General features: G+C 48.8%; 2 protein-coding genes across 3 annotated transcripts; one reads left to right on the top strand and one right to left on the bottom strand.

Annotated features, from left to right (window-relative positions):
- Positions 1–41,702: 41,702 nt before the first annotated feature.
- Positions 41,703–101,002, top strand: M1AP (meiosis 1 associated protein). Its single transcript, XM_073343216.1, has 10 exons — positions 41,703–41,714; positions 42,996–43,175; positions 57,627–57,809; positions 66,870–67,050; positions 78,537–78,710; positions 88,132–88,282; positions 91,966–92,107; positions 96,609–96,815; positions 99,117–99,275; positions 99,574–101,002. Exons 1-10 carry the CDS (start codon positions 41,703–41,705, stop codon positions 99,718–99,720), a joined length of 1,536 nt encoding a protein of 511 aa, XP_073199317.1. The 3' UTR covers positions 99,721–101,002.
- A 7,687-nt stretch (positions 101,003–108,689) lies between these two features.
- DOK1 (docking protein 1) lies at positions 108,690–125,669 on the bottom strand. 2 transcript variants are annotated; one of them, XM_073343165.1, is made up of 5 exons: positions 125,552–125,669; positions 118,748–119,044; positions 114,531–114,636; positions 113,754–113,926; positions 108,690–110,334 (listed from the first exon to the last, which is right to left on the bottom strand). In XM_073343165.1, exons 1-5 carry the CDS (start codon positions 125,612–125,614, stop codon positions 109,222–109,224), a joined length of 1,752 nt encoding a protein of 583 aa, XP_073199266.1. In that variant the 5' UTR covers positions 125,615–125,669; the 3' UTR covers positions 108,690–109,221. The 2 variants fall into 2 exon arrangements, with proteins under 2 accessions (XP_073199266.1, XP_073199265.1); XM_073343164.1 differs by lacking the exon at positions 125,552–125,669 and having other exon boundaries at positions 118,748–120,961.
- Between the last annotated feature and the right edge of the window lie 18,510 nt (positions 125,670–144,179).

Raw genomic sequence — 144,179 nt, 5'->3', positions numbered from 1 at the left:
CAGAGGAGCTGTGAGCTCGCACTGTGGCCCCAGGACTGGAGGAGCTCGCTCACCTCCCGCGACTCCAAGGCTGGAGGAGTTCTGTGCCCCCACCGGTTATTGGGGGGGCAGAGAGGGGAAATGTGTCTCTGCTTGACCCCCTTGTGCACACTCCTGGGGTTAACTGAGGTGTCCGGGGTGAATTGCTACTACCTGTTTAGGGTGTGAGGGAGTCTTGTCAGTACCCGCTGGGCAAAAGGCATCCTCCTAAAGCTACCAGCTGCAGGTACTCCACTCCAGGATACCACAAACCCTGCTCTTTCCCTCTGCAGGCTAGTAATTTACACACTCCACCTTGTTGCACCTGAGCTCCTAGTCCCTTGTCTTCTGGCCACTTGCAACATACACCAATCCACTGCCTCCATGGAAGCCACACGTCTCAGTTTACTGGCTTCACTTCAGTTCAGCACAAAACACTTAGTTGTCCACAGTAAAACTAAATTGAGATTTATTTTACAAAGCTCAAATTTAAGAGTTAAATATAAGCAAGTATAAGGATTTGCTTATTTGTAACATACGGTTACAGGCAAAAGAATAATATAAAATAGGCAACCTATAGCCTATACTTTTTAACTAGTTATTTTCCTAAGATATTTCTTACTCAGTGGTCAGTCCATGAAGTGCTTGTCTAGTCCAGGGAGCTTCAATCCACTTTCTTGAGACACTCCTGCTGGCAGAGTATCTTCTCCATAATGGACAACAGTGTGTGCCCTTTTTCCTTCTTAGTCCCAAACTTTTGTCTCATTTCATAATCCAGATATTTCATTAACTTCAGCTCAGTCCTGTTGGTCCCCGATTCAGAGTCTTTCCTTGTGGTTCTTCTGTCTTTATCAGTGCTCCAACCTGGCATCTGCTCCAGTCTGTAAACACAGGGCTGGGCTGAGTCAACAGATGTAAATTGTTCTCAGTGTCTTGACTGAGTCATCTGAGACTCAACCCACCTCAGGTGACAAGTTTCACCTCCAACTGTTTTGGAACCCAATAGTGCAGGTTACATAAAACTCAAACCATTTCCTGTACAAGTATCCCACAATAATCATGATCACCAGCTAGTTCTTAGCTTTTGGTAGAGATCCCACAAGACCCCCTTTGGTGAAATATTGGAGAGGGTTCAGAGAAAAGCCATGCAAATAATTAAAATATTTGAAAACATGTCTTTGTCTTCAAGTATTTGTCCACCCGGATCCCTGTGTGAAGGGGTCAGAATGGTTTTCACCTTTACTGTCTGTTGAGACTGAGTATATGCCCTGCATGTCCTCTCCTCGTGTGACAGACACGTCCAACCACCCTCCTAATATTTCAACATCTTTCTTGAACTGCACACACAGAACTGGACACAGTATTCCAGTAGTGGTCACCCCTGTGACGGGTTGGATCATGGAAACCCACTTGGGGCTGCCAACTGTTGTGCCAAGACTGCTTCTGCCCCTGCTTTCCCTGCCAGCCTGGGACTCCAGCGCCCTGTCTCGCTGAGCCAGACACGCCAGTCTGCTCCAACACAGACCCAGGGTCTGAACCACATGCCCCAAAGCTGCAGACTTAACTGAAAGCTACTTAAGAGGTGTTCCTGTCTTTAACACTCAGATGCCCAACTCCCAGTGGGGTCCAAACCCCAAATAAATCCGGTTTACCCTGTATAATGCAGGTAAACTCATCAATTGTTCGCCCTCTGTAACACTGATAGAGAGATATGCACATCTGTTTGCCCCCTCCCCCACAGGTATTAATACATACTCTGTGTTAATTAATAAGTAAAAAGTGATTTTATTAAATACAGAAAGTAGGATTTAAGTGGTTCCAAGTAGTAAGAGACAGAACAAAGTGAATTACCCAGCAAAATAAAATAAAATACACAAGTCTAAGTCTAGTACAGTAATAAAACTGAATACAGATAAAATCTCACACTCAGAGATGTTTCAATAAGTTTCTTTCACAGACTGGACGCCTTCCAAGTCTGGGCACAATCGTTTCCCCTGGTACAGCCCTTGTTCCAGCCCAGGTGGTAGCTAGGGGATTTCTCATGATGGCTGCCCCTTTTGTTCTGTTCCACCCACTTATATATCTTTTGCAATAGGCGGGAATCCTTTGTCCCTCTGGGTTCCCAACCCTCTTCTCAATGGAAAAGCACCAGGTTAAAGATGGATTCCAGTTCAAGTTACATGATCACATGTCACTGTAAGACTTCATTACCCATTTGCCAGCCCAAAGGTATTCAGGAAAACTTACAAGTAAAACCGAGCCATCTACAGGTCATTGTCCTGGTTAATGGGAGCCATTAAGATTCCAAACCACCATTAATGGCCCACATTTTGCATAACTACAATAGGACCTCAGAGTTATATTTCATATTTCTAATTTCAGATACAAGAGTGATACATTTATACACATAGGATGACCACACTCAGTAGATTATAAGCTTTGTAATGATACCTTAAAAGAGACTTTTTGCATGAAGCATATTCCAGTTACATTATATTCACACTCTTTAGCATATTTTTATAAAATCATGTAGAGTGCAACGTCACAACCCCAGTGCCAAATGCAGAGGTAGTATAACTTTCCTAGACTTACTTGATATTCTCCTGTTTATACATCCAAGGACTGCAATGGCCCTTTGTGCACAATATCACACTGGAAGTTCATGTTGAGCTGATCATCCCTCATCACCTGCCCCGCCTCACTCCCCCAGTCTTTTTCACAGTCACTGCTTCTCCCTTCTGTAAGTATGGCCTACATTCTTTTCTCCTTACATTTGGCCATATTAAAACACACATTGTTTGCTTGCACCCATTTTACCAAGCAATCCAGATCATGCTGTAGAAGTGGCCTGTCCTCTTGATTATTTACCACTCCCCCAGTTTTTGGATCATCTGCAAACTTTATCAGTAATTGTTTTCTTTATTGATAAAAATATTAAATAATGTAGGGCTAAGAATTGATCATTCTCTGCAGGAATCCAGTAGAAATAGACCTGTCTGATGATGATTCCCCATTTAACTGTTTTCAGATTTATCACTTATCAAATATATTAAAAATGTGTTGTTTCATGTTGATTTTGTATTGTTACAAAATGTCATGTGGAACCAAGTAAAATGTCTTACAGAAGAAATGTATTACATCAACACTTACCTTTATCAGCTAAACTTGTAATCTTATAATAAAATCAGTTTGACAACATCTTTTTTCCATAAACCCATGTTGATTGGCAATACTTATACTGGTCTCCTGTTACAGGTCTGGTCAAGTTCCTGCTCTTGGCCACTGACCAGACTTCTTTGAGGGAATCTAATGTCTGGATCCCCAGGCACTGTCCCAGTCTTGGGGTCTCTAGGGCACACACACAGTGCAGACCCTCTGTCTGGCTCAACGGGTAGTGATCAATGGCTCCATGTCTGGTTGGCAGCCGGTATCAAGTGGAGTGCCCCAAGGGTCGGTCCTGGGGCCGGTTTTGTTCAATATCTTCATAAATTATCTGGAGGATGGTGTGGATTGCACTCTCAGCAAATTTGCGGATGATACTAAACTGGGAGGAGTGGTAGATACGCTGGAGGGGAGGGATAGGATACAGAAGGACCTAGACAAATTGGAGGATTGGGCCAAAAGAAATCTGATGAGGTTCAATAAGGATAAGTGCAGGGTCCTGCACTTAGGACGGAAGAACCCAATGCACAGCTACAGACTAGGGACCGAATGGCTAGGCAGCAGTTCTGCGGAAAAGGACCTAGGGGTGACAGTGGACGAGAAGCTGGATATGAGTCAGCAGTGTGCCCTTGTTGCCAAAAAGGCCAAAGGCATTTTGGGATGTATAAGTAGGGGCATAGCGAGCAGATCGAGGGACGTGATCATTCCCCTCTATTCGACATTGGTGAGGCCTCATCTGGAGTACTGTGTCCAGTTTTGGGCCCCACACTACAAGAAGGATGTGGATAAATTGGAGAGAGTCCAGCAAAGGGCAACAAAAATGATTAGGGGTCTGGAACACATGAGTTATGAGGAGAGGCTGAGGGAACTGGGATTGTTTAGCCTGCAGAAGAGAAGAATGAGGGGGGATTTGATAGCTGCTTTCAACTACCTGAAAGGGGGTTCCAAAGAGGATGGCTCTAGACTGTTCTCAATGGTAGCAGATGACAGAACGAGGAGTAATGGTCTCAAGTTGCAGTGGGGGAGGTTTAGATTGGATATTAGGAAAAACTTTTTCACTAAGAGGGTAGTGAAACACTGGAATGCGTTACCTAGGGAGGTGGTAGAATCTCCTTCCTTAGAGGTTTTTAAGGTCAGGCTTGACAAAGCCCTGGCTGGGATGATTTAACTGGGAATTGGTCCTGCTTCGAGCAGGGGGTTGGACTAGATGACCTTCTGGGGTCCCTTCCAACCCTGATATTCTATGATTCTATGATTCTAGTACTCCCTCCTGACAACTGATCCGGCAGCCCAGCTCCTGGAACCAGTGTAGACTCCTCAGACCTCCCCTGTAGCTTAAAACACACACTCTTCCAGAATCCCACTGAAGGTGTGAACCTTGTGGGTTACAGTCTGTCAGGAGGCAGGTGTAGCACATAACACACACTGGCACTTTGCAGAGTTCTAGAATGCTGCTGATCTTTACTTAATCACAAGAGAAAGATACAGATCCACACAAAAAATAATAAATCCTACACACATTTCCCTGCTTGGAGCATTTTTTGAGCTGGGGTTAGCATCTGTCCAGTGGCTTTTTATTGCAGTGCATCCCTTGTGTGCTGAAACAGGGAGTCTTCTCCCCTTACCTTGTCTGTCTGAGCTCCTTTCCTCCTGCCCAAACTTATTGTGTCTCCCTGTGGGTCTTCCCCTGTGTTCTGTGGTTTGGTAACTTTCCACTTCTCCAAACCCCTCCTCTTGCAAGGAGTTTGGAGACAGCTGATTTCCCCTTGGCTGCAGTTACTCTTTTATTCTTCCCAGGTAAGAATTCAGTTGCTGATTGACTTTAATGATCAGCCATTATCCCTGGTTTAAGAACATAAGAACGGCCATACTGGGTCAGACCAAAGGTCCATCTAGCCCAGTATCTTGTCTTCTGAAGGTGCCCAATGCCGGGTGCTTCAGTGGGAATGAACAGAGCAGGCAATCATTGAGTGATCTATCTCCTGTCGTCCATCCCAGCTTCTGGTAAAGAGCATGGTGCTGCATCCCTAACCATCCTGGCTAATAGCCATTGATGGACCCATCTTCCATGAACCTATCCAGTTCTTTTTTGAACTCTGTTGTAGTTTTGGCCTTCACAACATCCCCTGGCAATGAATTCCACAGGTTGACTGTGTATTGGCAGAGATGTGACATGAGCCATGTCAGCTCATGGTGGATACACATTAGAAGCTTTCCATGATGCAGCAATTTCATGGTAATTTCACAATATCAGCCAGAATTCATAAGTTGCACAGACAGATCCCCAAATCACCACACCTTCTTTAATTCTTTATTAATCAAGTCCCATATCAGCCAGGATTCTCTTAATAAAGGTTTGATTTATTTTAAAAAAATCCTTTAAGTAGTTCCTGATGTGGAGTTATGAAAAGTGACAAGTACGAGGTGGAGTGGGAAGCAGCATCCTTATTGCCATCATGGTAGCTCCATGCTCGTGGCAATGAGAGCTAAATAGCATGGAACTAAGGCGCATGTAACTGCAGCCCTCCCAATACATTACAGCTACTATTCCCTTCAACTACTAATTCTGCCATTCTGACAACAGGAGAACATTTCATGTGTCTGGATTTTCTCTTCACAATATTGTAATAAAACCCAATGAAACACATTGTTTGTGGTTCTGTTAATAATATTGAGTATAGATTTCTATTATCTTGACATCATCCACAAGCGTTCAGCCCTTTCCAGAATAAAGACTAGTTCCCTGCCCTTAGGAGTTTACAATCTACATTATAGACATAAGTCAGGGAGTGGAGGTAACAATTCTCTATCAGGTGTGGACATGGACAGGTGTGGCAGCAGTGCAACAACAAGGGCGTTTAGTTTATGCATGTGCACTACTGGCAGGAGAAATGAATCCTAAGTATGGACTGAATTAGGAGAAGGTAGGGACCTGGCCCGCTAGCACTGGGGAGCATTAGGAGCACAAAGGAGCCGTGAAAAAACGCATAGAGATTGGGAGGGGCGGAGGCTGGCATGTAGCTATTGATTCCTTCACCTAAGTATTTTGAAGTACTTTAAACATCAATTACCCTCCCAGAATTCCTGAGGAGAGAGAGGTAAGTGTTACTGCCATTTTACAAATGGGGAAATGGAGGCACATGAAGTCAGCTGGGTAAGGCCACAAAGAGTCAGCACAAGAGCTGGAAATAGGCCCCAGGAGGCCTGTCTGTCAATTTACTGTCCTCAGCACTGGGTAATTCACATGCTTACAGATTTTTCTCTTTTAACATGTATTCCTTTATTACACTAGAATTTCAGTGGCTGTCCTGACCTAAGGACAGGTTTAATCAGATGGATCTTTTCCAGCTTAACTACCATGATCATAAGCTTATGCTCAAATAAATTGGTTAGTCTCTAAGGTGCCACTAGTACTTCTTTTCTTTTTGCGAATACAGACTAACACGGCTGCTACTCTGAAACCTACCATGATCATGTGACTCCGGTGCTCCCTGTTTCCCACATGGCACAGAGAATTAGCAAGGGACCCTATTTTCTTTTGTCCTGGTGCTCACAGCACATTCCCAAATTCAATCGATTACAATTATTTTGATTTAGGAATTTCTTCTGAAAGAAAAAAAAGTCTAAAATTCTGAAGAAGCAACCCAGAAACTTAGGGTAATTTTAAGACAAAGTGGTATGGAAGAGATGCTGGGGCATCTGGCTACAGAGTACGCCTGGGCCAGAACATATGGGAGCCATGTGGGACTGAGGTTGTGGGACTGGAATGGGACACTAACTTAACTGTAGAGTGTGCACTCTAACATTCTCTGAAGCACTGTCGATCTTCAGTGGTGATCCTGGCGCGACGCCACAGATTAAAATGGGGACCTTCAGCTCTAAAAGCATGACTAGCTCAAGCTGTGGAGAAAGAGACAGACTTGCACTCTCTGTGGATCAGGCAACACATAGTGACCAGTGGGTTACACTGGCATCAAGGACAGAACTGGTGCCGCAGAGCAAAATTCCTCTCTGGTGTAAGTTCTGCTGAAGCTTTTGGAGCTACACCAGCATGGATTTTGCCCCACTTGCCTCGTGCCTTATCTTGGCTGCTTCACTGCTCCTAATCTGCTCACTTCCAGCACTGACAGCAATAGGGGTGTCCCTCATTTCTGCTAGCCCATTAGACACTGCACCACAGTCAGAGCCTCATTTTTATGCACAAGAGTTTATAAATGGGAAACACTAGAGAGAAGCATAGCTAAGAGGAGAGGAAGCAGCCTTGCATCTTAAGCAAGTGAATGAAATTTTAAACAGCTTGAGTGTTCTCTAGAATGGGAGAATTTAGGTCAAAGACTGATATAAGTGTGGGTGGATTAAAGACAGCAGCAACAGACCTTTGCTTTTCTTGGCTGTCACTTTGGTTCTCCAAAATTAGTGACAGATGCCAGGGGGACAGTCTAAGGGTATGTCTACACTACGAAATTAGGTCGAATTTATAGAAGTCGATTTTTAGGAAGCGATTTTATACCATTGATTGTGTGTCCCCACTAAGCGCATTAAGTCGGCACAGTGCGTCCACAGTACCATTGCTAGTGTCGACCTTTGGAGGGTTGCACTATGGGTAGCTATCCCACAGTTCCCGCAATCTCCGCTGCCCATTGGAATTCTGGGTTGAGCTCCCAATGCCTGATGGGGCAAAAACATTGTTGCGGGTGGTTTTGGGTACGTGTTGTCAGTCGCCCCTCCCTCTGTGAAAGCAACAGCAGAATCGTTTCACGCCTTTTTTCCATGTGGGCGCCATACTGCTTTCAGCAGATGGTGCAATAGGGCTGCAAAGCACTGTCATTGAGTGCTATCAATCCACCTCGCAGGTCCTCTATATCAGTGGTTCTCAAAGCCAGTCCGCCGCTTGTTCAGAGAAAGCCCCTGGCAGGCCGGACTGGTTTGTTTACCTGCTGCGTCCACAGTTTCGGCTGATCGCAGCTCCCACTGGCCGCGGTTCGCTGCTCCAGGCCAATGGGGGCTGCAGGAAGGGCGGCCAGCACATCCCTCGGTCCGTGCCGCTTCCAACAGCCCCCATTGGCCTGTGGGAGCTGCGATCGGCCGAACCTGCAGACACAGCAGGTAAACAAACCGGTCCGGCCTGCCAGGGCCTTTCCCTGAAGAAGCGGCAGACCGGCTTTGAGAACCACTGCTCTATACGACCATCGTCATCCACCGCTTCCGCTGCAACTCTGCTCTCCTACTCTACTGGTGGTCTCGCAGGTCCTCCATATGACAGTTGTCATCCGCTGCAACTCTGCTTGGCTGCTCTGGTCTCACCATACCACGGCAAGCATGCAGCCCGCTCAGCTGTTCTGTCCTGGCAGCAGATGGTGCAGTAGGTCTGCAAAACTGGTCATCCATCCACCGCTTCCCCTGCAACTCTGCTCTCCTGCAGACGCCATACCACGGCAAGCATGGAGCCCACTCAGATCACCGCGGCAGTTATGAGCATTGTAAACACTTCACGCATTATCATGTGGTATATGCGGAACCAGAACCTGCAAAAGCAGGCAAGGAGGCAAACGGCAGTGCGGTGACGAGAGTGATGAGGACATGGACACAGACTTCTCTCAAAGCACAGGCCCCAGCAATTTGGCCATCCTGGTGGCAATGGGGCAGGCTTATGCCATGGAACACCGATTCTGGGCCCAGGAAACAAGCACAGACTGGTGGGACTGCATAGTGTTGCAGGTCTGGGATGATTCCCAGTGGCTGCAAAACTTTCACATGCATAAGGGCACTTTCATGGAAATTTGTGACTTGCTTTCCCCTGCCCTAAAGCGGAAGAATACCAAGATGAGAGCAGCCCTCACAGTTCACAAGCGAGTGGCGATAGCCCTCTGGAAGCTTGCAATGCCAGACAGCTACCAGTCAGTCGGGAATCAATTTGGAGCGGGCAAGTCTACTGTGGGAGCTGCTGTGATCCAAGTAGCCAACGCAAATCACTGAGCTGCTTCTATCAAGGGTAGGGACTCTGGGAAACGTGCAGGTCACAGTGGATGGCTTTGCTCCAATGGGATTCCCTAACTGTGGTGGGGCCGTAGACGGAACCCATATCCCTATCTTGGGACCGGAGCACCAAGGCAGCCAGTACATAAACCGCAAGGGGTATTTTTCAATGGTGCTGCAAGCACTGGTGTATCACAAGGCACGTTTCACCAACATCAACATGGGATGGCCAGAAAAGGTACATGACGCTCGCATCTTCAGGAACTCTGGTCTGTATGAACACCTGCAGCAAGGGACTTACTTCCCAGACCAGAAAATAACCGTTGGTGGATGTTGAAATGCCTACAGTTATCCTTGGGGACCCAGCCTACCTCTTAATGACATGGCTCATGAAGCCATACACAGGCACCCTGGACAGTAGTTAGTAGTTCAACTATAGCTGAGCAAGTGCAGAATGGTGGTAGAATGTGCATTTGGATGTTTGAAAGCACGCTGGTGCAGTTTACTGACTTGGTTAGACCTCAAAGAAACCAATATTCCCATTTTCCACTGAGCTGTAGCTCACGAAAGCTTATGCTCAAATAAATTTGTTAGTCTCTAAGGTGCCACAAGTACTCCTTTTCTTTTTGCCAATATTCCCATTGTTATTACTGCTTGCTGTGTGAGCAATATCTGTGAGAGTAAGGGGGAGATGTTTATGGCAGAGTGGGAAGTTGGGGCAAATCACCTGGCAGCTGATTATGTGCAGCCAGACACCACAGCAATTAGAAAAGCACAGCAGGGCGTGCTGCGCATCAGAGAAGCTTTGAAAACCAGTTTCATGGCTGACCAGGCTACGGTGTGACAGTTCTGTTTGTTTCTCCTTTATGAAAACCCGCCCCCACCGCTTGGTTCACTCCACTTCCCTGTAAGCCAACCACCCTCTCCTCCCCACTTCAATCACCCCTTGCAGAGGCAATAAAGTCATGGTTGTTTCAAATTCATGCATTCTTTATTAATTCGTCACACAAATAGGGGGATAACTGCCAAGATAGCCTGGGAGGGGTGGGGGAGGAGGGAAGGACAAGGCCACACTGCACTTCAAAAAACTTATTGAATGCCAGCGTTCTGTTGCTTGAGCAGTCCTCTGGGGTGGAGTGGTTGGGTGCCCGGAGGCCCCCCCACACCGTGCTCTTGGGTGTCTGGGTGAGGAGACTATGGAACTTGCGGAGGAGGGCGGTTGATTACACAGGGGCTGCAGTGGCAGTCTGTGCCTTTCCTGTAACTCACCCATATGCTGGAGCATGCCAGTTTGATCCTCCAGTAGCCTCAGCATCGCATCCTGCCTCCTCTGATCATGCTGCTGCCGCCACCTCTCCTGTTGCTCCAGCCATTTATCCTCTCACGGGTCCCTCCTATCCTCATGTTCATTTTGTGCTTTCCTGGACTCTGACATTGTCTGCCTCCAGGCATTCTGCTGGGCTCTTTCAGTGCAGGAGGACTCCATGAGCTCAGAGAACATTTCATTGCGAGTGTGGTTCTTTTACCTTCTTATCTGAGCTAGCCTCTGGGACGGAGATGCTAGTTGCAGCGTTGAAACACTTGCAGCTGCGGGAGGAAAAAAAGGGAGAAGAAAATTGAAAGACACACATTGGCCATTTAAAAGGAGGGACTGATGTTTTTGGGTTAACGTGCAGCACAAACCCAACTAACCCTGCCACACACACCCAATTCTCTGGGATGAGTGCTTCACCCCTCCCCCCCACCGCATGGCTAACAGCAGGGATGATTTCTTTTCAGCCACAGGCAAACAGCCCAGCAAGAATGGCCACCTCTGAATGTCCCCTGAATAAAATTCCCCTGTTTCAACCAGGTGAAAAGGAATGATATCACTCTGAGGATAACACAGAGAGATAAAGAATGGATGTTGCTTGAATGCCAGCAAATACCAGGACCACATGCTGCCATGCTTTCTTATGTAATGATTCCAGACTACGTGCTACTGGGCTGGTGTGGTAAATATCCTACCATGGAGGACGCAATAAGGCTGCCCTCCCCAGAAACCTTTTGCAAAGGCTTTGGGAGTACCTCCAGGAGAGCTTCACTGAGATGTCCCTGGAGGATTTCCGCTCCATCCCCAGGCACATTAACAGACTTTTCCAGTAGCTGTACTGGCTGCAAATGCATCCCAAGTCTTCAGGGCAAATCAATCATTAAACATGCTTGCTTTTAAACTGTGTATTATATTTACAAAGGTACACTCACCAGAGGTGCCTTCTCCGCCTTCAAGGTCTGGGAGCCTGGGTTAGGAGGGTATTGGCTCCAGGGTGATAAACAGTTCCTGGCTGTAGGTGTCTAAACTGGCAGCTAGGTGCCTAAATCACTTTGTGGCTCTAGCTCTTAAAGACTCCAGGTGATGAAAAATCCAACACATCCCTAGACAAATTGTTCCAACATTACCTTCACTTTAAAATGTGAATCTTATTTCCAGTAAAAAGAAAAGGATTACTTGTGGCACCTTAGAGACTAACAAATTTATTTGAGCATAAGCTTTTGTGAGCTACAGCTCACTTCATCAGATGCATGTGAAGTGAGCTGTAGCTCACGAAAGCTCATGCTCAAATAAATTTGTTATTCGCTAAGGTGCCACAAGTCCTCCTTTTCTTTTTGCGAATACAGACTAACACAGCTAATACTCTGAAACCGGTCATTATTTCCAGTATGAATTCGTTCAGCTTCAGGTTCCAGTCACTGATTCATAGATTCCGTTTGATTAAAGAGCTATCTATCCAAAATATTCTCCCCTTTTAGGTACTTACAATGATTAAGTGACACGTTAACTTTCTCCTGAATAAACTAAATTGATAGAGTTTTAGTTTCTCACTACAAGGCATGTTTTCTAGACCTTGAGGCATTCTTATAGCTCTTTACTGAACCATTGCCAATTTGTCAACATCCTTTTAAGATTGTTGACACCACAAATGGACACACTATCCAATAATAATCTCATTAATATTACCACTACATCCAAAAATCAAGTTAGCTCTCTTAGTCACTCCATTCCACTGGGAGCTCATCTTCAGTTGGTTTCCAACATGACCTTAAGTCCTTTTCTCGGTAACTGCTTTTCCAAAATGCAACCCCTGCCTCCCCATTGAACAACTGTGACCTGCATTCTTTGTTCCTAGATTTAGGTTGTTGTATTTGGCTGTATTGAACATGCATTTCAAGGAGCCCCATTCACCTAATGATCCAGATCACTCTGTATAACAACTGACCTGTTCCCAACATAATTTATTAAGCCACCATTTTTATGTCATCTGCAATAGATTTTACATTTCCTTTCAGATCATTGATAAAGTTATTGAAAAACTTTGTGTCAAAAAGAGAGCCCTGGAGGACCATTCCCACCCTCTTGGCTAGCTTCACATGATTGGTCAAGTCTTTCCTCAACAGTATGGGAACGAGATAATTATTATAGACTGCAAAAGTCCACGTTCCTGACCAGCCCTTGTACTGGACAGGCAACTTGGCTGTAGGCAAGTCAAAAGAGTTACTTGGACCTCTGGGTCGATTAAATTAGGGTTCACTAAGGAAGCATGGATAGCCGACACTTGTGCTTCAGTGTCCCTCCATGCTGTGACCTTCTTCCCGCCCATACTTACCCTCAGAGCAGAGGAAAACTGTATCTGGGAAACATCTGGGCCTGAGGCCCTCTGGTGTGATTTCAGTGCAATGATTTGTAGTCTGTTGGGGTTCTTGGGGCAGTTGGCCTTTACATGCCCTGGCTCGTTACATTTAAAACGTCGCCCAGCTGACTGGTCACTGGGGCGAGGTGGGTTGCTGGAGAACAGTGTGGCAGTACGATAAGGTGTCTGGAGTGTTCCTTGGGGTGTAGTTGGGGCCTTGGGCTGCCCCCGGTAGTAGGGTGTGGTCTGAGGGTGTTCCTTCTGGTATCCGCTCCAACTGCGACCAGGGTTGTTTCTCTCTCCTCCCTCCACCCGTTTTGTTTCAGTTTGCCCCGGCTCTCTGGGACTGCTCGTATTGATCAGCATAAGAAGCAAGACTTTCTGCTGAGTCCATTTTCTTATTCCATAAACACTGTTTTATATTATCCTTGGACATATTCAGGAATTGCTTCATTGCTTAAATTTCACACGGCACTGCTGTGTGTCCCTGTTGTAGCCTCTGTCCATCATGCCCTGTGTGATTTTGGCAAATCTATTAGCATTTCTTCTTTTTGATTGGAGTTTGGCATGCACAGTTCTTCTCCCCATACAGCAATCAGATCAAGTGTCTCCCTTTCGGTTCACGCTGGAGCTCGTTTGCGATTCCGGGGAGACTGCATTGTCACCTGTGCTGCTGAGCTCGCCAAGCTGACCAACAGGAAATTAAATTCAAAAGTTGCCAGGGCTTTTCCTGTGTACCTGGCTAGTACATCGGTGTTCAAAGTGCTGTCCAGAGCCATCACAATGGAGCACTCTGGGATAGCTCCCAGAGGCCAATACTGTCGATTTGCGTCCACACTACCCCAAATTCGACCCAGCAAGGTTGATTTCAGTGCTACTCCCCTCACCGGGGAGGAGTACAGAAGTTGATTTTAAAAGCCCTTTAGGTTGACAGGGGTTGGTTGTGTGGACGCAGTCATTTTTAAATCGACCTAATGCAGCTAAATTTGACCTAACCCCATAGTGGATTAAGCGTATTATCTCAAAATAATTATCAGTCAAACCTGCAATCTTATCAGAAAGAGCTCACTTTTTTTGTCAAGAACTTTTTTCCAGAAATCCATGTTGGACATTATTTATGCTGCCGTCCTTTAATTCTTTATGTCTGCATGGTATATTTCCATGATTTTGCCCAGGATCTATGTCAAGCTAACCACCTTATAGTGATCTGGATCATTCTATTTACCTTTTTAAAATATTGGCACAATTTTTTTTTCTAGTCTTCTAGAACTTCCCCAGTATTACAAGGTTTGTTTAACAAATAAAATAAATTGATGACTCAGACATCTACTTCACCAACTCTTTTAATACTCTGGATGCAAATTATTTGGTCCTGCAAATTTAAACTTTAGCAATTGCTGTTTTACATCCTACCTAGATGTTAGAATAGAAAGAATACAATTAACACTATAAGATACAAATACATCATGTATTGATCAAATTGTTAAACTAAACAGTAATAAGTCACCAGGACCAGATGGTATCATCCAAGAGTTCTGAAGGAACTCTAATGTGAAATTGCAGAACTAACTGTAGTCTGTAACCTATCATTTAAATCAGCTTATGTACCAAATGAATGGATAGCTAATGTGACGCCAGTTTTTAAAAAGGGCTTCAGAGATCATCCCGGCAATTACAGGCCAGTAGGTTTGACTTCAGTACTGGGCAAACTGGTTGAAACTATAGTAAAGAACAAGATTGTCAGACACATAGATGAACACAGTATATTGGGGAAGAGTCAACATGGTTTTTGTAAAGGGAAATCATGCCTCAATCTACTAGACTTTTGAGGGGATCAACAAGATGTGGACAAGGGTGATCCAGTGAATATAGTGTACTTGGACTTTCAGAAAGCTTTTGACAAGGTCCCACACTAAAGGCTCTGTCAAGGTTCCTCCCCCACTCTGAACTCTAGGGTACAGATGTGGGGACCTGCATGAAAAACCTCCTAAGCTTATCTTTACCAGCTTAGGTCAAAACTTCCCCAAGGTACAAAATATTCCACCCGTTGTCCTTGGACTGGCCGCTACCACCACCAAACTAATACTGGTTACTGGGGAAGAGCTGTTTGGACGCGTCCTTCCCCCCTAAAAATACTTCCCAAAACCTTGCACCCCACTTCCTGGACAAGGTTTGGTAAAAAGCCTCACCAATTTGCCTAGGTGACTACAGACCCAGACCCTTGGATCTTAAGAACAATGAACAATCCTCCCAACACTTGCACGCCCCCTTTCCTGGGAAATGTTGGATAAAAAGCTTCACCAATTTGCATAGGTGACCACAGACCCAAACCCTTGGATCTGAGAACAATGAAAAAGCATTCAGTTTCTTACAAGAAGACTTTTAATAAAAATAGAAGTAAATAGAAATGAAGAAATCCCCCCTGTAAAATCAGGATGGTAGATATCTTACAGGGTAATTAGCTTCAAAAACATAGAGAACCCCTCTAGGCAAAACCTTAAGTTACAAAAAAGATACACAGACAGAAATAGTTATTCTATTCAGCACAATTCTTTTCTCAGCCATTTAAAGAAATCATAATCTAACACGTACCTAGCTAGATTACTTACTAAAAGTTCTAAGACTCCATTCCTGGTCTATCCCCGACAAAGACCAGCATATAGACAGACACACAGACCCTTTGTTTCTCTCCCTCCTCCCAGCTTTTGAAAGTATCTTGTCTCCTCATTGGTCATTTTGGTCAGGTGCCAGCGAGGTTACCTTTAGCTTCTTAACCCTTTACAGGTGAGAGGAGCTTTCCCCTGGCCAGGAGGGATTTCAAAGGGGTTTACCCTTCCCTTTATATTTATGACAGGCTCTTAAGCAAAGTAAGCAGTCATAGGATAAAAGGGAAGGTCTTCTCATGGATCAGTAACTGGTTAAAAGACAGGAAACAAAGGACAGGAATAAATGGTTAGTTTTCAGAATGGAAAGAGGTAAATAGTGGGGTCCTCCAAGCATCTGTACTGGGACCAGTCCTATTCAACATATTCATAAATGATCTGGGAAAGGGGGAGAACAGTGAGTTGGCACAAGTTCCAGATGATACAAAACTACTCAAGACAGTTAAGTCCAAAGCTGAATGCAAGACTTAAAAGGGGGATCTCACTACTCTGAGTGACTGGGCAACAAAAAATGGCAGATGAAATTCAGTGTCGATAAGTGCAAAGTAATACACATTGGAAAACATAATTCCCAACTATACATATAAAATGATGGGGTCTAAATTAGCTGTTACCACTCAAGAAAGATCTTGGAATCATTGTGGATAGTTCTCTGAAAACATCCACTCAATGTGCAGCAGCAGTCAAAAGAGAACAGAATGTTGGGAATCATTAGGAAAAGGATAGATAAGAGGACAGAAAATATAATATTGCTTCTATATATGCCCACATCTTGAATACTGCGTGCAGATCTGGTTGCCCCATCTCTAAAAAAGATTTATTGGAATCGGAAAAGGTTCAAAAAAGGGCAACAAAAATTATTAGGGGTATGGAACGGCTTCCGTAGGAGGAGAAATTAATAAGACTGGGACTTTTTAGCTTGGAAAATAGACGAGTAAGGGGGGAATATGACAGAGGTCTATAAAATCATGACTGGTGTGGAGAAAGTAAATAAGGAAGTATTATTTACTCCTTCTCATAACCCAAGAACTAGGGGGTCACCAAAAAAAAGCGGGATACCGGGAGGAAGCACAGGCAGGAACGTCTGTGAGGGGAGGGCTCCTGCCTCATACTGAGAATGAGGGGCGATCAGCAGGTTATCTCAAGTGCTTATATACGAATGCACAAAGCCTTGGAAACAAGCAGGGAGAACTGGAGGTCCTGGTGATGTCAAGGAATTATGACGTGATTGGAATAACAGAGAGACTTGGTGGGATAACTCACATGACTGGAGTACTGTCATGGATGGATATAAGCTGTTCAGGAAGGACAGGCAGGGCAGAAAAGGTGGGGGAGTTGCACTGTATGTAAGGGAGCAGTATGACTGCTCAGAGCTCTGGTACGAAACTGCAGAAAAACCTGAGTGTCTCTGGATTAAGTTTAGAAGTGTGAGCAACAAGAGTGATGTAGTGGTGGGAGTCTGCTATAGACCACCGGACCAGGGGGATGAGGCTTTCTTCCGGCAACTCGCAGAAGCTACTAGATCGCATGCCCTGGTTCTCATGGGTGATTTTAATCTTCCTGATATCTGCTGGGAGAGCAATACAGCGGTGCATAGACAATCCAGGAAGTTGTTGGAAAGCGTAGGGGACAATTTCCTGGTGCAAGTGCTAGAGGAGCCAACTAGGGTGGGAGCTTTTCTTGACCTGCTGCTCACAAACTGGGAAGAATTAGTGGGGGAAGCAAAAGTGGATGGGAATCTGGGAGGCAGTGACCATGAGTTGGTTGAGTTCAGGATCCTGACACAGGGAAGAAAGGTAAGCAGCAGGATACGGACCCTGGACTTCAGGAAAGCAGACTTTGACTCCCTCAGGGAATGGATGGGTAGGATCCCCTGGAGGACTAACATGAAGGGGAAAGGAGTCCAGGAGAGCTGGCTGTATTTCAAGGAATCCCTGTTGAGGTTACAGGGACAAACCATCCTGATGAGTCAAAAGAATAGTACATATGGCAGGCGACCATCTTGGCTTAAAAGTGAAATCCTAGCGGACCTTAAACATAAAAAAGAAGCTTACAAGAAGTGGAAGGCTGGACATATGACCAGGGAAGAGTATAAAAATATTGCTCGGGCATGTAGGAATCAGGAGGGCCAAATCACACCTGGAGCTGCAGCTAGCAAGAGATGTCAAGAGTAACAAGAAGGGTTTCTTCAGGTATGTTGGCAACAAGAAGAAAACCAAGGAAAGTGTGGGCCTCTTATTGAATGAGGGAGGCAACCTAGTGACAGAGGATGTGGAAAAAGCTAATGTACTCAATGCTTTTTTTGCCTCTGTCTTCACGAACAGGGTCAGCTCCCAGACTGCTGCGCTGGGCATCACAACATGGAGTAGATGGCCAGCCCTCTGTGGAGAAAGAGGTGGTTCGGGACTATTTAGAAAAGCTGGATGTGCACAAGTCCATTGGGCCGGACGAGTTGCTTCCGAGAGTGCTAAAGGAATTGACGGCTGTGGTTGCAGAGCCATTGGCCATTATCTTTGAAAACTCGTGGCGAACGGCGAAGTCCCAGATGACTGGAAAAAGGCTAATGTCGTGCCCATCTTTAAAAAAGGGAAGAAGAAGGATCCTGGGAACTACAGGCCAGTCAGCCTCACCTCAGTCCCCGGAAAAATCATGGAGCAGGTCCTCAAAGAATCAATCCTGAAGCACTTAGAGGAGAGGAAAGTGATCAGGAACAGTCAGCATGGATTCACCAAGGGAAGGTCATGCCTGACTAATCTAATTGCCTTCTATGATGAGATTACTGGTTCTGTGGATGAAGGGAAAGCAGTGGATGTATTGTTTCTTGACTTTAGCAAAGCTTTTGACATGGTCTCCCACAGCATTCTTGCCAGCAAGTTAAAGAAGTATGGGCTGGACGAATGCACTATAAGGTGGGTAGAAAGTTGGCTAGATTGTCGGGCTCAACGGGTAGTGATCAATGGCTCCATGTCTAGTTGGCAGCCGGTGTCAAGTGGAGTGCCCCAGGGGTCAGTCCTGGGGCCGGTTTTGTTCAATATCTTCATAAATGATCTGGAGGATGGTGTGGATTGCACTCTCAGCAAATTTGCAGATGATACTAAACTAGGAGGAGTGGTAGATACGCTGGAGGGCAGGGATAGGATACAGAGGGACCTAGACAAATTGAAGGATTGCGCCAAAAGAAATCTGATGAGGTTCAATAAGGATAAGTGCAGGGTCCTGCACTTAGGACGGATGAACCCAATGCACAGCTACAGAGTCCGGAGGGCGCCCCTCGGGCAGGGGAGCGCCGGCCACAGTCCGGAGGGCGCCCCTCGGGCAGGGGAGCGCCGGCCACAGTCCGGAGGGCGCCCCTCGGGCAGGGGAGCGCTGGCATAGGGGAACGCAGGCCCACCCAACTCTACTGCGTTCCAGCCCAGGGCCCTGATAGTGGTGGGAGGCGAAGATCCCGCCGCTGGGTCAGTCCGCGCCCGCTGACCAAACACACCCACCCCACAGTGTAGTTCGGCCCCTGGGCTACTTCCTACCCAGTCTCCCTCAGGTGGGTCGCTCCGGTCCCTCCATCTCCTCCGGGTATTCCGCTGCGGGCAGCTCCGGTTCCTCCGGGTATTCCGCTGCGGGCCGCTCCTGCTCCCCCTCGGTATCGGACTCACGCTGGCCCGGGCTGCAGTCAGGTCCCTCCAGGTCCTCTGGGTATTCAGCGGCCGGCAGCCCTGGTTGCCACAGGCCTTCCCCCGGTTGGGCTCCTCCTTGCCCAGGGCTTTGCCTGGGTCAGCAGTAGGATCACAAGGGAGCAGCCTGTGTCTGTCTCCCTCCCTGGTGCTCTCCTCACTGGCCAGAGGGCCCCGCCCTTTATACTTCCTGTCCCACCCTTCCCCTTCCGGGGATTGGTGGAAGCTTGGCCTGGCCCCGCCCACTCAGGCCCGGAGGGTGGCTCTTTACCCTCTGGTTCGGAGGGGAGCCACCCTGGCTCTCTACAGGGAGGTTTAGGTTGGATATTAGGAAAATCTTTTTCACTAGGAGGGTGGTGAAACACTGGAATGCGTTACCTAGAGAGGTGGTGGAATCTCCTTCCTTAGAAGTTTTTAAGGTCAGGCTTGACAAAGCCCTGGCTGGGATAATTTAATTGGGGATTGGTCCTGCTTTGAGCAAGGGGATGGACTAGATGACCTCCTGAAGTCCCTTCCAACCCTGATATTCTATGATTCTATGAAATGATATTAATAGGTTGATACCAGTCAGCTCTGTGTTTTGGGGGAACCAGGATGCAGCATCTAGCCTATCTGACTCATGAAAGACACTCCTCCCCCCCCACCACCAGTCTCTGCTTGAATCAAAACCAATCAGAGAAAAGGCTTGCAGAGAGCAGTGAAGGGCGTTGGGAGACACACCTAGACCTCCTAGGCATCACAAAATGGGGAAGAGATGGCCAGCCCTCTGTGGAGATAGAGGTGGTTAGGGACTATTTAGAAAAGCTGGATGTGCACAAGTCCATGGGGCCGGATGAGTTGCATCCGAGAGTGCTGAAGGAATTGGCGGCTGTGATTGCAGAGCCATTGGCCATTATCTTTGAAAACTCGTGGCGAACCGGGGAAGTCCCGGATGACTGGAAAAAGGCTAATGTAGTGCCAATCTTTAAAAAAGGGAAGAAGGAGGATCCTGGGAACTACAGGCCAGTCAGCCTCACCTCAGTCCCCGGAAAAATCATGGAGCAGGTCCTCAAAGAATCAATCCTGAAGCACTTGCATGAGAGGAAAGTGATCAGGAACAGCCAGCATGGATTCACCAAGGGAAGGTCATGCCTGACTAATCTAATCGCCTTTTATGATGAGATTACTGGTTCTGTGGATGAAGGGAAAGCAGTGGATGTATTGTTTCTAGACTTTAGCAAAGCTTTTGACACGGTCTCCCACAGTATTCTTGTCAGCAAGTTAAGGAAGTATGGGCTGGATGAATGCACTATAAGGTGGGTAGAAAGCTGGCTAGATTGTCGGGCTCAACGGGTAGTGATCAATGGCTCCATGTCTAGTTGGCAGCCGGTGTCAAGTGGAGTGCCCCAGGGGTCGGTCCTGGGGCCGGTTTTGTTCAATATCTTCATAAATTATCTGGAGGATGGTGTGGATTGCACTCTCAGCAAATTTGCGGATGATACTAAACTGGGAGGAGTGGTAGATACGCTGGAGGGGAGGGATAGGATACAGAAGGACCTAGACAAATTGGAGGATTGGGCCAAAAGAAATCTGATGAGGTTCAATAAGGACAAGTGCAGGGTCCTGCACTTAGGACGGAAGAACCCAATGCACAGCTACAGACTAGGGACCGAATGGCTAGGCAGCAGTTCTGCGGAAAAGGACCTAGGGGTGATAGTGGACGAGAAGCTGGATATGAGCCAGCAGTGTGCCCTTGTTGCCAAGAAGGCCAATGGCATTTTGGGATGTATAAGTAGGGGCATAGCGAGCAGATCGAGGGACGTGATCATTCCCCTCTATTCGACATTGGTGAGGCCTCATCTGGAGTACTGTGTCCAGTTTTGGGCCCCACACTTCAAGAAGGATGTGGATAAATTGGAGAGAGTCCAGCGAAGGGCAACAAAAATGATTAGGGGTCTGAACACATGACTTATGAGGAGAGGCTGAGGGAGCTGGGATTGTTTAGCCTGCAGAAGAGAAGAATGAGGGGGGATTTGATAGCTGCTTTCAACTACCTGAAAGGGGGTTCCAAAGAGGATGGCTCTAGACTGTTCTCAATGGTAGCAGATGACAGAACGAGGAGTAATGGTCTCAAGTTGCAGTGGGGGAGGTTTAGATTAGATATTAGGAAAAACTTTTTCACTAAGAGGGTGGTGAAACACTGGAATGCGTTACCTAGGGAGGTGGTAGAATCTCCTTCCTTAGAGGTTTTTAAGGTCAGGCTTGACAAAGCCCTGGCTGGGATGATTTAACTGGGAATTGGTCCTGCTTCGAGCAGGGGGTTGGACTAGATGACCTTCTGGGATCCCTTCCAACCCTGATATTCTATGATTCTATGATTCTCTCCTGACAAGATTAAGACAGCTCCATTAGCATACAGAATGGAAAACAGAGACAACTCTGTTGGTGACACTGGGCATCATACTAGGTAACTCGGGAGGGTGGAAGGCCACAAGTGCCGAGGAAGCCCCCCCGTGCTGGGCCCAAACAAACCAAAGCCTCTCCATTCTGTGAACTTTCTGTAATCCTGCCAGACTATAACAAAGCTAGTATAAAAACAAAGACAGAAAGCTGCAAAAACAGTTTAGAGCAGACAGCCTGCTCTCAGAGACAGCCTTCAGACAACTCTGGCCAGGGTAAGCGTATAAATAAAAAAGGAATGTTTTGCACTAGCTTTCTGCAACACAGGAACAAATACAACCAAATAAGGCAGGGCTTACATAATGCTAATAAGGAAACATCTAATTGGCCTCTTTGGCTGTATTATTGTACAGGACAATAAGTAATTGGTTGTACATGCTCCTATAGCTAAATTAATAAAAAAGGTATAAATTGTATAATATAATCTGCAGTCGGGGCTGCAGGATTTGAGACAGCTGTGTCTCCCTGGGCCTGTTTGCAGCTGCAAATAAACTCTCTGCTTCTCCACCCTGTTGTGATTATTGGGTAACGCATACCAGGCAACAAACCCCTACTGTTGCTTGCCTTGGGCACTCTGTGCCGGCAACAACTCCCTTAGCCTCATCTGCATGAAAGATGGGACAGGGAGACATTTCAATTTGCATACAGAATGGAGAACAGAGAACCGCACTGAACTCTGGGATCAGAAAAGCAGGGACACACTGCATCATGGGAATCTCTGCTCCAGATGTTAATGAACCTACGCCTGCACACACCCAGCTCAGCAATTATCAGACCAATTCTAGTAATAAATCCTTGATTGATATCCAAAATATTGAAGCAGCTTAATTGCATTTCAGAGTAACAGCCGTGTTAATCTGTATTCGCAAAAAGAAAAGGAGTACTTGTGGCACCTTAGAGACTAACCAATTTATTTGAGCATAAGCTTTCGTGAGCTACAGCTCACTTCATCGGATCCGATGAAGTGAGCTGTAGCTCACGAAAGCTTATGCTCAAATAAATTGGTTAGTCTCTAAGGTGCCACAAGTACTGCTTTTCTTTTTGCTTAATTGCATTGTGAGCTCCCTGGAAGAAACCACCACCCATAGCCAAGAGTGATCAGCTCCTATTGTCTAGCCTAAAGAAAACCCTTAAGTCATCAGTTTACCCATAAATGAATCTAGTGTTCTCCCTTGAACCATTGTATTTTGTCTACAAAACCCCTTACCTATGCCCAAGTAAGTGTTCTGATCCTTAGATACAAACTATGCATCAGTTCCACTGGGACTCCATCTCCTGACTGATTGTGCTGGGGGCTCTGCCTGTCTCCAGCACTCAGGACCCCGAGCTACCACCATCACCTGGGAACCCTGAGCAGTTCAAGCCTCATAGAGTGGGCGAGATCCCCCTCTTTCTCTCTGTTTTCCTTTCTACCTTAGGTATTAACCTTTAATAATGATGTTATGTGGTTTAGCCCTCCTTGGGTAGTTATCACTGTTATTCAATAAATAACTTTAAACTGGTTGCTTCTGTCTCCCTCTGAACTTTACTCTTTTGTGTTTTTAAGCTTCCCCCATTTACTGTGCACCAACGGTTCTTTTATCTAAGCTAAAGATCTCTGTAGTGCCCAAAAATACTGTGGGGTTTGCTCATCAAGTGGGTTACTACCAGTACAATTGTGACGTGAAAGTGGGATAGGGACGTGTTAAACCTGTGGCACATAAGGGGGCAGGGGGCAGCTGAAAGTGCTGCTCAGCCCAGCCTATTGAGACCAGGAGCACATGAGGGTGACAGCTTGAAACTGCTGCTTAACCCAGCCCAATGAATAAAGAAACATATAAGGGGATCACCTTGAGAATGCTGATTGACCCGGTCTGCTCAGACTTGCTCTGTTAGAGAGAGAGAGCGTGCATGCTCATCTAGTTCTAGGGCTGGAGAAACCCAATCCAGGGGAAGCTAGGTACTGCAGGGTAGCTCCATTGGGAGAGGACAAGCAGTGATAAGGAGTAGAGCTCCATATGTCACACAAGTGACATAAGCCGCACATTAACAGAATTAAAGTAACCACCCCCCCAGAAGAGTAACCTTAATAAATGAGCATACCCCAAAGTAACGGGCACACCTGGTAACAAGGTAGCAGGTTTAAAACAAACAAAAGGAAGTATTTCTTCACGCAATGCACAGTCAACCAGTGGAACTCTTTGCCAGAGGATTTTGTGAAGGCCAAGACTATAAGAGGGTTCAAAAAAGAACTAGATAAATTCAAGAGAAGGAGGCGGGTGGTGGTGGTCGGGGACTCTCTCCTCAGGGGGACTGAGTCATCTATCTGCCGCCCCAACCGGGAAAACCAAGAAGTCTGCTGCTTGCCAGGACCTAAGATTCGCGATGTGACGGAGAGACTGCCGAGACTCATCAAGCCCTCGGATCGCTACCCCTTCCTGCTTCGCCACGTGGGCACCAATGATACTGCCAAGAATGACCTTGAGTGGATCACTGCAGACTACGTGGCTCTGGGAAGAAGGATAAAGGAGTTTGAGGCGCAAGTGATGTTCTCGTCCATCCTCCCTGTGGAAGGAAAAGGCCTGGGTAGAGACCGTCGAATCGTGGAAGTCAACGAATGGCTATGCAGGTGGTGTCGGAGAGAAGGCTTTGGATTCTTTGACCATGGGATGGTGTTCCAAGACGGAGGAGTGCTAGGCAGAGACGGGCTCCACCTAACGAAGAGAGGGAAGAGCATCTTCACAAGCAGGCTGGCTAACCTAGTGAAGAGGGCTTTAAAATAGGTTCACCAGGGGAAGGAGACCAAAGCCCTGAGGTAAGTGGGGAAGTGGGATACCGGGAGGAAGCACGAGCAGGAGTACGTGAGAGGGGAGGGCTCCTGCCTCATACTGAGAAAGAGGGGTGATCAGCGGGTTATCTCAAGTGCCTATACACAAATGCACGAAGCCTGGGAAACAAGCATGGAGAACTGGAAGTCCTGGCACGGTCAAGGAATTATGATGTGATTGGAATAACAGAGACTTGGTGAGATAACTCACATGACTAGAGTACTGTCATGGATGGATATAAGCTGTTCAGGAAGGACAGGCAGGGCAGAAAAGGTGGGGGAGTTGCACTGTATGTAAGAGAGCAGTATGACTGCTCAGAGCTCAACTATGAAACTGCAGAAAAACCTGAGAGTCTCTGGATTAAGTTTAGAAGTCTGAGCAACAAGGGTGATGTCATGGTGGGAGTCTGCTATAGACCACCGGACCAGGGGGATGAGGTGGACGAGGCTTTCTTCCGGCAACTCACAGAAGTTACTAGATCGCAGGCCCTGGTTCTCATGGGAGACTTAAATCACCCTGATATCTGCTGGGAGAGCAATTCAGCGGTGCACAGACAATCCAGGAAGTTTGGGGAAAGTGTAGGGGACAATTTCCTGGTGCAAGTGCTGAAGGAACCAACTAGGGGCAGAGCTCTTCTTGACCTGCTGCTCACAAACCGAGAAGAAGTAGTAGGGGAAGTAAAGTGGATGGGAACCTGGGAAGTAGTGACCATGAGATGGTCAAGTTCAGGATCCTGACACAAGGAAGAAAGGAAAGCAGCAGAATACGGACCCTGGACTTCAGAAAAGCAGACTTTGACTCCCTCAGGGAACTGATGGGCAAGATCCCCTGGGAGAATAACATGGAGGGGGAAAGGAGTCCAGGAGAGCTGGCTGTATTTTAAAGAATCCTTATTGAGGTTACAGGGACAAACCATCCCGATGTGTGGAAAGAATAGTAAATATGGCAGGCGACCAGCTTGGCTTAACAGTGAAATCCTTGCTGATCTTAAACACAAAAAGGAAGCTTACAAGAAGTGGAAGATTGGACAAATGACCAGGGATGAGTATAAAAATATTGCTCGGGCATGCAGGAGTGAAATCAGGAAAGCCAAATCACACCTGGAGTTGCAGCTAGCAAGAGATGTTAAGAGTAACAAGAAGGGTTTTTTCAGGTATGTTAGCAACAAGAAGAAAGCCAAGGAAAGTGTGGGCCCCTTACTGAATGAGGGAGGCAACCTAGCGACAGGGGATGTGGAAAAAGCTAATATATTCAATGCTTTTTTTGCCTCTGTCTTCACGAACAAGGTCAGTTCCCAGACTACTGCACTGGGCAGCACAGCATGGGGAGGAGGTGACCAGCCCTCTATGGAGAAAGAAGGTTCGGGACTATTTAGAAAAGATGGACATGCACAGGTCCATGGGGCCGGATGCATTGCATCCAAGAGTGCTAAAGGAGTTGGCAGATGTGATTGCAGAGCCATTGGCCATTATCTTTGAAAACTCATGGCGACTGGGGGAAGTCCCAGACGACTGGAAAAAGGCTAATGTAGTGCCCATCTTTAAAAAAGGGAAGAAGGAGGATCCTGGGAACTACAGGCCAGTCAGCCTCACCTCAGTCCCTGGAAAAATCACAGAGCAAGTCCTCAAGGAATCAATTCCGAAGCACTTAGAGGAGAGGAAAGTGATCAGGAACAGTCAGCATGGATTCACCAAGAGCAAGTCATGCCTGACTAATCTAATTGCCTTCTATGATGAGATAACTGGCTCTGTGGATGAAGGGAAAGCAGTGGACATGTTGTTTCTTGACTTTAGCAAAGCTTTTGACACAGTCTCCCACAGTATTCTTGCCAGCAAGTTAAAGAAGTATGGGCTGGATGAATGGACTATAAGGTGGACAGAAAGCTGTCTAGATTGTCGGGCTCAACGGGTAGTGATCAATGGCTCCATGTCTAGTTGGCAGCCGGTATGAAGTGGAGTGCCCCAAGGGTCGCTCCTGGGGCCGGTTTTGTTCAATATCTTCATTGATGATCTGGAGGATGGTGTGGATTGCACCCTCAGCAAGTTTGCAGATGACACTAAACTGGGAGGAGAGGTAAATATGCTGGAGGGTAGGGATAGGATACAGAGGGACTTAGACAAATTGGAGGTTTGGGCCAAAAGAAATCTTATGAGGTTCAACAAGGACAAGTGCAGAGTCCTGCACTTAGGACAGAAGAATCCCCTGCACCGCTACAGACTAGGGACCGAGTGGTAGGCAGCAGTTCTGCAGAAAAGGACCTAGGGGTTACAGTGGACGAGAAGCTGGATATGAGTCAACAGTGTGCCCTTGTTGCCAAGAAGGCCAACGGCATTTTGGGATGTATAAGTAGGGGCATTGCCAGCAGATCGAGGGACGTGATCGTTCCCCTCTATTTGACACTGGTGAGGCCTCATCTGGAGTACTGTGTCCAGTTTTGGGCCCCACACTACAAGAAGGATGTGGAAAAATTGGAAAGAGTCCAGCGGAGTGCAACAAAAATGATGAGGGGACTGGAACACATGAGTTATGAGGAGAGGCTGAGGGAACTGGGGATGTTTAGTCTACGGAAGAGAAGAATGAGGGGGGATTTGATAGCTGCTTTCAACTCCCTGAAAGGGGGTTCCAAAGAGGATGGCTCTAGACTGTTCTCAGTGGTAACAGATGACAGAACAAGGAGTAATGGTCTCAAGTTGCAGTGGGGGAGATTTAGGTTGGATATTAGGAAAAACTTTTTCACTAGGAGGGTGGTGAAACACTGGAATGCGTTACCTCGGGAGGTGGTGGAATCTCCTTCCTTAGAAGTTTTTAAGGTCATGCTTGACAAAGCCCTGGCTGGGATGATTTAACTGGGGATCGGTCCTGCTTTGAGCAGGGGGTTGGACTAGATGACCTCCTGAGGTCCCTTCCAACCCTGATATTCTTTGATTCTATGGAGGATAGGTCCATCAATGGTATTAGCCAGGATGGGCAGGGATGGTATCTCTAGCCTCTGTTTGCCAGAAGCTGGGAATGGTCGACGGGGAATGGATCACTTGATGATTACCTGTTCTATTCATTCCCTTTGGGGCACCTGGCATTGGCTACTGTCAGAAGATAGACCACTGGGCTAGAAGGACCTTTGGTCTGACCCAGTATGATGGTTTTTATGTTTCTTTCCAAAGACAGGAAAGAAATATTTATTGAACACTTCTGCTTTCTCTGCATCATTACTGGCAATTTTTACATCCCTATCTAGTAACATATCTACACCGCTGCTAGGATTTCATGTATTCATTTTTTTTTTTAAACTGCCTTGTTGTCTTTAACCCTTCTGTCTCTACATTTTTCATTAATATATTTAGCTTCCCTTATCTATTGTCTGCATCTCGTAACTGCTAATTTATAGTCATTGATATCAATTTCCTCATTTTTCCCTTTGTAACAATTTAAAAGAGAGAGAGATGCTTTTACTTCCCTTCTTAATCAACGATGCCTTCTTTTGTAATTGTAGAATTGCGGGGAGGGAAGGCAGGGTCTGGCAGCTAGTAAACTTTCCTTAAACTCTCACTTATAATTCACATTGGGAGGAAAAAATTAAAACAAAATAATCAATTTTGCCCCTAATTGTTTTCAGCTTTGAGAAAGTGACTCTTTTAAAACACCACGTATATAATACAGGTGTGGCCTATCTTTCTGTTACATGTAAGAAACTTAATTAGGTTGTGATCATTTGCACCTAGGTAACCACTATTTTTTAGTTCAGTGGTCAGTTAATCTTTGTCTATCAGAATGAAGTCAAATATAGAATTGCCCCAAGCCAAGTCTAATACTTTGTGTTAGAAAGATAGTCTACACTTTTTTTTTTTTTTTTTAATTCCAAGGACATTTTACTAGTGGCAGCATGACACCTCCAGCACATGCCTCCAGATTGAAATCCCCCCCTGCAAACAGTTTTATTTTGTACACATGATTTATTCATGGGGTGCCTGACAGGCCCTTTTCCCCATTCAGCCCCACTGGTTCCTGCTGCCATGTGACAGTGACATTTCCCACTGCCACCTCATACAGCAGTACTGCCAGCATCTGCAACTTTAACAGTCTTTCCTATTCCTCCTATTTACCTTCCTTGCCTCAGCATGTGGGCTCAAGGGTGAGTGCAGCCCCTAGAGAGACAGGAGGTTGTATGCATGTGGGAGGTGTATCAGTGTATTTGTTGCAGGAGGGCCAGGACTGTTTAGGGTGGTTCTACAACCCCCACAATTTACCCACCCTGACTGATGAGCACAGCCCATGGAGTGAGGAGGAGTGGGTCCACAGGGTACTCTACTCACTGCTGGAGCGCCTCCTCCTGGCTATGTCTGGGGATTAACTCTGCCAGTCTGATGCCCCTTCCTGCAGTAGCTCACTCCATCTCTCTCAGTCTTGCTTTCTTGGAACTCAACTGCCCCCTCCGGCCAGGTCACTGTAGTCCCCTTCCTGGGGGATTGTGTGTATCAAAGTCTCTCCAGACCCAATGTCCCAGGCAGCCTTCCCTTTCACTGTCTCTTAATGGCTCGTAGGGAACCCAGCCTAAGGGCCTTACAACAAGCAGCCGTGGTCTGCACAGCCCTGAACCTTACCACTGCATCCCTGGGCTGCTTCCTACCTTGCTGTCTCTCCCCCAGGCCCCTGCAGCTCTCAGCACCTGGGCTGCAGACAGGCCCATGCCGTCCTGTCCTGCTGCACTTCACGGCTAATTAGCACTTGCTCTCGGGGCTCCTCCTCCAGGTGCAGCCTGGGCTGTTACCTGGCCCTCGTGGCCACCTTAACCCCCTCAGGGCTGCGTGGTGGCCACCCCCGCAGGGTGTCAGCGTAGGGGGGAAGGGAGGCGCGTCTAGGACAGCTCTAAACCCCCCTCCCCCCAATTTATCAGTCTGCCTGGGGCAGGGCCACCCTGGGCCTAGCGCAGCCTGGGGGCAGGAGGCTGCTGGAATGTTCCGCAGACGGGGCTGCGGGTCTTCACGGCGTGAGGCGGGGATTGCGCCGCTGAGGTCCTGAGGTAAACACCTGGCAGCCCCGCAGCCGCGAGGGGCGCTCAGCGGGGCCTTGGCCTGGGTCACGGGGCTGCTGGGCCTCTCCTGGAGCCGGCGCCCCCGGCAGGGACGGGGTCAGTTCCGTGGGCGCGCCAGCCCTGGGGCCCCGGTCAGGCCTGCCCGGCGGCCGGGTTCCCCCAGAGACTCCCATCTTGGCTGCCACCGGCAAGTTTGCCCCACAGGGTCACAGCCCCATTTTGAGACCAGGTTTCAGAGTAGCAGCCGTGTTAGTCTGTATTCACAAAAAGAAAAGGAGTACTTGTGGCACCTTAGAGACTTCGAGAGGTTAGTCTCTAAGGTGCCACAAGTCCTCCTTTTCATTTTGAGACCAGGTTACCTCCTCCGGTTCCTGTCCCAGCTGCTGCAGGCTAGGTCCGCCTCTGTCCTGCAGGCGCAGGGCACGGGCTAGGTGAGCCAGGAAGGGGGATCCAGGGCACTGCTGCAGGCCGGGTCACCCTGTAGGCTCTTGTCATGGCTGCCTTTCTCGCTGCCTCAGACCCAACCTCACAATCGCTCCCTCTCCGGAGAATAAAATTGAGGGAAACACTCCCTTCTGCTAGTTCCCGGTTTTGTGGATGAAGAGAAACAGACTTGGTTAAGCATCAGCAAATTTTCTGCAGCTCACTTGAAACCAGCTGCGCATTAATTAGAACACACCCAGTGTGGATTGAGCCCCCGGAAGGCACTGTTCTCAATCAGGAGAGGGTATCTGTCATCACAGTAGTATGGACACTTTAAAAATGTGTTTAACTGTGCAGCGCCAAACTGTGGGTCACTCCTGTGTCTGCTGCAGGCTTGTATGATGTGCTGCAGCGTTCCGCTCTGAGTTTAACACCCAGACAGTCCCCACTGATGCAGTACTGCTTTCTGAAGCTTTTCTCCTTTTTTAAAAAGCAAAACAGTAAATACAAACCCAGGTATTCATGTGATATTAGGGCTGAAAATCGAAACACCAGGCAGTAAGGCAATCAGGACATTAAGGTTCTCAGGCCACTGCAGATGCTCAGTACACAGAGGTGCATTTAAGTCTTTATGTGCAGTACAGGTCAATTAATGTAGTGATTAACTTGCTCTGTATATTATATATATGGATTGTTCTCTCCATTTCCATGTGCAGAGGGGATTTTGATCCAGTAGATTCTAGTCAATTCAGATTTTTATTGGTTTCAGAGTAACAGCCGTGTTAGTCTGTATTCGCAAAAAGAAAAGGAGTACTTGTGGCACCTTAGAGACTAACCAATATATTTGAGCATAAGCTTTCGTGAGCTACAGCTCACTTCATCGGATGCATACTGTATGCTCAAATAAATTGGTTAGTCTCTAAAGTGCCACAAGTACTCCTTTTCTTTTTGCAGATTTTTATAAAATTCACAATATTGCTAATCCCAAAAGTTTTTTTTAAAAAGTCAACCCCCAAAAAACCATGAGGGTGTTTTTTTTTGTTTAAAAACACAAATAATTATAGCATAATTTTTGGTCTGGCTGCTGAGTTGTGTTTCCCTGCCTGCTCCCAATGTGGGTGTAACCATTACTGTCTTGTCAACATTTGTAAAAGCGGCAAAGAGTTAACAGACGTATTGGAGCATGAGCGTTCGTGGGTGAATTTCATGTAGTGGAAATTCCCAGAGGCAGGTATAAATATACAAGCAAGAATCAGGCTAGGGATAACGAGGTTAGTTCAATCAGGGAGGATGAGGCCCTCTTCTAGCAGTTGAGGTGTGAGCACCAAGGGAGGAGAAACTGCTTTTGTAGTGAGTGGGCTGGCCATTCACAGTCTTTGTTTAATCCTGAGCTGATAGTGTCATAGAATCATAGAATATCAGGGTTGGAAGGGACCCCAGAGGGTCATCTAGTCCAACCCCCTGCTCGAAGCAGGACCAATTCCCAGTTAAATCATCCCAGCCAGGGCTTTGTCAAGCCTGACCTTAAAAACCTCTAAGGAAGGAGAAAAAGAAAAGGAGTACTTGTGGCACCTTAGAGACTAACCAATTTATTTGAGCATGAGCTTTCGTGAGCTACAGCTCACTTCATCAGATGCATACCATGGAAACTGCAGCAGACTTTATATATACACAGAGAATATGAAACAATACCTCCTCCCACCCCACTGTCCTGCTGGTAATAGCTTATCTAAAGTGATCATCAGGTTGGGCCATTTCCAGCACAAATCCAGGTTTTCTCACCCTCCACCCCCCCACACACAAATTCACTCTCCTGCTGGTGATAGCCCATCCAAAGTGACAACTCTTTACACAATGTGCATGATAATCAAGTTGGGCCATGCATCTGATGAATCTGATGAATTTCATGTAGTGGAAATTCCCAGAGGCAGGTATAAATATACAAGCAAGAATCAGGCTAGGGATAACGAGGTTAGTTCAATCAGGGAGGATGAGGCCCTCTTCTAGCAGTTGAGGTGTGAGCACCAAGGGAGGAGAAACTGCTTTTGTAGTGAGTGGGCTGGCCATTCACAGTCTTTGTTTAATCCTGAGCTGATAGTGTCATAGAATCATAGAATATCAGGGTTGGAAGGGACCCCAGAGGGTCATCTAGTCCAACCCCCTGCTCGAAGCAGGACCAATTCCCAGTTAAATCATCCCAGCCAGGGCTTTGTCAAGCCTGACCTTAAAAACCTCTAAGGAAGGAGAAAAAGAAAAGGAGTACTTGTGGCACCTTAGAGACTAACCAATTTATTTGAGCATGAGCTTTCGTGAGCTACAGCTCACTTCATCAGATGCATACCATGGAAACTGCAGCAGACTTTATATATACACAGAGAATATGAAACAATACCTCCTCCCACCCCACTGTCCTGCTGGTAATAGCTTATCTAAAGTGATCATCAGGTTGGGCCATTTCCAGCACAAATCCAGGTTTTCTCACCCTCCACCCCCCCACACACAAATTCACTCTCCTGCTGGTGATAGCCCATCCAAAGTGACAACTCTTTACACAATGTGCATGATAATCAAGTTGGGCCATGCATCTGATGAATCTGATGAATTTCATGTAGTGGAAATTCCCAGAGGCAGGTATAAATATACAAGCAAGAATCAGGCTAGGGATAACGAGGTTAGTTCAATCAGGGAGGATGAGGCCCTCTTCTAGCAGTTGAGGTGTGAGCACCAAGGGAGGAGAAACTGCTTTTGTAGTGAGTGGGCTGGCCATTCACAGTCTTTGTTTAATCCTGAGCTGATAGTGTCATAGAATCATAGAATATCAGGGTTGGAAGGGACCCCAGAGGGTCATCTAGTCCAACCCCCTGCTCGAAGCAGGACCAATTCCCAGTTAAATCATCCCAGCCAGGGCTTTGTCAAGCCTGACCTTAAAAACCTCTAAGGAAGGAGAAAAAGAAAAGGAGTACTTGTGGCACCTTAGAGACTAACCAATTTATTTGAGCATGAGCTTTCGTGAGCTACAGCTCACTTCATCAGATGCATACCATGGAAACTGCAGCAGACTTTATATATACACAGAGAATATGAAACAATACCTCCTCCCACCCCACTGTCCTGCTGGTAATAGCTTATCTAAAGTGATCATCAGGTTGGGCCATTTCCAGCACAAATCCAGGTTTTCTCACCCTCCACCCCCCCACACACAAATTCACTCTCCTGCTGGTGATAGCCCATCCAAAGTGACAACTCTTTACACAATGTGCATGATAATCAAGTTGGGCCATGCATCTGATGAATCTGATGAATTTCATGTAGTGGAAATTCCCAGAGGCAGGTATAAATATACAAGCAAGAATCAGGCTAGGGATAACGAGGTTAGTTCAATCAGGGAGGATGAGGCCCTCTTCTAGCAGTTGAGGTGTGAGCACCAAGGGAGGAGAAACTGCTTTTGTAGTGAGTGGGCTGGCCATTCACAGTCTTTGTTTAATCCTGAGCTGATAGTGTCATAGAATCATAGAATATCAGGGTTGGAAGGGACCCCAGAGGGTCATCTAGTCCAACCCCCTGCTCGAAGCAGGACCAATTCCCAGTTAAATCATCCCAGCCAGGGCTTTGTCAAGCCTGACCTTAAAAACCTCTAAGGAAGGAGAAAAAGAAAAGGAGTACTTGTGGCACCTTAGAGACTAACCAATTTATTTGAGCATGAGCTTTCGTGAGCTACAGCTCACTTCATCAGATGCATACCATGGAAACTGCAGCAGACTTTATATATACACAGAGAATATGAAACAATACCTCCTCCCACCCCACTGTCCTGCTGGTAATAGCTTATCTAAAGTGATCATCAGGTTGGGCCATTTCCAGCACAAATCCAGGTTTTCTCACCCTCCACCCCCCCACACACAAATTCACTCTCCTGCTGGTGATAGCCCATCCAAAGTGACAACTCTTTACACAATGTGCATGATAATCAAGTTGGGCCATGCATCTGATGAAGTGAGCTGTAGCTCACGAAAGCTCATGCTCAAATGAGCTCATGCTCAAATAAATTGGTTAGTCTCTAAGGTGCCACAAGTACTCCTTTTCTTTTTGCGAATACAGACTAACACGGCTGTTACTCTGAAACCTGTCATTAAGGAAGGAGATTCTACCACCTCCCTAGGTAACGCATTCCAGTGTTTCACCACCCTCTTAGTGAAAAAGTTTTTCCTAATATCCAATCTAAACCTCCCCCACTGCAACTTGAGACCATTACTCCTCGTTCTGTCATCTGCTACCATTGAGAACAGTCTAAAGCCATCCTCTTTGGAACCCCCTTTCAGGTAGTTGAAAGCAGCTATCAAATCCCCCCTCATTCTTCTCTTCTGCAGGCTAAACAATCCCAGTTCCCTCAGCCTCTCCTCATAAGTCATGTGTTCAGACCCCTAATCATTTTTGTTGCCCTTCGCTGGACTCTCTCCACTTTATCCACATCCTTCTTGAAGTGTGGGGCCCAAAACTGGACACAGTACTTCAGATGAGGCCTCACCAATGTCGAATAGAGGGGAACGATCACGTCCCTTGATCTGCTCGCTATGCCCCTACTTATACATCCCAAAATTCCATTGGCCTTCTTAAGTTAAGGAAGTATGGGCTGGATGAATGCACTATAAGGTGGGTAGAAAGCTGGCTAGATTGTCGGGCTCAACGGGTAGTGATCAATGGCTCCATGTCTAGTTGGCAGCCGGTATCAAGTGGAGTGCCCCAAGGGTCAGTCCTGGGGCCGGTTTTGTTCAATATCTTCATAAATGATCTGGAGGATGGTGTGGATTGCACTCTCAGCAAATTTGCGGATGACACTAAACTGGGAGGAGTGGTAGATACGCTGGAGGGGAGGGATAGGATACAGAAGGACCTAGACAAATTGGAGGATTGGGCCAAAAGAAATCTGATGAGGTTCAATAAGGATAAGTGCAGGGTCCTGCACTTAGGACGGAAGAACCCAATGCACAGCTACAGACTAGGGACCGAATGGCTAGGCAGCAGTTCTGCGGAAAAGGACCTAGGGGTGACAGTGGACGAGAAGCTGGATATGAGTCAACAGTGTGCCCTTGTTGCTAAGAAGGCCAATGGCATTTTGGGATGTATAAGTAGGGGCATAGCGAGCAGATCGAGGGACGTGATTGTCCCCCTCTATTCGACATTGGTGAGGCCTCATCTGGAGTACTGTGTCCCGTTTTGGGCCCCACACTACAAGAAGGATGTGGATAAATTGGAAAGAGTCCAGCGAAGGGCAACAAAAATGATTAGGGGTCTGGAACACATGAGTTATGAGGAGAGGCTGAGGGAACTGGGATTGTTTAGTCTGCAGAAGAGAAGAATGAGGGGGGATTTGATAGCTGCTTTCAACTACCTGAGAGGTAGTTCCAGAGAAGATGGTTCTAGACTATTCTCAGTGGTAGTAGAGGACAGGACAAGGAGTAATGGTCTCAAGTTGCAGTGGGGGAGGTTTAGGTTGGATATTAGGAAAAACTTTTTCACTAGGAGGGTGGTGAAACACTGGAATGCGTTACCTAGGGAGGTGGTGGAATCTCCTTCCTTAGAAGTTTTTAAGGCCAGGCTTGACAAAGCCCTGGCTGGGATGATTTAATTGGGGATTGGTCCTGCTTTTGAGCTGGGGGTTGGACTAGATGACCTCCTGAGGTCCCTTCCAACCCTGATATTCTATGATTCTATGATAAGGTGCCACAAGTCCTCCTTTTCTTTTTGCGGATACAGACTAACACGGCTGCTACTCTGAAACCAAATTTTCGCAGCTATTTCTTCCAGATTCTTGATAAAGATAGTGAATAGCAGTGGGCAGATGACAGATTGGTAGGGTTCCACAGCAAAGATACCTCACTGGTAACAATTTCCTAATTACAGTTACTTTCTGCAGTCTCTCAGTTAAGTTTTTAATCAATTTTATATGGGCTACAGGGAGTGTTAAGATAATGTTAAGCACAAGTTTTACTAATTTATACATTAAAAAGAAAAGTAAAAGGAACTATACCCAACTGCTCCTAAACCAAGCTGTTAAGTATTCCCAGCCCAGTTACAGTTTTCAGAATCAGAGGCCCAGATCAACAAGGGGACTTAGGTGTTGCAACACCTAGCATCACACACCTAGAAAGTCACAGGAACACCACAGCAATCCACAAAGCCCGGGTTAGGTGTCTAGGTTTCCTATACAAAGAATGGAGAGAGATAGGTGCCTTAAATGCAATCCACAAAAGCCAGCATGCTAGGCGAGGAGCCACCTGAGCTAACCAATGGGTGAGGGTCAATGATAGGGAAATGTGCAGAGCTTCCTCCCTCTTGGATAGAGAGATACCTCCCTAAGCCTCTCTCTGCTTAGAGATCCACAAAATGGGATCCTGCTGCTTGAAGTCAGGCAGCAAGGTGCTTAAACTCATTCCGACAAGAAATGCCTAAGTGCCTGCCACACTCACTCTGCACAGAACAGCTGGAGCAGGAGGAGATGGTGATAACAGTACCCACTTTATAACTCTTCGATTAATTGTTGGAGCACTTGCCTGGGATGTTGGAGACTCAGGTTCAACTCCTCCCCATCTACCAGAGGGGGAAAGAGAGGTGGGGAGACATCTATACAAATCCCCTAGGTCTGGGGTGTAGTTGCCGAGGTACCTTTGTGGCTCCAGGCTGGAGTTTTTAATATTTTACTATTATGTCCACTGAATTGGTAATAATTATAATATGCAGTTGTGCAGAATGTGACCAGAAATCACTGCCCACCTGTTTTGGCAAGTTTTGTTTCAGTTTACTTCTATTAAGATGTTATTCCTAGCTCTGACAATAGGTGCTCTAGTTATTCTGAGAAAAACCTATACCACCAACTAGTTGACAGAGATAACTGTCCCATTATATATAAAGTCTGCTGCAGTTTCCACGGTATGCATCCGATGAAGTGAGCTGTAGCTCACGAAAGCTCATGCTCAAATAAATTGGTTAGTCTCTAAGGTGCCACAAGTACTCCTTTTCTTTTTGCGAATACAGACTAACACGGCTGTTACTCTGAAACCTGTCCCATTATGTTGGCCAACAAACATACATCAATTCGGCTATTTGAACTGACAGTTGGCTCTCAGAAATATTGAGCTCTACTGTAATCACTTATGTCAGGTTCTAACAGATCACCTGCTGCTTAGCTGAGGATCTAATTATAGTGCATTATCTAATTAGAAAAGGAGGACTTGTGGCACCTTACAGACTAACCCATTTGAGCATAAGCTTTCATGAGCTACAGCTCACTTTCATCGGATGCTTATGCTCAAATGGGTTAGTCTCTAAGGTGCCATAAGTCCTCCTTTTCTTTTTGCGAATACAGAGTAACATGGCTGCTACTCTGAAACCTATCTAATTAGAATATATAGTATTATCTAGTAATAATTACCATTAGTTGTGAAAATGTTAGTAAGAAAACATATGAAAGGGGGAGGTTCCCTGCTTTTGTGTATTATTTAATGCACAGAGTGTTTGAGACATATGGATAATATGAAGTGCAGGTTGTTTAAGATTACACCAGGATTAGGAAACAAATTTAATTCCTGCAGTTGACGCAAGAGAACACAGCTAGTGAGTGATGTATTTTCTTGAAGCCACTTAAAAAAAGCATAATACAGAAAGCATCAAGAAAGAGTCTCATTCAAATTAATGAAATCTATGTACCTTTCAACACTTCATTCACCTCACTTTCTCTCTGAAACCAGCGCAAGATAAAATTCCTTTTTTGGATTTTTGACTGTGTCAACTAAGTTTTGCTTCCTGGTAAAGGAGAGAATTGGGAGGAGGTGGTGTAGAGGAGCCTCTTCCCAAAGCAAAAGACTGACAACCAAAGATTGTCCTCTGAATAGGTGGGAAAGTCATTTCAGTCAAAAGATCCAGGAAAGCTTTCAGGAGAGCAACCTGGGTATTCTGTATTTTCAGATGAAATAAGATCAGGTTGTAAGTCAAAGCAAGATATGTGTACCTGCCACCAGCCCTGAAATCATAGTCTGGCTACTGAAAGTCAAGCTGTTCTCTTTCTGCTGTGTTAACACTGACAAAGATCCCAGAATCTGAATATAGCAGTTTTGTTGACATTACAGTAGAACCTCAGAGTTACAAACGTCTTGGGAATGGAGGTTGTTTGTAACTCAGAAATGTTTGTAACTCTGAACAAAATGTTATGGTTGTTCTTTTAAAAGTTTACAACTGAATATTAACTTAATACAGCTTTGAAACTTTACTATGCAGAAGAAAAATGCTGCTTTCCTGTTATTTTTTTAGTAGTTTATGTTTAATACAGTACTGTATTTGCTTTTTTCTTTTTTTGGCGGGGCGGGGGGGGAAAGAGGGGGATGTCTCTGCTGCTGCCTGGTTCCAAATGAGCTGTATGGTGTTAGGAACTTATTCCTTCACCTGCTTACTTCCCTGGTCCTTCTCGCATGAACAGAGAACAATACGAAGTCCAAAGGTGCAAACCAATGTTTATTGGGGTGAACTTCCAGAAAGCATGATTCTAGTTTCCTTTCTTAGTGTCCCCCTTCCTAGCTCTGACACCACTCTCGTTACAGTGTGTATGGTAACACCCATTGTTTCATGTTCTCTATGTATAGAAATCTCCCCACCATATTTTCCGCTGAATGTATCCGATGAAGTGAGCTGTAGCTCACAAAAGCTTATGCTCAAATTGGTTAGTCTCTAATGTGCCACTAGTACTCCTCTTCTTTTTGCGAATACAGACTAACACAGCTGCTACTCTGAAACAGAGCCTTACTTGTGTCCCTGTTCCTATTCCCCCCCTTAGCAAAACATGATTCCAATTTCCCCTCCCCCCCACTTCCTGATTAATTCCAATATAGTCTGCAGTCAATTTGCAAACTGGATACAATTAACTTAGGCTTGAATAGAGACTGGGAGTGGATGTGTCATTACACAAAGTAAAACTATTTCCCCATGTTTATTTCCTCCCCCCACTGTTCCTCAGACATTCCTGTTAACTGCTGGAAATGGCCCACCTTGATTATCACTACAAAAGGTTTTCTCCCCCCACCCTGCTCTCCTGCTGGTAATAGCTCATCTTAAGTGATCACTTTCCTTACAGTGTGTATAACACCCATTTTTTCATGTTCTCTATGTATATAAATCTCCTCACTGTATTTTCCACTGAATGCATCCGATGAAGTGAGCTGTAGCTCACGAAAGTTTATGCTCAAATTGGTTAGTCTCTAGTGTGTCACTAGTACTCCTCTTCTTTTTGGGAATACAGACTAACATGGCTGCTACTCTGAAACCTGCAGACTATAGTAAAACTTGAGTTCTGCTTAGCTCTACCTTAACCAACCAATCCTAACATATTGTAACATGTTTCAGAGTAACAGCCATGTTAGTCTGTATTCGCAAAAAGAAAAGGAGACTAACCAATTTAAAGCTTATGCTCAAATAAATTGGTTAGCTCTTAAGGTGCAACAAGTACTCCTTTTCATATTGTAAAATGATTATTTAACCAATTATATCGCACCACCTTAGTTTACATCCAGCAAAATTAATTATACACCAGACAGAAACAAATCACAGAATCAGACAGAGACCATGCAAATAAACAATAGCAAAGTGGGAACTATAATGACAAAACCGTAGAAGTGAGGATTTCACATCCCAGCTGTTGATAAGTGAGTTCTTGCCAGACAGGATGCTATCAAACTAAGTTTCCTTTTACATCTTCTAGGCACTTCCCTTTCTCTGGAGGGGATAGGAATACAGTCCTCTCCTGATAATGCCTAACAGCCCAATGACACCTTATTTCTATGTGACTAGTTTGGAATGTGAGGAGGTGACCGGTCGCTTCCCAGCTTAAGGCTGCCTCTGCTGCTTAGCCAAAGGCCTTATACAGTCAGACAGTGACTTTGATTCTCTCTTTTATACCTCTATAACTAGCTAAGTGATAAGAATACACCTAAATTAGAGTATAGGCCTTTACAGACAGGCGTGAATATCTATATCTTAACATATGGTTGACTGTTCAGTTCATAACTGAAGTTCTACAAGAATGCCTCTTCCCTAGTAAGAGCTGTGGAGATCCTGCCTCTGGAGTACAGGCAAGAGGGAAAGTCTGGTTAGTTCCATTGGTGCCTGTAAGAAATACACTAGGATTTCTCCTTAAAGAAGCTTAAAAAAAGAGTTCTGATCAGTTCTGCTGTGTTATGTAAACTAAGAACTATGACAGAATGCAAACAGGGACAGATTCTGGCCAACATCACACCTCAGTAAATCCAGCGTAACTTAGTTATTTCACTGGAACTAATATGCATTTACACAGCTGTAATGGATCAGATTCTGACTCATAGGGAATAGATATGTACAGTTAAATGGTATATTATACAATTACTTGTCTGATCACAAGGACATCTGAATGCTTTTCTATTGTTATTATTAGCAAAATATCTTAATTTTAAAGAACTTAAATATCCTAGAAGTTGCATTGCTTGGTTTGAGCAACATTTACATTTAGTGACGTAAAAGGGGATTTTAGACAGCACCTTTGTTCCTGATGAAGGAAGGAAAAGTTTTTTGTTTTTAACAGGAAGGTGCTAGCCCTTATGCCTAAGATGTGTGTGTGGAGAGGAAATGGGGGAAGGGGAGGAATTGAGCAGGAATAATTTAAGAACTGTGCAGGATCCTAAATGAATTTTCTGCTTTAAGCCAAGCCCTGGAGCGTTTACTCTGGGCCTGTAGCTGTATTAACTTTCCTCTGGTAGGGGGATAACACAGACGTCCTGCCCCCCAGCCCTCCGTTCCCTCTTACTTTCCCTGCCATTTCCCCTACTCCCCACTCACACTGACCCCCAGGTCCTCAGATATCTTTGCAGGGTCCCTGGGAAAGGGGTACTGTGTCACAGAAGTGGATGAGCCCTGCTTTGTAGTGTGCGTCTCCTCATGTACACAAATGTCTCCCTGTGAGGGTACAAACTGACCTTTACAGAGGCAAAATACCTACTTGTGTCATTAGGGAGTCTTGAGAGAGTGAGGTTTTCAAGAATTGGCCCTTTGAATACAAGACCCATAATAGGGGCATCAGCTACTACAATTAGTAATGTTATAAATTAACACAATTTGTTAGCAAAACCTATTTTAAGTGGGTTTATATTCCCATTTTTCTTCTTCTGTCATAAATATAAAGGGAAGGCTAACCACTTTTAAATCCCTCCTGGCCAGAGGAAAAAACCCTTTCACTTGTAAAGGGTTAAGAAGCTAAAGATAACATTGCTGGCACCTGACCAAAATGACCAATGAGGAGACAAGATACTTTCAAAGCGGGGGGGGACAAAGGGTTCTCTCTGTTTGTGTGTTGCTTTTGCCAGGACTAGAGCAGGAATGCAGGTCAGAACTCTTGTAATAGGGCTAATAAGCAATCTAGTTAGATATGCATTAGATTCTGTTTTGTTTAAATGGCTGATAAAATAGCTGTGCTGAATGGAACGTATATTCCTGTTTTTGTGTCTTTTTGTGAGACTTAAGGTTTTGCCTAGAGGGATTGTCTATGTTTTGAATCTGGTTACCCTGCAAGGTGTTTACCATCCTGATTTTACAGAGGTGATTCTTTTACTTTTTCTTAAATTAAAATTCTTCTAAGAACCCGATTGCTTTTTCATTGTTCTTAAGATCCAAGGGTTTGGGTCTGTGTTCACCTATGTAAATTGGTGAGGATTTTTATCAAGCCTTCCCCAGGAAAGGGGCTGTAGGGTTTGGGAGGATTTTGGGGGGGAAAGATGTTTCCAAGTGGGCTCAAGCTCTCATGCAAAAAGCCCACTGTCTCTCTAACTTGAAACACCATGCAAGTTGCAGTAAGTTAAAGGATATCATAAGTACTCTGGAAGATACATATGAAAAACTGGGTCTATGAATGTAGGCATCAGAGATGGAAGCTCTTTTGGGTTTATGTATTCCATCTTCCATGGGCCAGAGCAGAACAGTTTTCTACTACACACTTTTCAGGACTTTGCATGAGACATTTTAAAATTAGATTGCACAATGACACCTCAGCCCCTTTCTTGGGGAGACAATTCCTCAGGTTACCAAAGTTGTTCCCCTCTCTCAATATAGAAAAATACTGAGCTTAAAATTTTCTTTTCTTCAGTTCAACCCTTTACTCCTGTTGTATCCCCTTGAAGGACTCTGAATGGGTATCTCCTTGATTATTTTCACTCAATTCCTGTACACTGGTCTCCTACTCCCCCCTCCTTAGTTACCACTTAGCAATGTTACAGTTTTCTTAATAATACCTGGCTCTTACTTAGCCTTTTACATCCATATATCTCAAAGTGCTCTACAAAGGAGGTAAGTAGCATTATCCTCATTTTACAAATGAGGGTGCAGGACTAGATGGACTGCAGAGCTGATCCAGTTTGTCAATGTAATGGTAATGTGGTGCTCAGAACCAAATGTGTTGTTCTAGTTAAGTTTGCACTAGGGCTGTATAGAGAGGGGCCCAGAGGCACATAGGAATTGCCATACTGGATCAGCGCAGCAGTCCATCTTGTCCTGTATCTGACAGTGACCAGAACCAGATGCTTCATAGACTAACCTGAAAACTCTGCTGTAGAATAAGATGCCATTTACATAACTATTAGGTCTCATCTTGATCACTAAGGATGGGCTCAAGCTCTGAAGTACAAGACTCTTTACTCCCTGTCCACAATAAAGGCTTAGACATATGCAGTCCCAACTTGCAATGTCTTGTTGTCGCTGTATCATATTTTAAACTCGGGTCTCACTTGCTGCTACTTCTTACTTCCCAGGCTACTCCCTCCCATTAAGGAGCTAGGGGTCAGGCTGTAGTTCCCCAGAAGGATTAGCTGCATTTTTTAGGCTAAATCATTTTATTTTCATACCTCTCTAGATGCACAGATATGATTGCCCTGCTATACCATAGGCTGAGTTCAGGCTGGATTTAGCACCATATCTCAGGATGACATTCTGTTTTTCCCTTCTCAGAGGCAGATGGGTGATTGGACAGCTGGTGTGCTGTTTCCTGTTCAGATGCCATGAATTCCAGAAAAACACTTTCAGAAACAAGGAGAGGATTCACTGTTGGTAAAGCTTATGCCACTGCACACTCATGGCAGCTCCCAGAGATCCTCATTGTGGATGTCAAGCCACCCTTTTGGGCCAACACATGTTCTAAACTTTGTGAAGCCCTGGAAAACTTCTTCTGTCTAGCATGTAGTTTGGCAGGTCCCTGTCGCATCCCATTGCTGAGCCTATATGTGGTGCAGAACCAGCACGAGTGCCTCCTTCCCTTTGTGGTGAGTATGAAACAAGGGATTTATAGACTTAGGATTTTAAAGGCTGTAATGGATACATTCAATTTAGCATAAACAATTATGATTAATTAGAAGGTATATGTAAAGAAGTTAATCATCCTCTGAATCACTTTTTATGGGTTTCATCTTAAATGGATCTTAAAGGAGGGATTTGAAAGGACAGGGCATAGTTGCCAGATGAAGTTGGCTGCAGCAAGGGGTGGGTTCAATATCTAGGACTCCTCTACTAGACTGAGCTGGCCCAGTAATCTGGGAAAAGTTCACACCACCCCAGCGCCTCTAAGAGAGAATGCTTCCCCTCTCACGGGAACTGAGTTTGTCTATAACAAAAGAGAAGTTTTATTAAAAGGGAAAGGGAACCAAGTATTAGTTTGGGAAACCACCACAACCACATTACAAAAAACCCCATGCAGTCATAAGGCAAACACCCACACCAAAATACGTTGGGCAGTAGTCTTAGCTTCTCACCTTGGGGTGTGAGCCTAACAAACAAATGTTCCCCTCTACTGCACCCCACTCCCAGTTGCTGTCCTTGGTCAGTGAAGGCCCAGAATTCAGGGGCATGTTCATGGGAGTTCACCTCCCACCCTAGAGGGACTGGGGGGTGGGGGGAAGGTGTTGAGCAGTGCCACAGTTGCAGCCTTTCACTCTTCATTGTTGCTGCACCATTGTTCGCTCCGTGGCCACTGGCCACAGTACCAATCACTCTCTCTGCCACCATCTGTCTCTCTGCCACCTCTTTAGGTCGCACCCCTTCACCAATTGCTGAAATCACTGAGAGCGGGGTTAAAGACTGCAGTGAGGTAGCACTGAAACACCGCCCCACACTAGGCTTAGCACTTAGACCTGGTTATTGGTGATTTCAGCTCCAGCGATGACCTGAGAAAACAAATGACTCAATTGATTCTAATCAGCTCTGCCTTTAAACAGTGGAGCGGGGGAGAGTTAAATAGTGTCTAGGACTCTTAGAGCATACACCACCACGTACAAATACCTGTCCCTACTTCTCTCCTTTTTCCACTGGGATTTGGCCTCTCTTCCTTGTTTAGTAAATTAAGGTTGTCCCCTCTATCAGGACAGACTAAGCCCGGTTCTGCTGCCCTTTACTAGTACAATAAGGATAACATTTCATTACTCCTCCATTGAATACTAATGTGATTTGTAACCCACCACCGGCCAATATCCATCACTTTGGCAACACAGTTCTGTCTGCTGAATACCTAGGTAGAGGAGGTGTGTTTGTGCAAATATGGTCTGGTTCTTAAGTCTTTTTTTCCCCAGCTTATCACTAGATGTTGGGGAGGGCTCATTCAGACCCAGCCTACAAAGTTATTATATGTAAAAAAAAAAAATCATACTCAATCACTTTTTATGGGTTTCATGGAAGAAGTGAATCTGGAGGGAATTTGGGAGAAGGCAGCAAAGTGGCTTGGAACCCCTGAGATGTGCATATGCCATAACCGAGTCCTCATGTAATTTTACTACTGTAATCCTTATTCCCGTCTCCTGCTGACGGTTGAGTAATCCTACTCTGTGCATCACATCCAAAGTTTGATGGCAAGCCTATTGGGCTAGGGAATTTGCTTTAATTTGCTCCGTAGAGGACCAAGTCAGCCTTAGCACTGCTCTAAACTGTGCCAGCTAACAGTGCTCCCACAGCTAATCTGCCAGGGATCACCTGTAGAGCCTTGCAACCCAAAGGGCCCCAACTACAGGGGTCTGGTTCAGGTCAGGTCAGTAAACAACTTGAGTCTTTCAGGGTCAGGTAGGCCCTCATCACCTCCTTCTACCTGTGGGGCCAACAAAGTAGTAGCTATGTGCCTTGCTCCCACTGGATGCTGCCACCTCACTGCATTCTGTGTGTGCACAGCATAGTGAGTGTGCAGACTCATCACAGCAGCTCTCACTCCACAGCGCACACAGTACAGCAAGGCTACAGCAGCCCAGAGTGATTATGCAGCCATGCTGGCACAAACCCCATGGGCAGGAGGTGTCCAGAGATGGATCACAGCCATGGGGTATAGGGAGTGGGAAGCTCCCACCAGGCCAAACCTCAAGAATGAGGCAGCAGCACTGAAACAGGTTCAGGGGGAAGGATCAAGTTTAGGTTGGGTCTGAAAACTACTTAACCCTTGTGGGTTTGGACAGAATTCTGGTCAGTTTGCGCTCAGGCTGGGTTTAGGTCCCCCTTTAAAATTAGGCCCAAGCTGACCACTAAGTGCAGCAATGCTCTGGCCACCCCTTTCTTCCAGCCATCCATCATATGAATCCTTACCTGTGTTAAGATCTTCCTCCAACTGCTCTCACTTTGACTATATAGCAACTCTTCATCTATGGCCTATGCAGACTTTAAAGAGAGAGTGGAACATTTGATCATCTAGTTTGACCTCTTGTATATCAGACAGTAACACTTCACCCAGTTACCTCTGTATTGAGACCCATAATTTGTGTTTGACTAAAGTACACAAGCCAGAAATGCATCCACTCTTGACTCAAAGACTTAGAGATAAAGAATCCATGACTTCTCTTGGTAGTTTGTTCCTATGGTTAATCACCTTCACTGTTAAATTCAAATTAGAAATAAGCCACAAATGTTTATCTGGCTTTAACTTCTAGCCATTGGTTCTTATGATGCCTCTGTTAAAATTAAAAAGAGACCTTTAGTGCCTGATATTGTCTCATGACAATATGTATATGCTGTAATCAAGTCACCTCACAATTGTCTTTTTGATAAGCTAAACATATTGAGTTCTTTCACTGAAGCATTTTTTTTAGCTCTAAAATAATTTGTTGCTCTTCTCTACATCCTCTCCAATTTTTCAACAAGCTCTTTAAAATGTTCACACCAGAACTGGATACCATGTTCCAGGATTGGTCTCACTAGTGCTGTATACAAAAGAAAAATTACCTTCCTACTCACTATGCCCGTTTATACATGCAAGAATTGCATTAGCCTTTTTGACCAGCAGCTCCCCAGATTGCAGCATGTTCTGAATATCACTGTCAGTCTTTCCCATTACACCCCAAAGACCTCCACTGGAAGATATGCTGGAGGGTAAGGATAGGATACAGAGGGCCCCAGACAAATTAGAGGTTTGGGCCAAAAGCAATCTGATGAGGTTCAACGCGGACAAGTGCAGAGTCCTGCACTTAGGATGGAAGAATCCCATGCACAACTTCAGACTAGGGACCGAGTGGCTAGGCAGCAGTTCTGCAGAAAAGGACCTAGGGGTTACAGCAGACGAGAACCTGGATATGAGTCAATGTGCCCTTGTTGCCAAGAAGGCTAATGGCATTTTGGGCTGTATAATTAGGGGCATTGCCAGCAGAGCGAGGGACGTGATCATTCCCCTCTACTCGACATTGGTGAGGCCTCATCTGGAGTACTGTGTCCAGTTTGGGGCCCCACACTACAAGAAGGAAATGATAAAAATTGGAAAGAGTCTAGCGGAGGGAAACAAAAAATGGTTATGGAACTGAAACACAGGACTTATGAGAGGCTGAGGGAACTGGGATTGTTTAGTCTGCAGGAGAGAAGAATGCGGGGGGATTGGATAGCTGCTTTCAAGTCCCCGAAAGGGGGTTCCAAAGAGGATGGATCTAGACTGTTCTCAGTGGTAGCAGATGACAGAATGAGGAGTAATGGTCTCAAGTTGCAGTGGGGGAGGTTTAGGTTGGATATTAGGAAAAACTTTTTCACTAGGAGGGTGGTGAAGTACTGGAATGCATTACCTAGGGAGGTGGTGGAATCTCCTTCCTTAGAAGTTTTTAAGGTCAGGCTTGACAAAGCCCTGTCTGGGATGATTTAGTTGGGGATTGGTCCTGCTTTGAGCAGGGGGTTGGACTAGATGACCTCCTGAGGTCCCTTCCAACCCTGATATTCTATGATCTTTGTATCCATTTCAGAATACTGTTCAAAATTGCCCTCATTTTAAACCTCTCCATAGCTGTGCTCCAGCCTACTTGACAGTCCTGTTCTTCCTTTACTCACCTTTTCTTAGCCCTCTCTCTCTCTCTCTCTCTCCCCCTCCACCCAACTTTACCACTGTTGGTACAAGAACTTTCTTCTTTGCAGCTTCTGCCATCTGGAACAGTCTTCATCTCTCTCTGCTCATGAACTCTATTTTGAATTAAATCTCATCAAGAAGTTTCAGGGCTCCTCTCCCTTGCCTACACCCCTTAGTTTCTCTACTTGGTCTATAAAGTAGCTTTGATGGTCCATTTTGCTTCTTCTCCCACACATCTCTTACAAGTGGAACACTCTTCCTGAACTCATCCATGAGGCCACTACTCTCTCCTCTTCATATCCCCTTCTGCTATGCTGCCTCTTGGACTCTGGGGCACCAGGCCCCCAGAAGCACCAGGCTCCAGCCCACATGGTCAGAGGGCTACCAACTTCTACTCTTGGGTTGGCCCATAGGGCTTCTGCTCACCTTTAGAGGCAGGAGCAGTGGATCAGGGACACCTTAAAAGTCTCTGCCATCAGCAGCACTGTCACAGCACAAAGGAGAGAGGTACTGGGGTGCAACTGATGTGAGAGAGATGCAGGGAAGAGAGAACACAATACCTATATAACAGGGAGGGTAAACAATACACAACTGTCTGGATGGGCAGAATGGGAAAAGAGCACATTGAAATGACAGTGGCAGGTTGGCTGAGACACTGGGACAGGGCTCGAGTAAGATAGTTTAATTTCACTTCTGATTTTTCCTCAAAGTAAAACAAAACCAGACATGACCCTTTGACATTTTGCGTATCTGTCATCTGTCTATTATGGTTGGTCTGTCTTGTCTAGTTATATTACGAACTCCTCAGGGCAGAGACTGTGTGCTCTCATGTTTCTGTGCAGCACACTGGGACCCCAATCTCAACTGCAACCTTTGATGCTACCATAATATACATTACTACTGCTAAAATCCTGATAGGGTGCTACTGTAATACAGATACTAATTGTGGCTAAATTGAAGGGCAGTCAGTGATTACTCAATAAGGACTTAATTTAATAAAGTGCTCCATTTAGGAAGGAACAATCAGTTGTACACATACAAGATGGGAAATGACTGCCTAGGAAGGAGTGCTGCCAAAAGGGATCTGGGGGTCACAAGCTAAATATGAGTCAGTGTGACACTGTTGCAAAAAGAGCAAACATCATTCTGGGATGTATTAACAGGAGTGTTGTATGCAAGACATGAGAAGTAATTCTTCTGCTCTACTCTGTGCTGATTAGGCCTCAACTGGAGTATGGTGTCCAGTTCTGGGTGCCACATTTTAGGAAAGAAGTGGACAAATTGGAAAAAGACCAGAGAAGAGCAACAAAAATTATTAAAGGTCTAGAAAACATGACCTATAAGGGAAAATTGAAAAAAATTGGTTTTGTTTAGTCTGGAAAAGACAGACTTTCATTTTATTTCCTGTCATGCCTCACTGCTGTGCTCTGGCTAAGTCATGTGCCCGTCTCGGACCCACCACCCCCAATTTAGGTAATGAGCTCCATTGGCTTGTGCTGTCCCCATCATGTTATTTTACAAACCAAAACGTAATTAGAGACCTAGTGCCTGAGGAGGACTATCCTGGCAGCAAGTAGCAAGGAGTCAAAATAATAATTAAAGAAAAATAGCAACAGAACAAGCAAACTAGGATCTGGTCCAAGAGATGACTATAGCTGAATTGCTCAGTAATAGCTACCATACTGAAATTAAATTTAACATATTTGTAGTGGTGGAAATGCCAGAGAAACCCACCACAGTAGCATTTAACTTCAAAGGGAGAACACCACAAAAGCAGGGCTATCCCTACCCATATGCAAAGTACGCAGCGGCATAGGGCACCAGGAAATTTGTACCAAATTTCCTGGTGCCCTGCGCAGCTGTGGGCTGCTCCAGCCCCTGCCCTGCATCTTCCCCATGGTCCCCACCCTTGCTCCACCCCCACTCCACCCCTTCCCCAAAGCCTCTGCCTCTGCTCTGCCCCAGCCTTGACTCCCCTGAGGGCTGCAGCAGGGTTGGCTCTGCACTCACCAGTGGTGGAAAATGCAGTGACCTGGCCCCAGCCTCACCACCGGTGAGTGCTGGGGGGCAGTTCTCCCCACCCAAGCCTACTCCTGTCCCCTGGAGGCCTGGCCTGCCCCCTGCCCCCCCCCCCCCACACACACACGGCATGGGGGGGGAGGGGGTGGCAGCTGTGTAGGGCCCCTGAATAGCTAGGGACGGCCCTGTACAGAAGTGAGGAAACTCTTTAAATGTAAATTAAAAGGAACAGTCAAGAAGGTGAAATACTTGCAAACAGCATGGAAACTTATTTAAAAACACCATAATACAGGCTCAAACTAAATGTATACCCCAAATTATAAAAAAACCACAACAGTGAAAGGACTAAAACATGCCATGATAGCTTAACAGAGGCATCCTTTAAAAATTGGAAGTCAAATCCCACTGAGGAAAACAGAAAGGAGAAAAAAATGCTGGCAACTCAAGAGTATAAATTAGGCAGGCCAAAAAACAATTTGAAGAGCAACTAGTTAAAATGTAAATTTTTAAAAAATGCTGGGTTTTTTTTGTATCAGAAGCAGAAAGCTTGTCAGACAAGCCCTGGGGTCACAGTACAATCAAGGATCTAACAAGGCACTCAAAGAAGACAAGGCTGTTGCAGAGAAGATAAATGAATTTTTTTTGCATCGGAGAGAAGATCCCCACATCCAAACTTTTTTTTTTTTTTTTAATATATATGTGGCAAATCTGAGAAACTCTCCCATATTGAGGTTTCAATTGGAGGTTTTGGAATAAAAAAAAAACAAACAAACCAAACAGTAATAAGTCACCAGAACCAGATGGTATTAACCCAACAGTTCTTAAGGAACTCAAATATGAAATTGTAGAACTGTTGTATGTAACCTATCATTCAAATCAGCTTCTGTACCAGATGACTGGAGGGTAACTAATGTAATGCACATTTTTTAAGAAGGCTCCACAGTCGATCCTGGCAATTACAGGTTGATAAGGCTGACTTCAGTACTGGGCAAATTGGTTGAAGCTATTAGTAAACAGCAGAATTATCAGACAGATTGATAAAGATGGTATGTTAGGGAAGAGCCAGCATGGTTTTGTAAATGGAAATCATGCCTCAGCAATCTATTTGAGGGTGTCAACAAGCATGTGGACAAAGGTGATCCAGAGGATATAGTATACTTGGACTTTCAGAAAGCTTTTGACAAGGTTCCACACCAAAGTCTCTTAAGCAAAGTAAGCAGTCATGGGATAAAAGGGAAGGTCTTCTCATGGATCAGTAACTGGTTAAAAGACAGGTTTCAGAGTAGCAGCTGTGTTAGTCTGTATCCACAAAAAGAAAAGGAGTACTTGTGGCACCTTAGCGACTAACCAATTTATTTGAGCATACAGCTCACGAAAGCTTATGCTCGAATAAATTTGTTAGTCTAAGGTGCCACAAGTACTTTTTTTTGGTTAAAAGACAGGAAACAAAGGACAGGAATAAATGGTTAGTTTTCAGAATGGAGAGAGATAAATAGTGGGGTCCTCCAAGCATCTGTACTGGGACCAGTCCTATTCAACATATTCATCAGTGATTTGGGAAAGGGGGAGAACAAGAAGTTGGCACAATTTCCAGGTGATACAAAACTACTCAAGATAGTCAAGTCCAAAGCTGAATGCAAGACTTAAAGAGGGATCTCACTACTCTGAGTGACTGGGCAACAAAAAAAATGACAGATGAAATTCAGTGTCGATAAGTGCAAAGTAATGCACATTGGAAAACATAACCCCCACTATATTAGGTCAGACCCAAGGTCCATCTAGCCCAGTATCCTGTCTTCCAACAGTGGCCAATGCCAGGTGCCCCAGAGGGAATGAACAGAACAGGTAATCATCAAGTGATCCATTCCTTATCACCCACTCCCAGCTTCTGGCAAACAGAGGCTAGGAACACCATCCCTGCCCATCCTGGCTAATAGACACTGATGGACCTATCCTCCATGAAAATATCCACTCAACCTGCAACAGCAGTCAAAACAAGCTAACAGAAGGTTAGGAATCATTAGGAAATGGATAGATAAAACAGAAAAATATAATTCCACTATATAAATCTATTTTATGCCCACACCTTGAATACTGCATGCAGTTCTGGTTGCCTCATCTCAGAAAAGATATATTAGAATTGGAAAAGGTACAGAGAAGGGCAAACCTGATTAGGGGTATGGAGGAGTTCCATGTAAGGAGAGATTAAAAAGACTGGGACAGTTCATTTTAGAAGAATGAACTGGGGGGAGGAAATATGATCAGTAAATAACACTTTCTCTCTTACATAAAAGAAGAGCTTCCCCTCTATTCGACATTGGTGAGGCCTCATCTGGAGTACTGTGTCCAGTTTTGGGCCCCACACTACAAGAAGGATGTGGAAAAAAATGGAAAGAGTCCAGCGGAGGGCAACAAAAATGATTAGGGGACTGGGACACATGACTTATGAGGAGAGGCTGAGGGAACTGGGATTGTTTAGTCTGCGGAAGAGAAGAACGGGGGGGGATTTGATAGCTGCTTTCAACTACCTGAAAGGGGGTTCCAAAGAGGATGATCTAGACTGTTCTCAATGGTAGCAGATGACAGAACAAGGAGTAATGGTCTCAAGTTGCAGTGGGGGAAGTTTAGTTGGATATTAGGAGAAACTTTTTCACTAGGAGGGTGGTGAAACACTGGAATGCATTACCTAGGGAGGTGGTGGAATCTCCTTCCTTAGTTTTTAAGGTCAGGCTTGACAAAACCCTGGCTGGGATGATTTAGTTGGGGATTGGTCCTGCTTTGAGCAGGGGGTTGGACTAGATGACCTCCTGAGGTCCCTTCCAACCCTGATATTCTATGATTCTAACTAGAGGTCATCCTATGAAATTAATAGGCAGCCAGTTTAAATGCAAACAGAAGTACTTTTTCCACACAACACACTCTCTGGACCTCATTACCAGAGGATATTGTGAATGCCAACAGTATAACTGGGTTCAACAAGTAATAAGATAAGTTCATGGAGGACAGGTCTATTAATGGCTATGTCATAAATATAAAGGGAAGGGTAAATACCTTTAAAATCCCTCCTGGCCAGAGGAAAAACCCTTAACAGGTGAAAGAAGCTAGGATAACCTCGCTGGCACCTGACCAAAATGACCAATGAGGAGACAAGATATATTCAAAGCTGCGGGGGGAGGAACAAAGGCTCTCTCTGTCTGTGTGATGCTTTTGCCGGGAACAGAAAAGGAATGGAGTCTTAGAACTTAGTAAGTAATCTAGCTAGATATGCGTTAGATTCTGTTTTGTTTAAATGGCTGATAAAATAGCTGTGCTGAATGGAATGTATATTCCTGTTTGTGTCTTTTTATAACTTAAGGTTTTGCCTAGAGGGATTCTCTATGTTTTGAATCTGATTACCCTGGAAGGTATTTACCATCCTGACTTTTTTTTTTTCAATTAAAATTCTTCTTTTAAGAACCTGATTGCTTTTTCATTGTTCTTAAGATCCAAGGGTTTGGGTCTGTCTTCACCTTTGCAAATTGGTGAGGATTTTTATCAAGCCTTCCCCAGGAAGGGGGGTGTAGGGTTTGGGGAGGATTTTGGGGGGAAAAGACATTTCCAAGCGGGCTCTTTCCCTGTTATATCTGTTAGACACTTGGTGGTGGCAGCAGTAAAGTTCAAGGGCAAAAGGTAAAATAGTTTGTACCTTGGGGAAGTTTTAACCTAAGCTGGTAAAAATAAGCTTAGGGGGTTTTCATACAGGTCCCCACATCTGTACCCTGGAGTTCAGAGTGGGGAAGGAACCTTGACAGGCTATTAGCCAGGATGGACAAGGACACAACCCCATATCCTTAAATCTCCAACTGCCAAAAACTGAGACTGGACAACAGGGGATGGATCACTCAAAGTTGCCCTGTTCTGTTCATTCCCTCTGAAGCATCGGACATCGGCCACTGTTAGAGACAAGATAGTGGGCTAGATGGACCATTGATCTGAACCAGTATGGCCATTCTTATGTTCTAACTTCCCATCTAACTTGGGGTCAGTTAGCTTCCAGGTTCTTTTTATTGCCTCTGCCCCATTTAGCTTTCCTCCCCTCCCCTGAATCATAGAATATCAGGGTTGGAAGGGACCCCAGAAGGTCATCTAGTGCAACCCCCTGCTCAAAGCAGGACCAATTCCCAGTTAAATCATCCCAGCCAGGGCTTTGTCAAGCCTGACCTTAAAAACCTCTAAGGAAGGAGATTCTACCACCTCCCTAGGTAACGCATTCCAGTGTTTCACCACCCTCTTAGTGAAAAAGTTTTTCCTAATATCCAATCTAAAGCTCCCCCACTGCAACTTGAGACCATTACTCCTCGTTCTGTCATCTGCTACCATTGAGAACAGTCTAGAGCCATCCTCTTTGGAACCCCCTTTCAGGTAGTTGAAAGCAGCTATCAAATCCCCCCTCATTCTTCTCTTCTGCAGGCTAAACAATCCCAGCTCCCTCAGCCTCTCCTCATAAGTCATGTGTTCCAGTCCCCTAATCATTTTTGTTGCCCTTCGCTGGACTCTCTCCAATTTATCCACATCCTTCTTGAAGTGTGGGGCCCAAAACTGGACACAGTACTCCAGATGAGGCCTCACCAATGTCGAATAGAGGGGGACGATCACGTCCCTCGATCTGCTCGCTATGCCCCTACTTATACATCCCAAAATGCCATTGGCCTTCTTGGCAACAAGGGCACACTGCTGACTCATATCCAGCTTCTCGTCCACTGTCCCTGCTTCCTTTATTTAGGAAAACAAGTAGTGTGTTGGGATAGGGTACTCTTTAAATATGGTATTGTGAAACTAAATGTGGAAGTGTGCATACATAAACATCTTTAATCCAATTAGAAAATGATTGTGCCAAGCAGGTCAAAGACAGCATGGATTCACCAAGGGAAGGTCATGCCTGACTAATCTAATCGCCTTCTATGATGAGATTACTGGTTCTGTGGATGAAGGGAAAGCAATGGATGTATTGTATCTTGACTTTAGCAAAGCTTTTGACACGGTCTCCCACAGTATTCTTGTCAGCAAGTTAAGGAAGTATGGGCTGGATGAATGCACTATAAGGTGGGTAGAAAGTTGGCTAGATTGTCGGGCTCAACGGGTAGTGATCAATGGCTCCATGTCTAGTTGGAAGCCGGTGTCAAGTGGAGTGCCCCAGGGGTCGGTCCTGGGGCCGGTTTTGTTCAATATCTTCATAAATGATCTGGAGGATGGTGTGGATTGCACTCTCAGCAAATTTGCGGATGATACTAAACTGGGAGGAGTGGTAGATACGCTGGAGGGCAGGGATAGGCTACAGAGGGACCTAGACAAATTGGAGGATTGGGCCAAAAGAAATCTGATGAGGTTCAATAAGGATAAGTGCAGGGTCCTGCACTTAGGACGGAAGAACCCAATGCACAGCAACAGACTAGGGACCGAATGGCTAGGCAGCAGTTCTGCGGAAAAAGACCTAGGGGTGACAGTGGACGAGAAGCTGGATATGAGTCAGCAGTGTGCCCTTGTTGCCAAGAAGGCCAATGGCATTTTGGGATGTATAAGTAGGGGCATAGCGAGCAGATCGAGGGATGTGATCGTCCCCCTCTATTCGACATTGATGAGGCCTCATCTGGAGTACTGTATCCAGTTTTGGGCCCCACACTACAAGAAGGATGTGGATAAATTGAAGAGAGTCCAGCGAAGGGCAACAAAAATGATTAGGGGTCTGGAACACATGAGTTATGAGGAGAGGCTGAGGGAACTGGGATTGTTTAGTCTGCAGAAGAGAAGAATGAGGGGGGATTTGATAGCTGCTTTCAACTACCTGAGAGGTGGTTCCAAAGAGGATGGTTCTAGACTATTCTCAGTGGTAGAAGAGGACAGGACAAGGAGTAATGGTCTCAAGTTGCAGTGGGGGAGGTTTAGGTTGGATATTAGGAAAAACTTTTTCACTAGGAGGGTGGTGAAACACTGGAATGCGTTGCCTAGGGAGGTGGTGGAATCTCCTTCCTCAGAGGTTTTTAAGGTCAGGCTTGACAAAGCCCTGGCTGGGATGATTTAATTGGGTATGGCTCCTGCTTTTGAGCAGGGGGTTGGACTAGATGACCTCCTGAGGTCCCTTCCAACCCTGATATTCTATGATTCTATGACTCAAGTCTCCCAATAAGACCAAAAGGAGATTGGGGACAAATACAATGGTATTGTGTTTGATTTGGAGCTTTGGGGTTAAGAACTAATCCAGTGTTTGTTCTAGGTATTCACTAATCTGGGCCCACTAACCCAAAGCTGCACAACGTTGCAGATTAAAGCCCCTAGCAAATTAATTGCAGTTTAACATAATTTACTTTACAAGAGAAGGTCTTTGGAGTGAGCACATAAAGTTTGGACCTGGTTTTTTTTAAAAAAAAAAATTAACTGAGTTTCCTCAAACTGGGGCCTGCAGAGGCTTACTGGGACTCTCCAAATTCCTGGATCTCCCTCTTAAATGTGCGATTTAGTAAAAACCCACTTGGTCTGTGCAGGAGGAATTTTTTCTGCCAAAACGTGAAGTGTTATTTAGGTCCAGAGACTGACGTTTACCGATACTGAGCAGCATCACGCTGACGTTAGTGGAGACTCCCCAGACTGAGTAGTGAGTACCATTATTCACATTGAGTAGCATCAGAAGCTAGCTCTACATTTAATGTTAATAGTCTTTAGCTGCAGAAAACTGGAGAAGCACTTTGTTATTGGTTTAGATAATACTCAGTCCTGCCATCAGTGCAGGGGACTGGACTAGATGACCTCTCGAGGTCCCTTCCAGTCCTATGATTGTGCCCGACTCCACAGTGGCTTCCAAAACAGATCACAATTTGGTTCCGTGGGCTAATGGAGACTGAAGGCCAAATTCAAAAGTTAGTCTAGGAGTTTAAACTGATGTAAATAACTTTTGCTGGCCCCCTCAATGTACATTTAGCAGCAATTTAGACATACTATGGGCCAGATTTTACTACAATTCACTCACTGGGTATGTCTACAGTAGAGACTTTGTTCCTATTGTAGTTTAATTGACTTATTTGTAAATGCTACTCTAGACATTCCACAAACTCTAGGACTCCCTACTAGGATTCACTTCAACCAGCTATATCAAGGCAAAAGTTTTTAGCCTCTGTCTACATTAGGGAAAAGTCACGATTGGGTTCATGTGTTAGATAACCTTGATCATGGGCAGTATGTATATAATAGGCTGGGGAAGGCTGTGAAACATATAAAGCATCATATCCTTTATATATCGCCCTGTAGCAAGATCGCGCACTCACCAGTTTGGTGCCTCCTGCTGGTCATGTGGGAATTAGCTTTTTTCCAGCCCCAGAGCGCCTTCTGCCTGGCCAGTGTCTCACCTGCCTCAGGCCCCCTGTGTCCCTCCCGGACCCCAGTGCCCTTTACCTCAGAGTTCTGTCACAGCAGTACCCCCACACTCTGGGTCTCCCCTCTCAGGGGAACACCCTCCCCCTAAGCCCACCTTGCCTCAGTGGCTACTGCCAGTCATCATCTAGCCCCCTTCTCACTGGGGCAAACTGCAGTCTGAAATGGCCACTCATCATTGGCAAATGGGTTGGACCAGCTGCCTCTACCTATCCTCAGGATATACCTCTATAGCCCCAGTACCTGCTTTGGCATTACCCGAGGCCAGAGCTCCCCAGCTCCTCTTGTCTTGTCTTTTCCCAGCTCTGCTCTGCATCAGGTACCCCCTTTTCCCCCAGGCATCCCCATCCCTCTAAGGCTGGACAGAGACTGACTCAGGTCCTGGCTCACAGCCCTTTCATAGGGCCAGCTGCGGCCTGATTGGGCATGGTCCCAGGTGTGGCTGCTTCCCTAATCAGCCTAGCTTTTTCCACCAGAGCAGGTAACTGCCCTGCTACACATCCGTACGTGAGACAAAACACAAGCAGTTGTAGTGGGATGCAGCTGCGGTAGTGATTTGTGCCTCTGGAGCTATATGGATTGACAGACTGATTTAGACAAGTGGTCTATCTAGTCCACTATCCTGTTTGCAACAATAGCCACTACCAGCTGCCTCCAAGGAAGGCTCAGGAAATTCCACAGGAGTCAGTTAGCCATGGGATAACCTGCCCACAGAGGAAAAAACAAAACAAAAAAAACTTCCTCCCAGCCCCTAATTGACTCATGTCCTGAAGCAAGAGGGTTTATAGTCCTCCCAAAACTCTACCTATCCCCAGGCTACACCACTTTTGAAAATCTTTACAATAACAACTTTGGATAGTCTTGTGATCCGTATCACTGTCCAATCCTTTTTAAACCCTGTAACCTTGGGGCAATGTGTTCTACAACCAAACTGCATTGTGTAAAAAATAATTATTATTGCATTTTAAATGTCTTCTCTTTAATTTCATTGAATGCTGTTTTGCAGCAAGTAAAAGGGAGCTTTTCTCGGCTTCAGACCTGCATTTCAGAACTTCGCTCCTTACCAAGAGAAGGCTCTTTCCAACAAAAGGGAGACAGAGTGATGCAGGCTGTGCAGGATGGGCTCCAGCAGTTTAAACAGTACACCAGACATATGCTAGCAGGAGGCTCAGTGAACAGTTCTGTTGAGGCAAGTTGGGTGCTGGGGAGATAGTAATAACCATCAAGAGCAGTCTGTCTGTCTATTTCAGGTGTCAGTCACTGTGGTATCTAAGCATCATGGGAGGAAGTAAGTAGCATAAAACAATTCCAAAAAAGAGGAATCCCATAGCTTGCTCTGCAGGATGCCCAAGATCTCATGCCACATACAGATTCAATACGCTCATGGAATACGGCCCTAGCTGTGAGAGGGAAGTCAACTTGATGACAAGCATTAGCTGATTATTTTAACGTCCCATTTTGTACACTGTTAATCTCCAGGCATCCAAGTCTGGATATTATTTAAAGTTGATTTTATTTCTTATGAAATCATAGTGAAACGCATTATGTGTAGCTGCAAACAAGATACTCTTTGATATGACTTCATTGCCAGCCTACCCTTACATTCTAGGGTCATGTTCTGCCTATATTCCCTGGATGGAATTTCCACTTGCATCAATAGGACATTTGTGCAAAGATCCTAGTTGTGGCTTAAAGTATGTCCACAGTTCATTAAAACACCAATTCAAATGGAAAAGCATTTTATTGTGGGATTAGTTGGCACAGTAGCAAAGAACTGGAAAAGCCTACAAAAAGATCATTATTTTAGCACAATCTTTAAATCAATTTTCAGTACAAAAAGCAAATAGGATCAGTATTTGGAAAACACAGAAAACTTTATAGTCAGTATTTCATGCTCTCAGCAGCAGCTTGAGACTTCCGTAGGACTCCTTGTCCCATGCACCCAAACACAGATCCTCTACCATTTGGCATCTATTGTGTCCCCTCTTATTCATTGCCTCCCTAAAGTAAACAGCTCCAGTCTTTTCACTCTCTCACTATATGGAAGATTGTTGAAGCATCTAAATGTAATTCCCATCTCTGAATCCCTTCTATTTCTGTTACATTATTTTTGAGATGCAGTCACCAGAACTGAACACGTGATCCAAGGAGAAGCTATCCCATTGATTTATATAATGGCATTGTAAATATGATTTCTCTAATAATGCCATAAAAGATACATTTTTTCTATCCTTGGATGCAGATGCATAGGTTGTTTTTCATTCTTACATAATTTTACTTTCTTCCCCCTCCTACTTTCCCACCCTCACCCATTTGGTGATGAGAGGATAGGGGGATTTGTGGGGGGGGGGAAATAAGTGATGGGTTTTAATTTCTGCTCATTGTGATTCTGATTTGGGGTGTTTATTTCAGTGTTGGAGGGCAATATAGAGTAGGTGTAATTCAGGGAATGACTCAATTACCTTCTCTAATTAATTTAACTGCAAATACATGCACAGCACAATCTTCCATTGCTGCAGCTGAAGGAATGGGACAGTTAACTACAATATTAAATGATCTACAGCTGTAGGTGGCATATATTCCACTAGATTTTCCCTGTTCCTCTGGTTTGTTAAAATTAGTCCACAGTGTGTTGTGCAAGCACACATTACTGTGCAATTTTCACAGAGGATGTCTGGTTTCTGTTTTTCTGGTATACACCATAGTACAAAAAGCTATCCATGTGTATGACTGTAAAAAGACAGTGGCCTAAGTTTTCAAAAGTAATTATTGACTGTCTCAGTTTTTGAATACCCAACTTGAGACATCCTAAAAAGACCTAATTTTCAGAGGGCAGGTGCTCAGTACTTCTGAAAATCAGGTTCTTTTTCATAAATTCAGAGATTATAAAACCAGAAGGGATCTCTTGTCTGACTTCCTGCATAACAGACCATGGACTTGATTTCATCAAGTGATTCCTGCTTCAAACCCACATTTAGAAAGATATCCAGGGTTGGTTTAAACACCTCATGTGATGAGGAATCCACCAGACCCCAACACAAATTGTTCTAATAGTTAATTCCCCTCACTGTTCAATTTAACTTTATTTCTACTCTGAATTTTCCTAGCTTCAGCTTCTAGGGATTTGATCTTGTGCTGCCTTTTTCTTCTAGATTAAAGAGCCCTCTATTTTTAAGGTATCTCAAGTTAACACCCAAAAAATCACTATTCACATGAAAAGTTAAGCTTGTATTTTTAGACGTCAATAGAAGTGATACACAACCTTCAGATAGGCAACGCCAACAAACTCCGGTTGTCAGCGCGTGGGATTGAACCTCAGAAACTAAATGCAGGAGCCTCTTACTGCAGTGGTTCCCAAACTTGTTTCGCCACTTGTGCGGGAAAAGCCTCTGGCGGGCCTGGCCTGTTTGTTTACCTGCCGCATCCGCAGGTTCGGCAGATCGCAGCTCCCACTGGCTGTGGTTCGCTGCTCCAGGCCAATGGGAGCTGCTGGAAGCAGCACAGGCCAAGGGATGTACTGGCTGCCGCTCAGGAAGTGTGTGGGTTATAGTTGCATATATTCCTTCCATTATAACCTAACTTTTAATTTTTTCTCAGTTTGGCAAACTAACTGTTTGGGCTGAAATAGACTAAGTTTCAGCTCTGCCTGGGGTTGTTGTTTTTTTTAAACATTAGAACAAAAACAATTAATCTGTTTCCAAGAACCAGGCTAGTGAAAAACAGGTAGTTTTGCCAATGGCAACAAAATTTTCTACTGGAAAAGCTCTAGCGGCTCCATGGGTTGGAGCATGGATCTCAAATAGTGAGATAGGACTGGGGCCAGAGGGATGGACTTTGTATCCTCATAAAAGTCCATCCAGATATATCCATAATCCTTTGAAAGGGGAGGGGGAAGGGAGAGAATTACTATTTGCTAGGGGAGGCCTGCCCACTTGAGAACCAAAAGGGACTTGTGATGGGGTCCACCACTCACCACGTGGCTAGAGCCTCCTCTTGCTCACTATAAGGATTAGCTGTCAAGGCCAACACCCCTTCCCATGGGTGCATGCCATTATACCTTCTCCGTCGCAGATCTGCATCTCCTCTCTAATCCGAGAGCCCACAGCATTCTCTTCATGACTCAGCCTTCTGGCCAGGTCACTCAGTGTTCCCCTCTTCCAGGGTATATCAAAGTCTTTCCTTCAGCAGTCTTGCCATTCACTGCCTCAAGTACCACCCCTTCAGTAGCTGATGCGGGAACCCAGGCCCACCCTCTACTGCGGGTTCATAGAATCATAGAAGATTAAGGTTGGAAGAGACCTCAGGAGGTCATCTAGTCCAAACCCTTGCTCAAAGCAGGACCAACCTCAACTAAATCATCCCAGCCATGGCTTTGTCAAGCCAGGCCTTAAAAACCTCTAAGGCTGGAGAGTCCACCACCTCCAGTGCTTCAACCACCCTCCTAGTGAAATAGTTTTTCCTAATAGCCAACCTAGACCTCCCCCACTACAATTTGAAACCATTGCTCCTTGTTCGGTCATCTGCCACCACTGAGAACAGCCTACCTCTATCCTCTTTGGAACCCCCTTCAGGTAGTTGAAGGCTGCTATCAAATCCCTCCTCACTCTTCTGCATACTAAATAAGCCCAGTTCCCTCAGCCTCTTCTCGTAAGTCATGTGCCCCAGCCCCCTAATAGTCCAGCAGAGGGCAACAAAAATTCTCTCCAATTTGTCCACATCCCTTCTGTAGTGGAGGGCCCAAAACTGGATGCAATACTGCAGATGTGGCCTCAGTGCTGAACAGAGGGGAATAATCACTTCCCTCGATCTGCTGGCAATGCTCCTACTAATGCAGCCCAATATGCTGTTAGTCTTCTTGGCAACAAGGGCACACTGTTGACTCATATCCAGCTTCTCATTCACTGTAATCCCCAGGTCCTTTTCTGCAGAACTGCCGTTTAGCCAGTCAGTCCCCAGCCTGTAGCCGTGCATGGGATTCTTCCTTCCTAAGTGCAGGACTCTGCACTTGTCCTTGTTGACCCTCATCAGATTTCTTTTGGCCCAATCCTCCACTTTGTCTAGGTCACTCTGGATCCTATCCCTACCCTCCAGCATATCTACCTCTTCCCCCAGCTTAGTGTCATCTGTGAACTTGCTGAGGGTGCAATCCATCCCATCATCAAGATCATTAATGAAGATGTTGAACAAAACCAGCCCCAGGATCAACCCTGGGGCACTCTGTTTGATACCGGCTGCCAACTAGACATCGAGCTATTGAACACTACCCGCCGAGCCCGACGATCTAGCCAGCTTTCTCTCCACCTAAAGTCCATTCAGCCAATCCATACTTTTTTTAACATGCTGGCAAGAATACTGTGGGAGACTGTATCAAAAGTTTTGCTAAAGTCAAGATATATCACATCCACCACTTTCCCCTCATCCACAGAGCCAGTTATCTCGTCATAGAAGGCAATCAGGTTGGTCAGGCATGACTTGCCCTGGGTGAATCCATGTTGACTGTTCCTGATCACCTTCTTCTCCTCCAAGTGCTTCAAAATGGATTCCTTTAGGACCAGCTTCATGATTTTTCCAGGGATTGAGGTGAGGCTGACCAGTCTGTAGTTCCCTGGATTCTCCTTCTTCCCTTTTTTAAAAATGGACACTATATTTGCCTTTTTCCAATCGCCACGAGTTTTCAAAGATAATGGCCAATGGCTCTTCAGTCACATCAGCCAACTTCCTCAGCAACCTTGAATGCATTAGATCCAGACCCAATACTTGTGCATGTCCAGATTTTCTAAATAGTCCTTAATCTGTTCTTTCACTACTGAAGGTGGCTTACCTCCTCCCCATACTTTGCTACCCAGTGTCACTAGTGCCTCCCCCATTCAGTAAGGGTCTCACACTTTCCCTGACCTTTTTCTTGTTGCCAACATACCTGTAGAAACCCTTCTTGTTACCCTTCACATGCCTTGCTAGCTGCAACTCCAATTGTGCTTTGGCCTTCCTGATTACACCCCTGCATGCTCAAGCAATATTTTTATACTCCTCTCTAGTCATCTGTCCAAGTTTCCACTTCTTGTAAGCCTCCTTTTTGGGTTTAAGCTCACTGAAGATTTCTCTGTTAAGCCAAGCTGGTTGCCTGCCATATTTACTGTTCTTTCTGCACATTGGGATGGTTTGTTCCTGGGTTCCAGCCCAGGGACCCTACAACATGCAGCCAAGATCTGTTCAGTCTCCAACCTAGCTGCTGGGCTGCTTCCTACCCTGGCACCACCTCTTATCTAGGGTTTTTCAGCCTCTCTACTCCCTCTTCCCAGGGAAAACCCCAAACACACCTCCCTTCTCCCAGGGAGCGAAAGCAGACTCCTTCTCTATAGCCCCTTTTCTGCTATCAGCTCTGTGGCTTTATAGAAGCCCTGCCTGTTCTCACACAGGTGAGCTTCTCCTAGTTAGGGCTTTCCTCTCAGCCTAATAGATTAATTGGCCCACCTGGCTGCCATTAACCCCTTCAGAGGGAGTGTGGGGTGGACACCCCATCACAGGACCGAGTCACCAACTGGACATGCTCCACCCACCAGTGGGGAGCTGCTTCCTGCACAGCCCCCTGCCAGAAAGCATTTGAGGAGCCCTTTGCTCATGTTCTGGCAGCACAGCACTGGCCTTTATCCATCTGTTTCCTCTGGGAAGTGGCAGCAGCAGCTGGAACAAAGGGCAGCGGGGTAAATCAACTCAGCTCTTTCCCAAGAGCTCCTGGCAACTGCTCCTTGCTGCCAGTTGACGTGCTGCCCCTAAATGCCATGGAATGTCTCTGAACTCCTTCCCACTCCTAGGAAGCAGCTCCACTTAAAGGGTGTAAGAGGGTCCTTGGTGGGCTAGGCAGCCTAGTGATTAGTGCCCACCCAGTGGTGGTAGGGAAGCCCAGGCTCACCCACTCCACCAGGCTCCAACCCAGGGCCCTATAAGGATCAGCAGCATTTGGGCTCTGAAGGGGCCCTTTGAGTCACCCTACCTGGATCACTTCCTACCACTACTTCCTTCCCTCCCTCAGCCTCTGGTCCCAGATGAGACAAAAGAAACCAAACCATCAGCCCCAACCCAGCTCAGCATAGAGTCCTGTTCCTTCAAGGAGACTTCTCCAGACCTTTTGTCAGGAGCCTTCAGGGTAGGTCTGTCCTCTTCCCAGCCTCCCCTCTGAGCTAGGCTGCTCCCTTTTCAACCCTGTCTCCAGCTAAAGCATGCTTGGCAGGGTTCCCTAAGCCCAGTACTGTCCTTCAACCTTGTCTGGCCCCAGTTTGGGGTTTGCATACCCCATCACAAAGGGACAGTAACTTAATATAGAAACCATTTTAGTACTGACAATTCCAGCTGTTCCAAAATCATGAGTCAGGCTCCACAAAAACTGAGATTGCCTTAAAAATCCTTTTAAAGTAATAATTATTGAGCTCTTTCCGTATATCTTCTGTATTTTTGACCTTTCCGGGTACACTCACATAACATTTTCAAGCTTTTCTCCGCAACCAGGAGTACTAGATTTTTTTTAAGTGAAAGCAGAGATGTTTATGTAATCACGTGACTTCAGGAGTTGATGTTTAGGAAATACACCAACTCCCACCGACTCACAATCAAAGCACAAGAATTGGCAACAGTGCCATTTTGCAAAACAAGGTTACATCAGCACTTAATTATAGTGATCCCTGCACCACACCTTGCCATGGTGTCACATGGGCCTCTTTGGGCTCCCTGCACGCATGGTGGCAATAATAATAAAATTACAATTCCCAAATCCAGTTCAGGTTGGTTTACATTTGTTTGGTTTACCAAACAAACCGGGTAGAATTAGTGGGGGAAGCAAAAGTGGATGGGAATCTGGGAGGCAGTGACCATGAGTTGGTTGAGTTCAGGATCCTGACGCAGGGAAGAAAGGTAAGCAGCAGGATAAGGACCCTGGACTTCAGGAAAGCAGACTTCGACTCCCTCAGGGAACGGATGGCCAGGATCCCCTGGGGGACTAACTTGAAGGGGAAAGGAGTCCAGGAGAGCTGGCTGTATTTCAAGGAATCCCTGTTGAGGTTACAGGGACAAACCATCCCGATGAGTCGAAAGAATAGTAAATATGGCAGGCGACCAGCTTGGCTTAATGGTGAAATCCTAGCGGATCTTAAACATAAAAAAGAAGCTTACAAGAAGTGGAAGGTTGGACATATGACCAGGGAAGAGTATAAAAATATTGCTCGGGCATGTAGGAATGTTATCAGGAGGGCCAAATCGCACCTGGAGCTGCAGCTAGCCAGAGATGTCAAGAGTAACAAGAAGGGTTTCTTCAGGTATGTTGGCAACAAGAAGAAAGCCAAGGAATGTGTGGGCCCCTTACTGAATGAGGGAGGCAACCTAGTGACAGAGGATGTGGAAAAAGCTAATGTACTCAATGCTTTTTTTGCCTCTGTTTTCACTAACAAGGTCAGCTCTCAGACTGCTGCGCTGGGCATCACAAAATGCGGAAGAGATGGCCAGCCCTCTGTGGAGATAGAGGCGGTTAGGGACTATTTAGAAAAGCTGGACGTGCACAAGTCCATGGGGCCGGACGAGTTGCATCCGAGAGTGCTGAAGGAATTGGCGGCTGTGATTGCAGAGCCACTGGCCATTATCTTTGAAAACTCGTGGCGAACCGGGGAAGTCCCGGATGACTGGAAAAAGGCTAATGTAGTGCCAATCTTTAAAAAAGGGAAGAAGGAAGATCCTGGGAACTACAGGCCAGTCAGCCTCACCTCAGTCCCTGGAAAAATCATGGAGCAGGTCCTCAAAGAATCAATCCTGAAGCACTTGCATGAGAGGAAAGTGATCAGGAACAGCCAGCATGGATTCACCAAGGGAAGGTCATGCCTGACTAATCTAATCGCCTTTTATGATGAGATTACTGGTTCTGTGGATGAAGGGAAAGCAGTGGATGTATTGTTTCTTGACTTTAGCAAAGCTTTTGACACGGTCTCCCATAGTATTCTTGTCAGCAAGTTAAGGAAGTATGGGCTGGATGAATGCACTATAAGGTGGGTAGAAAGCTGGCTAGATTGTCGGGCTCAACGGGTAGTGATCAATGGCTCCATGTCTAGTTGGCAGCCGGTATCAAGTGGAGTGCCCCAAGGGTCGGTCCTGGGGCCGGTTTTATTCAATATCTTCATAAATGATCTGGAGGATGGTGTGGATTGCACTCTCAGCAAATTTGCAGATGATACTAAACTGGGAGGAGTGGTAGATACGCTGGAGGGGAGGGATAGGATACAGAAGGACCTAGACCAATTGGAAGATTGGGCCAAAAGGAATCTGATGAGGTTCAATAAGGATAAGTGCAGGGTCCTGCACTTAGGACGGAAGAACCCAATGCACAGCTACAGACTAGGGACCGAATGGCTAGGCAGCAGTTCTGCGGAAAAGGACCTAGGGGTGACAGTGGACGAGAAGCTGGATATGAGTCAGCAGTGTGCCCTTGTTGCCAAGAAGGCCAATGGCATTTTGGGATGTATAAGTAGGGGCATAGCGAGCAGATCGAGGGACGTGATCGTTCCCCTCTATTCGACATTGGTGAGGCCTCATCTGGAGTACTGTGTCCAGTTTTGGGCCCCACACTTCAAGAAGGATGTGGATAAATTGGAGAGAGTCCAGCGAAGGGCAACAAAAATGATTAGGGGACTGGAACACATGAGTTATGAGGAGAGGCTGAGGGAGCTGGGATTGTTTAGCCTGCAGAAGAGAAGAATGAGGGGGGATTTGATAGCTGCTTTCAACTACCTGAAAGGGGGTTCCAAAGAGGATGGCTCTAGACTGTTCTCAATGGTAGCAGATGACAGAACGAGGAGTAATGGTCTCAAGTTGCAGTGGGGGAGGTTTAGATTGGATATTAGGAAAAACTTTTTCACTAAGAGGGTGGTGAAACACTGGAATGCGTTACCTAGGGAGGTGGTAGAATCTCCTTCCTTAGAGGTTTTTAAGGTCAGGCTTGACAAAGCCCTGGCTGGGATTATTTAACTGGGAATTGGTCCTGCTTTGAGCAGGGGGTTGGACTAGATGACCTTCTGGGGTCCCTTCCAACCCTGATATTCTATGATTCTATGAAATCTTACCAAATGCCTCTGCATCTGCTCTTGCATGGGGAGGGCGGGGGTGTTCTAGAGGGGCTTCCCTAGTTACTGTATTCTGCTAAAACAGCATCTGGGCATGATATCTCTGGCAGTCGGAGGTAGCTACTGCATTAGATCTGTGCCTTCTGTTTCAGATTACAGTTTTGACTAGTCAGCCAGGCAAGGACATGGTGAAACAACTGGAAACAGGGTTAAGAGAGATAGACCTGGTGAGTCTGCGGAAACTGCAGATCATAGAGATATCACAAGGAGACTTGCTGGAGTCAGAGGATGTGGAGTGGCGCATACATGCTGAGGAAGAGGTCAGCAGTGATGGTAAGTGCAGAGAGGGAGCACAATGTGGTTATGCATTTGGAGAGCAATACAATCATCAAATGTCCTTTTAATATGCGAGTGGCTGCTCGTCAGTAGCATGTAACAAACCTCACAGGTGGGACGTTGCAGAGGCATTCAAGGAAGGGCAGACAAGTTTTGTACCAGTGCAATCCCCAGGGAGCTCCACAGAGGGTGAGCAGCTTTAATTCATGGCTTGGGTTCTATTGGAGACTCATCTTCAAAGCTTGATCAGAGGATGTGCTGAATCAGTGCATTTTTTGGATGCCCTCATCCATACTACCTCTCCAGCTGCCCTCTCATTTTCTGGGTGACACTAACTGGCTCCTGGTCTCTCAGCAGAGGGGGTTGTGTGTGACTTGCACTAGTCCCAGATTTTCTGCCAACAGGGGCACATAACACAACTTACTCGGTGGAACCCAAGGAGTGACTAGAGCCCCAGGGGCTAAATGTTATTTTGGCTGGCTGGCAGTACTACTAAAGCACGCTTCCTCCTAATCTCTAGGGGCATTCTCAGCAATGGAAATTAAAGCAACAACAATAAGAAATTGCAGAACCAGAAATCCCTATTCATTCCTGTTTGTAGCTTCCTGCTTTCATAGTGAATGGGTACAGGCAATTCTCTAAACAAGCAATTCAAAGAGTTATATTCAGCGAGAGAAATCCTGCACCACCGCTCAATTTGGTGACAGGAGCTTATGAAATGGAAGGCCAAATTAATTGCACTCTCATATTTAGGTATTTGCTCTGACAAACTCCTTCATATCTCCGATTAGCAGTTGATGTTTCAGTTAAATTCTCCTGAGGAAATTACTGGTTATGTGAGCAGCGTTTGTCAATAGCAAAGGTTTGTACTCTGCCTGCTCTCACAAACCTGGGCTGCAACATAGCACATGCTGAACACATTTTGCTACAGACAACAATCTGTACCCCTGACTGCACTCAGTCAACCCCACCTCACTATGCCAGTGTTGACCAAATCACGTACTTTTCATCCCAGAGCTGCTAAATTATACAACTAAGCACTTAGAAAGCCAAGCTTACTGTTCTACCGTCCCCTCAAAAGTTGTCTGTCCTAAAGGGATCTTCCCTTTCAGTGGGGTAGCTATGCAGAGTTCTGCACTGTTTGAGAAAGGAGGCCTTAGGGAGAATGCTCATCTTTGTGATGGTAATACACCCTGATCAGATAAAAGGCACTCCAGCTCCCACCACTAACCATTACCAGTAGAGCTGGGAATGAAGAATAAGGAAGAGGATAAAGGTCCCTCAATTCAGGGTATCATTACACTGCAATATTTAATATAGCCAGGAGTTGGAAGAACCATAAACTGTGAGTTGAAATAAATGAAGTTTGGAAGGGCTTGATCCATACAGTTCCAAAACTGATGTGTTCACTGAAAGTGTCTACTACCTGTGCGGAGGGGAAGCTTCTGGGTGGCTGAAGAATACAGAGTTCAGTCAGAGAGGGAGCAATGTTAGCAGGTGACTCTTGATAGGAGAAACCAGGACTGCTGGACAGAGGAGTGGATTAAAGTTCTTGATAAAAGTTTCAGAGTAGCAGTCGTGTTAGTCTGTATTCGCAAAAAGAAAAGGAGTACTTGTGGCACCTTAGTCTCTAAGGTGCCACAAGTACTTGATAAAAGTGTATGCCTGAGCCCTGTTGTATTAATGTAGCTGGAATAAAGGGCCCAAAGAGTCAAAGGTGTTAATATGACCCTGTCACTCTCCAACATTAAATAGTGTTGAACAAGGTTTGGGGTTTGGAAAACAGAGACCTTGGTGTGACATCCTGTCCCTTTAAATGTTTGAGGACCCTTCCTCTCTAGTGAAGCCTCACTTTCAGGTTAGTTTCAATAAAGCCTGCCCAGCGGATGCTTCTTCCCACCCCCACTCTGCCCCAGCCCACCTCTTCCTGCCCTTGCTCCGCCCCCTCCCCCAGAACCTCCTGCCTGCCGCTGAACAGCTGATCCACAGTGGGCAGGAGGTGCTGGGGTGGGAATGGGGAGTTGCTGATCAACAGGGCTGTCGGTGGATGCTGAGCACCCACTATATTTTTCCTGGGTGCTCCAGCCCTGGAGCATCCACGGAGTCAGTGCCTATGTCTATCAGTCTGGGCAGAGCTGGGTTGGCTGCCTTGTCTCGTTGTGCTGGTCCCATTCGGTACACTTGACCTCAGGATTAAATCAGTGCAACAGCTTCAACAGGAAAGATTGAGGGAGTCCCCACATCAGAATATCCCATAGCCCCATGGTTTGAGCACTCCCCTGAGATGTGACAGATCCCTGTTCAAATCCCTTTTCCACCTCAGGTGCCGTAGGCACCTAACTCCAGGAGAGGGCTCACACCTGAGAATTCCTAGCATACACAGGCACCTAAGTCCAGGCTGCAGGGAGCCACCTATCTCCATGAGAGGAATAACACTTAGCACTCCACTCTCTGGTCACCATCTCCCACCCAGTAGCTTAGGCGGCTCCCTGCCTAGCCTACTGGCTTCTGTGAATTGCACTCTGAGGTGCCTCTCTCTCCCCATGTGTTGTATAGGAGCCTCAGCACCTAACTCAAGCTTTGTGAATCACAGTATTTTTCTAGGTGCCTAAAAACTAAGCACCATGATGGTCTGTGTCAACATCTAACTCTGTTTGTGCATCCAGGCCCATGTGCTTCACAAATATTAAATAATTTATCTTCACAGCACCCCTGTGAGATTAGGTCGTTGTTGTGTTCTCCTCCCCATTTTCCCAGCTGGCTGGGATCGGGTGGTTGCCATATCAGTCTTAGGTGGTGGTATTATCCCTATTTTACAGCTGGGGAACGGAGCCACAGATTTAAAGTCAAAATTATCAAAGGAGTCCACTAATTCTGGGTGCCAAATTGAGACCCAAGGCCTGATTGTTCATTGTATTTTGCATTTAATTGCACTTCATATCTTCAAAACACAGCTCAAATTTAATTCAATTGCAGTTGTGAGTGTTCAGCCCTTCTAAAAACCTAGCCCCTTGTATCTCACACTGGGGAGCCAGAAAGTGAGAAAACACAGTTAATGGCCAGCTGAGAATTCTGGTTTAAGGGACTTGTCCAGCATCGAACAGGAACTCTGGGGCAGAGGCAGGGATAGAACCCAGTTTTCCAGGATGGCGTTCAGTTGCCTTAACCCTGAGATGACCATGTCTCATACCATCCCCTGCCTCATTCTCGATGCACATTCCAGCTTCTGCAACAAATGAGACAAGGACAACAGCTTCCTTCACTACATAACCTCTGATTTTTCCATCTGAGCTTCAAACCAAGGTTTCAGCCCATTACAAGCTTCTGTTTTCAAGATTCTGGATTGCATCCTCCAGTTCAACTTTCAAGGTCTCCCCATTGGCTCTCTCAGGGTCCATTTAGTTGCCATATTAGCATCCAATTCAAACTCATACAGTGTTCTCTCATTCCACTTTTTCAGAATTTCTAAGGATATATCTACACTGCAGCGGGGAGATGTCATTCCCAGCACGGGTAGACAGCTTCACACTAGTGTTCAAAAAACAGTAGTGTGGACAGTGCAGCACAGGCATCAGTGTGCCCTTGTTGCCAAGAAAGCCAATGGCATTTTGGGCTGTATAAGTAGGGGCATTGCCAGCAGATCGAGGGATGTGATCGTTCCCCTCTATTCGACATTGGTGAGGCCTCATCTGGAGTAGTGTGTCCAGTTTTGAGCCCCACACTACAAGAAGGATGTGGAAAAATTGGAAAGAGTCCAGCGAAGGGCATCAAAAATGATGAGAGGACTGGAACACATGACTTATGAGGAGAGGCTGAGGGAACTGGAATTGTTTAGTCTGCGGAAGAGAAGAACGAGGCGGGATTTGATAGCTGCTTTCAACACCCTGAAAGGGGGTTCCAAAGAGGATGGAGCTAGACTGTTCTCAGTGGTAGCAGATGACAGAACAAGGAGTAATGGTCTCAAGTTGCAGTGGGGGAGGTTTAGGTTGGATATTAGGAAAAACCTTTTCACTAGGATGGTGGTGAAACACTGGAATGGGTTACCTAGGGAGGTGGTGGAATCTCCTTCCTTAGAAGTTTTTAAGGTCAGGCTTGACAAAGCCCTGGCTGGGATGATTTAATTGGGGATCGGTCCTGCTTTGAGCAGGGGGTTGGACTAGATGACCTCCTGAGGTCCCTTCCAACCCTGATATTCTATGATCAGCTCAGCATAGCCACCTGAGCCTGGACCCAGAAGGTTGGCCAGGCTTTGACTCGGGCAGGTAGCCCGAGACTCTGCCCATGCTTTAATGTCCATGCTGCTAGTTTCAGGGTGCTGGCTTGAGTGAGACTAGCAGGAGTCTGTCTACCTGCACTGGGAATCTCACCTCTCAGCTGCAATGTAGACATACTGTAGAAGGACTGGTTCGTGCCTATCCCCTCCATTCAGGTGTTTTCCCTGTCCTGGGACCTTAATGTAACTCTTGTGGAACCTTTACTGAGCATTAACAAACCATTTGCTAATGGGAGTGGAGTAAATAGTTATGTCCCAGAAAGGTGCTTCATCCATCTGTGCATTTTTCATAGAAACAGCAAATGTAGAGGCTAAAGAGCTAAAAAATTCTTCATGAGTGTGGAGAACCATCATCTCTCTCTCTCTCTCTCTCTCTCTCTGTGAGTCAGGGAAACTCAATATAAATTTATGCTTTGCAGATAGATGAACAGGAAATAGCTCTGGGTACAGGACCGGCTCTAGGTACCAGCAAAGCAAGCACGTGCTTGGGGTAGCACAATTCCAGGGGCGGCATTCCGGCCACCTTTTTTCCTTTTTTTTTTTCTGGGGCAGTTGCGCTCTCGGAGCTTGGGGCAGCAAATGTTTTGCTTGGGCAAAAAACCTAGAGCCGGCCCTGTTTGTGTAGGTAGTTGCTCTTCAGGAATGTAATTAGTGGCATTTCACTACAGCTGCTACACTGAGGTATGGCCAGCTCACCATTTCAGCCCAGCTGCACCATTTCTTTCTAGAAAGAGACAGTGTTGAGTTTCCTTTTACTAAGGCCATATGTTTTGCCAACACAATTACAGTACATAGGCAGCTGCGTTGTTACTAGAGAAGAGAAAGGCAATTCATGTTTATTGAGAGAGGAGTGAAAACATTCCCCAATTGCACACACTCAGCGTCACTCCAAGAGGAGTAGCTCAGCACTGTGTGCGCATGCCATTTATCAGAGAGAAGCTCATGCATTCCCAAGTGCTTTGTTTGCTGAAGAGCTAAGGTTGTCTCCAGTCTATATTTCGGAGCATAGAATCACAGAATATCAGTGTTGGGAGGGACCTCAGGAGGTCATCTAGTCCAACCCCCTGCTCAAAGCAGCATCAACTCCCAACTAAATCATCCTAGCCAGGGCTTTATCAAGCTGGGCCTTAAAAACCTCTAAGGAAGGAGATTCCACCACCTCCCGAGGTAACCCATTCCAGTGCTTCACCACCCTCCTAGTGGAAAAGATTTTCCTAAAATCCAACCTAAACCTTCCCTACTGCAACTTGAGACCATTACTTCTTGTTCTGCCAGGAGAATGACATGTTAGCCAATGCTCCAAACATTAATCATTCCTCCAGCATAAGATGGTGCATTCACCAGCTCTGAATTATTCAGAGAGGAGAGAATATAATTGGCAGCATTGTGGGCAAGAAGCTGACTCACCCACCAATGCTGTGCATGCAGGGTATTCTTCAGAGAGGAGCCCAGATCCTTCTGTGGCCCTTTCTTCCTGGGCATGCCTCAGGATGGAGCTCACACACACTCTGGCACTAATTTCCATCAAGGAGGAGTCCATGTGCTTGCCATTAACCTGTGTGCTCAGCATTCCTTGGAGAGAAGCTGCAGTATTCACCAGTGCCATGGTTCTTGGGGAGGAGCTGTCATTCCTGCAGCACCGTGTGCAGGGTACTCCTCAGAAAGGAACTCACACAGTCAGCAATGCTTTACTCCTCAAGGCACAGCTCATGTGTGTTCACCAGGATTACATGCTCAGTATCCTTCTGAGGCAAAATGAAGCACTCACTGGGGCCAGGTGCCTGGAGTCTCTTTGCAGAGGGAACAATGTATTTCCCAGCATCTCAGGCAGGGCTGTGAGAGGAGCGTCATCAGCTCTCTACCCCTCAACATAAGAACATAAGAATGGCCCTACTGGGTCAGATCAAAGGTCCATCTAGCCCAGTATCCTGTCTTCTGAGGCAGTGGCCAATACCAGCTGCCCCAGGGGGAATGAACAGAACAGGTAATCATCAAGTGATCCATCCCCTGGCGCTCAGTCCCAGCTTCTGGCAAACAGGCTACGAACACCTGATATCCAGGCTTCCTAAAGGAGGAGCTGGCCTGTTGGACACTGCTCACTTATCCTTCAATTCCACCCCTTAATTATGAGCTCTTCAGAGCAGAGACCTGCCCCCAGGCAGCACCTGCAGACTTGTGGGCACTATAAAATAATAATGACCAGGAAGGGGATTGCTTTGCTCCATAGCTGGGGAAAGGGCTGTACTAAACTGTGATCTGTCAAAATGAAAGTTTGCTGTGAGGCTTTGGTTCCTACTGGGCCAGAAACTGGGAACATGCTTTAATTTTTAAGATTGGGGTTTTCAAAAGAGTCTTAGGGATTTGGGCACCCAAATTCCCATTCTGTGGGAGCTAAGCATCCAACTCCCATAAACTGCTTTGAGAGCCCAAGTTTAAATCATTTACTATCAATGGTTGCTACAGCAATGTGTGAGCAGGGAACTAGTGAGCAGAAATAGGGCCATGGTATTACCTCCATATCCAGCATTAGTGAGACCATTACTGGCTATTGTGTCTCGGGCTGATAGCTCTAAAAGGATGTTTACTAATTGCTAAAGGCTCCAAAAAGAGCTACAAGAATGGGTCCATCTCTGGAAAACATGCCTTATAGTAAGAGACTAAAGCAGCTCAATCTCTTTATTTTAACAAAGAGGCTGGTTGTGGTTTACAAGTACCTACATAGGGTAGAGATTTCTGATAGGAGAGGGCTTTTTAATCTAGGACAGGTGAACAAAATCCAGTGGCTGGTAGTTGAAGTGATAAATTCAGATTAGAAACAAGGCATAATTTTTTAAGTGAGAATAATTAACCATTGGAACAACTTACCTAGGGACATGGTGGATTCACCATCACCTCAAGTCTTTAAATCAAGCTGAGTTGCTTTTCTAAAAGAGCTGCTGTATCTGAACCGAGGTTAATCGCTTAATGCGGGAACCACTGGTGGAATTTTCTGGCCTATGCCCTGCAGGAGGTCAGACAAGATTATCTAATGGTCCTGCTGGCCACAGAAGGATTCACTGACACTCAGTACTACTTTAAAGGTGAAACTGTAAAAGGAAGATCTGCCTATTTCAGCTATTTATTTTTTTATCACAACTGCATCTAAAAAGATAATACCATAGAGTAACAACCATATTTTTTGCTCCAACGTGAGAATTCAAGAATAGTCCAGAAGGAAGACAGGCAGTCCTTAAGAAAGAAGTATGAAATAAAAAAGTTTACCAACCTGAAGATCCTACATTTTCATACATGTTCCTTTCATCATCTTCAACACAGATTCCTCCTGAGAAGGAACACTTTTCATGATGTTGTTTCATTCAGGCAATGTTGTTTCAACCAGGCCTTGCATTTCTTTGTTGCACTGTTTGCATTTTGCACACATGCCTGTTTTACCCACAGGTAGAGGAACTTCAACCAAGGGTCGGTTCTCGGGCCGGTTTTGTTCAATATCTTCATAAATGATCTGGAGGATGGTGTGAATTGCACCCTCCGCAAGTTTGCAGATGACACTAAACTGGGAGGAGAGGTAGATACGCTGGAGGGTAGGGATAGGATACAGAGGGACCTAGACAAATTAGAGGATTGGGCCAAAAGAAATCTGATGAAGTTCAACAAGGACAAGTACAGAGTCCTGCACTTAGGACGGAAGTATCCCATGCACCGCTACAGACTAGGGACCGAATGGCTCGGCAGCAGTTCTGCAGAAAAGGACCTAGGGGTTACAGTGGATGAGAAGCTGGATATGAGTCAACAGTGTGCCCTTGTTGTCAAGAAGGCCAATGGCATTTTGGGATGTATAAGTAGGGGCATTGCCAGCAGATCGAGGGACATCATTGTTCCCCTCTATTCAACATTAGTGAAGCCTCATCTGGAGTAGTGTGTCCAGTTTTGGGCCCCACACTACAAGAAGGATGTGGAAAAATTGGAAAACGTACAGCGGAGGGCAACAAAAATGATTAGGGGACTGGAACACATGACTTATGAGGAGAGGCTGAGGGAACTGGGATTGTTTAGTCTGCAGAAGAGAAGAATGAGGGGGGATTTGATAGCTGCTTTCAACTACCTTTGAAAGGGGGTTCCAAAGAGGATGGATCTAGACTGTTCTCAGTGGTAGCAGATGACAGAACAAGGAGTAATGGTCTCAAGTTGCAGTGGAGGAGGTTTAGGTTGGATATTAGGAAAAAAATTTTCACTAGGAGGGTTGTGAAACACTGGAATGCGTTACCTAGGGAGGTGGTGGAATCTCCTTCCTTAGAAGTTTTTAAGGTCAGGCTTGACAAAGCCCTGGCTGGGATGATTTAGTTGGGGATTCGTCCTGCTTTGAGCCGGGGGTTGGACTAGATGACCTCCTGAGATCCCTTCCAACCCTGATATTCTATGATTCCCAAATTGGGTCTCTTTTACGGCCTGCTGCCATTATAGGTTTTCCCTTCTAGTGAGAGAATGGTATGGGAGATCTCAAATCAATGAAGGCTACACTCAGAAAGACCTCAAGACTTCTGGAATATGCTGCTCAAACAGTGTCACTTTTGCTTCTACTGCTTGTCCCTCCCTTCTCACATTTATCTCCAGACTTCGCCTTGTCCAGATCTATTCCGCGCCCAACAATCTTCTATTCATTGAACTTTTTGAAACTTTGCACTTTTAGAGAGAAGTAAGAGATTGACTCTGTGTACACAAATTTGCAGAGGGACAATAGAGTTGAGGTCTATTATTTCTCACCTCTATATAATACTTATTTATTTATTTAAAAACATTTTTCCTGTTAACAAGCATGTTATCTCTGGAGACACAAATCCACAGTTTGAGAACTGCAAAACTAAGCATCTCTGATGGTATCTTCTAGATTGAGCACTGAGTCCCATTGGGCAGATAGAAAGATTAACCTAAATAATCTATACTCAAGCCCCTGGAACCCCATAAGATTGGGTCCCTAATCCATGAACTATTGGAACTCATTTACAAAACTTTTCTTAAACTTTACATGAATATATTCTCTCATACTATAGAACAGGGGTCTCAAACACATGGCCCACGGGGTTATTTTCTGCGGCCCGTGAAGCTTCCCGCACCTCCCCACCCCCTCCCACGTTATTTTCTGCAGCCCGCCAAGCTCCCCGTGCCCCCCCTTGCCTAACTCCAGGTGCTTCCTGCCACCAAGCTGCCAAACAGCTGTTGGCGGTACTTAGAGCTTTCCAGGAGGGGGGGGGAGGAGCAGGGAGCCGTGAGGTCAGGGGAGGAGGCGGAGAAGAGCCGGGGCAGGGGTGGGGATTTGGGAAAGGGGTTGGAATGGGGGCAGGGAAGGGGTGGGAAGAGGCGGGGCCTCATGGAAGGGGTAGAGTGGGGGGGTTGCGAAGGGGGGGTGTCAGTGATGCGGCCCTCGGGCCAATGTACTAGTCCTCATGTGGCCCTCGTTGTCATCTGAGTTTGAGACCCCTGCTATAGAACTAGAATTTGTAATCCCGATTCCATGATGAGATATCTTTGAGCTTTCATGTATCTTACTTAATTAAAACTGTCCTTAGATAGGTTTTTTTCCTCAAAAAGCATTTTATCAAAAAAATCCAATTTAAATAAAAAAAAATCCAATTTTTTAATTTTTTTTTAAATCATTGATTTTTATCCACACTGCCACGGTGAGCCAGGGCAGTGACAGCAGCCTTGTGTTGTGCCACCAGAGAAATCCTTGGTGTCTGACTTTGCTGGAGTTGAGTCAAGTAGCTCCCTGGAAAGTGCTCCCTGCTAGACGTTCATATATCTCAGGCTGTGCCATACATGCTGCTGCAGTTCCTGTAGATTTTCCATGTGGATGAGTGGAATGTGTGCAGTATTTAGTCTGACCATTTCGTTTGGGGCACAGTTGAAGAACTCTTGCTTGGAGTTCAGAATTCTGCGCATTTTTCCACTGAATCCAAGTATCAGATTAGCCCTTCTTATAAAATGGTCAGGATTGAGACTGCATGCTAACGGGCTAACAGTGATTTCAACTGAGCAGTTATAGGACAAATACTGCCTGGCTCGAAACTACCATTGATGGGCAGTATAGGAGGACTATGCCCAGCATTAGTCAGGAAGACCTAAGTTCTAATTTCAGCTCTGTCATTGACTCTATAAGATCCTTTGTAACTTTCAGCCTCAGTTTCCCCATCTGTAAAACGGGGCAATGATACCTACTCTCCTTAGGAGTTGTGAGGCTGAGACAGAGTTTTGACCATGTTAGGTACTACTTCTGTTTCACCTACATTTTCTTTAAATGGATACAGTCTACTTTAAAACTGCCACTTCTAGCCCATGAACTCACAATCTGCATGTGTTTTTACCTTTGCTCTGAACCCTGGTTTTTTTGTCACGTAAAATATCCCAGGCTGGTGTGGTGAAGGCCCTTATAACCAGCAGTGTAGAGGCATGCATGTGCATAAGCAGCAAGGCCTAGGGGAGCACTCCTTGTATTCAGGCATGGACTCCTCTTGCTGCAGCTGTTGGGCTTCCCTGCAAGAAAGAGAAGCTGGTACTGAAGCCACTGTGGCAAGTGAAGGGGAGTGGGTTGAGTGCAGGTTGGGTGTGTAAAGAGGTGCTGGGCAGGGTAACCCTGCTGAGCAGGAAACACTGCTCATTAGTGGGGAAAAAGAGGAGTGAGTGGAGCCCCGCTCTAGGAGTGCAAGACTTCTGTCTCCTGAAGCTCCCCAGTGGGGATGCTAAAATGGCCAAGACGTGCTAAGATATCCTGGCTTAAAGCTGATGGTGAGCTTCAGCACTTGGTGTACAGAGAACCAGTAAGCTAAGTGGGCCACATTCGCTCCTCAGTTACATCCTGTAGCCCCTGTTCCTCAGCAAGCCCCTCTGTCTAATGGGGAGAATGTCCCCTCCCCAGGAGACCAAACGAACAGCTAGCTCTGAAGTGCATTGAGAACCTTTGATGGAAGGTGCCATTTAGGTACAAACAAACCAGGAGTAAGGAAAGTACATGAGCCACTGAGACACCAACACACCTGCTCAGAGTGGCCACAGACAGATGGTTTGTATGGTTCTGGGGCCTCGGAGTCTTGGGGACTGTCCTAGTATAATTTCGACAAACATCTGTCAGGGGCAATGTAGGTATACTTGGTCCTGCCTCAGCACAGGGGGATGATCCCTCCCAGTCCTAAATTTCTATAATTCTCTCCTTCCGCAGACAGTGTGATCCTGGGGATGGACATTGACCTTCAGACCATAGAGAATGATGTTGTCAGCTTGGAAACTTTCTTTAAAACCTGGCTTCATGATCGTGGCACAGACAGAGAGCAGCTCCATCTCCTCCTTCCCTCAGGAGACTTCTGTCACTTCACTGCCCCCAGGACAAGTCTAAGTATTTCATCTTCTCTCCCTTTCAGCTGTGGCCCACTGACTCTCACTGGCCCACAGATCACACAGGCCTGTGCAGTGGAATCACCAGCCTGGGGCACAGTCACCACTCAGCAAAGTGACAGAGTCCAGCATTCTCTTGTTGGCTGCAGCTAATACCATAGTTGAGGCTGAAAAGGGCAATTGATTTAGAATTTAGAAAAGGGCAATTGATTCAGGCTATGGCTTCACTGGCACTTTCTCACTCGGGGTGTGAAAAAACACCCCTCTGAGCGCAGCAAGTTACAGCGCTGCAAAGCGCCAGTGTAAACAGTGCCCCAGTGCTGGGAGCCGTGCTCCCAGTGCTCTAAGCTAATCCCCTCGTGGAGGTGGAGCACCAGGAGCGCTGCGAGAGCTCTCTCCCAGCGCTGGCGCACGACCACACTCGCACTTCAAAGCGCTGCTGTGGGAGCACTCCCGCGGCAGCGCTTTGAAGGTTCGAGTGTAGCCATGCCCTCAGTTACACCAGACTCCTTTACATTCTGGCACCATAGAGGTGCCTTGACGTGGATGTGCATTTACACCACCTTGGCAGCCCCAAATGTGCCTTATGACAGTGTAAAGGAGACTTAGTGTAGCAGAGAATCAGACATCCTCATGAGGAAATATTTTAGAAAATGAGACCCAAGTTGGTTCAACTGGTTTTTAAGAACATAAGAACAGCCAGACGAGGTCAGACCAGTGGTCCATCTAGCCCAGGACCCTGTCTTCTGACAGTGGGCAGTACCAGACCTTCAAGGAGAGTGTACAGAACAGGGCACTTGGAGGGATGCACCCATCTTCCCTTCCTGGCTTCTGGCAACCAGAGGTTTAGGGTCGTCCTGAGCATGACACTGCATCTCTGACCATCCTGGCTAGTAGCCGTTGGTGAACCATCCTCCATGAATTTATCTAGTTCTTTTTTTGAACCCAGCTATACTTTTGGCCTTCACAACATCATAGAATCATGGGACTGGAAGAGACCTCGAGAGGTCATCTAGTCCAGTCCCCTGCACTCATGGCAGGACTAGGTATCATCTAGACCATCCTATGGCAATGTGTTCCTCAGGTTGACCATGCATTGTATGAAGAAATACTTCCTTTTGTTTGTGTTAAACCTGCTGCCTGTTCATTTTATCAGGTGACCCCTAGTTCTTGTACTGTGGGGAAGGGTAAATGACCCTTCAACATTCACTTTTTCCACACCTTTCATGATTTGAGAGATGATTTATGTTTGACAGTGATAGAAATAACACTTCCTGTGCTCATATATTATGCTTAGTGGGGGCCAGAACTGCACATAGATAGGTGTCCTTTACAAATAGTTCAATCTGTTCATACAGTACTGAAGTAAACGTCAGATGCTTGAAAACTGGAGCTACCAGAAGTTACATATGAGCAGGAGTACAAAGTAAAATCAGTAAGGAAAACACCATTTTCCTTACTGGTTTCACTTCAGTCTCTCAATGCTCTCCACGCCACCATGGGCGGCCCTCCCCTTAATATTCGCCACCCACCCTCAAGAGGTTCTTCTTCAAGTGATTGTTCACATCTATTCCAATTAGGTGTGCGTGTGAACGTGCACGGTCGTCGGAAACTTTTTCCCTCAGCAGCTCCCGTCAGGTCAGCCAGGGAGCCCCCTGGAGCCGCACCCTCATGGCACTCAATATATGATCCTGCGACCTGACCCCCCTTCAGTTCTTCTTACAGTCTGTGGTGGCACTGGAACTGCGTTAGCTTGCTTGCCTTCAAGTCTTCCCTTAGCCATTCTTAGTTCTTTAAAACTTTTATTTTCTTGTTTCAACAGAAGGCGCTCTCCTCAGAGAGCGAGACCATCTGGGGAGACCCTGCTGCCCCAGAGGAAGGACTTAACTTCCAAACAGCAAGACCCTGTGCCGCTGACTCCAGCACCCCAGCTGGAACTGTTGAGTCCAGCACCCAGTGACTCACCAGTGGGGCTCGACTTGGTGGAGGAGGTGGAAGCCCCCTCCACCCCAGATACTTTCAAGGCAGCAAGGGACCTCTCAGAAAATACTGTGTCTCAGCCCCCTGCTGTTAGAGACAAGCCCCCGGCACCGCCTAGATGGATGCCATCTAGAAGCAAACCAGCAACGATGAGGCCATCTTCCTCTCAAGACCAGCACCGTTCATGGCACCGTTCACAGTCTACATCACCTCCAGCATCAGCCCCAGTACAAGACAGTAAGACGCAGGGAGTGAGTCACTCAGGATCTCCAGCACCGGGAAGTTGGCACCAGACACCAGGGCTGTCCTTACCCATATGCAAACTACGCAGCTGCATACAGCACCAGGAAATTTGGGGTACAAAATTACCCCAAATTTCCTGGTGCCCTACGCAGTTGTGTGCTGCTCCAGCAGCCAGCCCAATCCCCCGGCCGGCTAAGCCAGCCACGAAAGCTGCCCCCACCCCTGCTCCACCCCACCTCTTCCCCAAAGCCCCTGCCCCTGCTCTGCCCTGCCTCTTCCCACCACTGCTCCACCCCAGCCCACTGCCACACTACCCCTTCCCCTGAGCTACATCTCGGGGGACTGCAGCAGGGGTTGGGCACGGCCTACACTCACCGGGCAGTGGAAAGTGGAGCGACCCAGCCCCAGCCCGCTCCGCTCTGCCAGTGAGTGCTGGGGGGCAGTTCCCCCCTGCCCCCCAAGTCCCAAGGCTGGGAGCCAGGGGAGCAGAGTGGAGCTGGCTGGGGCTGGGTCACTCCACTTCCCACTGCCCTGTGCAATCACCGGGCAGCAGGAAGTGGAATGATTCGGCGCCAACCCACTCCGCCGGCTCATGCTGCGGGGGGGGGGGCGTTTTCCTCCTGCCCCCCAAGCCTGCTTCTACCCCCCACAGACCTTGGGTGCAGCCCCCCCTCACCCTTCCACAGGGGGGCTGTATAGGGAACCTCAATGTCTAGGGACAGTCCTGCTGGTCACGATCGCCCTCTATCACCAAGCTCTGTGATACGGCACTGGAACATAGGAGTCACTCCCCGGCACCGGTCTAAGTCATGGGAAAGCCAGCACTGTTCTTGCAGCACTGATCTCTGACGTCCTCCTCTTGGCACCAACCGCCCGGTGTAGGGATCCTCGGCACCGCCGTGTCGTCGCCCTCAGGCTCCTCTGACTCTGAGGACAGCTCCTACTACTCACGGTGTAGTAGACACAGGTCGGACAAACACGGGAGACATGCTCCTTCATCCTGACAACCTCAATGGCCACCCGCTGCACAATGGCCCTTCTGGACCCCCTGGGCTTACCATCCAGCCCAGGGTACACCTTCCAGGGTTTCTAGGTCAGTGGTTGCGTTGGGGCATCACTGGGCACGGTCACCGGTGGACAGAACCATCCCTCGTACCACAAAGGCGGCTCTATCCAGACCACCCCTGCATACTACATAGGGCACAGGACCAGCCCCAGATCCATCTACATCCAAGGTCCCGTCGGACTACATTGAGCCACTTGGCACCAACGCTGCCCAGGACCAACCTGAGCACATGGTGGGCCATGATAACCCTGTGCTTCCACTGGCCTCTTCTTCGTCTTTGCCTGATGAGGCGGTGGCAAGGGCATCAACTTCAGGTCCTCCACCCATTGACCACAGGGCCCACCAGGACCTATTCCGCCACATTGCCTGTAATATGGGCCTACAGGCGGAGGCAGTCATTGAGCCAGAGGACCCGGTGGTGGACATTCTTATGCTGGAGGGCCCTTCCAGAGTGGTGTTGCCCTTGCCAGTAATTAAGACTATTGGCAACAATTATAGTGCTTTGTGGCAGGCTCCAGCCTCCATTCCACCAACTGCCAGGGGTGTGGAAAGAAAATACTTTGTTCCCTCTATGGGTTATGAATTCTTGTTCTCCCACCCACACCCTTCCTCCCTGGTGGTCTCTGCAGTGAATGAGAAGGAGTGTCAGGGACAACAAGCACCAGCTCCTAAGGCCAAAGAGGCCAAACAGATGGACCTCTTTAGCAGGAAAATTTATGCCACTGGGAGGTCTACAGCTGAGTATAGCTAACCAGAAAGCTATCCTGAGCAGGTATAATTTTAACTCATGGGACTCCATGTCAAAATATAAGGAGTTACTCCCCACTGAGTCAAAGACTGAGTTCTCGGCTCTGGTTGAGGAGGGGAAGGCGGTTGCCAGGACATCCCTGTGGCCTCACTCGATTCGGCCGACTCTGTGGCATGTACCATCTCCTTGGGGGTGGTCATGAATCATAGAATCATAGAATATCAGGGTTGGAAGGGACCCCAGAAGGTCATCTAGTCCAACCCCCTGCTTGAAGCAGGACCAATTCCCAGTTAAATCATCCCAGCCAGGGCTTTGTCAAGCCTGACCTTAAAAACCTCTAAGGAAGGAGATTCTACCACCTCCCTAGGTAACGCATTCCAGTGTTTCACCACCCTCTTAGTGAAAAAGTTTTTCCTAATATCCAATCTAAACCTCCCCCACTGCAACTTGAGACCATTACTCCTCGTTCTGTCATCTGCTACCATTGAGAACAGTCTAGAGCCATCCTCTTTGGAACCCCCTTTCAGGTAGTTGAAAGCAGCTATCAAATCCCCCCTCATTCTTCTCTTCTGCAGGCTAAACAATCCCAGCTCCCTCAGCCTCTCCTCATAACTCATGTGTTCCAGACCCCTAATAATTTTTGTTGCCCTTCGCTGGACTCTCTCCAATTTATCCACATCCTTCTTGAAGTGTGGGGCCCAAAACTGAACACAGTACTCCAGATGAGGCCTCACCAATGTTGAATAGAGGGGAACGATCACGTCCCTCGATCTGCTCGCTATGCCCCTACTTATACATCCCAAAATGCCATTGGCCTTCTTGGCAACAAGGGCACACTGCTGACTCATATCCAGCTTCTCGTCCACTGTAACCCCTAGGTCCTTTTCCGCAGAACTGCTGCCTAGCCATTCAGTCCCTAGTCTGTAGCTATGCATTGGATTCTTCCGTCCTAAGTGCAGGACCCTGCACTTATCCTTATTAGGATATGAGGAGAACAGCTTGGCTCCAAGTGTCCGGGCTTCCCCCAGACGTTCAGCAGACCCTGCAGGACCTTCCCTTTGAGGGTACAGGGCTGTTTTCAGACCCGACTGATTCAAGGCTTCACAGCCTTAAGGATTCCAGGGCAACGATGAAATCTCTGGGGCTGCGCACACCTGCTACCCAGAGAAAGCCCTTCAAGCCTCAGCCTGTGCAACAGCAGAGGCAATACCAACCCCGCCCGAGGAAGGATACTTACCACCAGAGGGGCAGGAATTCCAGGTGTTGGCCTTCCAACCCTCCCTCAGGCCAAGGGCAGGGCCCAACCAAGCCATTGTCGGGACCCAAGCAAGGGTTTTGAAGGGATGCCCGAGGACGGCATACCAGCCATGATTACGGATCCTTCCCCCCATTTTTTGAACTGTCTATCCCACTTCTACCGTGTGTAGTCCCATAAAACATTGGACCGCTGGGTTCTTCACATGGTAGAAGTTGGATATTCTCTCCAATTCTGCTCCTCCCCTCTCTCCCACCCCCCTTCCCCGTCCCTCTTCAGGGACCCCTCTCACAAGCAACTCCTTATCCAGGAGGTGCAGGCACTCCTCGCCACGGGAGCGGAGGAGGTTCCTCAGGAGCTAAGGAGCAAGGGATTCTATTCCCGTTATTTCCTAATCCCAAAGGCAAAGGGGGATCTCAGACCCATCTTAGACCTGCAGGGACTCAATCAGTTCATGGTAAAGATAAAGTTCCACATGGTCTCCCTGAGCACAATTATCCCTTCCCTGGATCCGGGGGACTGGTATGCTGCCCTCGACATGAAATATGTTTACTTCCACCTAGCCATCTGGCCACCCCACAGTTGCTTCCCAATGTTCATTGTCAACTGCATACATCTTCAGTTCATGGTGCTCCCATTCGGGTTATCAACAGCCCCCCGGGTCTTCACCAAGTGTATGTCTGTTGTCGCAGCCTTTCACCGAAAGAGACAAGTGCAAGTGTACCCCTACTTAGACGATTGGCTCCTGCAAGGGCGCTCCAGGGAGCAGGTGGAGTCCCATGTTCAGTTACTCAGAGACCTCTTCCAGAGGCTGGGTCTCCTCCTCAATATAGACAAATCAGCTCTATCACCCACTCAACAAATAGAATTCATCGGGGCAGTGCTGGACTTGGTTCAGGCAAGAGCCATCCTGCCACAACCCAGATTCCAAACACTGTCACACATCACTCAGGCGCTCAGACAGTACCCCACCACCACCACAAGGACATGCCTCAGCCTCTTGGGACACATGGCAGCATGCACCTATGTGGTGAGGCATGCCAGGATGAGGCTCAGACCATTCCAGGCATGCCTTGCTACAGCTTATCACCCAGGTGAGGATAGTCTAGACTCAGTAGTAACAGTACTGTCACGAGTCCTAGACACCCTAGGATGGTGGTTGGACCCTCGCATGATCTGCAAAGGAGTCCCATTCACCACCTCCAACTGTCCATGACCTTAGTAACAGACACATCAGACCTCAATTGGGGGGCACACCTAGGACACTTACAGACTCAGGGCATGTGGTCACAGTCTGAGATCCTGCTCCACATCAATATAAAGGAACTCAGAGTGGTAGGATGAGTGGAGGCGTTCAGTCTTCGCCAGTCCTATGGTAGGCCTTTTCCTTAAGGGCCTGGAATGCTTATACCCTCAGCCTCGTCCACCAGTACCGACTTGGGACCTCAGCCTGGTCCTAGCTAGGCTTATGGGAGCCCCATTCGAGCCGCTTGCTACATGTTCCCTTCTGTATCTCTCATGGAAGGTGGCCATTCTGGTTGCAATCACATCGGCCAGGAGGGTATCAGAGCTAAAAGCATTAACCTCTGACCTCCCACTACACAGTCTTCCACAAGGAAGAGGTACAACTCAGGACACACCCAGCTTTTCTCCCCAAGGTGGTATCGCAATTCCACCTCAGCCAGGACAATATTCTACCCCAAGCCACATGCCAATGCACAGGAGCAGAAGTTTCATTCATTAGATATGCGGAGGGCATTAGCATTCTACACTGAGCGCACAAAGCCTTTCAGGAAGTCAAACCAGCTGTTTGTAGCGGTGGCAGATCGGATGAAAGGACTTCCAGTCTCCTCACAGCACAGCTCTTCCTGGATTACGGACTGCATCTGTGCCTGCTATGACCTCGCCAAGGTTCCCCGGCTATAATGGCCCACTTGACAAGGGCTCAGGCCTCTTCCACCGCTTTCCTGGCTCAGGTGCCCATCCAGGAGATCTGCAGAGCGGCGACCTGGTCCTCGGTGCATACCTTTCCCCCCCACTATGCCAGCACCCAGCATGCTAGAGACGACGCAGCTCTCAGGTAGAGCAGTGCTCCGATCAGCGATTCCTTAACTCCAAACCCACCCCCATGGGAGAGCTTGGGAGTCAGCTGATTGGAAGCGACGTGAACAATCACTTGAAGAAGAAAAGACGGTTACTCACCTTCTTGTAACTGTTGTTCTTAGAGATGTGTTGTTCACGTCCATTCCAAACCCACCCTCCTTCCCCTCTGTCAGAGTAGCTGGCAAGAAGAAACCTAATGGGGGTCGAGTCGGCAGGGTCATATATTGAGCGCCATGAGGACACCACTCCAGGGGGCTCCTTGGGCGACCCAACGAGAGCTGCTGAGGGAAAAAGTTTCCGACGATCGTGCACTCAGTGCATGCACACCTAATTGGAATGGACGCGAACACCACCTCTCGAAGAACAACAGTTACAAGAAGGTGAGTAACTGTCTTTTGGTGTGTGTGTGTGATCATTAGAAGATTAGAAATCTGAATTCTTCCTCAATGCAGCAGAACTAGGTGCTTTCCCCCAGGTAGTTATTAACCATGGGGTCACACCTGCATTGCCACTGGAATCTCTGAGCACATGGCCCTACCCCTCCTCCCGTCAATGCCTGTGTGATACAAGGCCATTTTTAAATTCACAGCATCCTATTGCCATAGTAGCAGGGGCACACGTCTATCCTCCTCAGGCATTGCACAGACAGCTCTTATCTGACCAGGTCCAAACCAGAGACAAAGATGGCATGCTCTCTTGCACATTTCCTTAGAATGGATGTTTCAGAAGCTTATTTTGCCCTTTCATTTAGGAGGGCACTGTCCTCAGAAGCTGTATTTGTAGGCAGGAGCTGGCACTTATTCTCTTGTTTGTGAAAAATGGATTTTGTTCCTTTGCTCATTTTGAATGTTGCACTTAATGCACTGCCTTGTTGGAGCTGAGGCCTGGTCTATACTAGAAAATTAGGTCATCTTAACTACGTCGCTCAGGGGTGTGAAAAATTCACACCACTGAGCAGTTTAGTTAAACCAAACTAATCCCCAGCATAGACAGTGCTAGATAGACAGAAGAATTCTAGCTATTGCCTCTTGGCAGCACAGCCGTGCCACTGTAGCTTTTCAAGTGTCAGCAAGCCCTAAGAAGGGAACCAAAGCCAAGAGTTTCCTCACCTCTGCATAGTGTGAGGTTAGCTGCATCCCCAGAAGAGAAAGGAAGCTACCTACAGCCATTAGATAAGCAAGATCCCTTTGGACATGGAGCAGATGTCACCCTAGTGATGGGATTTCACAGATATTAAGTAGCTATCACTCTTCAGAGCCGAAGGGAGAAACAACAAACAAAAGACCCTAAGAGAAAGAATGGGCTGAGACCCCATTATGGAGCTAGGTTTCAGAGTAGCAGCCGTGTTAGTCTGTATCCACAAAAAGAAAAGGAGGACTTGTGGCACCTTAGAGACTTATTTGAGCATAAGCTTTCGTGAGCTACAGCTCACTTCATCGGATGCATTCAGCTAGGACACTGCCTCAGCTCCACCTTCCTACAGCTGTTCAGAGGATTTCCTTTCTTTTTAGATAGAGCTTCCCCTGGTCTGTCTCCAACAACCATTTTATTAATATCCCAAGCAGGACAAGGTCTCGCTCTTTGTTTCCTCCTTCTGTGTGGATGATTTAGGAAGAGAGAGACTGATTGCTTAGTGGTCTGCTCCTGGGATGAGGAGCCAGGTGCTCCTGAGTTCTAATCTGAGCTCTGCAGCTGGCACACTGTGTGCCTTTTATTGAGCTGACTCAGCAGTCTGTCCATTTTCAGGAAACCATTTCTGCACATGCTTAAAAATTAAGTATGCACTACTTTCTTCTCTGTTTAAAATGGGGTAATTATTTTTACCTACCTTGTGAGGGAGCTGGGATCGTTCATTAGCTAGACAGTGTTGTCCTGGTGTCCCATACTTTGGTTTCATTGTTCCCTGTGTAGTTGCCTATCAGTAAACAATATTAATATATTTAAGTGTTTGTACACTGCTTTGATGTAAAGTACAAAATGTTATTAGTTATTATATTTCCAGTCATCTTTGCCAAATCTCTTTGTAGCATGTGTGAAATGTGATATTCAGGAGAGACTGCTTAGCCCAGCTCTGCTTCCTGGGGCAGCTGATGTCACAGTGAGAACAGATGATGTCAACACACCGTACCAGATGGCAGCCTGTCCAGCTACGACACTGTATAAACTCAGAGTCATAAAGTAGGTAATACACAAACCCTTTTTGTGAGAGGTGCAGAGAGTTTGTTTAAACAACAAGGAGTTCTTGTTTTTGCTGATACAGACTAACAAGGCTACCACTTTGAAACCTGTCACCATGCAAGAGTTTGTTTAGTTTCTCACTTTTATGCGCACCACAGGATGTCAGCTATTGGGAAATTAAGATTACACTGAAACCTCATTAGCGTGTCACGCAGCAGGGATATGAGGAGTAGAGTTCTGAAGGCAAGAAACAGGTTCTGACATTACCAGACTGTATCTCCACATATCTGTCTGGGAAGCGAGGTCACAGAGCAGTGATGGTGCATCCTTCAGCAACCCTGCTGACAGGGACTGTTACTGAGAAACCCCACAGATTAAGTGAATGGCACAATCATCTCCCTAGGATGCAAGACACAACCAACTGCACTGCCTGACACACCATCCACAGCAATAGCAGGATGCTTCTGCACTGTCACTGGGTGGTGTGGTAAAAATCAAAGTGTTCATTGCACCACAAGACATGCCAGGTAGCACATAGCCCAGCTTCCAGAACAAGAGAGATCCCAAGTACAGCCACAGTCCAGCAGTAGTTAAAGCCCAGAGAGATGAGGCTGTCCAAGCCCCTAACTGCACGTCCCACAGATCCTGCCTCCAAGTGCCACACTCAGGCATGCCCCCTCACCTCCTTCTCCCTGCTGTCTTCCCTATCCTTGCCCAAGTAAGGGGTTTGTATTTTAAAGTCCCCAGACTCCTCCCCTTTCCTAGCAGGCTTTGCCATGAAGGGAGACAGCCAAGCCCTCCCTTCCCCCATTCTGACAGGAGCGTCACATGGCTCACTCCTACTGTGTGTGCCCCATGCCCTGAATCTAGCCTTCAGGTAAGAGGTAATACTTCCCGAGATCTGCTCCCTTTCCCTGAAATCTGGTTTTCTGGTACTGAGGAAGGGGGAGCTCTGAGCCCCAATCATGGGGTTCTACATCATAAATAGGGAGTAGGAGTCTAGATTACTCTTGAGCTCTGAATTGTTCTTCAGAGGCCTTTTCCTCACTCCCCAGCAACAGCTTGTCCTGTCACACATGGCATGGGAAAACTGAATCTCAGGAGAAAAGCAGGGAGACAAAAACCCACAGAAGGAAAGAGATGCAAGAAACAACAGAAGGATGGGCTATTTGTACAAAGCCGTGTGGCCAAATGTCCCATCTCTGTCTTCTCCCTCCCTCCCCAGAGTTCAACACAGGCTGTTCATTTACCTGCATTGAAAAGACGGAGTCACGTTATGAGCAATCTTGTCATGCACTCTTAGGTTACAGACTGAAGCCAAATGCTTATTGAGGGCCAGAGCTCCCCCTAGTGAGTATAGCTTAGCAAATGACGATGCTGTGACATCATTCTGCAAAGACAAAATTAGCCATTAGTATAGTAGGACAACATATCTGCAGATACTTGAGGCAGTTATTCCACCACCAGGTACAATAGCAAAAAAGCTCCCAGTTATAAATGTAGTACAAATACTTTGTCAGGCTTGCCAGGTCGGACTCATGGCCCCCCAGCCCCTGTTGTGAATGAGTTAGTAGCTGGTCCCACATACAGTTTCGTCCTGTACAGTCCAGTGCCTGTGTGACATGGTGATGGGAAAGCTACAAATGTGTTGTCATAAATATAAAGGGAAGGGTAAACCCCTTTGAAATCCTTCCTGGCCAGGGGAAAGCTCCTCTCACCTGTAAAGGGTTAAGAAGCTAAAGGTAACCTCGCTGGCACCTGACCAAAATGACCAATGAGGAGACAAGATACTTTCAAAAGCTGGGAGGAGAGGGAGAAACAAAGGGTCTGTGTGTCTGTCTATATGCTGGTCTTTGTCGGGGATAGACCAGGAATGGAGTCTTAGAACTTTTAGTAAGTAATCTAGCTAGGTACGTGTTAGATTATGATTTCTTTAAATGGCTGAGAAAAGAATTGTGCTGAATAGAATAACTATTTCTGTCTGTGTATCTTTCTTGTAACTTAAGGTTTTGCCTAGAGGGGTTCTCTATGTTTTTGAAGCTAATTACCCTGTAAGATATCTACCATCCTGATTTTACAGGGGGGATTTCTTCATTTCTATTTACTTCTATTTTTATTAAAAGTCTTCTTGTAAGAAACTGAATGCTTTTTCATTGTTCTCAGATCCAAGGGTTTGGGTCTGTGGTCACCTATGCAAATTGGTGAGGCTTTTTATCCAACATTTCCCAGGAAAGGAGGGGTGCAAGTGTTGGGAGGATTGTTCATTGTTCTTAAGATCCAAGGGTCTGGGTCTGTAGTCACCTAGGCAAATTGGTGAGGCTTTTTACCAAACCTTGTCCAGGAAGTGGGGTGCAAGGTTTTGGGAAGTATTTTGGGGGGAAGGACGCGTCCAAACAGCTCTTCCCCAGTAACCAGTATTAGTTTGGTGGTGGTAGCGGCCAGTCCAAGGACAACGGGTGGAATATTTTGTACCTTGGGGAAGTTTTGACCTAAGCTGGTAAAGATAAGCTTAGGAGGTTTTTCATGCAGGTCCCCACATCTGTACCCTAGAGTTCAGAGTGGGGGAGGAACCTTGACATATGTGAATAAGGTGGTGCTATTTTTCTCATGCCTCTAAGTCAACCTTACGCTTCTCCTTCTCATCAGGCAGTTGTTCCAGTAATACTAATTAATAATGATAATAATAGAGACAGAAAAGAACTAGAGAGCCTGTGACTTGTGCATAAAAGGGATTTTATTTAATTAACGAACAGCTATGTATGCAATGATTTTACAGTCCCTCCCAGTCACCTTTGTATAAATTTGTGATTATACCAAAGATTAGTTTAAAAATACTTAGAACATGTATACAACTGTACATTTTCAAAGCACTTACACATAACAACCCTTTCCAACTGCCAATGAAGCTACAGAGGGAACATTTCACACACCACTAAAAAGCAGCAATCTCTAGGGTGAGGTACAGCAGCTGTTTAATAGCGCACAACATCAGAGTTTAAGATGGGAAGTGAAGGAGAATCATGATCGAACTGAAACCGTTTAGAAAAGAATGGCATTGCCTGCACTGGGATGTGACTGGGACACGTGAGTGGTTAGTATTTACAGCTCATACAAAAGAGGGCACTGTCAGTCACACAGTGTGGAGTACTCGTTTCTGTGCTGACCAGACAGAATAGCAAACCCTGCCTTCTTGCAGCAGTTCAGCTTTACTCTGAGCTCTCCCAGCAAAGTAGTGAGCAGACCCAGCAGGATCATGGCAGATGGTGGTATGGCACCAAGGGCTGAAGGTTGGATTCCCCCACCCACCCCACAGTAGTGTGTGTTTAGGGCACTGGGTATGGGATGGGTCCCCTCCAGGAAGGTGAGTGTTTAGGTCACTGGCACCAGGTGTGGGCTGAATCTCCTCCCCTGGGGCGTGACTGTTTTAGGGCACTGGCACTAGGTGTGGGTTGGATCCCCCCACCTCCAGTGAGTGTTTAGGCCATTGGCACCGGGCGTGGATGGGATCCTTTCCCCTTCACACACACACCACAGTGTGTCTTTAGGGCACTGGCTCTAGGTATGGGTTAGATCCCAGACCCTGCACCACCACTACATCCCGGGAGTAAGTGTTTAACAGTCAGTTTCTTTTGCTATGGGTAGAGCACAGACAGCCTTCACCAGGTTGCTCTTTGTTTTTGCAGGGCTCTGAAGGCTGAAGGGGTTTGTGAATCGGTGCTGTTTGGGCTTCCCTTCATCATTAAACCTACGAGTTGTTGGCAGTTGGATTGGGATGAACTGGAGATGAACCAGCACAACTTCCATGCTCTGTGTCACAGCTTGCTGGTGAGTGCATGCAAGCTGCGGTCTGCATGGGATCTGTGGTTGGGGCAAAGGCAGGCATCAGTCTGGGTGAAAAGATCCAGCCTGCTCTCAGAGAGCTGTCCCAAGGACCTGCAGCTTCTGTGTTTAGTCCACAGCTGTGACTGAGAGTTCTTCCAGAAGATGCACTGGAGCTATTCTACAGCAGATGGACGGAGACAGAGGGCTCTTCAGCTTAACAGACACAGGTATCACAAGTACCAATGGCTGGAAGCTGAAGATGACAAATCCAGACTGGAAATAAGACATACATTTTTAACATTTTCTAATCCTGGGTGTAATTTAAGAAAGGGGGGGGAAGTGATCCAGGCACCTATTATTATGACCTCAATAGTATGCAAGGTTTTAGAACAAATTTTGAAGGAAAAAAAATTTAAAGACATGGAGGTAAATGGAAAATAGGATGAAATGCAACATGAGTTTACCAAAAATAGATCATGCCAGACTAACCTGATATCTTTCTTTGTTAAGATAACTGATTTCTTAACAAGAGAAATGCAGTAGATCTAATCTATCTGAACTTCAGAAAATCATTTGATACAGTGCCACATGAGAAATTATTAGTTAAGGTAGAGAAGACAGTAATGAGTACAGGAATTGTAAGGTGGGCAAGAAGCTGTCGGAAAGGGAAATGACTACAGGCTGGAGAGACATTACTAGTGGAGTTCCTCAAGGACTGGACCTGGGACCAAAGCTGATGTAATATTTTCATTAATGAGAGCGGCACAAAAAGCAGGAGTGTACTAATGAACCATAGAAATGTAGGACTGGAAGGGACCTACAGAAGTCATCAAATCCAGCCCACTGTGCAGAGATAGGACCAAGTAAATCTAGACCAGCATTTCTCAAATGCGACCACCATGGCCGCTTGTGGCCACCAGGGACTTTTCTTGCAGCCACAGCCTCCTGGGCTGTGATTTGGGGGTGGAGGGACAAAGTAGCAGCACCTCCCCATCCCTGTTGCTCCTGGATACACCAGCTTGGTGTTGGTTGCTGGGGCCGCCAGCAAGGGTTGGGCCCTGCCCCCTGAGAGACACATGGGGCACAACACTGGAGGAGCAGGCAGCAGGTGAGTTCCCCACCTTCCCATGGGTGGTGGGGATCAGGTTTTGGGCTTCTGTGATGGCAGGGCAGAAGGCTCTGTCCACAGGACTTCAAGTTCCAGCCCCTCACTGCCTCCCCTAGCCCTCCACTAACCCCTCCCATCGCCCCTGGCCCCCGCTACCTCCCCCGACCCCCAATCGAGGGCTTAATTTGTCCCCAGACTTTCCTGGGCTGGGTAAGTCTGCTGTGAAAAGTGATATTTTTATGTTTGTTAATATCAGCTTTCCTAGATTCATAGATTTTAAGGCCAGAAGGTAGCATTGTGATCATCTTGGCTGATCTCCTGTATAACTCAGGCCATAGACCTTCCTCACAATAATTCCTAGAGCAAATCTTTTAGAAAAACATCCAATCTTGATCGGAAAGATGGAGAATCCACCAAAATCCTTGGTAAATTGTTCCAGTGGTTAATCACTCTCACCATTAAAAATGTACACCTTATTTCCAGTCTGAATTTGTCTAGCTTTAACTTTCAGCCATTGGATAGTGTCATACCTTTGTCTTCTAGGTTTAAGAGTCCATTATTAAATATTTGTTCCCCATGTAGATACTTGTAGACTTTGATCAAGTCACCCCTTAACCGTCTCTTTGTTAACAATCTTAACAATCTATTTGTTAAGCTAAATAGATTGATCCCCTTGATTGATCTCCTGTCTATCACTACAAGGCATGTTTCCTAATCCTATAATCATTCTTGTGGCTCTTCTCTGAACCTTCTCTCATTTTTCAACATCCTTCTTCAATTGTGGACACCAGAACTGGAAACAGTATTCCATGAGTGGTTGCATCAGTGCCATATACAGAAGATTCCCCTGTTTATGCATCCCATATTGAATAGTACTGGACCCAGGATTGACCCCTGTGGGAACCCACTAGATACAGCCTTCCTGTTTGACAGCAAACCACTGATAACTGCTCTTTGGGTATGGTCTTTCAATAAGTTGTGCATGCATCTCATAGTAATTTATCTAAACCACATTTCCCCTAATTTGCTTATGAGACTGTCATGTGCGACTGTGTCAAAAGCCTTACTGAAATGAAGATCTGTTGCATCTACTGCTTCCCCACATCCACTATGCCTAGTGAACTTTGACAAAGTTGGGAGGCATTGTCAATGCAGAGGAGGACTGGAATATCGTTTAGGAAGAAATGGATGACCTTGAGAACTGGAGTAATAGAAATGGGATTAAATGTAATAATACAAACTGTGAAGTGATGATGTACTTAGGGACTAGTAGGAATTTCTGCTATAAGATGGGGAAATAACAGGAGGAGAAAGACTTGGGTGCATTATGCGATCATAAGATGACTATAAGCCACCAATGTGATGCAGCCATGAAAAAAGGCAAAGTGAACTCCTAGGATGTATGAGGTGAGGTATTTTCAGTAGAGATAGGGAAACATTAATCCCATTGTACAAAGCACTGGTAAAACCTCATCCAGAATACTGTGTACAGTTCTGGTCATGCATATTCAAAAAGATAAAATCAAATTGCAGCATGTGCAGGGAAGAGCTAGTAGGATGTGCAGGGGAATGGAGGCTATTTTGTGAGAGAAGACTAAAACAGCTTGCCTTGTACAGTCTAGCAAAATGAAGGCTGAGAAGGGATATGACTGCTCTCTATAAATCCATGACGGGGTTAACTGCAGAGAGGGAAAAGAGCTATTGAAGCTAAAGGACAGTGTTAGCAAAGAACAAATGGGGATAGACCGGCCATGAGTAAATTTAGGATGGAAATTAGAAGATTTCTAACCATCAGAGGAGGGAGGTTCTCGAACCGTATTCCAGTAGGAGTAGTGGGGACAAGAAACCAAATTGGTTTTAAGATGGATCTTGATTAGTTTATAAAACAGATTGTATGATGTGGGTTCCTGGTTTCAATGCCCCAGGGGGTCCCTGTCACTCCTATGTTCTCAATTAACCACTGGAACATAAGAACAGCCATACTGGGTCAGACCAAAGGTCCATTTAGCCCAGTATCCTGTCTCCCAACTGTGGCTAATGCCAGGTGTTTCAAAGGGAATGAACGGAACAGGTAATCATCAAGGGATTCCTTTCCTGTCACCCATTCCCAGCTTACCAATGGCTGCAGTAGAGTCTCCATCACTAGAAACTTTCAAACCAGCTTGGATGTTTTTCTAAAAGATCTGCCTAGTTCACACAGGAATTAATTCAGGGAAGTCCTTTGGTCTGTGCTATGCAGGAGGTCAGACTAGATGATGAAAGTTGTCTCCTCTGGCCTTGGAATCTATGAATGAAGCAGTAAAAAGCAGAGTTCCAGATCCCAGCCTGGGGAGCAGAGTCTCTCTGATCCAGTTGCTATACAATTCAGAAGCAGGGCTATTTTCAACAGTCAGTCTGGGTGATGGAGCTTGTTACAACCTGGCCCGGTACCACTCTGTATGGTGACTAGGTTGTGGGTGGATGTAATCACTTGGTCCTACATGCTTCTAAGCCAGTTGGGTCATGGCAGAGTCTAAACTCTGTTTCTAGCTCTGGGACTGTATGGCACACTCCTGGGCTCAGACCTCTTCTCCAAGACCCTCCTTTGAGATATAGGGCACCACTGCCCACTTGCCCTAGACCATTAAAACAGTGTTGGGAACCAGCCAAGCCCTCCCACTTGCTTACACACACTTTCCTGGAGCATCACTTAGGCTGTAATGATACTGGTCTTCTATTTTAACTCCTGCAGAAACAGCGCAGCAGGAAAGCGAGGAACACAGTCTTAGAAAATGAATTTCTTGACCACAGAAACTTTAATCTGAAAGTCCTCAAGAGTTACAGCTCTTTGGAAACAAAATAAAAGTCCTGAGACACTCCTTCTCCTGCTCTCAGCTCAGCCCTGAGTCTGGAGTTCATCAGAGTGTCACACTGGACAGAGTCCCTCCTGCCTTCTCTCTCCTTCCACCCCTTCTTACCTGTGGTGATGGCCAGCCCCCCTGCCCAGAGCAGAACCCCCTCTTACATAGCCTGTTCCATTGCCATGTGCACCATGGGGATGCTCCAGCCTCTCCCAGTACTTGACCCAGCTGTACCAATGTACCATTGGTTCTTAGGGGTGGGGCTGTAGCTGAGCAATACAGTCATCAATGGCTCCAGATTGCAGCCTTGTTGGCTTCTCTGTGATAGTCCTTCAAGGCAATGGCAAGCCCCTTTCCAGAAAGGGTGCTGTCTCAAAAGCAATGCAACTTTAGACTTGAGTTCAGCACCTAACACAAAATGGAGTTCATAATCTGACACAGATCTATCCCACTCTGCTACACAGCCCCTCAGCCCCTGCAATGAGCTGGTGCTGAGGGAAGCTGCCAACCCTGCCCTGGTTTCACTGATAGCATTGCTTCTGGCTTTTGATTTTAGAAAAGGGACTGGATGCTTTTGGCCAAACGTGAGCCACAGAGTGTGGTTCCAAGCTGGAGCATCACAGTGAATTCCTACTATGTTATCATCCCCTCTGACTCCTTCACGCTGCTCGTCAAAGCCATTGCAGTCAGAGAACTCCTGCTGCCATGCAATATCCCAGCTCTCCCTGCTGACCTTCCAGAGACAGCGCTCAGCACCATAGAGGCAAGTGACGAATGGCTACACACAAGTTTAGATAACAAGAGGCAGCGCAGGTTCTGCACGTATAGGATACCAGCTCACTAGCAGGGAATGGTACATCCAGACACAGACATGTCACCTATGTGCAAGGCATGCTGCCGGGGGAGGGGGGGTGCCTATCCCTCCATTGGCTTGGAGTGCAAGGTCTTCACACCCTCTCACTTGCATTGCAGGTGCAGGCCTATTGACATGAATGGGATTAGCACAAATAAGTCATTCCCCCCATATTCTTCCTCCCCTCATGGGTTCAGGCTCCTACATTTCCCCAGTACATGTCCGGAAGCAGAGCTTTGCTTGTATTCCTGCTCTGCTTCAGGTGCATGGAAAACCTGCTTCAGGTGCATGGAAAAAAACCTGCTCTGCTTCAGGTGCATGGAAAATAGCCGGGAAACCCAGGGCCATGCTCTTGGGGCCTGGCAGGTGAGCAAAGAAGGAAATGGGTATCTAACATTTTGGTTAGTTGCAGCTAAGAGCATTCAGGGCCCTCAGCAGGATTTAGAAAGGCAGCCGGCCTGAGCAGCAGAACTTTTCCAGACCAGTGGAGAAGCCCTGTCTGAAAACTGTGAAGACCTATATATGAGAGGAGACAGACGGAGAGGCCTGTGTCTGAACACGATTGTGTCAGGGGAGACAGACAGAGAGGTCTTTGTCTGAACACCCATATGTGAGGGGAGACAAAGGGCTGACAGACCGAGAGGCCTGTGTCTCAACACCTGTGTGAGAGGGGAGACGGAGAGGCCAGTGTCTGAATACTGTGTGTGAGGGATCTAGAAAGGCTTGTGTCTGATAGAGTGACCAGGAGTCCGGTTTTCAACCAAAACACCCCGTCAAAAAGCAGTTGACTGTCTGGTTGGTGGCTGCCTGCTAGCCTCAGCGTGGCTCCTGGCAAGCCTCCAGCATGTTCCCCCGTGGCCAATGGGAGCTGCAGGGGCGGCGCCTGTGGACAGGGCAGCGCACAGAGTCACCTGTCCGTGCCTCCATGTAGGAGCCAGAGGGGGGACATGCCACTGCTTCCAGGAGCTGCTTGAGGTAAGCGCCGCCTGGAGCCCACCCCCTGCCCCACATCCCAACCCCCTGCCTTGATCCCACTACCGCCCACCATACCCCTCAATCCCAACTCAGAGCACCCTCCTGCTCCCCAAACCGCTCATCCTAGAGCCCACACCCCCATCTGGAGTCCTCACCACCCCCCCGTGTCCCAACCCCCTGCCCCACCTCTGATCACCCTCCTGCCCTCTGAATCCCTTGGTCCCACCCCAGAGCACCCTCCTACACCCCATACCTCTCATCCCAAGCCCCACCCCAGAATCTGCACCCCCAGATAGAGCCCTAACCCCCTGCCCCAGCCCTGAGCCCCCTCCCGTGCTCTGAACCCCTCAGCCCCAGCCCACAGCCCCCTCCTGCATCCCTAATCCCTCATCCCCAGCCCCACATCACAGCCTGTGCCCTCAGCTGGAGCCCTGAAACCACCCCGCACCCCAACCCCATGCCCCACCCCAGAGCGCCCTCCTCCACCCAAACCCCTCATCCCTGGCCCCACCCCAAAGCCCGCACCTCCAGCTGGAGCCCTCACCCCCTCCCACACCCCAGCCTCCTCAGCCCGCCCGATGAAAATGAGCAAGTGAGTGAAGGTGGGGAGAACAAGCAAGAGGGAGAGGGGGAATAGAGTGAGCAGGGGGCGGGGCCTCAGAGAAGGGGTGGGTCAAGGGTATTCAGTTTTGTGCAAATAGAAAGTCGGCAAGTGGCAACCCTAGTGTCTGAACACCTTTGTGTGAGGGGAGCCGGAGAGGCCAGTGTCTGAAAATCCGTGTGTGTGAGGGAGACGTAGAGGGCAGTGTTTGAACACCTGTGTAGTGTGTGAGAGTTGACAGACAGAGAGGCCGGTGTCTGAACTCCTGTGTGTCATGCTTGCTCAGGAACAGCAGATATGGTTACCAGGCCCAAAGGCAGAGAGAGAGAGAGACACTCCCAGGGGAAGTGACATCTGGCTCATTCTAAGTACAAGCCGTTCTCCATGTAGGGCAAGGGAAGGCCCAGATAAGGATCAGGCCCTGCACAATTTCCATCAGCTACTGTGGTGGACCCATTGGTTCCCTCTTTGCCCTGAATGACTGGAAGAAGTGCACGTCATTTAAGTAGGGAAGGAGGTACAGAAAGGAGGTACAAATCTTCACATCCATTTTCTGCCACTTCAGAGCAGGATGCTGGATGCTGGGCACTCATGTGGTACCAGCTGGGACCTGTGTGTCACTTCTCTCTGAACAGAGTGCCTTGAACAGTCTGGAAGTGGAACCTAGATACAACCCGCTCCATGTGAAAAGCAACCTCTACAAATACCTGGTGAGCGGGTTCTCCAGACCCCAGTACCGGCAGCAGGCCCAGCCCAGGGCGCATCGCCCAGGAGAGCAGCATCACTCGAGACAGGTACAGATCTTGCCCGCTGGTTGGCTTGGAGAAACCCCACACTGCCTGAGCACTGACCAAGCAGCTGAGGTGCTGAAGGCACTGAGCAGGCATGATGTTGGGAGGGAGGTGGAAACAGGTAGAGGATGTGTCCTCGTTGTGCACAGGCCTGCCTGCTGCTCTGGGGTGATACGCAGGACCTTCAGTCAGCTCTCACAGGTGCAGTAAGCACAAGCTCACAATAGCTTTTGACCAGGGGGTGTGGCAGCTCCCCCTAGGCCTCTGGGGACAGTACTCACTGTGTGTTCCTTCATTACAGCACCAGAGCAAAGCCAAGGCCACGGTAGCTCCCCTTCTTCTGGCTCCCCAGCCATCCAAAGCATTCATATCATCTGCTGCAAGGAAGGACGCCTATGAGCTCTCTCTCTTCTCCAATGAAGACGATGAATTCCTGGGGGGCATGTAATGACAAGGGCCTTTCTCTACTACAAGCCCAAGTGTTGAGGCACCCCCACACACACATGCCGTCCTGCCCTGGCGCACGCGCACCAGCAGGCCCCCCACACACATTCCTGTCACTATGCACTCACAGCTCAGCCTGTTGCTGGGCCCAGCACAGGACAAGGTCAGGCACGCACTGGGCCTGCTTGGCCTTGCTGTGAAAGGCGCTTCCCACCGCTCATTCTCTTGTTGTTCTACGGTTTTGTTAGTTGCTGAGACAGTCTCCAGGGAGCCTGCTCCGCAGGGGCCCCTCTCTGGCCATGAAACCCATTGCTACCCCACACAGCGCCTCCCATTCATGTCAGTGCAGCACACAACACCACATGGCCTCATAGGGTGGGTTCTGAGAACAAACATGCACATGCTGGCATAAAATCCCGAAGCCCAAGGACCAGGATTTGCATTCTAATGCAGGGAAGAGATCTTGGAGAGAGCAGTGACCACAGGGCTCCATGTAAAGGAGCTACCTGGAGCATGCAGAGGAGCTACCTGGAGGCAGCTTGTGGGCTAGTCCCTGCACAAGCTGCAATACCAAGCAGCCGTAGCCCTGCCCGAGCAGGCTCCTTGAGCTCCCTGAATGAACAGTGGTGGTGAAACGGGTTACAAGTTTTCTGTGAGGTCCCTTGAGTCCCAGGGCAGCCCCACACCTCCCCCCGAGTGGCACACAGCCAATTGCAGGTTATCCAACACACCACCGTGATCAGAAGCACAGGCCCATGTCTTACACCACAGTCCCCATGAGTCAGCAGCAGAGAATGGTGGTGCCCTGGGCTATAACCCCTGCTCCCAGGCCACTCCAGCTGGGAAAGACCCCTCCCTCTGTGCCCCCCTGAGTCCGCTAGGGCTGGGCTGCAAATGGACAATGACGGAACCACAGCCTACCGGTAGTCACCTCCCTGCACAGAATTCTGGCTCTGGGATCAACAGGATGGTGTGGGATTTCCCTGAGACCTTCTCCCCAGTACACAGCTAGGGGCTAAGTCCACCAGAATTTCAGCTCAGATGCTAGTTAGCAGTCCCTGCCAGAGCAGATGCTGGGGAGAGAGTAACTCCCTGTCCTAGCAGGGAGTTGGCCAGAGATTTGTGTTTATTGGACTTCATGGTGGTTTCCAATTGGGGCATTACTGGGGTCCCTTGCATGGCCTTCTGAGCACCCAGGAGCAGTTAGAGCACTGTGTACAGTCCAGAGCGAGTCTGAGCCTCCACGCTTTTATGGTTCAACAGTAAAATTATTTAGCATAATGACACCTACATTGCCTGTTGTGGATAATTTGCATCTTATAGAGCTTTTCTACCCTCGTCCTTACTCCCTCGTCAGATGGCATCAAGTGAGGGCGGCAGGGTCTGTGCAACGCCATGCACAGTGGGCCCCGAAGCAGGGAGAGCTGATAACACTAGGGTGTGCTGCAGAGCCTTTATACTTCTGCAGCCAGGTGCTATCCCAGTAGTCAGCAGTGGACCTTGCTGGCCATCTGTCTCCCTCCCTGCACAAGCCAGGCTGGGGAAGAGCAGATGCTGCAAGGCCAGTGCCTCTGACACAAGCAGACTCTGATGGAATTGCCATTAGCCTGAGCTGTCCTATCACAGTAGCAGCCGGTCCAGCCCCTCAGCAAGCACCAAGCAGCCAATCCCACCCTGGCTCAGGCTCAGCTGGAAATGAGTGTGTTTCTGGGGCGAGGGTTTGGCCTTTTAAGAGCCTAAAGCTTAACACAGCAAAGGTCAGGCCTGGCCCTCCTCTCAGTGCTGTATGGCACTGGCTGCAAGAGGCTGTGCCCCCCAACCAAAACCATGGCAAGGATCGCATTGTGTTGCTTCCTTCCGAATGCGAGGTAGGGCATGTCCTCCAACAGCTGCTCCCCCGCATTCAAATCCTGTGTTGCTGTGACCCTCCCCCTTCAGTTCACACCACACTTTGTGGCAGCAACCAGCTCCCCTCTGGCTCTCTGCAGCTCTCGGCCCCTCTTGGGTGCTACAGGGCAGTAGCCCAGGCACCAGCTTGAGTGCTAAACTCTGCCTGCTCAGGGCAGACCATGTGACAGCACGTGTAGTGAGGGTAAGGGGTGTGAATATGCCAGCTCCACAGAGAGGTTGGAGGATGCAGCAGGAGGATGAAATTCAACAAAGATAAATGCAAGGTGCTACTCTTAGGAAAGAAAAACCAAATACACATACACAGAATGGGGGGAAACGAGCTTGACAGCAGCACTGCTGAGAAGGATCTGGGAGCTGTGGTGGATCACAACCTCAATGTGATCAGCAATGCGATGTTGTTGCAAAAAAAAAAGAAAATGTAATTTTGGGTTCCATTAACAGAGGCATCGCATGCAAGTCACAGGAGAGGAAAGTGATCAGGAACAGTCAGCATGGATTCATAGAATCATAGAATATCAGGGTTGGAAGGGACCTCAGGAGTTGGGCAAGTCATGGCTGACTAATCTAATTGCCTTCTACGACGAGATAACTGGCTCTGTGGATGAGGGGAAAGCAGTGGACGTGTTGTTCCTTGACTTTAGCAAAGCTTTTGACACTGTCTCCCACAGTATTCTTGCCAGCAAGTTAAAGAAGTATGGGCTGGATGAATGGACGATAAGGTGGATAGAGAGCTGGCTAGATTGTCAGGCTCAACGGGTAGTGATCAATGGCTCCATGTCTAGTTGGCAGCCAGTATCAAGTGGAGTGCCCCAAGGGTCGGTCCTGGGGCCGGTTATGTTCAATATCTTCATAAATGATCTGGAGAATGGTGTGGATTGCACCCTCAGCAAGTTTGCAGATGACACTAAACTGGGAGGAGAGGTAGATATGCTGGAGGGTAGGGATAGGATACAGAGGGTCCTAGACAAATTAGAGGATTGGGCCAAAAGAAATCTGATGAGGTTCAACAAGGACAAGTGCAGAGTCCTGCACTTAGGACGGAAGAATCCCATGCACTGCTACAGTCTAGGGACCGAGTGGCTCGGCAGCAGTTCTGCAGAAAAGGACCTAGTGGTTACAGTGGATGAGAAGCTGGATATGAGTCAGCAGTGTGCCCTTGCTGCCAAGAAGGCCAATGGCCTTTTGGGATGTATAAGTAGGGGCATAGCCAGCAGACAGAGGGACATGATCGTTCCCCTCTATTCTACACTGGTGAGGCCTCATCTGGAGTACTGTGTCCAGTTTTGGGCCCCATACTACAAGAAGGATGTGGAAAAATTGGAAAGAGTCCAGCGGAGGGCAACAAAAATGATTAGGGGACAGGAACACATGACTTATGAGGAGAGGCTGAGGGAATTGGGTTTGTTTAGTCTGCGGAAAAGAAGAATGAGAGGGGATTTGATAGCTGCTTTCAACTCCCTGAAAGCGGGATGAATCTAGACTGTTCTCAGTGGTAGCTGATGACAGAACAAGGAGTAATGGTCTCAAGTTGCAGTGGGGGAGGTTTAGGTTGGATATTAGGAAAAACTTTTTCACTAGGAGGGGGGTGAAGCACTGGAATGCATTGCCTAGGGAGGTGGTGGAATCTCCTTCCTTAGAAGTTTTTAAGGTCAGGCTTGACAAAGCCCTGGCTGGGATGATTTAATTGGGGATTGGTCCTGCTTTGAGCAGGGGGTTGGACTAGATGACCTCCTGAGGTCCCTTCCAACCCTGATATTCTATGATTCTAACTAGGGAGGTGGTGGAATCTTCTTTCTTAGATATTTTTAAGGTCAGACTTGACAAAGCCCTGGCTGGGATGATTTAGTTGAGGATTGGTCCTGCTTTGAGCAGGGGGTTGGACTAGATGACCTCCTGAGGTCCCTTCCAACCCTGATATTCTATGAGTCTATGAGAGGAGGTGATGGTATCACTCTACTTAGCGCTGGTCAGGCCTCAGCTGGAGTACGGTGTCCAGTTTTGGTCACTAACGTATAGGAAGGATGAAGAGAAACTGGAAAGGCTCCAGAGGCAAGCGACAAAGATGATCAAAGGGATGGAATGCAAGCCATATGAACAAAGGTGAAGGAATTGGGTATGTTCAGTTTGGAAAAGAGGAGCTTAAGGGAGGACACGATAGCAGTTTTCATAAACTTGAAAGGCTGCCATAAAAAAGATGGAGTAAAGTTCTCTTGCGCCATGGAGGGCATGATAAGAGGCAGTGGGTTCAAACTACAGCATAGCAGATTTAGATTAAATCTCAGGAAAAACTTCCTAATGGTAAGAAGAGTAGGACAATGGAACAGACGCCTAGGGAGGTTGCGGAAGTTCCTGCACTGAAGGTTTTCAAAAAGAGGCTGGAGAGCGATCTGTCTTGGATGGTTTATATACAACAAATCCTGCATCTTGGCAGTGGGGCTGACTAGATGACCCCTGCGGTTCCTTCTGACCCTACAGTTCTATGATTCTAGGAGCTCAAGACACCCATTGGGGGGAAGGGGGGACATACAACCAGCTGTCCAGTGGTCACTTCAGGCATGCTGCCGAACCCCCGGTAAAGGCATGCTGGGACAAAGCAGTTTTTCCTTGCAAAAGGGTTAGTAAGGAGCAGGTACCACCAAAGGCAGGGGCCCATTGCACATTGCACAGCCTCAATGCTGCTCCCTCAAGCTGGGAGTTACAGTGATCTCTCTTCCCCACCCTAATGCTGTTCGTCACACAGGGAGTAAGAAGGATTTAGGTTCTATGCTATCTAGGGTTGCCAGGTGTCTGTGTTTTTTTTTTGTTTGTTTTTATCAGAACACCAGCACTGACCAGGCCGTTAACATTCTGGTTGGTGGCGCAGCAAGACAAGGCAGGCTCCCTGCCTGCCGTGGCTCCGTGTAGCTCCCAGAAGCAGCTGCATGTCCCCCTTCCGGCTCTGATGCATAGGGGCAGCCAGGGGGCTCCACATGCTACCCCTGCTCCAAGCACCGTCTCTGCAGCTCCCAATGGCCAGGAACCGCAGCCAATGGGAGCTGCTGGGGTGGCACCTGCAGAAAGGACAGCACGCCAAGCCACCTGGCCGCGCCTCCTTGTAAGAGCTGGAGAGGGGACATGCCACTGCTTCTGGGAGCTGCTTGAGGTAAGTGCTGCCCGGAGCCTGCACCCCGACCCCCTCCTGCACCCCAACCTCCTGCCCTGATCCTCCTCCCACCCTCTGAAACCCTCGGTACCAACCTAGAGCACCCTCCTTCACCCCAAGCCCTTCAGCCCCACACCAGAGCTCACACACCCAGCCAGAGCTCTTACCCCCCTCACCCCGGACCCCAACCCCCTTCCCTGCCCCGAGTCCCCTCCTATAGTCTAACCCCCTTGGCTCCACCCCTAAGCCCAGAGCCCTCATTCCTGGCCTCACCCCAGAGCCCACACTCCCCGCCAGAGCCCTCAGCCTCTCCCATACCCCAACCCCCTGAGCCAGCCCGGTGAAAATGAGCAAGTGAGTGAGGTTGGGGAGAGCGAGTGACAGGAGGGGGGGGTGGAGTGAGCAAGTGTGGGGCCTCAGAGAAGGGGCAGGGCCTCAGAGGAAGGGCGGGTCACAGGTGTTCACTTTTGTGCAAGTAGAAAATTAGCAACCCTAATGCTATCAACAGCAGCTCAGTCTAGCTCTGACTCGCTTCACTAGACCCAGCTATGGTCCTAAACACAAGGGGAAGTAGGTGCGGTGCTACTCCAAAGGTCATGGACCCCTGGGGAGACAACTGCAGTCAGTTGTGGAGGCCGGGTGCTACCCTAACACAGGGAGGGAAGCATTAGAAACCCTTGATGTGCTAGGACAAAGTCTGAGTGCATCCAGGCTGCCCACAGTTGAGGCTTCTGAGAAAGCATCCAGCTCCTGGCTACTCATATGATGCTGTGACACGAGGAAAGTGGGTGGAGGAGCTGCCAGCTTCAAATCATTTCTGCTGCAGAAAGAAAAACATAAATCTCACTCTGTAAAACCTGGTGTTAGCCCTTCTTCCCCCTTACACTCCAAGACATGTTCCTCAAGTAAAGCAGCTGGCTACCTTCAGCATGACCCTAAGTTCCTTGGTGCAGGGTCGGCGTCTCCTTTCTCTCTGCAAAGCACCCAGACCACATGTTCAGAGAGAATCATGGCTGCTGGCCCCATGAACAACTGCACCAGTGGGCTGCTAACTTTTTTGGCATCTTTGGAACAGGTTATTTCTCCCCCAGACTGAGCAGAAATTAGTTGAAGTGGGAGGAGGCAGAAGCCACTTCCTACCATATTTTAATTTTAACTAGGGCTGAAGTAGCTTTAAATAGAAGACAGGAAACCAGACTACGTATATGCAACTCAGGACCGTGCTCCCAGGCTCAGAGTTTAGCAGAGTTCTCCTGCGTACAAAGACAGAAACAGCTCTTACAACCATACAAAGGGAAACCAATGCCTTCTCTAAATGAGCACTGAGACCTGATGGAAAAATCTGCAGAGCAACACTCCTGCCACTGATATAGAGTCATAGACTCCAAGGTCAGAAGGGATCATTACTATCATCTTCTGACCTCCTGTATAACAGGTCAGAGACCTGACCCAAAATAATGCCTAGAGCAGATCTTTAAGAAAAACAGCCAGTCTCAATGTAAAAATTGTTAAATGATGGAGAATCCACCTACACCCTTGGTAAATTGTTTCCATGGTTAAATACCCTTACTGTAAAATTACACCTCATTGCCAGGCTGAATTTGTCTAACTTCAACTTCCAGCCATTGGATTGCATTATACATTTCTCTGTTAGATAGAAGAGTCCATTACTAAATATTGTTCCCCATGTAAAAAGAAAAGGAGTACTTGTGGCACCTTAAAGACTAACCAATTTATTTGAGCATGAGCTTTCGTGAGCTACAGCTCCCTTCATCGGATGCATACTGTGGAAACTGCAGAAGACATTATATACACACAGAGACCATGAAACAATACCTCCTCCCACCCCACTCTCCTGCTGGTAATAGCTTATCTAAAGTGATCATCAAGTTGGGCCATTTCCAGCACAAATCCAGGTTTTCTCACCCTCCGCCCCCCCCCTCCCAAACTCACTCTCCTGCTGGTAATAGCAAAACAAATAACAAAATAGTGAGTTTGTGGGGGGGGGGGGGTGGAGGGTGAGAAAACCTGGATTTCTGCTGGAAATGGCCCAACTTGATGATCACTTTAGATAAGCTATTACCAGCAGGAGAGTGGGGTGGGAGGAGGTATTGTTTCATGGTCTCTGTGTATATAATGTCTTCTGCAGTTTCCACAGTATGCATCCGATGAAGTGAGCTGTAGCTCACGAAAGCTCATGCTCAAATAAATTGGTTAGTCTTTAAGGTGCCACAAGTACTCCTTTTCTTTTTGCGAATACAGACTAACACGGCTGTTACTCTGAACTCTGTTCCCCATGTAGATACTTCTAGACTGGGATCAAGTCATCTCTTAACTTTCTCTCTGTTAAGCTAAATAGATTGAGCTCCTTGAATTTTTCACTATAAGACAGGTGTTCTAATCCTTTAATCATTCTCATTGCTCTTCTCTGAACCCTCTCCAATTTATCAACAGCCTTCTTGAAATGTGGACAGCAGAACTGGATGCAATATTGCAGCAGTGGTCCCATCAGTGCTAAATACAGAGGTAAAATAACCTCTCTGTTCCTACTCTCTACTCCCATTTATGCATTCCAGGCTCACATTAGCTCTTTTGGCTACAGTGCCGCACTGGGAGGTTATGGTCAGCTGATTATCCACCATGACCCCAAATCTTTTTCAGAGTCACTGGTTCCCAGGAACGAATCCCCCATCCTGTATGTATGGCCTGCATTCTTTGTTTCTAGATGTACACATTTATATTTAGCCATATTAAAATACAGTGTTTGCTTGTGCACGGCTTACCAAGCGAGCCAGCTTGCTCTGTCCAGTGACCCATCCACTCCATTATTTACCACTCCCCCAAGCGTTGCATCATTCTCTCATAATGAAGATGGGACTTGGCCAAGGTACCGCAGGCCCCTGATGTAACAAAGAGTACAGGGAAAAGGGCCAGCTGTCCCTCCACTCAGCAGAGTCCAGGGGCTTCCCCCACTCCTTTCTCACCAGCCCACACCGTGCCCAGCTGCTGCACAGCTCCACAGGAGCACAGAGCAGAACCCAACTCATACTATTCTCCACCCCATCCCTTATGCAGCCAGTCAGCTTTCTTGGCATCAGCTGCCCATTGTGTTGAGGTCACACTGAGCTGCCCAGCGACGCTGGGTCCGTTTGCTGAGTGGATACTGTTAAATTGGGCCCTGAGAAGGCGCATGCCGAGTTCAGATTAAACCCTCCACTGTGTGTTACTTCGTATCAGTCAACCCTGAATCCCAGCAGTGCCTGCCAGTGTGCTGCCTCCCCCCCCCCCCCCCCGAGGTCAGTCCCTCAAATTCCTCACGGGCTCCTCTGGGCTCAGCTCCTCTCAATACCTTTGTGCCATCTGCAGATTCACACGTCCATTTTCCAGCTTGTTAATAAATATCTGAAACCCCAGTCTGCCCCCTGGGGCCCTGCTGTGACCCTTCGGCTCTGATGGAAACGGACCATCAATCCCTGCTCTGTTCTGAGCCTTCTGCTCCAGGGCAGAGCTTCGCCCTCACCCCACAGCGACTGGTCCCTCACCAGCCTCCTGTGAGAGGTTTTGTCAAGGGCCTTTTGACAGTCTAACTTACAATTTTATAATGCTATTTCATTATCATTTCAACTGCCTTCCCCTGCTGGAAGTCCAACAGCTCTAACTCCCAGGACCCTCCAGTACCTTCTGTGAAGATGGAGCCAATATTTTCTCCTCTCCAGTGCAGCTGTTGCTTTAATAAGACTGCACGGACTTGCACATGCAAATGAGCATGTATGTGCCACTCACAATGTTCCAGGACAAACCTGGCCTCTTTCCTTCGCCCAGAGGTACAGCACCCCTGGGAGCCTGACACAACATCTCTCCCCCCTCTAAGAACAGGCGTATGACACAGCATCCTGCCTCAAACATGCCACACGTACAGATTCTTCCATTTTAAAATTTAAGATTTTAATATCAAAATAAAATTTTTAGAAAAATATTTTTGGGATAGGGTGCCGGGGTGCACAGCCTGCTACCGCTGTGGGCCACAGAGACAGTCTGAAGGGAGCTGAGGAGCATTTCAGCAGCAAAAGGCCCCCGTGGAGACCCACATGCCCAGGAATCGCATGATCCCAGAGTCATCATGTCCAGATACCATGGTGATGGGTGCACTAGAGATAACAGCTCTGTCCTCCCCTGCCAAAATGTTACGTGGTAAAGGAGCCAATCCCAGCACATAGGTACCAGTCAAATGTTTCTCCCCATCACCGACCATAGCGTCCTCCAGGGAAAGTCTCCTGGGAATCTCCCAACCTCCTGCTTGGCACAGAAGGATGAGCGGCCACCAGCTAGCTCACAAGGCAGAGGGTGACAGGCCCCGGGCCCATCCTGCAGAGACCCAGAGAAGACAGCACCCTGCATGACTCCTGCCGGAGTCTGGGCCCCACGGCCCCTCAGAGGAAGGTGCACAGGAGGCTAGATCTCTCCCAGGTCTTCGTAGATGGGCATTAGAGCTTTCTCATCCACAGACAGTTCCTGCCCTGGCACCCGCAGGGGCTTCAGCACCTGGCTGTACAGCACCTCGTTGTTGTTGTTGTTGTTGTTCAAGCCAGATCTGACACCTGCTTTGTCGGGAGCCAGGTTCACGCGCCATTTGCTGGGCTCTGGGCTCCTCTCAGCGCCTTTGGGAATGAACACGGCTTGGGGCTTGGGGGCAGGGATGGGCTTGGGGCCCTTGGGCCCGGCTTTGTGCTGGAAGGCAGGTACCGAGTAGTCGTCAGTTCTGGGATTGTAGGGATACTCATACCCACCCTTGTCTTCGATGCCCTGCGTGCGCCAGGCCTCACCTGTGGGCCGCGCCTCATCATAGATGGAGGCGTTGGCAGGCACTGGGTGTGGGGCCCGCCCCTCAGGCTCATCATAGATGTGCTCCCTGCATCTCAGCAGCCTCTCAGCTTGGCTGTTCCCCCCTGGCTGCACCTGGTCATACAGGCCTGAGTACAGAGAGCCAGGTTTCCTGAGCTTTGCCTCCTCCTGGGCAGGGCCATGACCCATGGCCCCACCTCCAGGCTTGCTGTCGATGGGGTCTGAGTACAGCGGGTCCAGCCTGGCCCGGATGCCCTTCACTGCATCCATGGGCTCTGAATACAAGCTGGCTGGGTCCTCAGAAGGGGGCACAGCCCTGGGTACCTTGGGCAGTGGGGAGCGTGGGGGCGTGCTGGGGTGAGCAGGCTTGGGTGGCACCGGGGGCTCTGGGAGAGTGCGAGCCTTCAGCAGGGCTATGGTGTCCCTCTCCTCCGGAGCAGAACTGAGCTTCGCTGCCAGCCCAGCTTTGGGCACCATTGGGCCATCCCCCTCGGCAGGCAGCTCAAGGCACAGCGAGTCAGCCAGGGCGTTGCGGATCAGCACCACACCGGGGCAGTCCAAATCCAGGGAGTCGCAGCTCTGCCTGTTCTCCTCTACCTGGGCTTTCTGCTCCCGAATGGAGGCCTCCACTAACCGGAAGATCTCGTTCCCCTGCTTGGTCTCAAATGTGAAGTTCCCAGGGCCAGACTCACAGCGCCTGCCAGCTTCGAAGGAGAACATCACCTGCCGGGGAGAGGTAGAGGGTCAGTGTCCCACCCAGCCCCCAAGAGCCTCCCAGCAGCCCTAAGCCCATGCATGCTGCAGCCCAGGCTGCAGGCACTTAGGCGAAGGGTCAGAGCAGGGCAGATCTCTGGCGTACACAAGAACAGCTCTGTCATCCTCCCCCTGGACTCACATCCTATTCCTGAACCTCAGCCGAGGCTCTAGGGGCAGGTGAACTAGCGTTTGCCCTTCCTGGGGCTCAGTCATCATTCAGAAGAGAGAGCAAGGCACCAGTTCTACTCTCCACCCCATAGCTGCCAAGCCACCCCCGCCTCAAACCCATCTGCCAACTCACCCCTTCCCTGCTGCCCCTAAGAGAGACACCACAGCATGGAGGCACCATCAATCAGGCCCTGTGTAAATCACTTTCTCTCTTCCCCCGCCCCCTCTAAATTCATGGTAGCATCCCAGGGGTTTGAACTTCATGGGAGATGCATGGCCACCCACTGCCCCTAACTGCTGCAATTCTTCCAGCAGCAAGGAGGCAGAAGCAGGTATCCCAGGTCCCATCTCCCTGCTGAGGCCATGGCTGCTTGTGGGGGGGTTAATGAGCTGGTCCCATCCCAGAAAGGGGTGAGATGGCAGTCTGGTCCTACCCTGCGAAGTCAGGGAGGGCAGAAGGGTGGGTGTGTGTCTGTCTGTCTGGAGCCAGCTGCCCAGCCCAGCCAGGGGCAGGGTCTGGCTGGCTCCACACTGAGCTTCAGCCCAGCCTGCTGCTACTTCCTGTCTGTCCAGCTGGCAGGACAAGAGGGCTGTGCTGACAACGTACAACAATTAGCCAGCTCAAACCACAGCAGCGCCTGGCACACCCAGGGGAAACACTGCAGTGCCAACTGATGAGGAGCTGAGACCAGAGAGTCCTGCCCCAGCAGGGGACTGGAGTGAGAATGGGATCTATGGCTCCCACCCCAATCCTCTCATGAGGGGGCCCTGCCCCAGTACCTGCTTGTACTCCAAGCAGCAGATCCACACTTCCCAGCCAGCACTGCAGTGTCTCCCCTGTGTCTGCCAGGGGGCTCTATGGGGCGGGGCAGGGCAGGCCAGGCCAGGGCTCGTAACTGCTATGCATTATCAACCCTGTCCCTGTCTTATAACAGCCAGTGAGGAAGTGAACCCCCTGGGCAACCATATTAGCCCACTACCATAAACTTTCCAACAGTGCAGCAGCAGAAGTGGGTATCCCTGCTCCGTCTCCCTGCTGTTGGCAAAATTCCCGAACTGGCTAATCTCACAACTTTCCTGCAGTCTGTGAAATCGTGGTTCACACAGGGCCTTAGCCATGGGGTCTCCTGAGTGGACCCTGTGACACTGCACTCCATATTCTTCATAGTGATATTATGATATGATTATGGCATAATTCTGATGTATTTTATGCAAGATAGGTCATGTGAAATATTGAAAATGTTATGATTTACTGAATATGATTATCCTATTTGTATGGATGTATCATTTTTGTATCTGAAGTTAGGAATATTGTCTATGTATCTATTACAAATGTGTTTACACATGGGGAACACCCACTAGGCAAGACTGTCAATCTAGATGGCTGGCTGGGAAGGGCCCATTCAAGTTAATGAACAATTTGGGAGAACAATAGGCCTTAGAAGGACTTTATTTCCGGAGGGGGGGTGGGCGGGTTGGGGGGGAGAGGTATCTTCCTGAGGCTGCTACAAATGGCCTCCGAGCAATGGCTCCTGCGGCACTCCAGAGACATGTAACTAGGTCACCTGGTGCTGGACTCCATCTTGGAATACCAGTGTTTTTCCACTGACCAGGTGTGTGAACCAAGCTTTGAGACAAAGGGTTCCCACCATATGCAAAAGCTATTTAAGGCAGGGGAGTGACATCATCAGGGTTCTTCACTGACTCTCTGCCTAAAGAGACTCTTGGAAACACTGAGGAACAAAGACTTAACTGGGTGGAAGAAGTGCTGGACACAGGCTAAAGGAATTTTTAGCCTGTGAAAGGAACACTTGGAGTTTTTAATCTGTAAGCAAGTGCAACTGGCCCCTTAAGAATCTCTGTAGCCTGTCTGAATCATCACTTAGGGTCAGAATTTGTTACTCATATGCAATCTCTTTAGTATATTAAGCTTAGTTTGTGTGTTTTGTTTGTTCGCTAGGTAATCTGCTTTGATTTGTTTGCTATCCCTTATAATCACTTAAAATCTATCTTTTGTAGTTGTTAAACTTATTTTTGCTTTGTCTTCTAAAACCAGTGTCTGAGAGTCATAACCTGGGGCAGAAGCCTGTTCCATACCCTTCTCCACACTGAGGAAGGGGGCGGATTTCATGAGCTTACGCTGAACAGATCTCTGTGCAGCGCAAGACGGTATAATTTTGGGTTTACACTCTGGGGGGGGGGGAGTGCACTTGAGCAGCTGGGCAGTTCCTTGACTGAAGCCTCCCCAGGCAGAGCTGATTACAGCAGCTGGGTGTACCCCTATCTGTATGTGTGCTGAAGCCTGGGAGAAGGCTTAGCAGGCTGATCACAGTGGTACAGTGTAAAGGGAGCCCAGGCTGGTGGGTCAGGGGGGCTCAGTGGTACTCCAGTTCCAGATGGCACCCCATGGGGAACCCAGCACAGACCCCCACCCCCTCTCTGCGGCACCACTACGGTCTGGGCCAGCTCGGTGCATCCCCTAGCAAGCCAGCATGCCATGGGAGTGGCACCATTTCAGTACCACACCGAGAGCTGATCCCCTGCAAGACGAGAGGCATCTGCTGAATGAGGTTTTGCAGCTTGGAATCAGCCCGTTTCCCCCTGAGCACACTCATGTTATGCCGGTTCTGTCCCCCAGCCTTGCCCTCTGGCTCATGCCCAGCGTCTCCCAGGCCTGGAGGAGAAGCTGCTCAGATGCTTCCACACAGAGGCTCCACTCAGCAGAGACACAGTCTCCAGTTCGCTCTGGTTGTTCCAGTGGAAACAGCAGCAGCTCATATCAGCTACAGGCTGCAGCACAAGTTCTATCAGCAGCTTCTCTCAGGCAACCACTTCCTCCCCCACCCCGAGGACGCAGAGCCAGGAGCTGCGTGAAGTGTGGGGACAGCCGCACGATGGACCCAGACACACTACAGTCACCTGGGCCGGGGAGGGGAGGGCAGTGACCGTCACAGCACGGGCCCCAGGAGGCAGGAACACCCCCAGCGCAGCCAACCCTCAGCAAATGTTAACCAGGTCCCTTGGCCACTGCTGGCCCCTGCGCCTTCCTGCCAGGCTGCACATAGGGAGCCGCACCAGGTCAGGCCTTGGCACTGCAGCACGCCAGCCCTTTAGTGCCAGACGGCTTGTGGGCTGGGGAGCAGAACACCCTTTCGCTAAGGGAATGGTATTAAGCCAGACAGAGCCCAGGCACTCACCCCGGGTCCTGCCCCACCCACCTTGTCTCGGCCATATCTCCTGAGCAGCCTGTAAGGCCAGGTGTAGAGAGTTTCTTGTGTCCGGGGCTCCTTGAGGATCAAGCTGTCCTGCTCAGCTTTGAGCAGATAGGCCCCTTGCAGCGCACACCTTTCCGCCGCCTCCGTCCTCTGCACCGTCACCCAGAAATCGTTCACTGCCGAGAAAGCCAGTCACTCACAGGGACAGGGCAGGAGAGCCAGCACTCCTGACTCCCAAGGACAGGACAGGGAAATCAGGGACACTCCCAGGACCACAGACAGCACAGGGTGAAGACAGGAAATCCAAGGCCGGCCCCACTTTCCCCTGCACCAAGGGGAGAGTGGGAAAACTAAAATATGCACCGCCCCCAAGAGAGGAGGCCGGCGACACCTGGCCCCTGGGACGGGGGCAGGGAGGGAGGGAGGGGGGGAAGGGAGAGGCCAGCTAGGACAGAGCGGGGGGGAGGGGGCAGCAACACCCAGCCCCCGGGACAGAGATGGGAGCAGGCCAGCAACACACACGGGTCCCCCTATGAGGAGTGCAGCTCAGGGTGAAGCACTGCGGGGAGGAGGGAGGCATCCCAGCTCCAGATGCAGCCCAGTGGGACAGGTCCCGACACCTGCCTGAAGGATGAGACTATCCCAAAGGCCAGGGCAGCTTCATGCCAGGCAGGGAGGGCTGCAACCTCCCCCAGCAGGACCATGCTGGAAACAAACCCAGGATGACCCAGGAGGCAGCCAGCGCCACCAGAGAGGAGCCAAGTGCAGGGCAGACCCTACCGTCCTCCCGCGAGTAGTAAATCGAGTTCACCGCCATCTCCAGGGCTGGCGCCCCCCCATCACACTCCTTGCTGCTCCCAGCCCGGGCTCCATTTGTAGAGTTCCCCTGCAACGCAAAAGAGGCATCAGCACCCAGAACCATACTCCCAGCCGGCCCCCCTGCCCCCTACGGGCCGCCTCGCGGCCGGCCCCCTTACAGGCCACCTTGCAGCCACCTCACCCCCCCTTCCCCCCAAGAGCCACCGTCCGGCCTCCCCACAGTCCGCCTCACAGCCAGCCCCTCCCCACCCCACGTCACAGCCAGCCCCACTCCCACCCCACAGCCAGCTTCACCAGCCCTCCCTCCCCCACAAAGGGCTGCCTCGCAGCCAGCCCCCCATCCCTACCCCATACAGGCCACCTCGCAGCCATCGAACCCTCTGCCCCCATGGGCCGCCTCACAGCCAGCCCGCATCCGTACCCCACAGGCCGCCTTGCAGCCACTTCCTCCCCACGGGCCGCCTCACAGCCGGTCCCCCCTCATGGGCTGCCTCACTGCCAGCTTCTGCTCCCCACGGGTCGCCTCACAACCAGTCCCTCCTCCCCACCCCACGGATCGCCTCACAGACCCCCACCTTCGCCCACATGGGCCACCGCACAGCCGGCACCCCTGCCCCACATGGGCTGCCTCACAGCCAGCCCCCAACCCCCCAGACTGCCTCACAGCCAGCCCACTCTGCCCCCGCATCAGCTGCCTCCCACCCATGGTTCACCTCCCACCCATGGTTCACCTCCCACCCAGCCTCACTACTCCAGTCCCACCACATACTCAGCACCCCTGGTTCACCTCAAAGCTCCCCAGGCCGGCCCTGAGGAGGGGGTCAGGTCCCAACCCAAGCACAGGGGCTAGAGCTTTTCCATACACCCAGCCTCCCATCCCACGCAAGTCAGCAGCAAAGAGGAGGAATCTGGGCCAAGGCTAATTGGAAGCAGAGTGGGATGGAAGAGGCTGCTCCCTGCAGGGCTCTCGCAGAGACCCAGCCATGCAGCAGGACGTGGGGGAGGTTTGGGTATCATGTGTCACCCAGATCATGAGCCGAACATTAACAAAGACTTTTCCCCCGGCCACGTCCCAGCGCATCCCACAGTGCTGACAGCACCGACCGGGCCTCCATCGGGCTCAGGGGAGGGCACAGCAGCAACACTGCCCTGGTGGCACTAAAATGTGACCTCCTGGCTTTGGACGCAGTCATGTTGGATCTTGCCTGTACCTCTCTTCGGCTTCCGACACAGCCGCCCCGAGGGGCTTCCGAGCAGCCTGAGTGAACCAGCTGGTGGAGATGCTGTCCACTGTACTCGTGCCTGTCACCACTCTCCAGCAGAGCTCAGCACAACCATAGGCAACGGCTTCTCTTCCCCCAGGCCAAATGCAAGTGCAGGCTCCGGAGCAACGTGTTCAGGTGGTTTCTTGAGGGACTATATTCAGGGCAAGCTGAGCTCGCTCTCCGTGGCTCAGCACGAGGGACCCCATCACAAGTGTGAAATGGAAACTCCAAGCGGGCTCACAAACCACCCTGACGTTGCCCGGTTTCTGCCCACGCAGAGAGACATTCCCAGCACCACTGCAAACAGTCCCTGCCACTCACAGAGGGGAAGCAAGCATTTCTAGATTTAACAGATGGAGAACTGAAAGTGCAGGTCACATGCTAGTGGCAGAGCCCCACTTTGCCGGAGGGGCTCTTGTCAGGGGTTTGCACAGGGGCACGGCTGTGGGTGTCATCACACAAGCACCGAGAAACCCTGCGCACCATGGTGACAGGCACAGGGACTGCACTAAGGGGGTGGCTCGTTCCAGTGTTAACACTAACGCACAGTGACCAACTGTACAAGCCAGGCTTCGGACCTGTGCTGAACCCTACTGCTCCAGGCTGTGGCACACGGGATTAGACCGCCGAGCGTATGATATTCCGGGGAGCCAGGCTGCTGCAGTGTCTGCGGATCAATATCACTCCTAGGGCTTGATTCACAGGGATAAAGGCTAGATGGGTCCATTAGATCATCTCGTCTGACCTCCTGTGTATCACTGGCCATTACATGTCACCCAGTTACCCAGCCTTCTGCTGAGCCCAGTCACCTGCGCTTGGCTAATTCATCTTCCAGAAAGGCCTCCAGTCGGGATTTCAAAACATGCCTTGCAGACTTAAGGAGCTCAACCTGTTTAGCTTAAATCTCTCATGGTGAGGCATTTTCTCGAGCTCTCAAATACTTTTTGTGGCTTTTCTCTGTAACCTCTCCAATTTTTCAACCTTCTTTTTAATAATGGTTTCAGAGTAGCAGCCGTGTTAGTCTGTATTCGCAAAAAGAAAATGAGTACGAAAGCTTATGCTCAAATAAATTGGTTAGTCTCTAAGGTGCCACAAGTCCTCCTTTCTTGTTTTTGTTTTTTAATACTGGATGCTGTGTTCCCACACTGGCCTCTCCAGTGCTGTCTCCCTGCTCCCCTCCTTCACATACACAGATCCCATCAGCCGGTTGGCCACAGCAGTGCACTGGGAACTCATGTTCTGTGCTTGTTCACGCTGACTCCTAAACCCTTTTCAGAGAGGCTGCTTCCCAGGATGCAGTCCCCCAACCCAGAAGTGACTGTAAATCCCTGTGTGAGCAGAGTAAGGAGGTGAAGTAGCGCTGCTCTGTGATAATAAACACACACAATGTGATAAGCAGGCTACTGGAAGAGGACTGTGTTTAGTTACATGGGGCACTGTAAGCACAACTGGCAGTGAGGAAGAAGAATGGCGGCTCAGGATAATAGCCCTCACGTGAGAGAGAGTTCAAGGTACAATACGCGACCCATTAACTTCTAAGGTTTTTCCTCCGCCCTGCCCAACCTCAAAGCTGGTTTTGTCCACAAGGGCCAAAGCTGGGAACCCAGACAAACACAAAAGGGCTGCAGCAGGGTTTAAAAAGGGTGTCTCCCTCTCTGGGGGGCAAGGAGAGAAGGATGCTGGGGGGAACGAGAGGGAGATGGGGACGCCATGGGCTGTCTGGAGATCATAGGCCTGTCTAGCTCACCATTGCAAGATGGCCAGGATTTAGATAAGATACACACATGCAGATTGTTGTTTTAAAACCCCCTTTTTCTCTAATGTTCTGTTCCTAAGCAGGCTATCTGGTCTCGGTATTCACCACTGGTCACAGATCCCCGAAGGGAGAGTCGCAGGTGCTGCACCCAGCCAGACCTACTGAGTAAGCAGAATTAATAGACCAGGCCTTGGGCTGCAGTAGCATGCGTAGGAGAGGGAGACCTGCTGAATTTCACTCCAGGAGCAGTGACGGCACAAGGCCTGACATCTGAGGGCACGCCCTGAGAGACCACCCAGGGGACAGAGGAGCAGCTGCCAGCGTTCAGGGCACAGTTATGGCTGTCCAGGCAGCAGTGGAGAGGTTTGTTTTGCTGGCCTACAGGGAGGGGTCAGGACTACAGGAGTCACTTCAGCCTGGGGCCTTGGCTTCCATTTTTTCCAAGGGCAAGGCAGGGTGCCGTGGGGAGGCTGCTGTAAATGCCACGCTGCAGCCTTAGCTTGGCACTAGAGACTAGTTCTGGCTGCACCTTTGGGTTGCGAAGAGATTGAAGGGGGAGCAGAAAATGGAGCCTGCGGGAGCTCCAGGCACTGGGGGGCTGCACGGCAGAGCGTACAGAGGGGCATCCAGGTGGGCAGCTTGGCCCAAACCTCCATGGAATGGGCACCTCGCTAGCACTTCCCCACCATGCAGGCAGGATAGTCTATCCCAGCATGATGTTCCCTGGGACATGGGGCTCCCCAATGACCCACATCCCAAAACACTGCTGGCTCCCTCCCCAGCACAGCAAGGTCTCTGCCACTACCAGCCACTGAGGGTGGGGAGATCAGAGAGGAAACCTCCAGAGGTGCCTGAGTCTCCCCCAGCAGGCGCTCGCTGGACACCACCCACAACAGGATGCCATCCAGCACCCGTGCCACCAGGCTCACATGGCTGTGGCCAGAGGCAGCACAGGCCTGGTCCCCATGGACGTGGGGCAGAACACGTTGAGGGTCCCCTCTCCATGGGTTGGGGGTGTTCCCATCATGGCATACAGTCCTGATGGGTGGACAATGGGTGTGCTCCCAGAAAAGAGAGGTCTGAGTGGCAGGACCCCCCAAACACACAGATGGGAGCAGAGGGGAACAGGCCAGCCCCCCTCATCTGGCGGCACTCACCGAAAAGGCGATCTCACACAGCTTCTCCACCCACTCAGCGCTCTGCTCCTTCTCTGCAGCAAACAGGTAGCTTCTGTCGCTGGTCTCCAAGCGGAAAACAGCCGTGCTGTCCTTGGGACCGCTCTCTGGTACGGGCGCCACGCTAACACAGTCCGCCAGGCGGATGATCTTCTTGTCCAGCCGCTTGGTGCTGAGTTTCTCGGCTGGAGCTCCTGGGTCCTTGCAGTCAAAAAATTCCAGGCGGGCGACCCCGTGTTGGCTGGCTGGGTACAGCACAAACCAGTTCTTCTTCCATCTCTGCAAAGGCAGCACAGCAGGGTCAGTACAATGGCCTCTGCCCCCCACACCCAGCCCCAAAAGTCTGTGACCTGCCTGTATGGGGTAAGGACTCCCCCACTCTTGGTGTAGCTCTGACTGGGAGAGCAGCTCGCACTCAAGCCATGGGGAGATTCCAGCCTGACGCAGAACCTGAGGTCCGCGGGGAGCACAGCAGGCTTCGATCCCAAGACCCTCTGGGCTGCCAGGGACAGGGAGCCAGGGGCTGACCCGCACTCCTCCCGGCTGCCAGGAGCTGCAGGCACCAGCATTTCCCCAGTTCCACCGTCCCCAAAGTGACCAGCCACAGACCTGCATGGGGCGGGTGCCGGAGGCCTCAACTCTGTGGTGGCTTCTTCAGAGAGACCAGATAAGGGCCCAAGAGCCGGACCGGGGCAGTGGGGGAGGAGCAGGCGGGGCACTGAACTGGGGAGACTTGGGGGGGACTGTCCAAGCAGAGTTGAGCGAAGGGGGAATCTCTCTCCGCACATGGCAAGTGGCAGTGCTGAGGCCCGGGCCTGGACTGCGTGCGCTGGGTCAGCCAGGTCCAAGCCACAGGAACTATGGTTAGCACACGCAGCAGCTGAGGGCGGCCTGCGGAGGCTCAGCAGGAACTTGGCCTGCTGGATCCAGCTTCCCCCTCGCAGACCTGCCCACCCCACACACGCAGCCTGCTCAGCGACAAGGGCTATGCACGCGGCCTGCAGCGGGCTCCAATTCCAGCAGTGCCAGGTGTGCCCGGCCCGGAGAGCTCACCCCGTGGTGACACGCTCCCTGCCCGGTCCAGGCCCTCTGGGCACAGCAGCCTCCAGGAGGTTGGCAGAGTGGCACCAGCTGCACCGGCTCCAGGGTCTGGACCTTTGGGGATGGTCAGCATTTCCCCTCTCTCCAGAGGGCCACCCTGATCCGGACCCTTTCTAGCCTCTAACTGACTCACAGAGAAGGAGCTCCAGCTCCCCAACCAACCCCAAGCTGGGGCAGGGAGGAATACACCCCAGGCAACCACTGCCCTCAGCCCTCCCTGCACAGGAGCCCCCAGTCATGCCCCCATCCCCAGCCTGCAGATGGGGCAGGATCTCAGGGCTTCTTCGGCTCATTGTGTCACTGTACCCTGCCCCACAGCCCACGCTCCCTGCCCTCCTCCCTGCACTCCCAGCCCCCTCCTATCCCTGCTGCTGACTCTCAGGAAAGGAAGAGGAAGTATCTGTGTCCTCACTTGCTTCCTGCCAAACTTCCCCAAATCATCAGGCACCCAGCATGAGAACCGGGGGAGGGACAGGGGAGAATGAAACCCACACAAGCCGCCAGAGTCCCCCATCGGCACCATGAACGCATAGTCACAGCTTCAGACACCTAGCCTGGGGAGGGACAAGGGGTCACCTATCCCTCGGGGGCTGGGGCAGGTGCTGCATGGTCTTAGCACAGAGAGGTGTCCTGGACCAGGAAGCTAGTTATACCACAGGCTGCTGTCTCCTGTTGCCCCTCAGGCCCCATATTTCTGCATCCAGGGGCTAGCTTCTGCTGCCTCCAACAGACCCTGCCCCCCATAGGCTCTGCTCCAGCAAGTTGAGCCAACAGCCCCTATCACGGCCTCTGCAACAGATGGGGCGTCAGACAGGCAGAACATTCTTGGGGGGGGTCCCCCATTGGTACAACCTGCAACCCTTTGCTCCTATGGGGCCAGAGTTTATTGCCCTTCAAGAACAGGGCACAAAACCAACAGGATCTACTGACCCTTGCTCCTACATAGCCCACGGCTGATGATTTTAGAGACCTCTCATCTCCCCCCTTCGTCGCCTCTTTTCCAAGCTGAACAGTCCCAGGCTTCTTCATCTCTCCTCCTACGGAAGCTGCTCCATCCCCCTCATTATTTTTGTTGCCCTTCTCTCTACTTCTTCCAGTACCTTTTTTGAGATGGGGTGACCAGAACTAAATGCAATATTCAAGGTGTGGTAGTACCATGGCTTTATATAGTGCCATTATGATATTTTCTGTCTTATTAGTTATCCTTTTCCTAATGTTCCTAACATTGTTAGCTTTTTTGACTGCCGCGGCACATTGAGAGGATGTTTTCAGAGAACTATCCACAACGACTCCAAGATCTCTTTCTTAAGTAATAATAGCTAATTTAGATCCCCCCCCAAACTTGTTATGTATCATTGAAATGTTTTCCAAGGTGCATTACTTTGCATTTATCAACATTGAATTTCATCTGCCATTGTGTTGCCCAGTCACCCAGTTTTGTGAGATCCCTTTGTAGCTCTTCCCAGTCAGCTTTGGACTTAACTATTTTGAGTAGTTTTGCCACCTCGCTATTTACCCCTTTTTCCAGATCATTGACGAATATGTTGACTAGGACTGGTCCCAGTACAGACCCTGAGGGACACCACTATCTACCTCTCTCCATTCTGAAAACTGACCATTTATTCCTACCCTTTGTTTCCTATCTTTTAACGAGTTACTGATCCATAAGAGGACCATCCTTCTTATCCCAGGACTCTTTACTTTGGTTAAGAACCTTTGGTGAAGGACCTTGTCAGAGGCTTTCTGAGAGTCCAAGAACACTATATCCACTCTAAGGTGCCACAAGTACTCCTGTCCTTTTTGCGGATACAGATTAACACGTCTGCTACTCTGAAAACTATATCCACTGGATCATGCTCATCAACGTCCTTGTTGACTCCCTTAAGGAATTCTAATAGATTGGTGAGACCTGATTTCCCTTTACAAAAGCCATGTTGAATCTTCCCCAACATAATGTCATTATCTATACGTCCCATAATTCTGTTCTTCACTATAGTTTCAACCAATTTGCCTGATACTGAACCTTATAGGCCTGTAATTGCCGGGATCATATCTGGATCCTTTTTTAAAAATTGGTATTTCATTAGCTGTCTTCCAGAAGCTGATTTAATCAATAAGTTACACACCACAGTTAGTAGTTCTGCAATTTCACATTTGAGGTCTTGGATGATACCATCTGGTCCTGGTGACTTATTAGTAATTCATCAATTTGTTCTAAAACCTTCTCTAATGACACCTCAGTCTTGGACAGTTCCTCAGATTTGTCACCAAACAAGAATGGCTCAGGTGTGAAGATCTCCCCCACATCCTCTGCAGCAAAGACCAAAGCAAAGAATTCATTTAGCTTCTCCACAATGGCCTTGTCTCCGTTGTGTGCTCCCAACTTGATGATCACTTTAGATAAGCTATTACCAGCAGGAGAGTGGGGTGGGAGGAGGTATTGTTTCATGGTCTCTGTGTATATAATGTCTTCTGCAGTTTCCACGGTATGCATCCGATGAAGTGAGCTGTAGCTCACGAAAGCTTATGCTCAAATAAATTGGTTAGTCTCTAAGGTGCCACAAGTACTCCTTTTCTTTTTGCGAATACAGACTAACGCGGCTGTTACTCTGAAACTTGATCATTCAGTGGCCACAGTGACTGGATAGGCTTCCTGCTTCTGATGTACTTAAAAACAAAACTTTTTTTTTTAAATGTTAAGTCCACCACTAATTGCTGAGTGGTGCACAGGACAGGGGAAGGGCTTTCTTTATTCCTGACAACCCACAATCCCAGGAGCAATATAGAGAGGACACGGCAAACCAGCCACTCCAAGATCCCAGTGAGGGAATACCACTGCCATGAGTAGAGAGATGGGACAGGGACAGACATCACAGAGCGATCGCAGGACACTCAGCACCCTGGATAGATGGTCCAGCCGGGGCCTGCAGGCTAAGCTATGTAACTGGGTGATGGTCACTGACAACATAAGAACGGTCCTACTGCAGGGGTTGCCAAGCTGTGGCTCCGGAGCCACATGGGCTCTTCAGAAGTTAAAATGCGGCTCCTTGTACAGGCTCCGACTCCGGGGCTGGATCTACAGGCACCAGCTTTCCAGTGTGCCGGGGGGTGCTACTGCTCAACCCCTGGCTCTGCCACAGGCCCTGCCCCCACTCCACCCCTTCCCGCCCCCTCCCCTGAGCCTGCCGTGCCCTCGCTCCTCCCCCTACCCCCCAGAGACTCCTGCATGCCATGAAACAGCTGATCAGGAGGTGAGGGAAGGGAAGGATGGGGCAGGGCTGCCAGTGGGCAGGAGGGGCTGGCAGCGAGGGAGCTGATGGGGGGCTGCTGATGTATTACTGTGGCTCTTTGGCAACGTACATTGGTAAATTCTGGCTCCTTCACAGGCTCAAGTTGGCCACCCCTGCCCTATTGGGTCAGAGCAAAGGTCCATCTAGCCCAGTAACTTGTCTTCCGACAGTGGACAGTGCCAGGTGCCCCAGAGGGAATGAACAGAACAGGTAATCATCAAGTGATCCATCCCCTGTCACACATTCCCAGCTTCTGGCAAACAGAGGCTAGGGACACCATTCCTGCCCATCCTGGCCAATAGCCATTGATGGACCTATCCTCTATGAGTTTATCTAGTTCTTTTTTTAACCCTGTTATAGTCTTGGCCTTCACAACATCCTCTGGCAAGGAGTTCCACAGGGTGACTGTGAGTTGTGTGAAGAAATACTTCCTTTTATTTGTTTTAAACCTGCTGCCTATTAATTTCATTTGATGACCCCTAGTTCTTGTGTTATGAGAAGTAGTAAACAACACTTCCTTATGTACCTTCTCTATACCAGTCATGATTTTATAGACCTCAATCATATCTCCCCTTAGCTGTCTCTTTTCCAAGCTGAGAAATCCCAGTCTTATTAATCTCTCCTCATACAGAAGCTGTTCCATACCCCTAATCATTTTTGTTTCCCTTTTCTGAACCTTTTCCAGTTCCAATATATCTTTTTTGAAATGCAGCAACCACATCCGCACCCAGTATTCAAGATATGGGCATATCATGTTGCCTCTATATAAATCCATGGTATTTTCTCTCCTATTATCTCTCCCTTTCTTAATGATTCCCAACATTCGTTTCACTTTTTTGACCGCCGCTGCACATTGAGTGGATGATTTCAGAGAACTATCCACAGTGACTTCAAGGTCTCTTTCTTGAGTGGTAACAGCTAATTTAGACCCCATCATTGAATATGTATAGTTGGGATTATGTTTTCCAATGTGCATTACTTTGCATTTATCAACATTAAATTTCATCTGCCATTTTGTTGCCCAGTCGCCCAGTTTTGAGAGCTCCTTTTGTAGCTCTTCGCAGTCTGCCTGGGTCTTAACTATCTTTAGTAATTTGGTATCATCTGCAAATTTTGCCACCTCGCTATTACCCCCTTTTCCAGATCATTTATGAATATGTTGAATAGGACTAGTCCCAGAACAGACCCTTCGGAGACACAGCTATTTACCTCTCTCCATTCTGAAAACTGACCATTTATACCTACCCTTTGTTTCCTATCTTTTAATCAGTTACCAATCCATAAGAGCACCTTCCCTCTTATCCCATAGCAGCTTTCTTTGCTTAAGAGCCTTTGGTGAGGAGCCTTGTCAAAGGCTTTCTGAAAATCTAAGTACACTATGTCCACTGGACCCCCTTGGTCCACATGCTTGTTATACAAAGGCTTGTTATACTTTCTCTGCACCAGAGGGGAATGCTCTGGGGTGGCTGGGAAGTAGGAGGGCCAGCAGCCCCAGGAAGGGTGTGGGGCTGGAGTCACATGGGGGTGCTGAGGCAGGTGTCTGCCCCAGGGTGAGAGTGGGGGACACAGAGGCAGGTGTCTGGGGCCCAGCAGGTACCAAGGGTCCCCTGTCTCAGTGAGCGGAGACAGCACCAGAGCCATGGCCACCCCGCAGTGACCCGGGGGAAGGGGGAGTAACATCCTTTTCCCCCCTCTCTGGGGCAGCCCTCAAACTCCATCCCCAGGTCCCCCTACAGACACCCTAGCACCAGCAGGCCCTGCCCCTCCACAGGGGCCTGGCTGGGACAGGGCAGGGCTAGATCCCCGCCCAGCCCAGCCCCACAGAGGAACTGGAGCCCAGGGAGGCTGCTGCTGGGGGAGAGCCCCTCCGCCCCCCACCACTTCACCCCACAGAGCGGCAGCCCCGCACACGGTGCAGGGGTGAGAGCTGCAGGAGGCCCCTGAGCCCCCGGCCTCCGCTCCCAGCTCTGGAGGTGGCGGTTGAAGACAAGGGGGAGGGCTGCGGCAGGCGGGGTTCCCTAAGGCTTAGAGCCCGGGGGGGGGGCTCCTGGGCTCTATTCCCGGGGGGGGGGCTCTATTCCCGGGGGGGGGGCTCTATTCCCGGGGGGGGGGCTCTATTCCCGGGGGGGGGGGCTCTATTCCCGGGGGGGGGGGCTCTATTCCCGGGGGGGGCGCTCTATTCCCGGGGGGGGCGCTCTATTCCCGGGGGGGGCTCTATTCCCGGGGGGCACCCCAAACTTCCGGGCTCCACAGCCAGCCGCGGGAGGGGCGCCCGGGCCCCCCCGCGGGCGGAGGGTCGGACCCGCGCAGCCCGGCTGGAGCGACCCCCCCGCGGCGCCCCAGGCTCTGCCCCGAGCCCCGGATCCCAGCTCCCCGCCCAGCCCGGGCTGCCGACCTTAGCCCCGAACTTGTGGCCCTGCTGCACGTAGAGCCGCCCCTCCTTGGCCGCGGGGTCCATCGGGCGGCCCGGGCCCGGCTCGCTCCGGCCGCGGCTTCCTGCTGCACTGCGCGGCCTGCGGGGCCGCGGGGCCTGCGCCCGGCGGGGCGGGGCGGGGCCAGCCGCGGGGTGGGGCGGGGCCTGGGGCGGGGCGGGGCCGCGGGGTCTGCGCCCGGCGGGGCGGGGCCTGCCTCGGGGTGGGGCGGGGCCTGCCGCGGGGCGGGGCGGGGCCAGCCGGCGGGGCGGGGCGGGGCCTGCTGCGGGGCGGGGCGGGGCCTGCCTCGGGGCGGGGCCGCGGGGTCTGCGCCCGGCGGGGCGGGGCGGGGCCAGCCGCGGGGCGGGGCCGCGGGGTCTGCGCCCGGCGGGCCGGGGCGGGGCCAGCCGGCGGGGCGGGGCCTGCCTCGGGGCGGGGCGGGGCCAGCCGGCGGGGCGGGGCCTGCCTCGGGGCGGGGCGGGGCCAGCCGGCGGGGCGGGGCCGCGGGGTCTGCGCCCGGCGGGGCGGGGCCTGCCTCGGGGCGGGGCGGGGCCAGCCGGCGGGGCGGGGCGGGGCCTGCTGCGGGGCGGGGCCTGCCTCGGGGCGGGGGCCGCGGGGTCTGCGCCCGGCGGGGCGGGGCGGGGCCTGCCTCGGGGTGGGGCGGGGCCTGCCTCGGGGCGGGGCGGGGCGGGGCGGGGCCAGCCGGCGGGGCGGGGCCGCGGGGTCTGCGCCCGGCGGGGCGGGGCCTGCCTCGGGGCGGGGCGGGGCGGGGCCTGCCGCGGGGCGGGGCGGGGCGGGGCCAGCCGGCGGGGCCAGCCGGCGGGGCGGGGCCCCCAGCGGGGGGTGCTGCGACGGGCGGACCCTACAGCCAAGGCCGAGACAGCCCGGAGGCGCGGGGCGCGCTGTCCCGGTGAGCCCGCTGCCCATCCCCCTGGTATCTGAGCGCCTGCCGCATCCACAGCAAAGCCCCCAGCGGCCTGCGGGGGTCCCGCGCCGCTCCCGTTCCGGGCTCAGAGCTCGGCTGCGGGAAGGGGGTGATCGGTCGATGTTATTAAACTCACTTTTTAAAAAGTTGATTTTCCCCGGGAAGCAGCTGCAGACACGTGGACGGGGCGGGGCCTTTGGGGTGTCCATGCTCCCAGTGCCCTTGCTACTGTGCTGGGGCCTTTTCAAAAAGAAACTACGGGCCAGTCCGCTCGCCTGCACCTCTGGGCAGTCATGGAAAAGCCGCTGGGACCGTGCGTCCAGATTTGGCCGGGACTCTCCCTTTCTTCAGCCCTGGCCTGCCTGTCCCGACTTTTTTCGCAAAAATGGGCATTTGAGCAAACAGACAAATGGCCACTTTTGTAAAACATAAAAGGGGTGCGGTGCGGGAGGGCCCGCGGCGATGCCAGTCCCTTGGGGGCGGGGGGGAGCGGCAGGGCTCATGCGGGGGCAGGCAGGGTCCCAGCGACCCCCACCTCGGGTAGGAATTGTGCGGGGCGGCGCAGGCCAGCCCTGTCTGGTGTTCCCTTTTTCCCTCTCGGAAATAGGGGGACTTAGTGTGTGAAGAAGGAAAGGGGGCTGCAGAGTTAGCTTCCATAAAAGGATGTTGCTTGTAATTAAGTCTTGTCACTCAAGCTGGGTGCAGGTTTGGGGTCAGGTCGCTTTTGGCTGATGAAGCTGCCTGCCAGCTGTAATATTTTTGTAAGAGAGACAAGGTGAGGGAGGGAATATACTTTATTGGACCAACTTCTGCTGCGGAGAGAGACAAGTGTTCACGCTCTACACAGAGCTCTGATTCAGGGCTGTGGGGCTCCAAAGCTCCTCTCTCTCACTAGCAGAAGTTGGTCCAATAAAAGACATCACCTCCCCGACCTGGTCTCACTAATACCCTGGAGGGACACAGCTACTGTGCACATTTTTGTAGGGCATTTGACTTAGGTGTCAACAGGCCAGCTACCAACTAAGTGCCCCCATGAAGTCAGAGGTCATGCTGCAAGTGGCCTGCCTCAGTTTCCCCTCCTCAGTAACTCACAACAGGCTTTTACAAGTCCAATAACAACAGCCCTCCATGGGTTTTGGTTTATTAAATTACTAAACATTCCCAGGGCAGTTCTCAAGCCCAGCCATTTACCTCTGTCTCCCGTCACTCCCATCCTTTCCTGCCTATAGTCTCCCTCCCCAAGTGTCAGTACTGGGAGAGAAGCCCATGCCACTCGTCCACCAGCATTTCAGTTTGCCACTCCAAGCCCCACTTGTCTTTGGCTAGCTCATCTCGTTCTTGTAGGGCCTGTGCTTGTCCTCCTTCAAAGCACCAAGTTCCTGATGGTACCTCTCCTGCCAGGCAAGCAAAACACTAAGGTCTTCTCCTGTCAATACTGTGGTTAGCCCCTTTCCACAACCAGCAGGCCCGTCCCGCCAGTCCCTAGCCATGTTCACCCTTGGGGCATGCCCCTCCAGGGCCAGTTCTCCTTGTCTAAGTGTCCTTTTCTCACACCCCAATAGCAGTGTGCTCGCTAGCAGGAGAGGCTGCTGTGTCCATCAGGCTCTTGCCTGAGGGGCCGACATGCTTCCTCAAGCATGCAAGCAACTGCTCCTCCTTGAATTCACACCCGTTGGGCACAGCATTCCCTTTTCACACCTCCTCTTTTGCAAGGCCCTGGACCTCATTAGGACAAGTCTTTACAACATGTCCTGTCATCTGTTGTGTTCATTGAAATGGACTGTAGGGGCCCAAAAAGTCAACGGTGTTAATATGACCCCGTCACTGTCCAACATTAAACAAGTTCAGTGTTTGCCACGCAGAGGCCTCAGCCTGCTTAGTCCCAGGGCAAACGCCCCATTAAATATCCTTTGAATCTTTTATTACAGATACAGAAAAGGAAAAACAGTTAAAGCCTTTGAATTATAACTAAGGCTACGATTTTGTCATGGAGGTCATGAAAGTCATGGAATCCGTGACTTCCAAAGACCTCCGTGACTTCAGGCAGCTGGGAGCTGCAGGGTCCCGCCACCTCCTGTAGTGGCAGGGAGCGGTGAGGTACGGCCCCCAAGCTCTGAGCTGCCATGGGCAGCAGGGGTACTCCGCAGCTCACAGCTGCTGTGGGCAGGGGGAAATCCCCACAGCTCCCTGCCATGGACGCCTGAAGCTCACCACCACCACCATGGAAGGGGATCCTTGCAGCTCCCCTGCCCGTGGCAGCAGGGCGATCTCCACAGCTCCAAGCCTTGGGTGGAGGGGGACCCTGCAGCTCTGACTACCAGCCACATGTTGTGTGCCCCTTGTGGGGACGCTCAACCTGCCCCCATGCTCCTCTCCTTTTCCCTTTATATGTTCACAGTTCTTAACTCAGCAGCCCCCTTCTAGCATGCCCCACTGCTCGCCACTTAAGACACCTGGGGGGAACCTTCTATCTCCACACTGCCCTTGTACTGTCTGTTTCCCAAACCCACGCCACTGCTCCCACTGCCTGCTGGGCACCCTGCTCTTCCGTGTCCAGGCCTCCCACATCTTATACTGCAGGTGCTTCCTCCTCTGCTGGCACCAGTGATCTCCTGGCTGTCACTGCTGAGCACTGCGCTCCCTGCTGACGTTGCAGGGGCTGCAGAAGGAATGCTGGAACCCCTGCTACGGCTCAGCCAGTGGCCGGACCACAGCCTCCATTTCTCTTTCCCTTGATCATCACAACTCCCTCCTGGGTGGTAGAGGGATCTCTGCTCCTGCCAAATGCCACCTATCACCAGGCAGCTGCCTCCTGCACACTCCCTTCTGGCCAGAGGTCGCTCTGCAAGGGGCCTGCCTCAATGCACAAAAGGCTTGTACAAGCCAATAACAGCAGCCCTCCTTAGAGACTGGGTTATTAAAGTCACAGATATCCATCCATTTACCTCCTTGTCAGGTCACTCCCAGGCCTTTGCTGCCAAATATTGGATGGGTTCTGAGCTACACTGGCAGCTTTATAAACTCCAGTTCTTGTAGTCAGTGAATTAACGGTCGGCTCACTCTCCTGTCAGGTGTCTGCTGGAGCCCAGAGATACCGCCATCCCCAGCGGCCCTCAATGCAGACGTGCTCCCCTGCCTCCCTGAGGTCCACCCATCCCCATGTAGCCCCAAGCAGCAGCCCCCCCATTCCCATGGAGTGCTGAACTGTAATATACTGCAAAAAGAAAAGGAGTACTTATGGCACCTGTGACGGAGCAAGGCCAGATGGCTATAGAAAACTAGTGGGAGATAGATATATTAGCGCCAGGCTAAACAAATCCCTGGTACCAGGTTAAGTGAAATGGCAGCTGCTCCAGGTCAATTAAGACACCTGGGGCCAATTAAGAACTTTCAGAAGGCAGGGAGAAGGCCAGGTTGATTGGGACACCTGAAGCCAATCAGGGGCTGCCTGAAACTAGTTAAAAGCCTCCCAGTTAGTCAGGTGGGGGTGCATGTCAGGAGCTGTGGGAGGAAGTTGCGCTGTTGGAGAGGCTGAGCAGTACACACCATGTCAGGCACAAGGAAGGAGGCCCTGAGGTAAGGGTGAAGTGGAGCTTGAGGAAGTGAGGGTTGTTGTGGGGGAAGTAGCCCAGGGAATTGTACATTTCATGTTTCTAAAAGGTCACCTACCATAGCTGATACTATTAGGGTCCCTGGGCTGGAGCCTGGAGTAGAAGGTGGGCCCGGGCTCCCCCACCACCACCTTTGCCCCCTGATTAATCACTGAGACTGGGAGACAACAGAGACTGTGCAAGGAAGGATAACTTGTCCTCACCTCCCTTGCTGGCTTATGATGAAAATGGCTCAGTAGACTGTGACCCTTGTCTCTAGAGAGAGAAGGGTTACGTGGAGGGTCATAGTGAGCCTCTGAGGCTAGCGAAATCCGCCAGGAAACGTGGGACCCATGGAGGCAAAGACAGAGCTTTGTCACAACTGGTGTTAGCTGTGGGATTTCGTTCACAGCGTGGCGGAAGAAAGGTTTAAAAAAAAAGTGCACTGGGGTTTTGGAATTTTTTTTTTTGGTTTTTGTTTGTTTGCTTTGTACCACAATGGAGGAGGTGGTCAGAGCTCTGCTACAAGCCACAGCAGCCCAGCAGGAGGCCACCCAGGTTCAGGCAATGGCGCGACAGGAGTCTATGCGGCTACAGCAGGAAACCAATCAATTATTGATGAGCCAGGCGACCCAAGATCGTGCCCTCTTGAGAGAGGTGGCGGACCAGCTGAAGATCTTCACCACCCAGTCCCGGAGGTCTGACGGGACGCGAACCCTGAGGGCCACTGGTTGTCTGCCAAAGATGACGTCAGGAGATGACGTAGAGGCATATCTCCTCTCATTCAAAAGGACTGCTCAGCGTGAGGCGTGGCCCCAGGAGCAGTGGGCCAGCATTCTCGCCCCTTTTTTGTGTGCAGAGGCCCAGAAGGCCGACTTTGACTTGCCTGCCACGGATGCCACTGACTATACCCGTCTGAAGGCAGAGATCCTAGCACGATCAGGGGTAACGGCAGCGGTACGGGCCCAGAGGTTCCATGAGTGGAAATACCAGGAGAACAAACCCCCGAGGTCCCAGCTATTCGACCTCATACACCTCGCACAGAAGTGGTTACAGCCCAAGGTGTGCAGGCCGGAGGAGATTTTGGAGACCCTGGTCATCGACAATTACATGCGGGAACTGCCGCCAGATCTCCGCAAATGGGTAGGCCAGAATGATCCGTCCACATACGACGAGATGATCACACTGGTATAAAGACGGATGACAGCCAGGGAACTGACCCGACTACCCAAGGAAGGCCCCTTTCGAAGCAAGCACCTGACCCCAACCCTGGAAGACTGGGCAGCCAAACCCCGGGGAGTCCTAGGTGGAAGAAGTGGGGGGCGAAAACCAGCGGGGACCCCAGAAGGAAGGGATTGGCCTGAGTGGGGGGAACCCCAGGACTAAACCCCCTAACCCCCAGGATAGGGGAGTGATTAAAAGCAATTATAGATGTTATGCATGTGGGGAGTGGGGACACATAGCAGCACAGTGTCCCAGCACCGAGGAGCCTATGCAATGTAACTTGGGGGATTGGGAGGTCCCATGCTCCCTTATCCACTTCGCGGGGGTCGCATTAGCCCCGCATAATTACACCAGGCCAGTGAGGATAAATGGCGCAGAGACGACAGCGCTTGTGGACTCTGGGAGTGCTATCACCCTCATATCGGGTAAGCTGGTAAAAAAGTCAGCTGCTACAAGCCAAACGCGTAGCAGTGACATGCATGCCTGGGGCCATGAGCCATTACCCCACCATCCCAGTGGAGATAGAGGTTCAGGGAAACCCCATTGAGGTGACCGTGGGCTTAGTTCCTAAACTTCCATATCCTGTAGTCATTGGGAGGGACTATCCAGGGTTTGATAATTTACTCCCCCCGGAGAGGCTGGAGGGAGGTGGGGACCCTGAGGACAGCGACTCATCACTGCGGGAATGTCAACCCCCAGTGTTCACTGAGATTTCTCAGGATCTGTTCTCAGCCCCCCGAAAGACCCGGAAGACAAAAAAGAGAGGAAGGCTGCGAAGGCCTTGGGATCCTGCAGAGGTTCTTCTGGCCAGGAGTACATGAAGATGTCCAGCGATACTGCACCTCTTGTCCGGAGTGTCAGTTACATAGCCCTCACCCGCATTTGCGGGCTCCTTTGATACCTCTTCCAATAATAGAGGTTCCTTTTGAACGGATAGCCATGGATCTGGTAGGGTCCCTAGAGAAGACAGCTCGGAGCCACCAACATGTGCTTGTTGTACTGGACTATGCAACCCGGTACCCGGAAGCTGTTCCCCTGCGCAACACAGCTTCCAAGACAATAGCTAAGGAGCTAGTACAGATCTTTGCCCAGGTTGGGCTACCCAAGGAGATATTGACTGATCAAGGGACACCTTTCATGTCCAAGTTGATGAAAGATCTCTGTTCACTGCTCCATGTACAAGCCCTACGGACTTCTGTATACCACCCGCAAACAGATGGCCTTGTGGAAAGGTTCAATAGGACCTTCACGGCCATGATCAGGAAAGTGGTGAGCCGGGATGGGAAAGATTGGGATACCCTATTGCCTTACGTCATGTTCGCCGTCTGGGAGGTTCCGCAAGCCTCCACGGCTTTCTCTCCATTCGAACTACTATATGGGCGCCACCCTCGGGGCACATTGGATATAGCCAAAGAAGCCTGGGAAGAGGAGCCAAATCCCGGAAGGAACATAGTTGGGCATGTTTTACTGCAGATGAGAGATCAGACAGGCTGAGTTACGCCCATTGTACGGGAGCACTTGGAGAGAGCACAGGAGACCCAACGAACCCATTATAACCACCAAGCGAAGCTTCGACGGTTCCACCCAGGGGATCGGGTGATGATACTGGTGCCCACAGCAGAAAGTAAACTGTTGGCCCAGTGGCAGGGACCCTACGAAATAATCGAAGCCGTGGGAGAGCTGAACTATAAGGTGCGGCAGACAGGCAGCTGGAAATCGGAGCAAATTTACCACATCAATCTTCTAAAACCTTGGCACGATGGAGAGGCATGCTTAGTCATGCAGGAGACCCTTCCCCAGGAGGATAACTTACACGAGCGAGTGAGGATATCATCCGACTTGACGCCGATACAAAAGATCGAGGCAGCCGACATGATTAATCGCAACAGAGATGTGTTCTCTACAAAACGAGGGCGGACGACTGAGACCTATCACCATATCCGCATGATCCCTGGAGCCAAGGTAACATTGAGACCCTACCGAGTCCCAGCAGCCAAAGGGGAAGAAATCAAGGCCGAAGTAAAGAAAATGTTAGAATTAGGGGTTATTGAAGAATCTTACGGTCAGTGGGCCAGTCCCGTTGTTCTAGTGCCTAAACCTGACGGTACCACGAGACTTGGCAATGACTTTCGCCGACTGAATGAAACATCCCAGTTTGACGCATACCCCCTACCGCGCATCGACGGACTGGGTGACCGGCTGGGTCGTGCCCGATTCTTGACTACACTGGATCTGACCGAAGGGTACTGGCAGATTCCTCTGACCAAAGAAGCTAAAGAAAAGACAGCATTCTCCACCCCGGATGGGCTATTCCAGTACACCGTCCTCCCTTTTGGGCTCCATGGGGCCCAGCCACATCCCAGCGCCTCATGGATAAGCTGCTGCGCCCCCATACTAGTTATGCAGCTGCATACCTAGATGATGTCATCATCCATACGCCAGACTGGGGAACCCGCTTGGAGTCACTTGAGGCAGTACCGCGCACCTTAAGGCGGGCTGGCCCCACTGCTAATCCCGCCAAATGCGCCCTAGGGTGTAGCCAGACAGCCGCCCCCCCCCCCTCAGACCAGCATTGCTGGAAACACAGGAGGAAGCAGGAACAGGGCACTTAACATATATTCCAGCACAGCCTTTGAAGCTGTGAAAGCACAGGTGTGCTGCTACAATGTGCCTCTGGGAACAGATACAACAATTAAGCTCACAGCAAGCAGAGGCCCTGTGACAGACATGGCTCTTAGCCCCTACTAAATAGCGTGATGCACACACACCAACATCCTAGGTGGGAAAATATTTACCCTGATAAAAGAAATGTCCAGTAGTCGAAACTTATTGTTTCTCTCCCTTGCAAGTGTAAACTACTCTTGCGAAAGCTGGCGTCACCCTGACAGACCAGCCCCAATTTGGCATAAGAAAGGAGAAAGAGAATAAAGGAGTACAGAGGTATAAGTAGGGGACCTACAGCACCATGATTTTTGAGTGCTTTTCACTATCTATCTGCTGGTCAGATAAGTGACAGCCTCCCAAGGCTTCTGCAGCTAAGAGGGTCCCTACGCCTTGTCCCTTATTCGTCTTTCCGCGGAATTGAGTGACCGATCCTGGCTTGGCACCGCTGGAATCGAGAGATGCAAGGAGGGTAAGAAGCACCCACACCTGATCTCCTACCGTTAGTGTACACATATTTTGAAATAGAGCTCTATACTTTGTTTTCTTTCTTTGGGATTGTGGCTTCAGTTTTGTAATTTGTTTGTGTATGTAACATCTCTACATTTAAATAAGTAGGCACTAGCAATTTTGTAACCACATGATTAGAATCTAGCTTAATAAATTTTGGTAACCATTTGTGCATAAGCCTGACTTGTTTTCTCTGGTTTACTGTAAAGCAGCCAACACAATTAAAGAACCTCAGCCGTTTTGGCTCTAAAGCCTGGCCATTAGGTGAGAGTACTAAGAGCCTAGCGTTGAGTTGTGCCGCCTCCACGGGGCAAACTCTTGGGGCACCTGTCAGTCAATCCTGGCTGCCCGCTGCGAAGGAGCTCTGAGCTCTAGCAGTTAAAGTCACGGGTGTGGAGAGGCTCTTAGTGCTGCCATTGGGGCACCTGTCAGTCAGTATTGACTGCCCGCTGCGAAGGAGCTCTGAGCTCTAGCAGTTAAAGTCACGGGTGGTTAGGACCTTGGGGCATCCGTCAGCCTAGCCCGGGCTGCCCGCCGCGAAGGGACAGTGCGTCCTAGCGGTTAAAGTCATGGATGGTATAAACGGGCATAGCTGGCACCTCACCAAACATCCTTGGCCGTCGGCTAACAGAAATTGGCGTCACGAACAGGATTGTGATATAGGCTGCACTACAGTAACACAATGAAACCAGTCATGATAAACACCACAGAATTCCCTGAGCTAGAGAAAAGTTTGACCCAAGAGGGATGGGGAAATCCTCTGTGGAGCAAAGAACTGCTGGAGAAATATTGGGGAAAACCAGCAGAGATCTGGCAGCATTTCTGTAACTGGAGAACTGCCTGCAAGATGAAGAAAGGAAAAGGTGCTTGTATATGGCTGCTTACTAACATTTGGCAAGCTGCCTGTAAGGATTATCATAGTCTGGCAATAGAATTTAATAGGCTACAACAGGAAAGGGACACACTGCGCAAGGAATGCCAGAATTTAGATACCAGAGTAAGAACACTGAATAGGGATATGGAACATCTTCAGAAAAGATTACTTCCCTTAATTGAGAAAGAAGGGATAGAACGAAGGGAAAAGCTGGAGACTAAAACACGCAGTATCAACCGGGCTAAAGTTGAGACTGCTCTCTGGCTAGACCCTGAGGAATGGGATGGAGACATTTGGGATTCAGCAGATGAGTCCCCCTCCTCTGAGGAGGAAGGTCCCTCTGTAAAATTAAGACCAGCTATCACACATCACAAATCAGAAGAACATGAGGAAAATTTGAGTGGGGCAGAGCTGGATGAAGAAGGGGATGACAATTATCCATCCACCTCTTCAAAAACAAAGAAGGGAGGTAAAAAGGGAAAAGGGAGTAAAGCTCCAACACACTTTACCAAAATTACCACCCGCCAATATACTCCCATGGAGTTAAAAACAATCCCGGGAGATTTTGCTAAAAAGCCTGAGGAAGGTATAATAGAGTGGCTGGTCCGCCTCTGGGACACTGGGGGTGGATATATACGCCTGACAGCCCAAGAAACTGAGCGCCTTAACTTAGGTGCAGGAATATTCCTGGAACACTCAGAGGGGAACACCCCTAAAACACTTTGGTCTCTGGCTTGTCGATGGGCAAGAGGAATTTACCCAGCAGACTGAGATGAACCCACAGTAATGCATTGGACCAACATAGATGAAGTAAAAACAGCTCTATTAACTGTGGCTGTCATTAGCATGCTTGGCCAAAACCCTCAAGAGTTAGTCTATGAAAGCCCATGGGAGGGTCAGGTAGATGTAGATGATCTCAGACCCCTGCTTAAGGGAGTTCCGAGTAACCATAGGGCTATGGCACTGTCCCTTAGATCAGAAGCTGCAGCACATAACAGTACCTTTCGGGCACTGCTAAACCTTCTGGTGTCATACTTTAGAGAATTCGGAGACATCAGAGCACTGACAGGCAAAGCTAAGATGCGTTCCCTTCAGGGAAACAATAGGGCACCATCTAAAGGACATAAAAACAAGCGAGAGCCAACCCAGGAGGAAAAGGAGCTTAGAGCCAAGTTGTGGAGACAATGTCTGGCTTTAGGTTATCCCAGAGATGTGATAAACGGACTGCCCACAGAGCGGCTAAAATTATTCACCACCTTTAAAAGAGCTGACTGGGAGACAACTAATGCTACTCCCAGTGCACCTCTGCAGCTCTCTCCTCTTTCCCCACCTGCAGACACCCGGTATACTCCATTGCTGCAGCAACTGCAAGAGTTACCAGAGCAGGGAAACTAGCTTGCGGGGGTCAATCTCCTCTCCTAATAAACCAGCTTAAATCCAAAGAGGAGAAAACAACAGCAAAAGACCCCCGGATACATGTAACTGTAAATGACAAACACATTATTCCTTTCTTAATGGACACAGGGGCTCAAAGGTCCATGATTAAGCGAGAAAGCTTTCAGGGCTTGCCACCTACTGGCGGAAAGCAGGTACTTGTTACAGGGGTAAATGGCAGTACCATAACTTACCCATTAGTTAAGATAAAACTGGATATCCCCTTGCAACCCCACCATCAGCCCCGAAAATATGAGGTGATTTTGGGCAATGCCAACATACTGGGCATGGACGTGTTAAGAGGAAAGAAGGGAAGGATTAATGGGGAAAGATGGGCTTTTGGAGTCAGTTCTGTTCCTCATGCCACCCACCTGGAAGAGGAAAGCCCTCCCCACTATTCTGTAAACTTACTTAGCAGTGCGCCTGCTCTCCCGCCCTCAACAGTAACAAACACAACGCAGTATAATGTCCCAGCTGAGGCCATAAGCCCTGTTACTGACCTGATCAAAGATTTGGAACAGCGAGGAATGTTAATTCGTACCCACTCTCGCTTTAATTCTCCTGTGTGGCCCATCAAGAAACCAAATGGCAAATGGAGACTCACTATAGACTATAGGAAGCTAAACAGTAACACTGGACCATTAACTGCAGCAGTCCCTAGCATAACAGATATTGTAAACACCATACAAACCTGGGATAAACCCTGGCTAGCAGTATTAGATGTAAAGGACATGTTCTTCATGGTCCCTTTGCAACCAGCTGACCAGGAAAGATTTGCTTTTACTTGGAAAGGTGTACAATACACTTTTACCCGAATGCCACAAGGGTTTAAACACTCACCCACTATTTGCCATGGGGCACTGGCAAAGGTCCTAGATGACCTTATACTGCCACCCAATGTACAAACTGTGCAATACATTGATGACATCTTAATAGGTGGGAAAACCTCAGAAGAGGTACAGGAGGCTATGAATCAAATGAAAGGAGCACTAGAAGCCCTTAATTTAGAGCTACCAGCTGAGAAATGCCAAGGTCCCTCCCAAGAGATAAAATTCTTAGGTACTCTATGGATGGGAAGTAGGAGGTCTGTGCCTAATGACACTGTGCAAGAGCTAAATCAGGCACCCTCCCCTGAAAGTAAAGATCAATTGAGACAGATTTTGGGAACCCTGGGGTTTTGGAGAAAACATGTACCTGGCTTTGCCATTATAGCCAGACCATTGTACAATTTGTTAAAGAAAAGTGCTGCCTGGGAATGGGCTCCTGCCCATGAGGAAGCCCTCAGACAACTGATAGGGGAGATACACACCTATCAGGCTCTGGGTCCCATACATCCTGAAGCCCTATTCCATTTGTACCTAACTGTGGGAGCCACTGGAATGTCTTATGCTCTCTGGCAAGAAAGTGACACTGCTCCCAGACGACCAATTCAGTTTGGTTCCAAGTCATGGCAAGGGTCACAGGCTAACTACACGCCTTATGAGAAGGTGCTTCTGGCAGCTTATACAGCCTTGAGAGAAACTGAGGAATTAACTCAGGATAAGGACATCACAATTCACACTCCTCTTCCAATCATTAAACCTATATTGGAAGGGAAAGAGTTACCACCTGGTGTAGCACAAAAGATGACTATCCAAAGATGGGCACTTTACATACACCACAGGGTAGGGAGTGCAGACACTGCACAAAACCCCACTATGATTCAGGAATCCCTATGGAAAGTAGGAATGCCTGATGAATACCGCCTACCTCCACAGCAGTCTCCCATTAAGGATGCTGCCCCATTTGATCCTTCTAAGCCTGAGGGAGTATGGTTCACTGATGGCAGTGCCAGGCTGGTTAAAGGAAAATGGAAGGGAAAAGCTGCAGCAGTGCCTGCAGACACCTCTGCAGCACCCCTAACTGCTGGAATTGATGGGTCAGCACAACTTGCAGAATTGGCTGCAATTAAACTGGCCTGTGAAGCAGGAGCCACCGCAGTATATACGGACTCCTATGCAGTATGGGCAGGTGCCACTCAGTGGATCACTAACTGGAAAAATAACCACTGGGAAATAGGAGGTAAACCAGTCTGGGGACTGGAATACTGGAAGTGGTTATATCAGCATGCCCTGCAAGAACCCCTGGCTATAGGACATGTCTCAACTCATCAGAGGAATAATACCCCAGCTGTACAGTTAAACAATTTAGCCGATGCAGCTGCCCAGCTCTTTACCACACAAGTAGAATGGGAACGCTTATATTCATGGTTACATGATAATTTAGGACACACGGGAAGTGATGAGTTAGTGCGGCAAGCACATATCAGGGGGTGGCCTATCACCCACAGACAGGCTAGAGACCTGGTGCAAGCCTGCGCTATTTGTGCTGAGACTAGAAAACATATAGTAGAAGGACAAAGGTTTGCCAGGCTAAGAGATGGAAAAACACTATGGGCAACCTGGCAGGTCGACTATGTCGGACCACTGCCCACTACAAGGCAGAGGTGGAAATACATCTTGACTGGGGTAGAAATTGTTTCAGGGATTGGTTTTGCATATCCAACCCAATTGGCAACAGGGTTGTCCACAGTTATGGGACTAAACCGCTTAACAGCAATTGTCCCAATGCCTCAAGAAATCCAATCAGATAATGGTTCGCATTTTAAGAATAAACTTGTAAGGGAATGGACCCTTAACCATGGAGTCCAATGGACCTTCCACCTTCCATATCGACCTCAATCTAATGGCATTGTCGAGCGCTAGAATGGGTTGCTAAAGAATCTCTTGAAGCCTACTGATGGCACATGGGGAGACAGACTGGACGAAGTGGTGCAGAGATTAAACAACAGACAGACTCCTACAGGAAGTCCAATCAGCAGGGGATTCTTCCCTACAGGGAAAGCTATCTCCCCTGCCAGAACACCACTGCACAGTTCCAAGTATGCTCCCGGAGATACTGTTGTGATTAAACACCCAGCCCTGGGAACCTTTACCTGCGTTTTGCATGCCTATAAAGAGAAAGGTGTATGGAGTGCCTTAAATGCTGATAAAAGGCTAATAACCATTACAGAGGCTTGGATCGCATCCAAGACCGGCTGACCATGTGATTTATTGCAGGAATGGTCCCATGGTTCCGAGCAACCTGCCAGCTAACCTGTCAGCAAAATGGACCATGCAGCAGACCTGTTTGATCACTAGAGACTACTATGGACTGTTGATATATTTGCCTTTACTTATAATAGCAGGTGTAATTTTTGCTTTTGGTTTTAAAATAAGTTTTTTAGCTACAACACGACCCACCAGAGATATGTTCCTGCAAGCCCTCATGATCCTTCTGTTGGCTCCAGTCACCTTGGCAATACCAGAACATCCTCTTCGGGGAGCAATCCAAACCATCGCCTCAACTGCTGGTGCTACAAATTGCTGGATGTGCACCTTGCTGGATTCAACCAATGGACTGGGACTTGAATTGGTACCACTACATGCAGTGGCTGAGAATGGACAAACCTCATGGATGCAATGGTTCGCTCAACACTTGGGATTCTCCCTCTCCCCGTTTTTACATTCGGTTGTGAAAACTGTTTTAACCATTTTAATTATTGTAATTGTTTTTTGTGTAACTTTATGTATTATGAAGCGTTTGATTCAAACTGCTCTTTCCTCCACGCAAATCAGATACCTAGAGCTAAAAAGGGATCCTACCCAATTCCGCGAACCCTCATCCTCTAATTTGGTTGTTGGGTATTTCTAGATTTCCCCAAGGAGGGCAAGAGGTGCTGGCATCACCGCCACCTTGCAATCTGGGATGTAGTGTGGTGCATCAGGGGGTGGAATGTAGCCAGACAGCCCCCCCCCCCTCAGACCAGCATTGCTGGAAACATAGGAGGAAGCAGGAACAGGGCACTTAACATATATTCCAGCACAGTCTTTGAAGCTGTGAAAGCACAGGTGTGCTGCTACAATGTGCCTCTGGGAACAGATACAACAATTAAGCTCACAGCAGGCAGAGGCCCTGTGACAGACATGGCTCTTAGCCCCTACTAAATAGCGTGATGCACACACACCAACATCCTAGGTGGGAAAATATTTACCCTGATAAAAGAAATGTCCAGTAGTCGAAACTTATTGTTTCTCTCCCTTGCAAGTGTAAACTACTCTTGCGAAAGCTGGCGTCACCCTGACAGACCAGCCCCAATTTGGCATAAGAAAGGAGAAAGAGAATAAAGGAGTACAGAGGTATAAGTAGGGGACCTACAGCACCATGATTTTTGAGTGCTTTTCACTATCTATCTGCTGGTCAGATAAGTGACAGCCTCCCAAGGCTTCTGCAGCTAAGAGGGTCCCTACGTCTTGTCCCTTATTCGTCTTTCCACGGAATTGAGTGACCGATCCTGGCTTGGCACCGCTGGAATCGAGAGATGCAAGGAGGGTAAGAAGCACCCACACCTGATCTCCTACCGTTAGTGTACACATATTTTGAAATAGAGCTCTATACTTTGTTTTCTTTCTTTGGGATTGTGGCTTCAGTTTTGTAATTTGTTTGTGTATGTAACATCTCTACATTTAAATAAGTAGGCACTAGCAATTTTGTAACCACATGATTAGAATCTAGCTTAATAAATTTTGGTAACCATTTGTGCATAAGCCTGACTTGTTTTCTCTGGTTTACTGTAAAGCAGCCAACACAATTAAAGAACCTCAGCCGTTTTGGCTCTAAAGCCTGGCCATTAGGTGAGAGTACTAAGAGCCTAGCGTTGAGTTGTGCCGCCTCCACGGGGCAAACTCTTGGGGCACCTGTCAGTCAATCCTGGCTGCCCGCTGCGAAGGAGCTCTGAGCTCTAGCAGTTAAAGTCACGGGTGTGGAGAGGCTCTTAGTGCTGCCATTGGGGCACCTGTCAGTCAGTATTGACTGCCCGCTGCGAAGGAGCTCTGAGCTCTAGCAGTTAAAGTCACGGGTGGTTAGGACCTTGGGGCATCCGTCAGCCTAGCCCGGGCTGCCCGCCGCGAAGGGACAGTGCGTCCTAGCGGTTAAAGTCATGGATGGTATAAACGGGCATAGCTGGCACCTCACCAAACATCCTCGGCCGTCGGCTAACAGGGGGCTAGCAGAGGCTAGGTACCTGGGATATATTGTGGGAAGGGGCATAGTGAAGCCCCAAACAAATAAGCTAGAGGCAATTCAAAACTGGCCCCGGCTGACTCGAAAGAAGCAGGTCTGTGCGTTCCTAGGCGTGGTAGGCTACTACCGACAGTTTATTCCCCACTTTGCCACTAGGGCAAGTCCCCTAACGGACCTGGTGAAGGCCTGAGGTCCAGACATGGTAAAGTGGACTGACGCAGCAGAGGGGGCATTTACAGACCTTCGGACGGCCCTCTGTAATGACCCCGTACTCACAGCCCTGGACTTTAACAGGGAATTTATTTTACAAACAGACGCTTCCAAGGTGGGCGTGGGAGCAGTTCTGTCAGAAATGGTGGGATAAGAGGAACACCCGATCCTCTACCTAAGCAGAAAGCTTCTCCCAAGAGAACAGAAATATGCAGTAGTCGAGAGAGAATGCCTTGCTGTCAAATGGGCTATGGAGACACTGCGTTATTACCTCTTAGGCCGGCGATTTACTCTTGTGACGGACCATGCACCCCTCCAGCGGATGCAGCGGAATAAGGAAAAGAATGCAAGGGTCACCAGGTGGGTCTTATCCCTCCAACCATTCCAGTTCCGCATACGGCACAGGGCTGGATGCCACCATGGCAACGCTGATGATCTGTCACGAGCATACTGCCTGGCGTCCCAAGTTGCCCAACTCTATGGTGTTGAGCAGAGGGGGGAGATATGTGACAGGGCAAGGCCAGATGGCTATAGAAAACTAGTGGGAGATAGATATATTAGCTCCAGGCTAAACAAATCCCTGGTACCAGGTTAAGTGAAATGGCAGCTGCTCCAGGTCAATTAAGACACCTGGGGCCAATTAAGAACTTTCAGAAGGCAGGGAGAAGGCTAGGTTGATTGGGACACCTGAAGCCAATCAGGGGCTGCCTGAAACTAGTTAAAAGCCTCCCAGTTAGTCAGGTGGGGGTGCATGTCAGGAGCTGTGGGAGGAAGTTGCGCTGTTGGAGAGACTGAGCAGTACACACCATGTCAGGCACAAGGAAGAGGCCCTGAGGTAAGGGTGAAGTGGAGCTTGAGGAAGTGAGGGCAGCTGTGGGGGAAGTAGCCCAGGGAATTGTACATGTCATGTTTCTGAAAGGTCAGCTACCACAACTGATACTATTAGGGTCCCTGGGCTGGAGCCCAGAGTAGAAGGTGGGCCCAGACTCCCCCACTACCACCTTTTCCCCCTGATTAATCACTGAGACTAGGAGACCTCAGAGACTGTGCAAGGAAGGATAACTTCTCCACACCTCCCTTGCTGGCTTATGATGAAAATGCCTCAGTAGACTGTGACTCTTGTCTCTAGAGAAAGAAGGGTTACGTGGAGGGTCACAGTGAGCCTCTGAGGCTAGCGAAATCCGCCAGGAAATGCGGGACCCACGGAGGCAAGGACAGAGTTTTGTCACACACCTTAGAGACTAACAAATTTATTTGAGCATAAACTTTCGTGAGCTACAGCTCACTTCATCGGATGCTTATGCTCAAATAAATTTGTTAGTCTCTAAGGTGCCACAAGTACTCCTTTTCTTTTTGCGAATACAGACTAACACGGCTGCTACTCTGAAATCTGTAATATACTGTGCAGACACGAGGTGGCACTTTGTGTCAGAGACCTTGTTGGAGTGACCCCGAGCCCTACCTAACAGAGGTTACAGGGTCCCAGGAGGGACCCAGCTGGGATGCAGGGAGCCATGACCAGCCTATGGCTGCTACAGGGACATGGCATGGGCTGTAGGGATGGGAGCTCGGGATCTCTCAGTCTAAGGTAGTGTCTCATCCCCCAGTGTTACGAATTACACCTGGTAGGACACGCACACAACTGCTGCGAATTATACCTTGTAGGACACGCACACAAATGCTGCGAATTATACCTGATAGGACACACACACCAATGCTACGAATTACACCTGATAGGACACGCACAGTTCGAATCTAGGCTGAGGCACAGAAACAAAGTCCACAACTGCAGAGTTCCCAAAAGACACTAAGTTTATTACGCTCGAGCGTGGTGCCCCCCTGCTAGCCAGGGGGGGACCACGAATACAGATTATACAAAGGTTATATACTTTTTAGCAAAGCATGTTGCTCTCGTGCATTGGAAACCTTAGCCAATAAACAAACCCTTGTCTTATCTACCACCTATCCCTGCTTGGTGCATTCCTCGTGCTATACCAGTATGTTAATTACACAGCATGGTCCTAAAGCCATGCATCAGTAACTTTTATTATCAGAATGGGAGGCCTCACATCAAGGCCAAAAGA

This window comes from Lepidochelys kempii, chromosome 4 (genome assembly GCF_965140265.1).
Source record: "Lepidochelys kempii isolate rLepKem1 chromosome 4, rLepKem1.hap2, whole genome shotgun sequence".
Classification (NCBI taxonomy): domain Eukaryota; kingdom Metazoa; phylum Chordata; order Testudines; family Cheloniidae; genus Lepidochelys; species Lepidochelys kempii.
This window is presented reverse-complemented; position numbering and strand designations above follow the sequence as displayed.

Coding starts and splice junctions, on each gene's coding strand:
- M1AP (XM_073343216.1), top strand. Junction 78,711..88,131: donor TGCCCCCAGGACAAGTCTAA/GTATTTCATCTT, acceptor ATCTCTTTGTAG/CATGTGTGAAATGTGATATT. Junction 99,276..99,573: donor AGCAGCATCACTCGAGACAG/GTACAGATCTTG, acceptor CCTTCATTACAG/CACCAGAGCAAAGCCAAGGC.
- DOK1 (XM_073343164.1), bottom strand. CDS start 119,380: ATGCAGGTCTGTGGCTGGTCACTTTGGGGACGGTGGAACTGGGGAAAT. Junction 113,927..114,530: donor TTACTACTCGCGGGAGGACG/GTAGGGTCTGCC, acceptor CTTTCTCGGCAG/TGAACGATTTCTGGGTGACG. Junction 110,335..113,753: donor GGAGATATGGCCGAGACAAG/GTGGGTGGGGCA, acceptor TCTCCCCGGCAG/GTGATGTTCTCCTTCGAAGC.